The sequence below is a fragment of the Chionomys nivalis genome, chromosome 9 (genome assembly GCF_950005125.1).
Source record: "Chionomys nivalis chromosome 9, mChiNiv1.1, whole genome shotgun sequence".
Lineage (NCBI taxonomy): Eukaryota > Metazoa > Chordata > Mammalia > Rodentia > Cricetidae > Chionomys > Chionomys nivalis.
The window spans coordinates 42,502,557-42,646,735 of record NC_080094.1 but is presented as its reverse complement, the minus strand read 5'-3'; the positions used below and the strand labels follow the sequence as shown (position 1 = coordinate 42,646,735).

Genomic DNA, 144,179 nt, shown 5'->3' with positions numbered 1-144,179 from the left:
AGCTGTCACCCATGCTGGGGTGGGCTTTGGGGATGCCACTGTCTTTGAGTCATTTCTCCTCCTGTAAGTAACCCTTCAGCCATATTCCTATAAGTAATGCCAATAAAACTCACTGGTTCACCAATTTGAACTTTAGTGGTATCTGACCTTTGGCTTGTCACCGGCTCCCTACCTGGGGGTGAGTAGACATGTGTGTAGCGGCTCCCCAGGAAAGTTTTGTCGCACAACACACCACCTGTTATACAGATGTTTCCTCTGAACTAAAACATCCTCTCCTTGGAGGCAGGCTACTTAAAATGCAATTAATAAAGGAAATGTATAATGTTCAGGGAACAAATAAAACTCATTAGTCTCAGAGAGTTCCCGAAACTTACAGGGTTTATAGGTCTTCCCTAGGATGCAAACAGTAACAGTTGCTGGGGAGAGGAGATTCTTCTGTGGCACTGCCTGAGATTTGTACAGGAAGCTCCAGGTATGCAGCTTCCTGGGTGGACTCATCCCCCCTGGTGGACTTTCGAGTGTGCAGTTGCATTTCAGGGACCCATGCTGCTGTAAACAACCCCTCACCTGTACTCCTGTGACCCTAGGTGTTTAACTAAGTGAGTTTACATATGTTCATGACTCCTCAGAAAAAAGTCACACTGCACCCCAGAACACTGGCCCCTCCTGCAGAGAAAACCTTGTCTCATGAAGCTTTCAGACATGAGATTAGTGTTCACCAGCTCTGTCTGCCTGCCATGGCAACCCTGGCCTTAGGGATGCTCGACCACTGAGAGCAGGGGTCATTAGTGGTCAGCTCTTTCTGATCTGTTGAGAAATAGGCAGAATAAGGCTGGGTTTTGAAATGGCAAAGGTTTTTAAATTGGAGCAATTCTTTGAAAGTTTAAGGAAATGATATTTTGCCATTTCGTTAAACTGGGTAGAACTTTCTACAGATCTCAAACTCAAATGCAGGTTCATTGAGCTTCACTGTAGTGTGTCAGGGGAAATCATAAAAGCCACAAAATAGGCTTTGATATTTACATTTCCCACATTTAAAATATTAAGGAATATTTTATATGTAGCAAAATTTGTCATTCTCACGTATAATTCATGGAAATGAAGTCACTCTCATAGTCCTGATAGACAATGATTTCACAGCCTATTCAAGTCTCCAGCACTGTTCTTTAGCAGGCGGGGCCAGTACCATGCTTTTCAAGGCCTCTTCTGAACAGTATCTAAAGGAGTGAACAGCTGCTGCAGAGAGGGGATTCTGAGCAGCCAAGCTGCAGAGAGAACAAACACTCAGACAGTAGAGCTGCCTGCAGGTCCCAGGAGTTGTCATCATGGTGAGGAAAGCTTTGTAGTGATGCAGCTGCTTTTGAGTCATCCCTGCTCCTCATAAGTGGCCCACCATGCCTATTCCTGTTAGTAGCTCTGATAAAAACTCATTGGTTCACCAACTTGGACTGTGTGAAATCATTATTTTTGATCTGTTTGGGTTCCCTCTCTGGGTGAATAGAAGTGTGTGTGTGTGTATGTGTGTGTGTGTGTCTGTCTGTGCGTGCATGTGTTTGTGTGTGTATGTGTGTGTGTGTGTCTGTCTGTGCATGCATGTGTTTGTGTGTGTGTGTCTGTGTGTACATGTGTGTTTGTGTGTGTGTGTGTGTGTTGCATCTTCCCAGGAAAAGTCACAATATCCACTCTGTCTAGCTAGGTAATATGTGGTTCATTTGTTGGAGCATGGACAACCTGCCAGTGACCACAGCTCCAAAGAAGAATGGTTCTCCCGCCTCCAGAAGCTATCAATGCCAGTAGCATCTCAGTTAAAGGTAGAACCTCAAGAGCTCCTCCCTTTCCATGCTGGAAATTTGATTGGCTTATTGTCGTGAGGGTCTTGCTCAGGTAACAACAGCTGCCGTGAGCTCATGGGTTCAGTCACCATTGGCATGTCCAGGGGACAGCACTTCATGGCACTGTCCCCATCAACTGGCTCTTCCATCCCTCTGCCTTGTCAAGGGCTGGACTGAGCGATACAGATGTCCCAGTTAGCACTGGGCACTCATCGTCACTTAATCTCATCATTTCGATAGGTTGTGAGTCTGTATTAACCGCTGTCCATGGCAAAAAGAGGTTTCTCTGACCAAGGTTAAGAGGAGATTGGTCCATGGGAATGAACCGCTTTAGAAACCATTTGGCAAAATAATAGTAGTTTCCATGCTAAGGCCTGTGATCTCCCCTAACTCAATTGTTTTTACTTCTCTTTCTAAGGCAAGTTCTTTCTACCAAAAGCTCTACCATACTTGCAAGTTTTGTCGTCTTCCTCTCGTACTTACCTTAAGTTCTCTCCATGTGCTCATATCCCATTGGTCCAGAATTCTATGCCCAGGCAGCACCATGAAGCTCTCTATGAAAATGAGCAGTAGAAGACAATGGGGGTCAGTAGTGTACATGGGTCTCCCGTGCTCATGCACATGCTTCACTAACCCAGCAGCTCCTGGTTACGAAACACAAGCTGAAAGATAAAGTATTACAAGTTTCAAACTGTTCTAATTTAACTGAAGATTTACTAATAGATTCTAGTGTGAAGGCACCTGCCTCTAACATCAGCCCTTGGGAGACTGAGGCTGGGCGATTACAAGTTTGATGGCAGCCCAAGTTACACTCTTCGAGGCTGTCCTAGGCTACACTGGGAGACTATGTCTCACAAAATAGAAAACCAACAAAGTTTACTGAAAAAAACAGATCTCAGTTAGATCAGTAGAGTATGTTTGTCCATGTTTGTAATCCTAGCACTTTTGAGGCTAAGACAGGAGGATTGCCATGAGTTCAAGGCAAGTCTGGGCAATGCAAGGGAGACTCTGTCTCAGAACATATGGATGTGTAGGGGAGAGATCAGCACAATACAATGTATGCCTCTAAGTCCATTAAAAAGACAATGACTTTGTGATGGGAAGTTTGAGTATTGACAAAGGAGCTATCATTGCTTTATGGGTAACAGTAGTTTGCTGGTTTTTAAACCTTAGTCCTTTTATTTTAGAAATGCAGGAATACTTGGTGGGGGCAATGAAGTATCTGAGGTTGGTTTAAAAATCATGCATTTGGGTGGAATGTATAAGAAGAACATAGGGTAAGTAAAATGGACTGTACTTCTTTCAATGCTTGTTAAAGGTGGATGATGGCTATGTTGGGGATCATTGCACTATGTTTTTCTTATGTTTGATATTTTTCTGTAATAAGGTGAAATGTCCAAGACATAAAAGAAAATAATGCAACAGCAGAACATTAAGTATGCGGCTGTTCTGAGCACAGAGCCTCTAGGACTCTCCTTCCTAAGTTTGTAGCCAGCCTTCCCTCCCTACAGTGTACGACTGTTTGCCTGCACATGTGTGTGTGCAACATGTGTGTGCAATGCCCGTGGTGGCCAGAAGAGGGCCTTAGATCCTTTGGAACTGTAGGTGTTAGGCACTGAACCCAGGCCCTCTGCACCCAGGTTCTCTGCAAGAGCAACAAGCACTCTTAACCACTAAATCATCTCTCCAGCTCCAGTGTTTATAATTTTTAATCTCAGTTTCTTAGAAGTCACCTTGGGGAAGGAAGGTAAGACTCTGGTAAGTCTGGGCTTCTCTCTGGCAGCTCTCATCACCAGAATCTCCCTGGTTCTCTCCATGCAGGCCCCCTGGCGAATTCTCCACCTGCTTTGTGTTTATCTGGCTCAGTTTTGCCTTTGGTTCCTTTCATCCCCTGACTGCAGGCCTCCTGATGTGGTTCTTATCCTTTTGGCTGTTTTGGCAACTTTATCTCTTCCACCCCGGTGATGCATTCCTGGGTTTATTACTCGGCTGAAAGTTCTGAGAATAAGCTATGAGCAAGGAGTAGGCCGCTGAGTGAAGACTGGCTATCTTGCAGGGAAGCTCCTCCCACTAGCAGGGGTGGGGGTGGAGATGCAACCTCCTTCATCTTAGGTGGCCATAGCCTTTCCTGAACACAGTGTGACTCAGAGGCGATAGCCTGGAGTCAGAACCAGGCTGCTGGGTTCCAATTCCCATGAGCCATTCTCAGCTGTGTGAGCATTCGCAAGCTCCACTTCTCGGTTTTCCCATCTGTAAACGGACCAAAATCAATAACGTCTTCTGGAATGTTTGATTCTTTAGGAGAATGACACTAATAAGTGCACAATTAGTGAGCAAACAGTGGGTATATTTTCACCAACACCCAGCATCCAGGCCGAGGATTAAAGGCTCTTTATTCTGGATGTGTTGTATGACTTGTAACCCTAGCGCCTGAGAGATGGAGGCAGGAGTTCGGTGTCTAAGGCTAGCCTAGACTACATAGAAAGACCCGGGTGCCCTTTAAAGTCCTCCGTCATCCCCTGCAGCATGGAGCTACTCTGAGGACGAGTGAGTTAATATTGGCAACATGAGGACAGTACCTGGCATGCAGTCACTACTTTCTCGGCGGATCGCTTGTGTCCGGGAGAGCAGTTTCCTTAGAAGATAGGGTTTCCCTGCTCTCTGCGCGCATTGCAGCTGGCAGGATGAGCGAAGACTCTTCAGAATAATCAATTATTTCCTCCCCCTGAGCACCAGGTGCTGTATTGTATGGCAAATGGCTCCTGTGGAATGCCAGCAATTCTCTTTAGAGGAGAAAGAAATAAGCAATCACGCTACTGTTACCGCCCCGCGAAGAGCCAGATGCTGCTGGGCCGGTCAGCCGGTGTCATCCACAAAGGATTGGCATGGCATGTCCTTATGCTAGGCTAGATATCAGAAGTCGGGGGTCTTGGATGCAGCTTCCTGCATCAACTGCGCAGAGCTCAGCTGGGCTGAGGAGAGTTACTAGCCAGAGTGGAACAGGACAGGGAGTGTTGACTACCTACATAATATGGTCAGGGCCTGGAGAGGCGGCTGTGGTAGAGCGCATTGGCTTCTCTTTCAGAGGACCTAGGTTTGGTTCCCAGTACCCACACGCCAGCTCACAACCATCTGTAACTCCAGTGCCAGGAGACTCATGCCCTCTTCTTGCCTCCTCAGGTACCAAGCACCTGTGTCGTACATATTCCATATGTAGGCAAAACACGCAAACATAATAAAAATAAATCTTTTTGTTTTAAAAATAAGCCAGGTGGAGGTGGAGCTGGAGAGATGGTTCAGTGGTGAAGAGCATTGGTTGCTCTTCAGAGGACCCAGGTTCAATTCCCAGCATCCACATGGCAGTGTGCAGCCAACTGTAACTCCAGTTTCATGGGATCCTACACCCTCTTCTGGCCTCTGCAGGCTCTGCATGGCTGTGGTACAGAGACATCTATGCAAGCAAAACATCCACACATAAAATGAAAGTGAATAGATCTTATAAGACAAATGAACAAACAAAAATCCATGGACAGAGGAAGTGGTTATGCTATTAACGGTGATTTATTGCATTTTAGTTAACTTTGGAATATGTGTTTACTCCTTGTTTTTGTGACGCAAGAAGCAAGAGAGGCCATCATCCATCTGGATGGAGAGCAGCTATGGGTGAGGAAGGTGTTTCCTGCAGGGGCACACTGGCAGGCAGGAGGCAGCTCCTGGGGCTGCTGGCCCACTGTATTTGCCTGAGAGACACTCCACTCTCACACTGTGGAGAGAAGTTCTGCAAAATAATGCATTGAAAAAACAATCAAGGGACAAGAAAATCTGCAGTATTCTTCAGATTGCAAGGAGATTTTTAAAATTCCGAATGATGGCTGTAAAGATAGATATGAGTTTTTAAAAAATTGATAAAGTTTTACTTATTTATTTATTTATTTATTTATTTATTTATTGTGTGTGTGTGTGTGTGTGTGTGTGTGTGTGTAAGAGAGAGAGACAGAGACAGAGACAGAAATACAAAGGTGTTCAGGTGCCCCTGGAGGCCAGAACGGTGTCTGACTCCCTGGAGTTTGGGTGACAGGAGATTGTGAGCCATCTGATGTGGGTGCTGAGACTCAAACTTAGGTCCAATCCATCACTAAGAATTTTTAAATTACTATATATGCTCTTGGAATTGCAGGCACTTGTTCCAATCTAGAAATCAAGGCAGATTTTATTAGGCCTAGAGTCTGCTGTTAGCAAGCTTCCAGGTGCCAAGCACCTGCACTGTACCTGAGAGAAACCTCTAGATGTAGATTTGGGGGATCCAGAGTAAAGCAACAGCCCCAGTGGGGAATGAATCAGGGATGCCACTGCTGATCCAGCAACTTGTATTAGATTAAAGTTACTTTATTTAAAAAAGCACTTCAAGGATTTTAAAATTAAAACAACAACAAAAATCCAGCAAACAAATGTGTGGTGCTAGGGTGTGTGTTGTGTTGTGTGAGTAGCAGAGAGAAAGAGACACTAAACACTCCTGCGTGTCTAGATTTTAACAACGTAGGTTAAAATCTGGGGACGTAACTAATGGGTAGACTATATGCATGAGGCCTCGGGTTTGATCTCCCTATCTCCAGGGCTGACATTGGCTGGGTGTGGTGGTGCAGGTATTTAATGTCAGCACTCGGGAGACAAAGGCAGGCAGGTCTCTGTGAGTTCCAGGCCAGTCAAGGCTGTGTAAGTGAAACTATCTCAAAAACACCAGGAGCAATAAGCAACAACAAGACCCCAAACACACATTTTTAGATTTGACACTTCACACAGAAAGCTCAAGAATCCTTTTTATGAAACCAGAGCGCCCTCCTCACGCTGCCCAGGCATCCTTGTTTCAGATCTTAGACAAATGGACCACAAGTCCTGTGGGTAGAGGGAAGTTTATGTCTTATCACTAGAGGACTGAAGTCCTTATTGCCCTGTCGACACATTTTGGACTTCTCAGTCACCGAAACAGCAAATTCTTATGTAAACAAACTTGCAAAACTGCACATAACCTTTGAGCTCTTTGTGCACATCCACTAACGTCTCCAGGTTTCTAATAGGAGGTGTTGGATTTTGGTTAGAGTCTTTCACTCCTTAGGCATCTTGTGTGTACCCTAGAATGGGCAGGTGGGTTAACACATAGCAATTTTATTAGTTGGCAGTGTGTGTGTGTGTGTGTGTGGTGTGTGTGTGGTGTGGTGTTCAATGTTCTGAACAGGTATCGAGGAATCAATAATGCATCACCCTTGATGGCTCTTGGAACTATTTCTCATCCAAACTGAACCTGCTCTGCAATAGGCTTAGGGCATAACTTCTTGCTCAGAAAGCATCGGTAGCTCTCTGACTGCAGCGGATCGAACATTTCAGTCTGGACCTACCCACACCGTGAACCCTCCTCTGCTGAAATTAAGGTAATTTTCTCCCCATGCTTCAATCTCCACTATCTGGGGGTGGGGAAGGTGGCGATTTTCACTGTCACCTTCCACTAAGTGCATGTAAGACAACAAAAGCAGTAAAATCAAGGGGAAAGAATCAACTGAGAAATTGATTAGATGCTTTAGACCAGCTGTGAATTCTTCATATGGATATATAATGGCGTTTTTATTTTTTTTTTTCAACTGTATTACAGCCACAAAGAACAGGCGTGAGTTATTCAGCTCACCATGGTGGCTGATCTTTTGCTGCCTGATGGGGGCTGGAGGAGGCTTCTGAACTATGCTCCGTGAAGGGGAGAAAGTGGGAACAGCGGACAGCACCTGCAGGCTGGAGCAGCTTCGGGGAGACTGCTCCATCACCTGCCAGGCTTCCCCCCACACCGTTTTGAGGGTATTTTGCCTTCCAACATTTGGGGACCGACTCAGTTAGTCCTGGTGGTTGGCTGGAAATACTAGCGAGATTAAAATCACACAGCACAGCCCAAGATGAACTACCCGAGACACAAACTAATTCCAGTGCAGAAGTGTGGGTTCTAGAAACAGATATGGACTCGAAGTCCACATTCTACGACTGACCATGGTCTTGCATTGGTCAGTTAACATCTCTGTGCTTGTTCCAAAGGGTTGAGTTTGCATCTGGAACCATGAGCTCAAAGCAGAGAGCGTGAATTCTAAACGGCGTGAGTCTGTAAGCTTTTAACCCTGTCTTCAGGACATACTTCCTTTTTTGATATGTTATGTGTATGGATGTTTTGCCTGAATGTATGTCTGGGCACCATATGTGTGTCTGGTGCCCGTGAAGGTCAGATGAGGGTGTAGGATTCCCAGGAACTGGGGTTACAGACCTGATCCACCATGTGAGTGCTGAGAACAGAAGCCAGATCCTCTGCAAGAGCAGCCACTGCTCTTAACCATTGGATTCTCTCGCCACCCCCTAAATGAATGAATTTTTAACCAAGCAGATTCTTGATTCAGACCAGTGCTACAGATCCAAGAACTCTACCTGGAGTTCAGGACTTCACATGTAAGCTGACAGCACTTCTCAGTCTAGATTGTTTGTGGGGGGAGCTCCAGATGCCATCCATAACAGTGATGGCACTGTCCTTGGCAGGGAGACCCAAGTGGCTCACAGACAAAGCTAAAATTTAGGATAGCACCTTATTTTATAGTGAAGGAAGTTAGCCTGGAGGGAATGATTATCTGTCTAAACCCCCACGTGACATCAGTGCTGGAGGCTGATTCTAAACCCAGGGCTCCTAGCTCTAGAATCTGGATCTCATCCTCCTAACCCTTCTCACAGCCTCCTAAGGAGGGACCGAAGCTCACACTCTGTCACTGGCGTTGACTAGGGCAAGCAGAGCTGTATGTACACACACACACACACACACACACACACACACGCACTGTTAGAAAACAGCCTGGGCCCAGAGGTTCTCCAGCACAAAGATTCTCATCGTGGGTTTGGCACCGTCACAACCGGAGGTCAGAATGTTGTCTCCAGGCCTGCAGGAAACTCTTGAGCTAAGAATCTCAATGTATCATTGGTTCCGTGGCTTTCATATAGTCGCTGACCAGTATTTTCGCAGTCGCTAAGGTTTTAAGTGTAAGAGAAAGCCAGGTGCATTAAACCAGTGTAATTACCTCTGAAATGCTGGTGATTGAGGAAGTGGATTCTGACAGAAACTCTCCAAGGCTTTATCAAAGTGGGATTGTGAAGCCCCTGGGCTGGACAGCAGCCAAATGTCTGCCCCTTTCTGATGGGAAGCAAAGGATTCTCTGAGGAAGGGGCTTGCTGGCAGTGGCGGGTTCATCTCCCATCTGGGAATTCATTAATTAGGGCTTAGCTCTGAAGGCAGATAACAAGCTAATCAAAAGGGGAAGTGAAGGCCCTCAGATCACGCTGTCTAATGAGTACCACTGGGGTGAGCAGACAAGGAGGCATCGGAGCAGGTGGAGTGTCGGATGGGGGACTGCCCTGGCGCCATGATGCTGGCACACTTCCCAAGGTAAGACAAGTATTTAAAAATGAGTCATGGCTCACCTTTCTGCACCAACCACCCCCCTGGATTTCTGCCACATTGCCATCTCATCATTCCAGACACGAGACAGCACGGTCCTTGCCTGCCAGGGCAGAGAGGCGAGTGCACTCAGGCCTCCTGCTGCACCTTCACAGAGAACACAAATAAAAACACAGTGTTTTCCCAGGGATTGCTTCCTCATAAGGCTTAAACTTCAACTTTGTGTCTTAAAACAGGCACTTGGAGAGTGTGAGATTGTGGACAACATAATAAATATAAAGAAAAATCCTTGGATTTGTTAGGTTTTCTTTTCTCCACCATGAAATCCTTTGCTATCCTTTCATATCCAACCATTGGGTTAAAGGTTTTCCAGTCTGGGTTCACCTTAGAGCCTTGCTTCTCTTCTCATAAAACACAGCTGGAACTTTGCTCCAGATGTTGCCTCGTGTGTTTTCTCTAGGTGGGATTCTCTTGTGAAGAAATTAGTTTGGAATCACTTTGAATAATGGCCAATCAGTTACCTGAGTACCATTGGGCCAAGCTTCTCTTCATCACTCTTCTTTGTAAAATGAAATCCCAAAGATTCAAAATATTCTCTCCCATCCATCAAGGAGAACAACAGAATCTCATCGTGGTCTTCTTGATGCTGCAGCTTCCGGTGTGAGCTGAAGCCACCTGACCTCGGTCAGGTAAACGATCTGGTCATTCTGTGTGAGGGGGGAGGAGGGAAGGCTGGTGACCCTGCTGGCACAGTGGCACAGGTAGAGACTTCCCCTTCTCTGAAGATCTAACACTCTGATGCCCTCCTCATTGCTACAGCAGCTGCTTATAGAAAACCCTCAGAAGATCTGCATGATGGGCGTATGTGCCCAGCTCTCCAGTGACACCCAAAACTCTCTCTCACTGGCTAAAGAAACATGTTCAGCCACTCTTCTGAATGGGTTTGCTCTTTAATAAGGCAGGGGAGGAAGGGTACGGAAGATTGGCAGGAAGGTGGACTTCCTGTGTCTAAAATGCATTTGTGTTTTACATAGCCATTGCTTTGTTCTCTAATTGTTAAACCTGTGGCTACTAATTTACATGACCCCTGATACCCAGACTCTACCCCAGCCCTTTTGCTGATGAATATTTGTGATTGTGCTCAGACACCAGACGTTGCTTAATGACCATTGTCTGAAATGTGACTGCAAATTCAGAATTCCTCCCGAGGCTTAAAAAATATTGATGCCTATTTTGACTCCCAGAAATTCTGATTAGTAAGAGTACAGTGTGCATCTTGGCCACTGGGAATGAAAAAAAAAATCTCCCCAATGCACAGTCACAGTTGAGAATCCATGCTATCTTCCTCACCACCATGGTTTGCTGCACAAATCTGAAAACAGTATGCACTTTGAAAAGCAGAAAGTGTGTAACTTAACTTTATCCGCTATTTCCCGCTTCTTGAGCTGCCCCTGCCAGGGAGCATAACACAACACAGCTGTAAACAGGAATGTGAACAATGGGGGAATTTGAACCACTCCCACCAGACTGTCCTTTTTAAAATTCCTTCTCTGAAAAGCCAATGCTTGAACCAAACATGTAGGTAAGCTACATCCTTAGCCCTAGACTTCCATCTTTAACTGACTTCTAATAACTAACTTTTCAGTGGAACTCTGCATCTTGTGTGGATTTCCATAAAAGAATCCTGCATCTACTGCAAACGCTTATGGAAAAAAAAATCTGTCTTAAACATGGGATCCCCTGGGTTGACGATTGACTATTTTTGGTTCCACTGAGGCACTGTAAACTCATTTGCATCCCTGGATGTAAGCCAAAAAGCAAAAGCCACAAATCACATGGTCATAGTTAATTGTGGGAGTAGAGGGTGAACCCAGAGGTCTCTTCTAATGTCAGGAGTCTCTGTGATAGAAACATAGTGGTTCACGTGACTGTCATTCACAGTGAGAGAAAATACGCTCAAGGGAAGGATTAGAGCCAGTAATTTTACAAATGTAAATCCAGCCACACGTTTGTGTATACAATACAATATAATCAAGAATGACTATGTGTGCAGTGAAATATCCTGAGGAGTGGGCACATGCTTTATCTCTTCTCTAAGCAAATGCTATAAAGATGAGGTTATTAAGAAAGGGTATTTTCAATGGCAAGTGATGGATTTAGAGCTCAGATTGCTGACTCCCACATTTTCTAGTCTGCGCAGACAATTCTATGTGACCCCATTGCTTTTTCATCATTATTAACAGTATTCAATTACTACTGAAGCGAGACATTGGTTATGTAGTAAATAAGATATATAGGGCAATGTCTGCCTTGATATTCCCCAGTCGAGTCATTCTGAGAAGCTGTACAGTTAGGAATCCTGCCTGTGCATTGTGATGAGGATTTGGAAGAGGAGGCACCACATATGCTGGAGTAGATAAGATGACTCCGTCTCCCACACTGTACTTGGGTGCTCACTAGCGAGTGTGGTAATTAAGGGGCTAAAAATCAGGAGATAGGACTGAGTTACAAAGGCAGGGAGATTCCCAGGGGATCAATTGCATCTGCTGTGTAATTGCCACTTAACTATAGACCTAGAAGGAGGGAATCCCACATGCCCAGTCTTCTCTAAACAGGACATCAAGTAAGTGTGTGAACCAATCAGTTGGGATGGTGTCCTAGTTAGGGTTTCTATCGCAGTGATGAGACAACATGACCAAAAGCAACTTGGGAGGAAACGGTTGATTTCATCTTATGACTTGTAGTCAATCATCCAAGTCAAGGCAAGAACACAAGGCAGGGACTGGGTGTCTATTGCTGTGATGGAACACCATGACAGAAAAACAAGTTGGGGAGGAAGGGGTTTGTTTGGCTCATACTTCCCATCATAGTCCATCACTGAAGGAACTCAGAACAGGAACTCAAGCAGGCAGGAACCTGGAGGCAGGAGCTGGTGCAGAGGACATGGAGGAGTGCTGCTTACTGGCTTCTTACCCTTGGCTTTCTTATACTATCCAAGACCACAGGCCCAGAGATGGCACCACCCACAATGGGCAGGGTCTTCCCATATCTATCACTTAAGAAAATGCCCTGAAGGCTTGCCAACAGGCTGGTCCGTTGAGGGACGGGTTCCTCTCTTTCCTAATGACTCTACTCTGTGTCAAGTAGACATAAAACTTAGCACAGATGGCTTCATAGAGGGTCAAGCCAATTAAAGCATAGAAAATGAGAATTACTCTGGGTTGGTTTTTTTTTTATTATTCTTTTTTAATTAAAATTTCCAACTGCTCCCCGTTTCCCATTTCCCTCCCCCTCCTCCCACACATTGCCCCCTCCCCCCACTCCCCTCCCCCATCCCCACTCCTCTTCTCCTCCCCCCAGTCCATTCCCCCTCCCCCTCGATACTGAAGAGCAGTCCAAATGAGCGGGGGGAGGGGGAGCATGAGCAAGGAAGTCAGGACCATGAGGGGTGCACCCAACCACTGAGACAGTGGTGCCGATCTATTGGGAGCTCACCAAGGCCAGCTGGACTGCTACTGAAAAAACATGGGATAAAACCGGACTCTCAGAATGTGGCGGACAATGAGAGCTGACGAGAGGCCAAGGAGAATGGCACAGGAACTTTCATCTGGCGATAGATCGAGAGAGAGACAGAGACCCAAATTGGAGCAATGGTCTGAGCTCTTAAGGTCCAAATGAGGAGCAGAAGGAGGGAGAACATGAGCAAGGAAATCAGGACCACGAGGCGTGCATCCACCCACTGTGACAGTGGAACTGATCTATTGGGAGCTCTCCAGGGCCAGCTGGACTGGGACTGAATAAGCATGGGTTGAAACTGGACTCTCTGAACATGACGGACAGTGAAGGCTGATGAGAGGCCAAGGGCAATGGCACTAGGTTTCGATCCTGATACATGAACTGGCTTTGTGGGAGCTTAGCCTGTTTGGATGCTCACCTTCCTGGGCCTGGATGGAAGTGGGTTGGTTTTTTTAAGTTGGTGTATTACAAAGAACAAGACAGGAAGGGGAAGTAATGGGCTTGTGTGATTGGCCTGTATTCCAGCAACACAAGGTGCATACTGTGTAGACCAATTTCCATATTCATATGTAATTAGAACAGAGGTAAGCAGAGGCTAAGCTGAGCTCTGTGAGGCTAGAACTACATCTGTCATTCACAGCGCAGCTCTAGCACCCAGCACAATAGACGTTTGATAAATGTCTAAACTTGGTGTTAACTAGACACTGGTTACCACTCTTTGGGGCAGCCATCACTCATGCTCAAGATTGTGGAATTTAAAGCCAATTGCACTCAAGTGAGAAAAAAAGGTACCCAGATGATCTTACTGGCATTGTCCCTAAACAACTGTGTTGTCACCTAGTCAAGCCACCTGGACTCTGAGAGTTCAGAGCCACTTGCGTGCCCGGAGTCCTTACACACATCCGTCTCCTTACTATCTGCCTTATAAAGGAATCATAGTAATTCAACTCGTTAAAGACAGGAAAACACCTGAGCACACTCATCTTTATGTTTGCAGAGTCTTATTCATAGAAGGTCTTCCTACAGTTTTTAAATCATGGTTAAAATGACCTCAAAGCCCACAGGCAGGCCAATCTGTTCAGACTAAGTTGTGGACTTTCCTAAGAAATAAATGTAATAACCACACAAAAAAAGCCCAAACATTTCAATGACAGACTATAAATGCCTTGCGTGTCTGTAATAGAAATGTTATCCCGTTTTATCTGTTTTTAATAGATTAAAATGCTTCAGTGTTCTTTGTTTTGTTTTTACATCTCAAACCAAAGTGTCTCCTCCCTCCCATCTTCCCAGTCCCCCACACCACCCCATCTACTCTTCTGCTCTCAGCCAGCCATGGTATACAGGCTGCAGTAAGACCAACACCTCCTCTTCTATTAAGACTGGATGAGGCAATCTGGTAGGAGGAACGGTTCCCAAAAGCAGGGAACACAGTCAGAGACAACCCCTGCCCCACTGTTAGGAGCCCCACACAAAGACCAAGCTACACAACTGTCACATCTGTGCAGAGGGCCTAGGTCAGTCCCGTGTAGGCTCCTTGGTTGTCAGTTCAGTCTCTGTGAGCACAGGTTAGTTGGTTCTGTGGGTTTTCTTGTGGTGCCCTTGACATTACTGGGTCCTATAATCCTTCCTACCCATCTTCTGCAGGATTCCCCAAGCTCCGCCGACTGTTTGACTGTGTCAGTGTTCTTTAAAAAGTAAAATAAAGGGGGCTTGAGAGTTGGCTCAGAGGTTAAGAACACTGGATGTTCTTCTAGAGGTCCTGAGTTCAATTCCCAGCACCCACATGGTGATTCACAATCATCTATATTGAGATCTGGTGCCCTCTTCTGGCATGTAGGCAATGCAGGCAGAATACAGTATACATAATAAATAAATAAACCATTTTTTTTAAAAAAGTAAAATAAAGGTCAGGCAGTGGTAGCGCATACTTCTAATCCCAGCACCTGAGAGGCAGAGGCAGGTGGATCTCCTTGAATTCTAGGTCAGCCTGGTTTACATATCGAGTCCTAAGACAGCCAGGGCTGTTACAGAGAAACCCTGTCTCAAAAAATAATAAAATAAAATAAAATGGCAAATTCAAAGAGGAACCAGTTACTTTGTGTGAGGAAAAAAAAAATAAACAAACCAAACCAAGTTTCTTGCTACTCTACAAAGTGAGTGTGTCTCCAGAGCTCCCAGCCCTGTGAATGCTAGTTGGTGGCTCTCGTCCGCTGTCTTTAGATGTGGCTCTGAAAGCTTACTTTAATGTTGAGATAACCTGATGTTCTAGAAACTACAAAGCCTGAAAGTGATCAGAAACAGTCATTACTGGAAGCATCCTTCCCAGCATCACTTTCACCTGTTGAACCATCTCCTGGAACCCAAAGAGTTTTTTAACATCATCTTCTGCTCCCCCTTCCCATCACCACTGTCATAATTTCCTAGCTGGTTTCTCTCAAATATCTAAGCATCAGTAGCAGCTTCCATCTCTGATGTATACAGAACTTAAGTCAAAGCCATTCACGTGGGCAGAGGGTATAGTTTAACTCCCAAACCTAACTGTGGCTCTTAACCCATAATGAATGGGGATGATACACACACAATGCTCTCTAGAAATAAAGTCATTTCAGGACCCCCAAAGGCCCCAGCCAGACCGAGCCAAGGCAGAGAAGAGACAGCATCGATGTTCAAAGATGTTCTGTGAAGAAAATACATATTCCTTAAGGGCAGAGCCCTCAGTACGTGAAGGAAGATGAGCTTGCCAGGAAGAACCGGCAATATCCATCCAAGCACTGCTCAGGGATCCTGGACACTTCATGTCCTAGATGAAACTGTCGGCTGTGCAGAGGACACCAGCTGTTCTCTGATGGACGTTCCACCCTACTCTGGCCTTGGCCATTACTCTAAATGGACAGGACCCATGGGCTTCCTCAGTGCCTGGCTTTGCGTTTAGCTCATGAGAGCACAGACAAGAGACCAAAGAGAGATGGGAATGGCCCTGGCTAGTTGATTCATTTGACTGCAGCCCTTGCTGGTTTCTGTTCTGTGACTGCTGTAGCACCCGCCTCTGGATCCCATTATCACCCCATCCTTTATTAGCCTGACTAGAGGTCATAAGGTAATGTCAGGGAGCACTGTCCCAGGCTGTCCTAATTGAATGTGGCATCTAATTCTGAGCTACAGATTGAGGACTAATATCACTATGAGTTCAAATCCCGAGTTCCTTGCTCCAGGGTCATCTTTACCCCACAGTGTTCTATTTTAAAACTGACTTAGCACCTAAGTCCACCTACTTAGAAAGAGTGCGCTGGTCATGTTTAGATGAGCTTCCTGTTCTTCTGATGTTTGGAGTTTTCATCGTTAATTAAGAGGCTCTCGTTCTTAATTTATTCCTCTTGAAAATCAAATTAGCTTTGTTAGAGCTAGCCGGTCTGCCTGGGATTAATGAATTCGAGGTCTGAGCTGAATTTTCTCAGATGTTTTGCTTATGGAGGTCTCTAGTGCCCATCAGCTCCCACACTCCTCCCACCTGCACCCTCCCCTTCCAAGACACTTGGTGCTTACAGACAAGAACTGCTGTCTCCCGGTCCTGATAGTTCCTTGCCCATGCCATGATATATATGTGTGTGTATATATGATATATAAAAGATGTATCTATCCTCTTTCTCTTTCTTTCTTTCTTTCTTTCCTTTTTTTTTTTTTTTTTTTTTTTGACAGCATTTCTCTGTGTAACCCTGGCTATCCTGGAGCTTGCTCCATAGACCAGGCTGACCTCAAACTCAGAGATCCACCTGCCTCTGGAATGCTGAGATTAAAGGTGTGCGCCACCACCGTCTGGCTCCTCCACTCTTTCTTTCTCCCACTCTTTCAGGGCTGCTGTTTAAACAATACTTTCTTAACATAGCTATCTTTTCCATCTTTCCTTCCCTAGAAAAAATTCTACCTATTTATTTTATTGAGAATTTTTGTATCTAAAACCTTGAGATATCCATTGAGGGGACATTGGAATGGCCCAGACTTTTTATTTCTTATGTAAGATGCAGTTACTAGGGAGGTTCCCACCTAAGTGACATGTAAAAGCAGAGACATACATAGGACGCCATGCAGACGGGGGTGGGAGAGTGGGTAGCTAGGTGTCGTGAAGAAGGACATCAAGAAGAGATGTAATGTGACTGAATGGTCAGGAAAGAGGATGAAGAATAAAGGAGCCTGTCTTGGGCCTGCCAAGCTCATCGACACCTCTGCCAGTTGCTCAGGCATCAGGGTCCATGTTCGGAACTCTCAGCATCTGGTTGCGACTCCTGCAGACTGACGCAAAATGAGATACAAGGTTAAATGGCAGCCACTGTGGGGGTGGGTTTTGAGGTCTCCTATGCTCAAGCTATGCCCAGTGTCACAGTGATCACTATGCCTGTGGATCAAGATGTAGATCTCTCAGCTCCTTCCCTAGTACCCTGTCTGCCTACATGCCACCATGTCCCACCATAAGGAGAATGGACTAACCCTCTAAAACTGTAAGCTACCCCTAGTTAAATGTTTTCTTTTTATAAGAGTTGTCATGGTCATGATGTCTCTTCACAGCGATAGAAACTGCAACTAAGACACAAACCAAGCAAACACAAAATGAATCCGAATTCCAGAGTCCAGCTTTCAGGCTCAGACATGGACTTAACCAGTTGGTGGCTCCCACCATAACCACAGAGAAAAGCAGGAGAAATACTGGAACTACCCTTCACACAGTTTCCTTCGCTTTTCTTGTATGGCTACAATATTGTTTGGCTTAATCATGTATCACTTAATTACATACTCTTTAATTTTTCATATCTGTCTGTCTGAGCCTGAAATGTCATGAAAAGCCCCCTGGGCCTATATTCAAGTAAGTGGATTTCAGACACAACTTACTTCTTGCAGAATCTTGAGCAGTTCACTTAAACTCATCTGAAAATGTAAATTTTAGTCTTGACTTCATTATGCTGTGACCACCAATATAATAGATATCAAAAAGATAATAATATCAAAAAAGATAATAGATATAAAACATTTATGAGCTTTAAAACTTTTAAAGAACTTAAGTTATATTATCTCTCAATTCTATTTAAGAATTGGAATTATGTACTTATATGATTCATCAATCATGGTGTTCAAGTGATATTTGTTGAACACAGGAGTGGAGTAATCAATGGACAAGTAGGTATGCAAAGGGCCACCATTGAGGGGACCCCTGTGTGGGTATGTGTGGGAGTCTGGATGGATGTAATTGTCCTTTCATGATCTCATAGGGAGTGACACTATTAGGAGGTGTGGCTTTGTTGAAGTGAGAATGGCCTTGTTAGAGGAAGTGTGTCACTGTGAGGGTGGGCTTTGAGGTTTCCTATGCTCAGGATACTGCCCAGTACCTCAGTCAACTTCCTGTCATCTGCAAGATGTAACACTCTCAGCTCCAGCTCCCATGCTACCATGCTCCCCATCATGATGAGAATGGGCTAAACTTCTGAAACTGTAAATGAGCCAGCCCCTCAATTAAATGTTTTCTTTATAAGAGTTGCTGTGGTTGTGACATCTCTTCACAGCAATAAAAAACCCTAACTAGGTAGGAAAGGAGAAGTTAGCCATTTTCAAATAATAGTTTTAACAATAAAACACATTTTTCTTTTCTTTTTTTTAAAGATTTATTTATTTATTATGTATACAACTTTCTGCCTCCGTGTATACCCACACGCCAGAGGAGGGCGCCAGATCTCATTACAGATGGTTTGGAGCCACCATGTGGTTGCTGGGAATTGAACTTAGGACCTCTGGAAGAGCAGACAGTGCTCTTAACCACTGAGCCATCTCTCCAGCCCCTAAAACACATTTTTCTAAGTCATACTAAAGTCCACTAGACTCAGTATGAGCACTGCAATATTCTTAGACCATGTTTCCCTGGAAATAGGCTCTGAGACATGAACTGTTGCTAGAATTTCTGTAACCAGGAGAGAGCAAAGAGGGTGGGTTAATGATGCTGAGTGTTGATGTGTGTGTGGCAAATGTCTCAGCCAACCTCACAGAGAGATCTAGACTTGGTACACCCTTCACGGTGAGTTAAGATGGAAAGTTCTATGTCTCTGCATACAACAGTCTTTGGAAGCCAGATGTCGCTGGGAGGGAGGATAATGCTAGGTAAAGCAGATGTTCCAGGTAGCCTCAGTAGCTTGTTTTCAATCCGGAAGTCGAGCTGTATCTGGAAACACGGCATCCAGCAAGATGTCACTAATGCTTCTATGGCAGCATGTGCTCAGCCAGAACAGAAAGATCTAGATGAAGATGGAGACACAATGAAAAGCAAAAACTCCAGAGACAGGGTTGACAGTATCCGTGAGAGATGGCTGCAGGAACCGCCTTGGCTTAGCTCTAGGAAGACTTCTGGTTGTCTAGACCAAACGCCTAGCTCTTGACCCAAACTCCCAGAGACATTTGGATTTCTCCTGCCAACTGGCAACAAGTACCAAATGAAGATGGTGACATTCCATCTTGAGAAGTAAAATGTCTTCATTGTGCAAGCTATTGGAGAGAGCAGCAGACTTTGAAATATATCTCTACTATAGACATGGCTATTCTTCAAGTTTCTGGGCCCTGCAATGAACCTAACTAGGGGGATGACAGAGATCAAAGAGAAGAGTCCAGACAAAGAATTGTCTCTTAGCAATGACCACGGAAAATCATGTGAACTAGGATAGCCCTGAGAGGGATGTCTTAGTGGCTGAAGGCAGGTTGGTGCCATTGAGTGTGTCAGCATGGGACCAGCTATGATAAAGATGAATGGGCTTGAGGTTGCAGTGATGAAAAATAGATATATCTATATTGAAGAAATTAACTAATTTCCATCTGCATCTTCAGGACAGTCTGGAACAAAACAGAACAAGACTCAGAAAGGTTAATTCTAATAAAGAGATGATGCTATCAGAAGGTGCCAGAAGCGAAAGGGCCACACTCATGAGTACTAGAAAGAGAAGGGGCATGAAACACCTAGGGAGGAGGAAGAGAATGTACAAGGTTCACAGCCGGTTTTTATAAGAAATGTGAGCTTGCGCCTCTGGCTGACTTGTGGGAACACCATGAAGAAAAAGCAGAACAAACTCACGAATACTCCATGCCTCTTAACAAGTGCTCAATTTTAGAAACGTATGGGAGTCATGAACTATTCTCCTTCACAGACTTTCTGAGAGCAGATTAGAATATCAAAGTGTAACAGAAAGCAGAGAAAAGTTTAACTGAAAGATGAAAACTTTACATGCATTAGTGCTATGGCAACCAGCCAGACCCACTCCAATTATGTCCCTAATTGGGTCCATAAATAATTTATAACCTACCATTTGTGTCTGGGGCATAGGATTCCTAACGGCAAATGCTTAAGTAGCTGTTACGGGGACCAAATGATTTCCAATTCTGAACTCATCAGAACTCTGGGAGGCTGTGATCCCACGGCCCTTCTTGAAGTAATTGGGTAGGCATTACTCAAGCAGGGAAGGGATTGTCTTCGGTGTCTGTTGGGACAGGCTGACAGGGAAGCGGCAAGCTCACCTTTTTCTGCTGTTCCTTTGACACCTACTTTCAGTTAAGGTCAAAGCCACGAACACCAACAACGCTAGTGGAAGCCGAGCTCTGGCCAACTCTAGGATTTCTCACTTCCTCAGAAGAAGCTGAAGGCCATTCTTCTTCATCATGGGTGCCTGAATGTGCCTGCTGACTTTCTCCTCTAGGTCTTATGTTTTCTGAGAAAATTTAATTGTAGCGTAATAATGTAGGCACAGGAAGAGTGGATCGAAGTGCGTGTGTCGTGAGACAGCTCAAAAGACGTGCTTGCAAAGGAATTTAGCCATGCGGCCATGGCTAGGTCGAGATATAGATCGTTATAACTTCCTCTGAGGCTCCCCTGTTCTATTGCAGGCTCTTTTGTCTCTCAGAGGAGATGGCTGGGGAATGAAGCAAAGCCCCTGAGGCTGGTTACCAGAGGATTCCTGCACGGTCCGCCTCACATAGACATGAACGAATAAAGAGCAAGTCTGAGCAGAAGATTTTAAAATTCAAATACTCCACAGTGGGTGAGAAGTATGTGAAGCCAGCTATAGGACTGGGTCCCGTTTACTTCCTGTCTAAAGCGTGGTTTGCAAAGCCTGTTCTTCCAGGTCCCATTCCAGGGGAGCCACAGCAGCACCGGCCAGGCTCACCCGGATGGTCGGCGATCCCTGGAGGTACTTGAATAACCCCACAGAGCAAGTGGCTGCTTGAGTGTTTGGTTTAGATGAGGGACACCTGGAGGTCATCTGCCACCAGCCTCTTCTGGGGATGAATGAGGTTCAAACTCTGCAAACTACCTCTCCTTGCCAAGATGTAGGTGCTTCAAGATTTCAGTTCTCCCCACCAGCCTCCATTCAAGCCTGTGCACAGTGGCAAGAGCCTGTTTTCTCTTTTACAAGTAGAGTTTCAACATTGAGGGGAGGGATAGTAAATAGCACGCGCTAACCATGCCTTTATTAGGTGCCAAGAAATGCTATATTCTAACAAACTCATTAGTATGCAACTTGCTTGACCACTTTCTCCATCCTACACATGATGGAACAGGAGGGCAGACAGAGCTAGTGAACAATATGTCAGACTCTGCTCCTAACAATCCTGCCCCAGGGCCTCATTAATACATAGCGAATCCCCTTCCCACTAGCCAAGGAGACCAGCTCTCAGATGAGGAGAGGAAACCCAACTCAACCAACCTGTGATTGGGTGAAATTCCAGAGTCATGACTATAGCTCAGTTCTTCATAAACAGTAAATTTGGGAGGCCTCTTCTGCAAGGCGTGTGCTGATTGGGCAACACGGATTAAATGAGATTTATAGTGGAAATATTTTCCACACCTTTGAGTAGAATTTCAACCTGGGGCAAAACTTGGCATTTTCCCTGTTGCAAGGACTTTCGGACCGAGCCAGAAATCAGAGGCATCCTTCTCAAAAAATGAAATCACACAAAAGTGCCCTAAGCCTTGCTTGGTGCTGGGCTGACGACATTCGCTCGGCCAGAAGTCGTGGCAGGGATGTCAGGATGAGCTTGGTTGTTATAGCAGGGATCTCATTACGAGATCGACGCAGGGATGGAAGGGACAGTTCCTGAAGTGGAGGAACAGAGAACGGTTGATCTGTTAGTTCTGTGGACACAAAGAGTCTGTGGGAATACTCCTGCTGTTCTTGTCCCTGGACCAGGGGTGGAGGAGGGCCAGGATCTCAGGTCAGAGGGCTGGGGTGTCATGGAGACCCAAGGATGGGTGGAATAACGAAGAGAAATGGAAGGAGCAAGCCAGTGACAATCTTGTTCCTTTGCTGTGTTTTTGGAGACAGGGTTTCTCTGTGTAGCCCTGGCTGTCCTGGAACTAGTTCTGTAGACCAGGCTGGCCTCGAACTCACAGAGATTCACCTGCCTCAGCCTCTGGAGTGCTGGGGTTAAAGGCATGAGCCACCACTGCCTGGCCTCATTTTTTTCAGTTCTCTGCATGTGATATTTAATTTTAATTGTTTTATCTGGGGTATGATGTACCTAGACATTTGGGACAAGCATTAATCTGGGTACTTCTGTGAGGGTGTTTTCAGATGAGCTTAACATTTCAATTGGTAGGCTAAGTGAACAAGGGTGCCTACCTAGGGTGGATGGGCCCCCGTCAATCAGACAAAGCCTGACTAGAACAAAAGGGCTGAGCCAACCATGGATGACAGACACTCCCTTCCAGTCCTTTCGTGAAATGGGTTTGATTTTGTTTTCTCTAACTTAGAACTCAAACTAACTGAGCATCTTAACCCACATCTGCATTTCTAACACTTAGGACACTGAGGCAGGAGGTTTGTGAGTTTGAGGCTAGTCTAGGTTACAAAGAGAGTTCCAGGACTTTTGAAACGTCAGAGCAAGACGTTGTCAAAACAAAAAATAAAAACAAGCAACAAAATCAGACACAAACCAAACATACAAAAAGACTTTCCAACTAAAATGCTGGCTCTTCTTGAGACTCAACCCCACTGCTAGCCGACTGACCAGAACCACCCTGTCATCTTTTTTATGTCACCAGGTTGTAACATTTATCACCCTCAGCGATCACACATGCCAGTTCCCGAGAATGAGTATGTGTGCGTGTCCCACCAGCTCTCTTTCTCTGGAACCCTGACTAGTAAACCACCAGAACCAATAGAAACTGGAAGCAAGTATCCTGGGTGACTGACAGCAGCTGCTGTCACGGCAACCACTGGAGCAGACCACAGACCGGCCCCTGAAGCAGTGGGTGGGGGTGGACCCTGCAGATCTGTGCCACTTGAGCTTCCAGATGGTGCCAGGAATGCTGATGCTCAGGTGACACCTGGGTGCAGAGTGGCAAACCCGCACTCCCACACCGGTTTATTCTGTACAGCCTTTGCCAGATAGTGCTTCCTGTAGATTCCAATGCAGATGCACTTATCCCTGGGCAGGTGGCACTTTAGCCTTGGTTATTTTACATTTGGTTATACCCAATATTTTAAGGCTTCTGTGAACCAAAATAGAGTAAGGCTTTTTGAACAGGGCTCTGCTGAAACCCTCAGGATTCTGCTGCAAGAAACTTGTTCTTAAAACCTCCCCAGTCCCGGTTTCCAGAAAGCTCCCTCCCAGCCTTTCACTCTTTTCTCTTCGACTATAAGGTTTTTCATAGCTCACGAAAGTGCTGGGGTCAGTTTGTCTCCTTCCCCATTGCTAATTTTAAAAAAGCAATCTGAGCAGCTGAGTTTGTGCTGTTCTGAATGTACAGGAAATTAGAAGTGAATGAATGAGATAGGCGGTGTAGCTCAGATAAAATTCTGTGGCTGGAGAAGCACGCTTGCGAGAAATAAATGAGTAAGAAGAGGCAGACCACCCCTGACACTTGAGGGCCCAGGAAAAGCTTACAGACAGCAGCCTGCCAGCTGCTCGTCTAAATGCTTAAAGTGTCAAACTAAGGGAAGAAGCTTCCGATCAAACATTCTATCACATGCCGTGGCACGAATGCTTCATAATCGCTTGGCATCATCAAGTTTACTCTGAAAACATTTGCATTCCTTGCCTTTGGAAGCTGGTGGTACCAAGACCACCAACCCGTTGCCTGCTGCAAATGCTCCCTCCGCTTCTCTTCCATCCCGGTCCGCATTCAGGAGGAGGGGGACCTTGCCTTGGACCTGATCCCCACTAGATGTGGTTCCAGCTCCTTCTCCACACCTCCAAGTCGCAGTCCTTGGCTAACTCCCTAGTTTAGAGGAGCACACACAGGTATGGTGGCCTGCTGAGGAGGACGGATCAAGAGCCACTTCACCCCTGGGGGAACCGGGTGGTGCTGGATGTCACACGGTGAAGGGGAAAGAAGTGTCTATGTTTTCATGGTGAGCCGGTGTGAAGTGAGACATCAGTAAGGATTCAAGGCCGTGCTATTGATTCTCCGGTGCATCCCACTGCCCCTGTGCCGCATGGCCGGGTCTGCTTTGTGAGCTGCGCCTGATCTATCGGGCAAAAGCCATACATGGATTCTCCAGTTTACTCTGTAACCCTGGCAATTAGATATTTAATTACTGCCGTGGCGCAGATCACAGTGCAAAGTGGGGCAGGAGCCTTCCCTGTAATTTGATTCATTTTCTATCAGAGAGAAACAACACCAAGTGCAGGCTAGAAGCCATAGCTGATGGCATAATTGCCACATGCATCTCGTGGGAGCACTTCCTTGGCACCCTATGTTCCATTCCCTGGCACTGGGAAGCAGCTGACACCTGGAGGGTAAGAAGGGAGTTAAAGGAGCTGGTGGCTGGTACCCAGCAGCGAGAGAACCAGAATCATCACTTTGTTCCCACTTAAAGCGCCTCTTTATTTTATTTGTAAGGACTGTATCATCTGATGGCAGTTCAGTTGTCAGGGACCATACAGTGTATTCCCAGTACCTGGTCAGTGCTTGGCACAGGCCACAGACTCAGCAATATATGGTGTGCTGGCTGGTTTTGTTTGTCAACTTGACACAAGCTAGGGTCATCAGAGAGGAAGCAGCCTCAGTGGAGAAAATGCCTCTGTGTGATCATTTTCTCAACTAGTGATCAATAGGGGAGGGCCCAGCTCATAGTGGGTGGTGCCATCCTTGGGCTATTGGGCCTGGGTTTTATAAGAAGGCAGACTGAGAAAGTCGGGGGAAGCAAGCCAGTAAGTAGTACCCCTTCGTGGCCCCTGCATGAGCTCCTGCTACTAGGATCCTGCCCTATTTGAGTTCCTGTCCTGACTTCCTTCAGTGAGGAACAGCGATGTGGAAGTGTGAGCCAAATGAACCCTCTCCTCCCCAGCCTGCGTTTTGGCCATGGTGCTTTGTCTCAGCAATAGAAACCCTGAGACATATGGTAGGGACATCTTGGCTCTCAGACGGCTCCCTGTGAATGCCTACACATCCCAATCCATATAGTCCGTACCCCCTCCTCCTTCACCCCCTTGGTAGTTTGTATAATGAGTTGGTAATTTTCTTTCTGACCTTCCTGTCCATGGTGGCAGGGGATTCCCATATCATATGGTAGACTTGATCTTTTACTCATTATTGACATAAGACATATAAACTGTATATGCATGCAAGGAATCTAAAAGCCTTGTGTAGCTTTTTCTATCCTGCTCTTGGACATTGGAAGAAGATCTTTCAGATCATTGCTGGCTGTAGAATTAGAAACCCTGTGGAGAAGTCATGAGCCAGCTCATAGCCTAGAGCTGGATCTACCTGTACCCAGTGCATTTCAGCCAAATCAGTACAACAGCCATGATGTGATCTGTAAGAAGGCGTTAAATATGATCTATTGCAGGCTTCTGAGGTGCCATGTTGTTACAGAGCATTATTAAAGCAACAAACTGGAGAACGCGCTATGCCCTCCTGGGATGGACACTGCTGCCTGGTTCAGAGCAGTCGCCGAAGCCTCCAGGCTCTCCATGAAAACCAGCAAAAGACAACCAAGCTGATCTCATTGTAGCCATGTGTCTTCATGTAGCAGTTACAAAGTACCTAACACAAGAAATCGAAGGGGAGAGGGTTTACTGTGGACCATAATATCGGGGGATATGAGCCCACAATGACTGGGAAGATACTGTGGTTGGTGGGGCTCCATTCATCGTGGTGGGACCTTGTGGCATGGCTTGTTATATTTCAGAGGATCAGAAAGCAGAAAGCTTAGGCCAGACCCAGGAGCAAACATCACCTCCAGACTCTACCTCTAGTATAACTTCTTTTTTACAGGCCACAGTCTCGATGGTTCCACAGCAGCCCAGACAGTACCACCAACTGGGCACCAGGTGTGTTCAAACACATCAGCCTGTGGGGATATTCTCTATTCAAATCATAACATCTCATAATTGAAAACATTCAGTGACCGAGTGGCGGGGAGGAGAAACTATTGGGGGAAATGGCTGAAAGTCGGGAAGGGGAATTCGGGGCCAAGGTGGAACCCTAGTGGAAACTCCACGGAATCTATGAGAGGAACCCTAGTAAAGACTTCAATCATTGGGGACACAGAGCCTAAATCAGCCATCTTTTCTAACCAGGCAAGGTCTCCAGTGGAGGGTTTGGGATACCAACCCAACCACAAAACTTTTGCCCTACAGCCTGTCCCATCTGCAGAGTATTCTTGGACCAGAGCCCAGCAGAATCCTCATCACAGAGGCCAGAAAGACTTCATCAAGCAACCGATGGGAGCAGAGGCAGAGTCCCACAGCCAAACATCAGGTGGAGCTTAGGGAGTTCTGTGGAGGAGGAGAAGGAAGGATCAGAGGAACCAGAGGGGGTAGGGACATCACAAGAACATGGCTCACAGAATACACTGACCAGGACTCATGGCGGCTGGCAGAGATCAGGGAGCCTGTAGGGTCTGACCTAGGTCCTACACATATAGGTTATGGTTGAGTAGCTTGGTGTTCATGCAGGAATCCTAACGGTGGGGGTCTGTCTCTGACTCTTTTGCTTGCTTGTGGGACCCCTTTCCTCATCCTGGGTCACCTCATCCGGCCTTGATGTGATGGTCTGTTCCTGGTATTATTGTAGCTTATCATGCCATGTTTGGTTGATGTCCCTAGAGGCCTGCTTTTCTCTGAAGGGAGACAGAGGGGGTGTGGATCTGCAGGAGAGGGGAAGTGGGCGGGAGAGATTGCAGAAGGGGAGGGGAGAGAACTGTGGCTGGGATGTAATATGTGTGAGAAGAATATAAATAAGTAAATAAATAACCAAACTTTTATAAACAAGCAAAATATAACATTTTATAGTGATATTTTATTTATGTTTTAATAAATAAAGCTTGCCTAAACATCAGAGGGTAAAACTAAGCCACTAGAGGCCAGCCAGTGGTGTCACACACCTTTAATCCCAGTACTAGGGAGTCATACGCTGTTAGTAACAGAACTAAAAGGGAACATAAGATGGGAGGAGACAGAGGCTCAGGGCTCAGTCTGAAATCACCTACCCTTGGTAGAAGTAAGATGTTTCTAGTGGCTGGCTGTTTTGCTCTTCTGATCTTCAGGTTGAGCCCCAGTATCTGTCTCTGGATTTTTATTATTCATGCTACAACATCCAGCCCAGTTTAGTCCTCACAGTCCCAGTGAGAAAGGGGAGAAGGATCCACCTCTCTCTGGGGCAGCAAGCAGGTATTAAGTGGAGGGAGCAGATGAAGGCCCCAGTGAGTGTGTATTACTGATGTGAGCCTGTCCAAGTCAAAACCCCCAATTCCTCGGCCCATAGGAATGCAGAAGCCTTCCTTGCCTGTATCAAACTCAGAGGACTTACAGAGCCTCCCCTGGTCCAAGTATGGATGTTGACAAATGGTTAATAATAATAATAATAATAATAATAATAATAATAATAATAGAAAAATATCAACTGCAGCTTCCTCCTCCCAGATGTCGATGGTGTGGTCAGAAACCGCAGCTGCAGCAGGGCTTCCTCCTGGATGACCGCACCCGGAGACCGCACCCCTACAGACCGACCCAAACTAGTCGACCTGCCTCCTCATTCCTGCCGTGTGTGAGCTGTGTTTCTGGACCGTTTCTTGTGTGTTTCCATCAGAGTGCACTGCCCATCTGACCCCAGACCTTCTGTAGGTGTGTCGGTCTGCACACGGCTGTCAGTCAAACAGCCAGTGAGACTAAGGTAAAGCAGGGATGCCTTGGGGAAACTGCGCCGTAATCATAGCTGACTGTTCTAATCCCCAAGCGCCCAACCTCAGCCACCGCTGTGTGCAACACCGCATGTCTGTTTTTGTTTGTTTACTCGGTCTTTTTGCTATCAACAGCCTCCATGAACTCTAGATGGCGCTGTAGTCTCTTCTGGTTACACCAGAGTGGGACCCTTTCCCCTAGCAGTCTAGCAAAGAGACTGTGTGGGTGATGCTAAGAGGCAAGGCTGTCATTGGTCCAAAACAAATGGTCATGATTAGTCCAAATACCCCTTCTTGGTCTCTAGAAGAATGCTCACTTAGTCTACTGGGAGGCTCTCTCCTGTGCCCCTCACCCCACCCCCCAGTTGTTAACAGCCAATAAAGGATTCTCTCCAGTGGTCTTTCCCTTTCTGTTTTCAGCATTACAGGATGAACTGGTAATGCAGTGGAGTAGCGATAATACCAAGGTGTTGGCAGGACGAGCCGGGTGGGGCGGGGGGGGGGGATGATACCGCCAACTTGAGAGCTGATAAAGAAGTAACTGAACAACTCAGAGCAGCTGGGGCAGGATGACATGCCGTGGAAGGGGAGAGAAACTAAGAGAAAGTGGAGAGCTGAGGCAAAAGGACAGAGCGTATAAAGAACCAGAGAAGAGAAACCACAGACCTTGATCCTGAAAGAGTTCCAGAGAGCTGTCAAGCCTTTTGGGACAAGGGTCTTGAACACCCCAGGTCAAGAACTGGCTGCTGTCTAGAACCGAGGAATTCCTGCTACCCAGGTCTGCCTGAAACTCAGTTAAGAGCTAGAGAACCTTGACTTCCTAGGTCTATGTAAGAGTTATTTTATCTGTGGGCTACAGGTTTTGCTATCTGAGGCTTGCATGCAAACTGAAGCAACAGAGGGCACCACCTGCTGTGGCTCCTCTGCCTCCGGCTGTGGCTCACTGAGGCCAAACACCCACGAAAACAAGCTGACAAGGACCAGGACTTGAAGGGTGTCTCTGTACCTACCCATGATTCTATCTGGATAGAGCAAAGGGCCCAAGCCAGCTGATTGGAAACACCCACACCGTCAAAATTCAACATCTCTTCTGAGACATAAAACAATCCCTTAATTTGGATCTTCTGTTTTTTTTTTTTTTTTTAAATCCAAATATTGTGGTACATGACTGTAAAACCACAATTGGAAGGTGGAGGCAGGAGAAGGAGACTATCAGAGATAGAAACAGCTAAATAGCTAATTCAAAACCCACCCTAGGTGACATGAGACCACATCTTAAAACAATAACAGCAAATAGCTTTAATTAAAAATTTCAAGAGTTACATACTTCTGATATACAAGTCACATAGAAAACATTCTCATTCTAAAAGGGAGGACTGAAGGCATATGAATGAAACACCAGAGCAAAGCGAATCGGAAACTGAGCATGGCAAAGCACTAAACCTGCAGCTCCATGTCCAGCCCTCGGAACTTGTGGTGGTGTCCTGTGGCTCTGCAACCTACACGGCTTTGAGATTGACCTGACTGGGGGATGGGAATGAAGGAAGGACAGGCACAGAAAAGCTGGGCTTGGTGGGATGTGTCCTCTAAGAGAGATGCACCGGCAGCCTGGAAACTCAGCGCCTGTATTATACACAGCACACACAGCCGAATGAAGAGGCAGGCTGGTTGATTTAGGGTGTGTGAGTCTCTTTCAGGAAGCGGTCTCAAGCTGCATGGTTCAGGAAGGATGAAGTTGTGGTTGATGATTTCTGCACGCGCTAATCGGCACCCGTATTTGGACCAGGGGAAGGCCTCGCCTTTCCCGTGGATCTGAGGTATTGGGATCCTCTGTCCATATGCCACATGCTGTCAGCACACTGCTGTGTCCTTGGGTCAACCACACACGGTCGTTTAGGACTTCATCCACACCCGGCAATATAAGATCAATTACATTGGTCAGCCGACTGGAGCATCCCTGCTGTCACAGCCCATGGGACTTCTTTGCTGGACTACAGCCATCGGTGCCTGCAGCTTTCTCTGGTATATAGTCGACAGTCCTGGTATTTCCAACATCCTAGACTCTCCACTGCTACTTACGTTTCACTTTCAGAGTTTCCTATGCAGCTCTCTCAGGAGCTACATACGGAAAAGTCAACTCTGCTACACGCTGCTTAGCCTCATTCGCATTCCTCTGGAATTTTTGTGCAAGCCTTAGTGACCCCCACCCTTAACTATTATATTCTGCATAAATGCAAAACCAGTGCCACATGGATGTTATACTGTGCCAGCTAGTTTTTACGTCGGCTCAACACAAGCTAGAGTCTTCTGAGGGGAGAGAACCTTAGTTAGGAAAATGCCTCCCTAAGATCTGACTGTAGAACATTTTCTTATGATTAATGTGAGAGGGGCCGGCCCTGGGCTTGTGGTCCTGGGTGCTGTAATAAAGCAGGTGAGAAAAGTCACGAGGGAAACTCCCCTAAGGCGTCTGCCTCAGTTCTTGTCTCCCTGTTCCTGCCCTGTTTGAGTTCCTGCCCTGATGTCCTTCCATGATAAACAGAGATGTGGAAGTGTAAGCACGTACTGAGATTCACGAGATTCACGTGTTTGAATGCTTGGCCAGTTACACCAGGGTTGCAGTTTCTTGCTCTGGGATTTAATAATTAAGAGTCTTGGCACCTGGTAGCTCTTCTGATCTCCAATTTCTAGCAGTAGAGGGCAGCAGTAGGAAGTCCTTGTTACTGTTAGTGCTTAAACCTGTGGGGTTGGGGCCCTCCCCTCCTACAGTGACTAGTGTTACAGTACTTGGGCTTAGAGCATGACAGTCATTGCCTTTTGATAGTGGACAATGTGTAACTCTTAGACATAGGCTCACAGGACTCTTGACCTTTAAACCTTGGCACTTTCCTGGGGCCCTTTTAGGGGCCAGAACCTGTGGCTTTGTCTTTACCATTTGACAGACTTTGCTGTCTGCTCCTTGCCTGGTTACTCTCTGGAATTCCAATCTACTCTGGCTGCTGCTACCCACCTTTACTGAAGACAGTGCTCTGACACTCCTCCCACCGGCTCCTCATCCTGTCACCAGCTCTGCCTGCTGTACTGACGACAAAGATCAAAGGCAGACAATGGGGGGCAGCACAGGAGGGTGTCTTCCACTTTCCCAGAACGTGAGCCCAACTGGCTGTTTCTAAAGCCAGGAGGGGTGTTTTGTAGACCCATCGTGATTCAGCCCTCTGTGCAAAGGAAGGGTTGTATTTGTAGCTACTCGGGGAACTGTCAGTTAAGCAACTGGCCAGACTACCTTCACGACAGCGCGACTGTGTGGGAATCTCAACAAACACTCTCAGGACACGTGGGCAGTTGCAGGAGACCGCTACAACCAGGCTGCCCTGCTCCAGACAACTGTCGCTAGCATCGGAAAGCAGCATTGCAAATAAGATAAGCCTCAGTGAGTGCTGGATAATCCTGCCCCTGTCTCCACTCAGGTCACAGGAGGTACCCTTCCCCATCTTCAAATCCTCAGGGCGTCATATTAGCAAAGTCTCCTTTGCCAAGTAAGATGACAAAGTCACGGGTTCCAGTGACTCAGTAACAGACATCCTTGCAGCATCATTGTGCTATCTGCCACAGGGATAACCTCTGGTGACGGTGACTCCAAAAGCCATGCCTGTGAAGGACATGCAACCTGCACCTGTGGCCAACAAGCTAGAATGGGGACAATCTGTGCACAGAAGGTGCATCTCTGGGGGTCAGGTAAGACACCAGCCTCTGAGCAATACATGCATACTGGTGACCATAATAACAGCAATAGGTCATCCCTTGGCAGAGGTCCTGAGATTTCTGCATGTCCCTAGGACCTTGAGCAAGAGTTGGTGGAACGGGCCTGCCCTCCCAGCTGTAAGGGGCAAAAAGACATAGGATCAAAAGCCCGAGGGCTGCCTGGGCTACAGAGCAAAAATGCCAGCCCAGGAAACTTAGTGAGACCCTACCTCAAAATAAAAAGTGAAAAAGAGGGCTGGGGCTGGGCGGCATAAGTGTCTGCCTGGCGTGAAGAAGGCCCTGGTTCAATGCACAGCCATGAGACAAAGGAAGATGAAGTGAATGTTCTCTTGGAGAAGGTGTTTGTATCCAGTGGGGTCATAGCGTAGTTAAAAGATGATGGCAGCTACCCCTGTTATCAGAAAACTCTTCCGGAGAGGAAATATTTTCACACTGAAACCTTTGCCATGAGCAGATTAAAAAGCAATAACTGGCCAGGTGTGGAGGCACATGCTTGTGATCCCATCACTCAGCAGGCTATCCTAGGCTATGTAGGGAGACCCTATTAGGAGACTGTCCCCCAAACCCCTAAATCACAGCTATGTAAATCATGATTAGTAAGTTAAAACAACTTAACCCATGGAGCTGGAGGTATGGCTTCGCAGTAAGGAGCACTGGTTTCAATTCCTAGCCACCCACATGGTGGCTCACATCCATTTGGAACTCCAGTGCCAGGGGATCTGACACCCTTTTCTGGGCTCTGTGGCCACTGCATGTATGGGTACACAAACATACAAGCAGGCAAAGCACCTATAAAAACCAAATAAAAGCAAACAGATCTTTTTTATTCTTATTTGTAACAAAATAATAGCTTCCATGGTGAAAAGGGTTTGGGAGGGTAACAAAGGTAGCTCTTTATACAGCATGGCAGGGAACAGATGACATTTAGGACAGAGAAACTGCAGTATTATGACTTAGGCACACTGTTTAGAACATGCAGAAAGCATTTTAATAGTTACAGGAAGAAATTAAAGTGAAAAGTAGGTATTTCTGGGACAACCTGGAGGCAGGAGAGTGCTTCTTTTTATTGTATTTCAGTATTCAGCGTTTTATTTCAAGCCAGACCTCTAACAAATACAAAACCCAGATCTATTCTTAGCATCGGATTGTGGAAATATGATGACTGGGTATTGGTCGGGTCGTTTAAGAGCATCCTTGGTATAACTTCAGCTTGTTTGCAGTAAGAGCAGAAGAACGGGAGAGGAAAACCCAGCCTTTTATTGTAATGTACAGAGATTGAAATTGTATGTGGGTGAAGGTTCGAGGCGACTCCTTCCCGTCCAGACTCAGCACAAATAAGCAGCTAAGTCAATTTTAAAGGCAGACAAATATCATATTGCTCTTTCATACTCTCATCAGCATGAACCACCTTCATGTAGACATACTTAATGTGAACATTTCTATCATATATACAGGTCTGCAGATTCAGTCCAGAGACTGCAAATATATACTCATTTACCAATAGACAGAATCAATCCGGTGCTAACCAACCCTGTTAAATGTCCAAGTCTTGTCTCCTGTCAGGGCTGAGACCAGACCTGTGCTAAAGGATATAAGCCAATTGCCTGAAGTCACAGCAGCCTCCCTGTGACTGTGTGGCCTTAGAGTCAGCAGAGACCACAAGTACCTTACGTGTCCTCAAGGGCTAGGCTGTCAGTTCCAAACTCATTTCTCCTTGTTAAAGTCTAAGCCTCCAAGAAGACTTGAGTACAGTACTGGTAAATGACCACAGAATAGATTTGCTATAACTCGCTAGCTTGTTCTATTGCTAGTTTCTTACTGTGGGTCCTGTGGAGGGTGATAGAGAAGGAGACTTTTCAGGAGAAATGAGGAACATAGGAACTCCTGTGCATGGGAACTGAGAGTTGAGCAGCATTGTATCAGGGGTCAAGGGGACTTACCACTGCCAGCTCCATCTCTGCCACTGGCTGACAGGAGAGTTGAATGAACCATTTGATGGATATAAAACAGGTTATAGTGGTATATTATTTGTGTATCAATAAATAAAGATTGCCTGAAGATCAAAGAGCAAAGCAGCCATACTAGTCAGCCATACAGACCAAGGAGTGGTGGCACACATCTTTAATCTCAGAATTTGGGAGACAGAAGCAGATGGATTTCCACCCTGGGCTACACAAGATTAAATCTGTCTAACAGAGAAACAGACCTTACACAAAGGTGATCCCGGCACTTGGGGTCACATGCCTTTAAACCCAGTGGTAGGGAGGTGGAGACAGGAGTGATATGGCCGGGCAGAGAGAGGAATATAAAGGGGAAGAGTCATGAACCCAGTGGAGTGTGGAGTCTGAGAATTTGTGGAGACAGGGTCTCACCCCTTTGGTCTGAAGATTTGGTAGAGGTAATGGTTTAATGGTTGGCTGCTTTGCTTTTCTGATCTTTAGGTTGAACCCCAATATCTGTCCCTGGATTTTCATTATTTATGCTACCAGAAAGTGGCACAAAAGGGTTAACAACTGTTGTGGTCACTTGAAATGTTCACTTTCATTCAAATGCTTTGACATGGCATCAACCACAAACTAAGGTAAGGGTATGTTCAAAACGGGCCACCAGGAGATGAGCCAAGAGAGAGATGGGCTGTGAATTGAGGTAGAGACACTAATGAGGGCATGCTCATGCGATTTCAAATGAGCTACAGCTACAGAAAGAAATCCTGACCTATACCTACGTGCTTGTTAGTTTTTAATTTTTTTTATCAACTCGATGTAAGTTACAATGATCTGGGAAAAGGGAAGCTCAATTGAGAAAATGCCACCATCAAATTGGCTGTAGGCAAGTCTGTGGGGCATTTTTTTGATTAATTATTAATGTGGGAGGGCACAGCCTACTATGAGAGGCACCACCCCTAGGCAGGTGGTTCTGGGTGGTGTAAGAAAGCAGGCTGAGCAAGCCATGAAGAGCAAGCCAGTAAGCAGCATTCCTGTCTTCTCTGCTTCAGTTCCTGCCTCCAGGATCCTGAACTCGCATCCATTCATGGTGGACTCTAAGAGGGAAGATGGAAAAACTTCCTTCCCAGGTTACCTTTGGTTGTGGTTGTCACAGAAGCACAAAGCAAACTAATAAAACTGATACTGCAATCCTTTTAAAAGATGCCAGGAGCTCTCACAGCGAAGGTGTCCTTATCCTGAAAGACCTTCCCTGAAAAGAATTTCAGTGCTCTGAAGTATTCTCCAGTAGCCCCTTCATCACCCAACACAGCAACACTTACCACTTGGTCTTACAATAATGTGTTTAGCGACCCACTCCGGTTGAGGGATTTACATCATCGTGTGAACCCTATGCAAAAGATGCAGGTATTTAACTCAAACGTTTCAAAATAAGTGAGTGAAAGAATTGAAATTCTATGCCATTTACCATTTCCCTCAAAGGCAGGACTTAGTATGTTTGCAGAATGTACGCTTTTGTTTGCATTGTCAATCCAGCCCCTGGGTGATATGTTTGAAACTATAAACTACTAATATTTGATTGGCTGTTTGGCTGACTGTATTATTGGATTTTCATCAAAAAATAATGTAGAGATTTCTTCTGTCTAGTAAAAAAGAGACCCATGATTTTCAGAGATTTTCAAAGATGAAACGCCCTATGGATAAATCCCACAATCCATTTAGGAAGCTTTATTCCGGGTCGGTATGGACCACTCTGGCTCTCCATCGCTGCCTCCTAACAATCAGGATGCTGATTTGAGGATAACCATCTTTATTTGATTTCAGGTCGACAGTGGGTCAAGCTCCATGTAAGCATTTACCAGATGGTGTGGTTTGAACGCATCCTTCAAAGCTCCCATGTTAGACACTTAAGCCCCAAATGACTGCTCATAGAATTTGGAGGCAGGGGCTTTGAGAGACAGTAGGATTAGATGAGGTCACAGGGCGGAGCTGAGGCAAGCCAACCTGGGCCATATAATCTTTTTTAAAAAAAATCAAAGAAAAAGGGAATCACAGTACTAAAAAACAACATCACATTTAATAGCCATCACATTCAAATAATGTGTGAGGCTCAATCCAAAACTGCTTTCTTTTCACACTCTCGGTAGGAGCTCACAAAAATAACAAGCTTGTTGGAACCAAATTTAAGGACATATGATGCCAAAAGGCAATTAGCTAGTTTTATCCACCTGCTCTTGACCCTATCTAATACTGTGGCCTTTTCTGAGTTCTCAGAAAGACAGGACATTAAATTTATCCTAAACTCTTTTAAACAAAAACCATTTGAGGGCATGCACCTGATCAATACAGACGCTTGAGACTGAGGGATTCCGGAGGCCGTTTGTGTGGAGTTCCACTCATCTTCTCCAAGGTCTTTTAGGTGCCAACTTTTTAGCATAATCGAAGAGAAAGGAGAAGTTATAGTGTTGTACTTTAAGATTTTGTATTTGTTTTATTTAAAAACTGCCCTTTCTGACTTGATTCTTCTTTGTACGGCACAGAGAAAGGTATCACATTATAGCCAAGGCCTCTGGTGAGGGAAACCCTTCACAGGAGTGTGGTTTCCTCAGTCTCTTGCTCAGACCACCAACCCCTTGTGCTCTCTACGAAAGAGCACCCCATCCTTCACCAACAGGACCATGAGTTGCAATGGTACAAAAGAGACATGTAGATCAACAGAAGAGGATAGACGATCCAGATTTGACAAAGATGCCAAAAATACACATTGAAGAAAAGACAGCTTCTTTAGCAAATGGTGCTTTGGAAGTTGGGTAATCATATATAGAACAAAACTAGAACCTTAGCTCGCACCTGTAAGCATAAACTCTAAGAGCATGAAGGACTTTGACTTGGGACCTGAAAGCAGGGAGGACATTTCGAGACACAGGCACAGGTCTCTGAAGAGGACTCTAACTGCTCTGTAAAGAAGGCCAACTGGCAAATGGGAACTGCGAAATTAAATTGCTGAACAGCAGAGGAAACAGTCTCACTGCTCACCAGAGAAATGCAAATCAAAGTTGCGTTGAGGGGACTGGGAAGATGGTTGAGAGCACTGGCTGCTTTTCCAGAGAACCTGGATTTGATTCCCAGCACCCACGTGGCAGCTCACAACCATCTGTCACTCCAGTTCCAGGGGATCCAATGCCATCTTCTGGCTTCCCCGGGTGCCAGGCACACACATGGTATATAGACATGCATGCAGGCAGAACACTCGTACATATAAAGCAACAACAACCAAGCTACATTGAGTGTCCATATTATCCCATTCTTAATGGCAGGCTTTAAAGAAATAAACAAATTCTGGTGAGGGCGTGGGGAAAATTGAGCACCTGTGCACAGCTACTGGGAGTGTAAACGATTCCAGCAACTGTGGAAGTCAGTATGGAGATAGCTTAGAAAATTAGCAATAAAAATAAAAAATAAAATTAACAATAGATTATCCATATGACCCAGTTAGATCATTAATGGATTTTAATTTAAAGGACTCCAGGTGACTACGTCACAGGGACACTTACAAGTCAGTGTCTATAGCCACACTGTCCTTACCAGTGGCGTCATAAACCAAGTAGGGTGTCCAGCAGCAGGGGACTGGATAAAGTGTGATTCAAACACAATGGAAAAATTTTCAGCCCTACAAGAATAAATTATGCTATTTGCATGAAAATAAGCTCAAATGGTGATATTAAGACCGAGCTAACTAAGCTAGTTTTACTTGTGGTCTTATGCATGCATATCTACAGTGAATACGGACGTGAAATTCTTCTGGGCAACAATGGCAGCAGTCAGGAAGAGCGAGAAAGGAGAGGATAGGGGAGTGGGGAAAGTGTTCTTGGGATCTATGAAAAGTGACAATTTTAATTCTTTATTAAAGATGTAACTGAGGGCTGGAGAGATGGCTCAGTGGTTAAGAGCACTTGTCCTCTTCCAGAGGACCCGGGGTTCAGTTCCCAGCACCCACATAGTGGTTCACAACCATCCAGTGCTCTCTTCTGGTCTCCTTGGGCATGAAGCATGCAAGCAGTGCACAGACTTACATGCAGGCAAAACACCCATACACATAAAACAACAAATAAACACTTTAAAATGATTTATTTAAAGATGTAACAAACAAAAAACCATAAAACAATCAAATAAAAACAAAGAAGTTAGATTTTAATGAAAATAGAGTAAGTTGCAGTTTGTGGGTTTGTTAGTTTTGTAGAACCTAAGGAGGCAGGGGCGTTTTTGCTGGTATGCAGTCTACCTTCTAAACAGAAACCCTCTGAATGCCAGGGGAAGTCTCCACTCAGAGCAGCAGCGATCTTTAGATAACAGACTGTGTTCCTCCGCTGCCACCCTGGAGAGTAACGAGAGGTGTCTAGGTCTTCTCCAGGGAGCAATGGTTCAGAGTTTTGGATCCTGCAGCGAGAGAAGAGGAGCTGGAAGTGGGCCAGTCAGGGAATGTGTCCCTTGGTAACCGTAATCCTTCTCCGGCTTCTAGACAATGCAGTCTATGAGGAGAGCCACTTCCAGAAATGTCGGATCTCCCTTTTCAGGCACTGAGGATGCCATCGTCCAAGAATGGCAGCGGCCGTGAGAGAAAAAATGAGCGACTCAAGGACTGACCTGCTGCGAGCTGGTGCAAGCATGAGGCTGGGCAGACCCCTTTTCTTGATGCGTGCCCATGGGCATGGAAACTTCCAGAAATGTAATATACCCCAAGCTGAAGAGCCGGGATTCACACCACCTCCCTGCCCTGCCCCAGGAAGCCAGCATTGTCATTTAGTCTAAGTCCCAGGGTCTAACAGGGGACTGAGGGTGCAAATCCCTGATCTGAGGGCTTTGTTCTCTTCAGGCTCTCAGTGAGTTGGAGGATGCCTACCACGTTAGAAAATGCAAAGTGCAGAGCCAGGTGCTGGTGTCCACTCCTTTCATCCCAGCACTCAGGAGGTGGAAGCAGCTGAATCTGTATTTGAGGCCAGCTTGGTCTACAGAGCAAGTTCCAGGACAGTCAGGGTTACCCAGAGAAACCCTGTCTTGAAAAACAAAAAGAACACACAAAAAAACAGATAGCCTTTACTTCTTCCACCAATTCAAACACTAATCTCTTCCAGAAGCACCATTACAGGCACACCCAGAAAAAAAAAATCAGCTCCTTAGGTACCCCTTAGCCCAGACATCCCAAGCTCACTGTACTGTCTTTTGCTGCTTCTGACACAGTCTTCTGGACAGATAATCCAGATCTTGGATAGACAGAAGGACACACATTTTGAACCACATGCTCCCTAACTCTTACTCTGGGCCCCCGGTCATTCTCACCAGTCAGCTCATGTAACCAAGGCTTTGCGAGGGGCAGCAGAGAAAACCTAGCATCCAAACTGGAGACAAGGCGCCATAAATTTCTTTTGCATGGAACTGTATCAAGAACTCCTGTCATCCCACAATTATTCCATATTTATGGTTCCAACTTAAAATCCAAACAGGAGCCTCTGCCTGCAACATTGGTCCTTGGCTGGTACACGCAGACCTGAGCCATCTGTTGGGCAGTTTGCCCAAGTCTTAACGTGCTGCTGGCAGCCTGTATTTATTTACAATAGGACTCTCCATTGTAAGAGTTGACTTTGCTCAAGACTCTAGTAATAGACTAGGAATTAGGCTATGTCTCCTTTAATATCCCAAGATGCTTTCACAGAGAATTCTCATTTTCAGATCCCGGTGTCTATGAAGAACCACCCCTTCCCATACTGTGTTTGCAAACATCAGGCAGGAAAGAATGGGAAACTTGAGAAAGTGACTCTGGTAACTGGGGGGGGGGGCGCGAGGCGAGTACTCCGGTGTCTGTCCTATGATGGTGTACACTTACTGCGGTGCTCGGAACAGAAGAGAGCTGGCCAGTTAGCTCCATGTGCTGACACGGTGCTAAAGCAGTATTGGTCACGACCCCTTTGGGGGTTGAACAGCCCTTTCACAGGGCTTGCATATCAGATATTTCCATTATGATTCATAACAAAAGCAAAATTACAGTTATGAAATAGCATTGAAATGATTTTATGGTGGGGGGGTCACCCTAATATGAGGAACTGTTTTCAAGTGTTGCAACATCAGGAAGGTTGAGAACCACGGAGCTAAAGGCTTAGAAAGAACTTCCGGGAAACTTCCCTTCTCCTCTCTTGCCATTTACTTTATTGAGACGCAGTGATAAACTGGCCTGGAAAACAAAGTCAAACAACAAACAAACACAAAACAGAGCAAATGTTGGGACCATTTCTGTTCTCACCAAGGCGTCACTGAAGGATTAGGGGCAGGATTTCCACTTTAGTCCTCTTTCTGCCCCTCGACAGACACCCCACCCTGTCATTCCCGTCTAGCCCAGCTGACTCTCCTACCATGGAATACTCCCCAAATGTCCTTTGTCTAAAGGTCTAAGCAGGATTGCCGCTACTGCTTAACAACCCGCTTCCTACTGCGTCCTCCTCCGTCCGTCCACAGTTTCAACTTCATCAGACCTACCCTGTTAACCAAATATATAAACCAGACGAATATTAAACTTTATTCCCTGAGTCTCACAGAGTTCCTCTCCTAGACAAAGAGGAAGAGAAGTGACCAAAGGAAAAGACCACGATGACATAGCATGGCTGTTGGGCCCCGGAGATCTAGCACCATGCATGCAAATCTCCTGTACTCAATGATGAAGGATCAAAACACAGAGCCCACGGATGGAGCCTGGCTATTTCTTTCCCAAACCACACAGGTACGGGGCTCATCCTTCTAGAACTGTGAAATCTAAGTACAGTTTTCTCTGCGCTTCCTCCTCCCCAGCCTTACTCGTCTCTATTAAATGTACAGAAACGGCAAACAGCTTCCCTTTGTGAGGGTGCATTTAAAATTGTTCAGTTTTTGCATCTTTACATTATTTTTTTCTGGGAAAATATAGCTTTAGACATTTGAACCACAGCAATCCTACCCCAGCACTGTAGTAAACCCCACTAAGGAGCTGTCACCTGGTTTCTTTCTTGCGTACGTACGTCTTTCCACCTTGTCACATGCATTTAAATAACTACACTAGTATCATCCACAATTACACAAATCTCACTTAACCCTAATTAAAATCCTATTGAAAAGTAAGCATGGTGATGCTTGCCTGTAATCTCAATACTTGGGAGGCTGAGGCAGGAGGATTGTTAATTCAAGGCCAGCCTGGGCTCCATGGTAAGACCTTGTTTTAAACAAACAAACAACAAATAAATAAATAAAGTTATATGGAGGAATTTTGGCATATATCAGAGCAACAAGGTTGAACTTTAGACATATTTATCTCTAAACTGAGATAAGTACACTTTCAACTCAGCACTTGAGAGGCTGAGGAAGATAGGTCTCCAATTCAAGGCAACCCCTTCCTGAAGAAAGGAATAAGGGAGGAAGGGAGGCAGAGAAGGAGGGAGGAAGGAGAAGGATCCAAGAATAAGAATATGAAAATGTAGATTCCAGAAATAAGAATGTAGAAATACAGAAATATAAAGTTGTAAGTCTAGGAGAATAGGAACAGACTGTCAGCAACTTTCTCAGCAGCTCAAGGATTAACAGTGGGTTACTCCGCTTTACAACCATAGCTCTATTTACAAGGCCAAAGCATCTCTCTGCAAACTGAGAGCCTAACACCCGGGCCATCCTTGATTAAGATATGAGCTGAGTTAACTTTTAGGAATAGATCTATGTATGATCTCTGGGTTACACATGTCCCTGCTGTGTGAGATGGGCAGCATCGAAGAGGAGAGCACAGGGCTTCAGTGAACACCACCTGGAAGTGCCAGGGAAGACAATAGACTAAGTGCAAACACTAGTTAAACTGAGAAACTCTGTTAATGGAGATTGTAAAGTAAGGCAATCTGTATCTGAGTTTTACCCTGAGATTGCAAAAATTCCTTTGTTCAGACCTAATGCTTGGTGCCCCTACTATAAAAAGGTGGGTTCAGAAATCACCTTTGCCACAGCCTAACAAAATCCATCTCTAGCTGTGATCTCAGCTAGCTGATAAGCTTCTTGTGCCCCATGGAGACTTTTTATTTTACTTTATTTTTATTTTTTTCCTGGAATCTTGTCTCTGGAATAAAGTTTGCTTCTGGTTTATTAGACTTTGGTAGTCTGTCCCCATCTTTGTATGAACCCCCCACCCCCGGACCCAACAGGAGGTAAAAACGGCAAGAAGAAGAGAGAAAGGAAGGTGAAGGAAGGGAAGGAGGAAGGAATTTTTAACCCTGACAGTTAAACAAAATAAAACTTTAAATAAACTGAATTTTAAAAGTCATCCCTCTGATTTCCAGGAATACTAAGCATTTTTCCTGAGAAGTGAAACAGCAAGGTTGCATGAAAACATACTTGAGGGGCTGGAGAGACGGCTCAGCGGTTAAGAGCATTGCCTGCTCTTCCAAAGGTCCTGAGTTCAATTCCCAGCAACCACATGGTGGCTCACAACCATCTGTAAAGGGGTCTGGTGCCCTCTTCTGGCCTGCAGGCATACACACAGACAGAATATTGTATACATAATAAATAAATAAATATTAAAAAAAAGAAAAGAAAACATACTTGAAAACATTCCTTATGTTTCTCAACTGTGGACGAAGCGGCTCGGAGGCAGGTGCTAGCAACCTCTGCTCATTACAAGGGGATTTCTGAGGATATTTTCATAAAGTGGTAATTTTGCAGACGATGTAAGATCCAAAAACACCAAGGAGGTGTTTGGCACAAACATGCCAACCATGTAAAACAGCTTCTGGCAGTTTCCCTTTGGCGGCCTCCTGCGCCAGCGTTTCACTTAGATAAGAAAAAAGTCCCCTTTGCAGCTAGCTTCTTAAACGCACTAATTTGACGCTGTCTGGAAGTGATACTTAAGCTGTGGCAAATCACATTTAATTGTAGCAGTCTGCTCTCTGCTCTTTGCTATCTCTTCCTTTTCTCCTTAAGCTCTCGAAACCCCAAAGAAAACAAAACATTCCTTAATTCAAGTGCTTTCATCCCCAACGACTTTTTGCCCATGTCTGTCAATTATTCTAATACATGCAAAAGCAGTCACAGCCACATCGAAACGTCAAGGAAAGCTAAACACTGCAACTGGGTTCTGAGAACTCAGCGTTTGCCTGTCTGTTCAGCTGCAACTCGCTGGTGGAGTCTTCATCCTGCCTGAGTCACTTTGTACCCACGCGGTTCCACGACCAGCAGGGTCGGAGTAATGAGTTCCTTGAGCGGCTATGACCCATGTGGAGTTCTTCTAGAGGCTGAGGTAAACGCAGAGAAAGCTGAGGAGGTCACCAAGTGGTCAGGCAGCTGGCCAGGATCCAGAGGTTCCTGTTTGCAGAGGGACTTTGTGCTGGAGCCTGTGTGGCTCCTCCACGTTCATTGCCTCTGTGTGTGTGGTTGGGGGAGGTACGTGGGTAAAACCCAGGTCGTTGTATAAGTGGGCAATCTATCACTCAACTATGTCCTTAACTCCTTCAAAAAGTTTTTGAAAAGTTTTAAGGCAGAGTAACACTAAGTTACACAGATAGGGTCACACTAAGCTACCTTTTGAAACAGACGCGATTTTCATTCCTGGAATAGATAGTGCAAAGCCATTTCTAGTTAAGGTCACAGGTGGGCATAGCCCAATCCTTGAAAAGCAGAGATTTAATCATGAACAGGAATGAACTTAGTCGTCCTTTCTATAAAGTGACTTTTAAGCCTAAAATGAAGGCGCGCTACCTTATTAGAGGCCCACTTTCCTCTGGAGAATAACAAGAGGAGGGAATTTGATATCTACAATTCTTGGAGCCAGGTCGGATTTGGTAAACACTAGATGCCCCTTTCCTTTGACCCATTTACGGATCTTCCAACCTTTGATTCTCCCAACCCCACATATACACTAAACACATTGCCATCCTCTGTGTGATGCTTCTCTGGTATAAGCCCAGGGTGAGGGTACCTTCTAGTTACTCAAAGACTTAGCTTCTGCCTATGTGTCTGTTTCATTTTGATGGCGTACTCAATACAACCTTTGTAAACTATCCGTTGAAGCTCTTTATGTTCAAGATTGTTACCCTCTTTGCTTTGGGGAACAATTTTTGGGAATTAGCTATCTAGGATTGAATTAATCTAAGAGGGTTTTTCCACAAACAACACAGAGATATTTAACACCTGGTATATAGCTGTATAGATAGTTTCCAAAGAATGTTGTCCCTGAATACTTCAGAAACCCTTATTAATATGTATATAGAACATTTTATCAAAAAAAATTAGGTTTTAAAACAATACCATGCTCTCATAGTTTGAGTAGGTTGGACGTCCAGAAGGAGTCCAACTGATTGGCTCAAGGGGGCATGGGTCATTGTGGGTCATGTGCAGACATTAGGACTCAAATCCAGGTTCATCTGCTGGCAAAACCCTTGTACTGATGGAGGAGAAACTGAGAATAATAAATTGATATTGTAGGAAATAGTAAGTTACACAAAGGAGAACTTAGTAGAAGGAACAGCCCCTGGTCCCCTTATTAGGAAGAACGACATTCTACCAGGCAGACAGGACCACCCTGTTTAACAGCTGCCTGGGAGGATCAGCCCTGATCTTGGGATGACAATATTTTGCATTGTAAATCCCCCATCTGTCCAAACAACCAAATTCTGGACTTTTGGTCTCTAGACAACATGTTCAATCCTTCAAAGTGTAACCCTGTGCCCATGAAACTCCATAAACTGGTTGGGATATCTGTTCAGGGCTGGTTCCTTTTTGTACATCAGCCAGGACCAGTGGCGTACTGTTAGTGAAGAGTTTTTCCTTTATTAATATCCAAGTGGTGGAGTGAATTGTCATCGCAAAGGCATATTAACCCAGCTCCCCACCCCCACCCGAGCCACGCCTCTTGTGATTTGGCGGTGGCTCTGAAATGTTGAGCCTGTTAGATGGCATCAAGCGGATCAACTAACTGATCAGGAAAACCTGGGACGGTGGAGCCTGGTATGAGGTGAGGAATCTGGGTCAGTGAGCAAAGGGTGGGTCCAAGAGGAAGAGTGGGGGGACCAGGTTGACTGCCCCCTACATCGTGCATTTAGTTTAATCCGCCTGGCACCAGCAGTCTGAAAGTCTCCGTGGATGAACTTGTGAGTACACTCTTTTATGCCGCTAACAACCCTCCCACGAAGCTTCCGCTGGGCCGGGATGGGTTTTTCTTAGGCAGTATGAAGTTGGTAGAATGGAAATTGACTTGTTCCTGTCCCAGAAAGACTGCTACCTACTGAGCTTAACCTGAGTCGCAAGGAAGCATCCAATCCTGCCGGATCCCCCAGGGTTTGCAGAACAGAGTCTCAGTGGGAGGCTCTGCCGCAAGGGAACAGCGTGCAGCTCCGCTCTTTCTCAAAGTTGACTCTGTACCGATATTTAATAAGTGCTTCTTTGGTGGGGTCTCCATGTCCATTATTTAAACTTTGAAAATCAAAGCTCTGTGTCTTCTGAAAAAAGACCCCTTGACTTACCATGGGAGACCATATAAATATTGATGTACATTCCAATGACAGTGACCACGGGGGATGGGGGGGGGGTTTCACAAAGCTCAATCTCCATTGCTTTGAAAGACAGCCGGGCAACTGAGGCCCTAGGAAGCACTGCTATTTTTCTGGCTGCCTGCAGTCCTGTCTTGATTCTTTCTTTCCTCTTTTATCCACCCTCCTTCCATTCCTCCCTTTGTTGTTGATGCTACTGACGTCGTCATAAATGAAGCCCGGCTCACAGCTAAACAATAACCCCTTTTGTAACTTGCATCGTTTTCTTGTTCTCAAGAGTGTTGCCTAATTTGATGCAAGTTATAACTCCAAGGGGCAGATAGAACTGCTTCTCCCCACAGGGGAGAAAACAAAGCCCCCTACCCAGAACAGTCTTCTCTCTCTTTAAGACTTGCCCTACACATATGGAGGACATTTAAATCTGCTTTATGGACACAGCAGTTTCTTTATGGAAAGCTCTGCTAACTAAAGAAACTGCTGGACGGCAGGGGCTCAGTAGCAGAGGGCTCATCTAACATGCATAAGGGTCTGGGTTTGAACCTCAGCACCAGAGGGAGGGAAGGAGGAAGGACGGAGGGAGGGAGGGAAAGAAGGAGAGAGAGATGATTATCGTAGCCTGGCTTTTCTTTTCAGTTAAAATACAGGTCAGACACAGAGATTACAGGACAGGATTTAAGAGCGAGGCAGCTTGTGAGGAGCCTGTCTGACTCCATTTTGAAGGCAGGAACCATTCTGCGTCCTTATTAAAAAACGAGTTTCTATTTACTGAGTTGCTTTCTGTTTCCTGTAACCTGACCTTCCCCAAGCGATGACCTTGACTTTTTTTTTTTGAGACTACCTTTACCCTCCTTAATTACATGGTGACCACGTGATTTTTTTTTAGATTATTTTTCTGTATTTCCTTATTGCTTCATTGTCTCTTCTGTAAAAACTACTTGTGATTTTACTCCTTAAAAGGGGCCCAAGAAATGGATCTGGGGCTACTTTCTTTAACCTGACTTAGGAGTCAGTCGCTGGCCAGCTGTTGGGGGCATGCCAATAAAAAAAATCAAGCTTGCTTCAAATTTGGCTCAAATTGTGATAGTGATCTTATTCTTGATGTTGGGATTAACACATGCAGCATTTGGTCGATATTACTGCCTGGGCGGGCGGGGGGGGGCAACCTCCAGACAGCACAAGGCTCTAAAGGAATCCACAGTGTCACTGTATACTAGACTTTCCTATCTGAGGAGTTAGGGGAAAAGACACACAAATGCGCGCGCACACACACACACACACGCTTGATGGTTTTCTTCTTTATTCTCTATTTTTCTCATTATGTTCTTGACGATCCAAAGTTCCTCCATTTTGTCCTCCGCCTCCATCTTGTGTCTTGTGTAAGCTATTTCCTGTAAAATATTCTGGTCCTCATAAATGGTAAAAGTAACAGGGGTAAAAGTAACAGGGTAGCCATCTGGAACCAGAGATAACCGCAGAATGTCCCCACCAAGAATGTCAGTCAACAAGCAACAGGTGAGGTTGGAAAATAAAATTTGTGAAAAGTCCCTAGACACAAGCCAATCAGGATTGAACCTGTCACCCCACACTCTGCTAATGTTACTTTTCTGGGTTTTGCCTTTAAATAAGGCCCTCTAGAAGGATGGGTACCTCCTCTCGCTGCTGCACCGATAAGGTCCCTGGCAGCTTGAAAACATGTACACAATACACCTTGCTTTTGCATTTCAGTGAGTCGGTCACCCTGATGGTCTTTTGGGGTCCCCATGGACTGGGCATAACAGCTCTGCTTTCTCTTTTCATATCTCTGTCTGAAAGTATCCCTTCTGTCTCTCTTGATGTTTTCCTTCTCCTTCTAAGTCTCTTGATGATTTCCTCTTAATTCTCCCATTCTTGATGTTTTCCTTCTCTCTCATTCGTGATGTTTTTCTTCTAGCCCCCTTTAACTCTCTCTAACTTTATCTCTATTTTGTCCCTTATAACTTACATACAAAGAAAGGGTCAATTACTTTATTACTTATCTTGAAAGGTAATCTCATAAGGAATGTTAAAGGAATCACAAACCTAAACTTTTCTGTATGAAAAAGAATCAGTCAGCTCTACTTTAAACCTTTAGGGTGCATAGCCATTGATGAGTAGTTTCTTATGTCAGGAAGCTTAGGGCAGAAATGGGCCCAAGGAATCAATCATCACCTTTGATCATCAACCAACCCTAGGAAGGAAAGTACATCAGCTAGTAACAGTTGGGCTGCTTTGTATTTTTGACCACAGCTATGTGCCCTTGTGAACTTTAGATTATTTTCAAGGATTTTTCTTTTTCTTTCTTTTTTTTTTTTTTTTTTTTTGGTTTTTTGAGACAGGGTTTCTCTGTGGTTTTGGAGCCTGTCCTGGAACTAGCTCTTGTAGACCAGGCTGGTCTCGAACTGACAGAGATCCGCCTGCCTCTGCCTCCTGAGTGCTGGGATTAAAGGCGTGCGCCACCACCACCCGGCTTTCAAGGATTTTTCATTGCAGAGCTGTTATCAAAACATCTGGGCTAACCTGAAGTTATTTTAAAGCTTTGTTTCAGCTAATGATGCACACTGGAACCTGTGACTATGTCTTTCAGCATTGAGAATTCAAGCCAGCCTGGCTCCTAAGGACTCAATTGTTTTTCTCTTTTTTTTTTTTAAATATTTATTTATTTATTATGTATACAATATTCTGTCTGTGTGTATGCCAGAGGAGGGCACCAGATCTCATTACAGATGGTTGTGAGCCACCATGTGGTTGCTGGGAATTGAACTCAGGACCTTTGGAAGAGCAGGCAATGCTCTTAACCGCTGAGCCATCTCTCCAGCCCTCAATTGTTTTTCTTAAACATTAACTTGAGCTATGGCTTATGCAACTCCTTAAGTGAAACTCATAGGCCCTGGCTATGTGGCATTTTCTTGTATTTATTTTTATTCATCAAAACTCTGTATAAGCTAATATTATTATTATCAATTAGACAGTGTACAACTCAGGGAGGAATCATCTTCATGACAATCCACAGATAAAAATGCCCAGTAGAACAGGATGCTTCCATGAAATAAACACACTACATTATAGACAGAGGGGTCTCCTGACATCTATTTATGCTATGCCAGATACCAGAGAAAGGTAGCAACAGCAAACATGTAAAGGCACAGCAGAAGCAAAAGACATTTCGGGGTCTGTGGTCTCTGGGCCTTGCCTAACCAAGATTGGTCCATCAGAGAATTTCCTCCTGGTAGGCTGATACCTTGAACTTCAATTTCCACCTGCTGCCCCTCTGACAAACCACACCAGCTTGAAGTCCATTCATGTCTGTCCTATGAAATGCCATAGAAACAGTTATTCCTCCTCTTCCTCTTTCCTTGTCTCCCACAATACTGTCTCCACCCTGAATGATACCCCAAACTGACCACTGACACGCTTTTCTCACCTCTGCTTACCCAGGAATAAGGCCATCGAACTGCAAAGCCCGGCCCTCTGAGACCTGGGCAGCTGTGTTGGATTTGTGTGCCTCCTGTTGGACTCGACTTTTATTCTTGGAGTTTTCAGGACGGTCAGGTCCAAGGACTGCAGGGCAGCCTTCAGATCTGTTGGCCTGCGTACTCTCTGGAGGCTGATGGGGCAGCAACCTTCCCAGTTCACCTGAGAAGTAAAGTTAGTGACTTCAAAGCGTTCTTTCCACCCTTCACCGAGGTGTGCTTCAGCTCACTGCATACACGACTCATTTACTTTGAACTCACAACCAATTTTCTTTGTGTGTATCAGGGTAGCTGGTGCTACGAGGATGCAAAATGAGAGTACGGTTCCTTTTCCTTAGGGATTCAAAGTGAGCTGGATGAGACCGCAGATGAACAGATAGGGAGTCAGAGTGGCTGTGGTTGGGCTGGGGGAGGGGGGCATAGTAACCAAGGAACTAGGAAGCCCAGAAAGAGGGGTAAGTGCTGTGATCCTGCCAAGCTTGCTGGGAAGCCCGTGTCTGAGTTGTCAGGAGGAATGAGAGGAACTGTGGGGTTGGCGAAGTGAAGGAGGAGACTGACACAGTTTGGGGGTGAATCGGGATGGCTCCCACTTTATTGAAAAAAGGGCTACACCTATATACTTTATAATTGCACAACAGTTTAGGAGATTCAATGATTCAGGGATGAAAGTGGCCATTAACTTTGTATATATAAATCTATTTATTTATTTACTTTACATCCCAGCTGCAACCTGCCCCCCAATCCTCCCCTCCCAGTCCCTCCCTGTACCCACCCACCAGTCCCTTTCTCTTCTTCTCTATCCAGGAAAGGGAAGCTCTCCTATGAGTATCAATAAAACATGGCATATCAAGTTGCAGCAAGACTAAGCACCTTCCTATGTATTAAGGCTGGACAAGGCTACCTAGTATGGGAAGTAATAGGTTTTTTGTCCCCCACCCCATAATAGGTTTCTCTGTTCACTCAATAAGCCAGATCAAGTCAAACTGAAAAAGTATAACAACAGGTTTATTTGTGTAAGGCAAGGGTTCTCCAGTCCCAGAGATTGAGGCCAGAGAAACCACAAACCTGAACTAAAACAGGGAGATTATATAGGTTGTAGGTGAGGGGTGATGATGTGTCTGGCACAAGCTGGGTTTGTGCCGAAGTATGGTCAAAAGCTGAGCACTTTAGGAGGGGACTTGGCTAACTGGCAACTTTAGGGGAGAAAGCTGTCATGGCCACCAAGAATGCATGTGGAATGGGGCTTTTTGGTGCCTTCCCTTTGTTAGAAGATTCTCTGAGTGGGCAAGATTTGGAGAGACAGGAATGGGACTTTCTGGACGGTGCAGGGGTGAGCTAGAGGTTCCAACCAAACATGGAGTAAGGTCACAAAAGCCAGTAAAACAGAGACAGTCCCTGCTCCGCTGTTAGGAGTCCCACTAGAGGACCAAGCTACACAACTGTCACACACGCAGAGAGCCTAGGTCAGTCCCCACAGCTCCCTGCCTCCTTAGCAGTCACCAGCTTTATCACAGCCTTTCTCCTGAGACAAAAGCAAGGGTCTAAATATCTATTGTTCTCTAAATATCTGTTGTTCTCTAAGGTTCAATACCTCCACCAGGTTCCCTACAGCAAGGAAGGGCCAAGGGCTGCAAATTCCTCCAGCCAGAGCAATGGAGAGCCAGTCACTTTAGGAAGCAAGCCCCTAAGGGAATGAAGGCCCCTATTCAAATGCCTGACCTTGGGAAAAGGACTTTCTCTGGCGACCAGACACTCCTCTATAGAATAATACAGCTTTTACTATAGAATAAAACAGCTTGGTTTATTCAAATAGCTAAAGTTTAAAGTGAGCAAAGACAAAGCTAGACAAATACTATCATGAACCTGAGGAGACCTTAGGAATGTATAAAGCTTGATCCAATCTACCTTATTTATCGAACAGATTTTATGTTCAGTTGGAGCCTCCAGCTCTCTCCTGCATGGTCAAGAAAGACCCTTCACCCCACCCCACCCCACCCCACCCCCACCCCCCAATCCCTGCCCCACTCTTCAAACTCTACCCACTCAGAGTCTCCAAACAAAGGAAAGGCGCCAAAAAGCCCAGTTCTGAATTTCTGAATTTGTGGCAACTATTGCTGCTTCCTCTGCAGAGGCACGCAGCAGCCCAAGACCCCACCTAAGCACTGAGCTCTGCACCATACTTGGGCACAAACCTAGCTTGTGGTGGAGACATCATCATCTATCTACAAGCTACACAATCTCGTGCTTTAGTTCAGGTATTTGACTTCTCTGGCCTTGATCTCGGGGCCAGAGAACCAACCTGGGAGTTGCTTTGTTCAATATACTTGTTGTTGTACTTTTTCAATCTGGCTTGATCTGCCTTACTGCATCAGTGGGGAAACTAATTATGGGGTGGGGGGGGCGGGTGCAGGAAACCTATTATCATATTTATCAAATATACGCTACTTGTATATACTAATCTAAACTTTCAAGCAGCTTGATATTAACTTGTGTGGGAGTAGGCAGAGTAGATTTCATGGTGGCAGGGATTTTTTTTTAAAGAATTATTTTGTTAAAGAGGCTGCCACTTTATACATTTTCATCTTTCAAAGCCTGCACAAAATTTCTCAAAGGAAAAGACGTAAGGGAACACATAGTGAAAATCATTAAAAATGGAAGTTAAAGGGTGCTGGAGGATTGTGATCCGCCAAGTCGAAATGCGGGAACTTTGTCAAGCATCTATGGTCACCATGCAGTCCACGCCAGTTCTGTGTGCAGCCGCAGGAGAAGCAACTTCATCAATAGCGGTGAAAACCGTAAGGGAACCAGAAAGAAGAGTGCTCCATGGGAGACTGTGAGTCTTCCACAACACTCTGGGGCCTCAGTGACAGAAGCTGGGGAGAGGAGGGAGCAGAGCTGCCCAGCAATGACAATAAGATCCCAGTAACTAGAACCGGAAGGATGAGCTGAGGGAAAGGCAGGAGTGCTCAGGCTTAAAAGGAAACATGAAGCTCATCTTTCCCGGATTACGGTCTTGGGTAGATGTTCAGGCGGGCTGACATCAGGGAAGGTGGTGTTATAGTGTGTGTGGAGGGGGAGTGGGTGGTGGCTAGAGTTAGGATGGTAAGAGGTTTCTACGTGAAGTCAGAAGAGTTCCAGCACGTCCTTGGGTCAGATGAAGGCAAGCATACTCTCCTGATGTCGTTGGTGAGTGGTGATGGCACTGAAAGGTTGGCAGAAGAGGGGGCAGTTGGGCAAGTGCCGTAAAAGAAACAACACCCTGAACTTTTCCGTAGTGTCTCATTTTACTCTTCCGACAGCATCTTGTGAGAGACTGGTCCACCCAACACACACACACACCTTTGCAAGTTCTTTCTGTGGTCGCTGTTTTTTCCTTCAGCTGTGCTAAGAGAGAGATGTCAATGTGAGCCTTCTTCATGTGCATTAAACAAATTGACATACACATAAAAAGAATGTTGGGGGCACAGTGGTCCTTGTGCTCACGGATAAGCATGAGGAAAATGAGAAATGCGGGGGTGTCTCTTCTGAATATATATTTCTTTTTATTTTCAGCATACAATTTTAAAGGCTACCTATCGAAACACTGCAAAATACAAAAACATGGCGTTGATTTCATCCCCTGAATCGTCCGCCTCTGGCACCTTCGTCTTCTGCTGCCCTCTAGTGGTGACTCCTTCGGCGTCCCCCGTCCGACGTGAGCATCGCAGGGACTACCCCTACAGAGATGCATCTTTTTGCTTCCCTTTTCTGTTTCTGGATGTTCCCTAGACCAATTAATTTAGCGGCATTTATCTGAGCAAAGAGAAACAAAATAAATCAGAAATCCAATTTCGAATTAAGCAGTTCCCAGAATCAGGGCAAGTTCAAAGAACTCTAGACAGCAGTGTGAGCAGACAGCATCTTAGAAAACCGGAGGTAAGAAACAGAACATAGCTTAATGGGGTACGGCTTAGTCAGCCGCTCAGTTGGTTACTACTCAATTAATCAGCTACAAGACCCAGAGCGCAACGGCTGTGGTTAAACTCAACATCGATTGGGCCTTTTGTTGCGTGGGTGGGAACCTAGGCCAAGTCAAAGGACTCATGTAAATTTCCTGCAATGCTAATAAGTTATTTATACGGTGTCTTACTTTCAACCCAGGCTGGAGCTTACCACAAAGCCCGGGATGACTTTGAACTCTTGGCAATCCTCCTGCTTCTGCCGCCCCAAATACTGGGATTAGGTGTGTACCCCCAACTCCCAGGAATATTTTTTTACTTTGTTCCTAAAACCCCCAACTTTGAATATCATGTGACCACACTGTGTGTTAGTTGGGCTTTACATTGCTGTGTCAAACACTTCAACAAAACAACTTGAAACTTTTTTCAGTTCAGGGTATCAAACCCAGGGCCTTGTACATTCAAGTCCAGCCACATCTCTAGGCACTAGGGAGAGCGTGTTTCTGGACTCCTTGATAGAGAGAACACCATGGCAGTGGGAGCTTGTGGAGGAGGTGGCTATTCACCTCCTGGCAAACCAGGAGTCGGGTACAACTTTCACACACCTCCTGTGACCTGCTTCCTGCAGCCAGGACCCATCTATCTAAGGTCCTAATCTCATCCCAAATAGCACCATCACATGAAGACAAACGGTTCCACGCAAGAGCCTACAGAAAACATTATGTGTGAAATCCACAACAAACCAAACCTGCTTGGCGTCTCCTACCCCTGGGGTGTTTTTCTTTGTGGAGGACATTTCTCAGTTCTCAGTGTCCTCCTTGGCACTATTCCTGTTTGACTATTTGGATGCTTGTATAACTAACCCTCCCGACATTTCAGCCTTATTCCCTTCTCTGATTTTGGGTTACATCTGGTGGGGATCAGATGAGCTTGTACCCAGGGTCCAGGCTGTGCTGAAATCTGTTCTACATGCTTCTGATATCTCTGTTATCTATGGATTCCAAACACGTGGTCTCTGAAGGGCAAAGGCAGACATAAAGAGGACTCAGATCTAGAACACAATCGTATTTTAGCTGGTTTGGTTTTGTTTACCATGTCCACAAATCTCATTGACCAAAAAAGGTCCTATGACTAGCTAAGGCCAAGTCATATGTAGTTTATTCATTTTCATCATCATAAGGATTTTCAACTTTATCTTTATGTGTATGATTGTTTTGTCCCCGGTGGATGTCTGTACACCCCATGCCTTCAGTATCTATGGAGGCCAGAAGAAGAAGCTGGATCCCCTGGAACTGGAGTTATGGAAGGTTTTGAGCCAACATATGGGTGCTGGGAATCAAATCCTGGTCATCTGGAAGAGCTGCCTGTACTCTTAACCGCTGAGCCCTCTCTCCAGCTCCAACATGGCATTTTGCTGATCTCACTATACTGCAATCTAGTTTTCCTTTCTCTGGATAAACACGTGCTTTTAGGTTTCGCTAATTAAGAGAATAAAATGTTTTGACGGTCATGTAACTATGCCCTTCAGCAAATAGACAAGCATTGCCACAGACTCTATAACTACCTAGCACAATTAACAGAATTTTGAAGGAGAAAAGGTGATTCATGTGGCATCTGTGTATTTCAAGAGTTCTGTTAGTTAAGTGCACTTGAAGGTCGTTTCATGCTTGTATAATAAGTCATTGTTAACTGAGTGTTTTCAGTTAATTGCTCCAGCATTGCAATAGCTCTCTTAATGGCGATGGCCAGCTTATAGAAAGTTAGGTAGGTGTGTTTATTTTTTAAAAGCTAGTTGACATGAAAATGCCAAAATAAACAAAGGAGATGACACCAAGTGTTATTGCCCAATGGAGGGAGTGGTCAACTTTGCATTAAATTTCTCAAAATGTTTCAGTACTTTTCTATAGATTGCATAAACACCAGTTCTCGGGTCTTCATTTAGATGATTTGCCTCCTTGGTTGACACACAACATCTTGGGCTTGTGAGGTGACCCACTGTGTGAGCGTGAAGACCTAGGTTCAGATACAACGATAGACACAGTGGTGCATGCCAGGCACAGAGACCAAAAAAGAACCAGTTCCAGGATCAACCACATCTCTTCCTACGCAGAATAAGCAGAGAATGCCAGCTAAGTGGGTCACTATGAAATGCAGCAACTCAGGACTGGAAAGATGGCTCAGAGGTTAAGAGCACTGACTGCTTTTCTGGAGGTCCTGAGTTCAATTCCCAGCAACCACATGGTGCCTCACAACCATCTGTAATGAGATCTGGTGCCCTCTTCTGGCCTGCAGGCATGGAGGCTGAACACTGTGTACATAATAAATCTTTTTTTTTTTAAAGAAAGAAATGCAGCAACTCAGTTTTCACCTGGTCAAAATAAGAAACATACTCACATGACCTCGCTTCTATTTACTTTTTTAAAATTAGATTTATTTCATGTGTGGTTTTAACTGCATATATGTACGTACACCACATGTGTGCTTGGTGCATGTGGAGGTCAGAAGAGGGTATTGGATCCTCGGAGCAGAAATTACATGTAGATGGCGATGAGCCACCATGTGAATACTACGAATTTCAGGGTTCTCTGCAAGAGTAGCAGGTGCTCTTAACCACTGAGCCATCTCTCTAGCTCACTTCTATCAACTTCTAGGGAAAAAAAACAGCAGCCAAAGAGTTTTTGCAGGCCAGGTGTGGTGGTGCAATCCTAGCCTGGGAGGCAGAGACAACAGATCACTGTGAGTTTGAAGCCAGCCTGGTCTACATAGTGAATTCAGGACAGCCAGGGATACATAGCCAGACTTCATAGACTGTTAGCATCCTGACAGCTGTAATTTCCACCCAGAGCAGTGCTTGCCTGTGTCGGGCTGACTTCACCCAAGCACCACCCTATTCACGTCTCCTCTTCCGTGACTGTATGCGGGGCGGAGCTCGGCAGATAGCTGGTTGGGAAGCCATTTCCATCACCATAGGCCCTGCCAACTGTTCTAAAAGTCTGGGTCACCTCTGCACAACATATCCAACTGACTCATTTGAGCCCTCCTTGGCTTTTTCCTCTCCGCCTGTTTACCGTTGCAAGGGTGAGCTAATAGGAGGTGAGTCTAACTTTGCTTCCTACTTCCCTCACTTCCAGACTGTCAGAGAATTCACACAAGGCTTCCCTGTGTTTCCTTTTAGGGTGGCAAAGAACACCTCCGCTGCCACCTATGACACAAAGTCAAACTGCTGTCACTGAAAGCTGTGTCACAAAAGCCTCTATGGAATCTGTCACACACAATGATGTGCTCATTGGTTTGAAAGGCTCAAGGTCCATGTTGACTTTCTTTTCCTGTCCTCCTTCCCTACAATTGTTCCACAACAGAAAACCAGGCTCTTTGGCGGAGTTCTATGCAGAGTACGTGGCTGCCATAAAGATGTGCCAGCTCCCACTCAAAGACAATATCTCGTGACTTCATGTAAGATGGGGTTCCAAACTCTCCTGTGAACATCTTTGCCACTTGTGAAAGCTAATCTTTGAGAGGAATGATCAAACACCGATGATGGCCCACACCAAGCTCTTTATGAGCTTCCTGCTCTCCCAAATCTGGTTGGCCACCATCTTCTCTGTAGGGCAGCTTTGCTGATCCCCTGTGACTGTTTATCCCCAGGGTGGCTCTGACATGGAATGCGTGTTCCCTAGCTGCATGTGCTTAACCTGAGACTAGAGGCATGTGTCACCACACTCAGTTTTGGTGGTGCTGGGATTTATATATGCTAAGCAAGCACTGTATTAACTGAGCTACAAACAGTCTACCATACTGTTTTGATGTCTGTAATTGTTATAAATAATGGGGGAGAGAACGCCCCAACTAGACATCTTATGCCACCAAGTGAAACATCCAGTGTCAGGAATGGGGTTACATCTAGTTGAATCATTGGCAAAAGAGGCCTCATAGACTCTTCCAAACAACTCAGGCTATTGGTTGACTCCTACAAACTTATGGTGAGACCTATTCCTGGAGACAACACATATTGAGTACAAACAAGTCAAGCTGGTACCTAAGCAGAGACTTCACCCCTGCTGACTAGTGTTCATGGTACTGGCAGACACTTTGCACATTATCAGAGGAGGAGGATGATAATCAACCCAACTACAAACCTCAGACCTATAGCAGTGACCTGCCTGCGAGATAGTCTGGTGCAATAGTGGCACAAATATTATGGGAGTAACCAACAACTCTCTGATTGGACTTAAGACCTACTCAATGAGATGGAAGCCATGCTTGACACTATTAGAGTGGCCAAGAGACTGAGACTGGATAGGTCACGGCTCTAGTATGTAATTGGATGTTTCTGTCCTGCCCACATGTTCCCAAATATCCGACAGCCTCTTCCCAAATAATTGACTCAAAGGCTTAATATTACTTATAAATGCCTGGTCAATAGCTCAGGCTTATTATTAACTGGCTCTTACATTTTAAGTTAACCCATATTTCTTATTTACACCCTGCCACATGGTCATACCTTTATTAGCATGGCACATTCATCTCCTGCTCTTTCTGACTCCGCCCTTCTCCTTCCCATCATCCTTAGTTTGGTCATCCCACCTATATTTCCTGCCTGGCTACTGGCTAATCAGCATTTTACCAAGCCAATTTGAGTGACAAACCTTTACAGTGTATAAGAGAATTATTGCATAGCTCTAGTATTTAGAAAACCAAATGCTATCAGTCGTTAAAAGATCATAACAATAAAATAACTTGTAATGATATACCCTTAAATCAGTGCCTCACTCAGCCTTCATCTGAGAAGCTTCTTCTTGCAATAGATGGAAACTAACACAAAGACCCACAACTGGACAATGTATGGAGAGTGAGAGACTCCCCTCAGGGCTCAGAGACTTATGTGGGAGAGGTGAAAGAGAAGAACCAGAAGGGATGGAGGACACCATGCAAAAAATGTCTTTCAGACACAACAGAGGCCTTTCAGCGGAGGCTTTGTGAGATCCCCTCTCTCCCGGACTCACATTTTAAAAGGGAAGAGGCAGTAGTAAACAACATCGAACTGTGAAAACTGAGGAAGGAGTCTTGTTATTACCTTACATTGCCTGTGGGTGGATGAACGCCCTCCACACGGAGGTCTAAAGTGCTTACTTGGAAACAGAATCATAGTAACCCACTGTCACTTCAGGCATGGGAGTCGGGGATGTAGATGGGAATTTCTGTCCCACCCAGTCCCACAGCCATTCAGTCCCAAATAAACACACAGAGGCTTATATTAATCACAAACTGTTTGGTTTATTGTTCAGGCTCATTACTAACTACCTCTTACAACATAAGCCATAATCTTATCTATGTGTAGCCATGTGACCTGGTACCTTTTCTCAGTATGGCAACCTCATCTTGCTTCCTCTGCTTCTGGATGACAACTGCATCTCGCCTTTCCTCTTCCCAGAATTCTCCTAGACTGGTTGCCTTGCCTATACTTCCTGCCTGGCAACTGGCCAGTCAGTGTCTTATTAAACCAATGAGTGACAAATCTTTATAGTGTACACGAGCACTATCCCACAGCAGGGGACATAAATCAGTAGTATTGCGTTTGTTTTAACTTGCCGCCCCCCCCCCCCCCCCCCCCCCCGTCTGCACTCTGCGCACTAGAACCCAGTTCGCGAGCTTCGGGCAAGGGGCTGGAGGTTGAGAACATGGACGCAGAGACAGACCAACACGCAGACCTTTTAACACTGATACCAAAGCCCCCTTTATTAACACCATGTAGACTTAAATACACTGCAGTCAATGGTCAACAGGTGATAATTCCATCCTCTGATCCTCTAACTAGGCACAGTTTCTAGTAACTTATATTAGAAGGTTCTAGGAGGGAAAAGCAGCTGAAGGCCAGGACTCATTAATCCCAACATTAACTGATGAAGTAGAGTCTGCAGTTTCATAACCAGACCACTTGGCATGTGCTCCCTAGAGGATGGTGACAATCTTGCTATGTGCAGCAAAGCTGAATGCAACCCAACTATACGTCAGCAGAAGAAATAAACAGCAAAGCAAGCGTTAGCCAGGGAGATGAAATACGGTAGAAACAGTTGGAGGACGTGCTTTGTAGTATTAAAGAGATGCAAGCAAACCATGGCTCCATGACATAAAGTCCCTGACAAGGGCCGGAGGTCCAGAGGGAACACACCACTCCAAAGATACACAAAACTATTCAACGTAGCCTGTGGCCATGCAAAGAGGAGTGGAGAGGGAAGGGGAGGGGAGGGATGAAGAGGGGGAGGGAAGAGGTATAGGCAAAATGTAAAGAAGGGAACTGATGGAGAATGAGAACATTCTAGAAAGGATTGCTGGAGATGATGGATGTAGGAGAGAGGGGCTTGCAGAAATAATAGCAGGGTCTGTGTGCAGAGGTGCAGACAGTTGAGCTGGGGTAGAGGCTGTCATGAGCTGTTCTTTGTATTGTGTGCACAATTTATATGTTCTTTTGAGCATAGAAAAAAATTAAACCTTGATTAGATGATAATTTATGAGAGCCTGGGCCACAGTTCTCCCTCTTCCTTCCTCCAGATGAGCTTCGTGCTAAAAAATTGATTTAAGCAAAACCTTACTGAGAGATAAGTAAGCAAGAATGAGCCTAGGAAACTTAACAGAGAGAAGCTCTGCAGAAGGAAATGTACCAAGCAAGGCCTGTTGGGAAGCCACCGGAAAAGTCTCCACTAAGAGAGGACACTGTGACCCAAATTGCTGCAATAAACTACCATCTAACCATCCTGAGATCTGTGTCCTCACGGAACAGGAGGGAGACAGCAGGATGCCCTGGCAAGAAGCCGGCAGAGCCGGAGACACGGCAGGTGTGAGGGGTGTAGGAGAGCTCTCTGCTCAGCTCAGAGAACTTGGCTTTCTGAGTGAGTGTGTGATGCAGATGGACCAGGAACAGATGTCACTACTTACATTGGAAGCTATTTGGCTGCTCAGTCCATGCAGATGTGCAAGTGTGGTAAGAAATAAATTTGACTGACACCCAGACCCTTCTTTCCCGACTTTCATCTACTGGAAGCTCAGGCCTGCGTGATGGGGGACACTGTCCCACACAACCTCTCAACATACTGTCTTTCAAAGATGGGGGCTGAGCACAGCTTCCTGGAACTGGTCTTAGGGCGAGCTGCCTTGGACACAGAATGGATACCCTCAACCACACCTCCACTCTTGGTCACCAACTGAAGCTGTTTGGATCCCAGGGTCTTGTGCTCCCAATTGCTGCTGCCCTGATGCCCTGGTCCAGAGTCCAAGGCTTCAGTGACTCACCTTCATCAACACCTCCCAGGCCAGGGGCTTTGCTCCTACTTGTCTCTGGTCAGCACATCTATCCTTTGTGCTGCTGTCCTTGGAATCTCATTCCTTCTACACCCCACCTCTTCCCTCCTTCTTCTTTTTTCCCTTCCTCTCCCTTTCTCCTTCTCTCTCTTCTCCCCTCCTCTCCTCTCTCCAATCCTCCCCTCCTCTCACTTCCCCTTTCCCTCTTCCCTCTCCTTTACTCTCTTCTCCCCTCTTCTCTTCTATCCCCTCCCCTCTCATCTCTTCTTCCCCTCCCCTCCTTTCCTCTCCCCTCTTTTTCCTTTTCCTCTCTTCTCTTCCTCTTTTAAAATATTTATTTTACATGTGTGTGTAAATGCCCACATGTATGTATGTGCACCACATGTGTGCCTGGTGCCTGTGGAGGCCAGAGGAGGGCTCACAGTGACAGTGACATCTCTGTCTATTAGCATAGCTGAAGGAAAAAACAGTGACCATAGGAAGAACTAGCAAGGTGGGTGGGCAACCAGTCTCCCACATGATGTTGTTGGAAGAGTAAAATGGTAGCACTGTGGAAAAGTTCAGTAGTCTCAAAAAAAAAAAAAAAAAAAAAAAAAAAAAAAAAAAAAAAGCTAAACAGGCAACAGGCAGTGGTGGCACACAACTTTAATCCCAGCACTTGGGAGGCAGAGGCAAGCAAATCTGAGTTCGAGGTCAGTTTGGTCTACAGAGCAAATTCCAGAACAGCCAGGACTACAGAGAGGAAACCCTGTCTCAAAACAAATGAACAAACAACAAAACCAAAACAAACAGAAAACTGAACATGCAACTCCATCCTGAAGCCATCATCAGGGAAGCTTCCTCCGGCAGCAGATAGGAGGAAACACATACAGGGACCCACAGCCAGACATGATACGGAGAGAGAGACCCTGGAACACTCAGACCTAAAGGTGGTGTCTCCATCAAATCCTTCCCCTCAGTTCAGGTTCAGGGAATCCCTCAGAGGAGGAGGAGGCAGAAAGACTGTTTAGAGAGCAGAGGGGATGGAGGACACCAAGAAAATAAGGCCCTCTCAATCAACACCCATAGAAACTCACAGAGACTGAGAGGACACCAAGAAAATAAGGCCCTCTCAATCAACACCCATAGAAACTCACAGAGACTGAAGCCATGTGTCATGTGTACAGGGACTGTATGGGTCAGGTCCTCAGAATATATACATTATATATATATATATAATAGCTAATTATATATTAGTGTTTTATGAGATTCCTGAGTGTGCAAACAAGTGGCTCTTTGATTCTTGTACTTTCTCTTGGGCACTTCATGCTTGCTTTAAATTATTATTATCCCATAGAAATCTGTTTGTTTTCTAATGAGAGGCAGAAAGGGAGTAGACCCAGATGGGAGGGGAGGTGAGAAGGAACTGGGGAGTTGAGGGAAGGAAAACCACAATCAGGATATATTATGTGAGAAAAATATACATTTTCAGTAATAAAAAAATCTCGGTAGAATGTGAACATGAGGATAAATAAACAAACAAACAAAAAAACCGAACATACAGTAATCACTGGACTTGGTAACTGCAGTCTTGGGGATTACATGTGCACAACACCAGTACATGGATATCTACAGCAGCTTTCTTCTCACCGGGCCAAAGTGGAAAGCACCCAGATGTCCCTCAGAGGACTATTCAGACCTCGCAGAGGGCAAGTGCGTCACAGGCTCAGCAAAGTCCCGATTCACATAGGCTGGGGCAATCCTGACTTCAAAGCTGACTCACGCCTTTACAGTAATTTGCCGCAAGCACAAGCAGCATGTCTGAGCTGGATGCAGATTTCAAAGACAACAAGGGATCGTGTAAATTCTCCACTTTTCAGTCAAGAGGATGTGAGCATCTGGCACCTGAAGCCCGCTGTGTGCCCTAATTGCTTCCATTCATTTATGAAGAATTTAGCTTGCTGTTGGACGGCAGTCAGTGGTTGACATACCTCATCATACCGCTGCAGCCACCTATCATAGTAGTACTTACTTTCGTTGTACAGTTGAGGAAAGGTAAAAATTGTTAGAAGCCTTGATAATGGAACTCTGCTCAAAAGCTGAGGGGCGCTGATAATGCATTCGCCTGCGGTGCTGCAGTGGACCGGTGCACGAGGTGCCCGCAAGGTGGCGCTCACGTCTAAAATTTTATTGCTGCAATGCCCGCCAGAACCTAAACCTCCACTGCACCACGGGTCTAAAATAAAGTAAAATATCTTAAGTAGAAATATGTTTCTGCAGCTAGTACAGTTATTTAGCTACCTACTGATAATTTTCCTTAAAATGGAATCAGCGACAATGATTGGCAATTCATCAAGAAAAATAAAATCAAAGCCAGAACGGTTGTTGTAAATTCAACGTTCAGAGGCTACAATAGGAACACTGCAGCAAGGTCAGGCCAGCCTTGACTATGTAAAGAGATGCCTTGGGAAACGAAACGAAAACCGACAAAGTCTGGCCATGGTGGCACATGGCTATAGTTGATCCCATTATTTGGGAGACAGAGGGAGGAGGGTCATTACATGTTCCAGGCCAGCCAGAGCTACCCAGCAAGAAGCAGCTTCAACGATAGGAGGCTGGAGAGATGAATCCTTAGTTAAAAACATTGGCTGCTCTTCCAGACCCAAGTTCAAGTCCCAGCACCAAAGGGCAGGCTAACAACCATCCCATAACTCCAACTCCAATGCCGCCTCTGGTCACTGGGGCACCAGGCGTGAATATAGTTATATATACATATTTTCAGGCACTCGTGAAAACACTCATCCACACACACAAAAAAGGTGCTGCCTGAGCAGGCTGAGAGGTGGGTGCCCTCGCTTCTTAAGAAGAACACTGGATTTTTTTGTTTGTTTTGTTTTGTTTTCAGTTGTAGAACCAATTATACGGATATCCAAAATGCTGCAGATTGGCAAACAGCTCCTGTACTAGCCAGCGACACCATGAGCCTTAAAGGTTCTCAGGGAGGTCTCAGCTGTCTGGGCCTGCCATCTCTGCTCGTCAATCCTCTTCGCTTCCCACCTCGGGAGGAGGAGGATCCAGATCTACCGCGACCCTACCTCACCCCCTACCTCACCCCTACTGTACCCCCAACGGCTTCTGCATTGCCAGGCCCTGGGCAGCTAGTCCTGTTAGAGCCTGTCATGCAGCTCCCCACAAGGCAGCCTCAGCCAGACCTCTACAGTAGTGATTCTTAGCCTTCCTAATGCTGCGACCCTTTAATGCAGTTCCCTGTATCGTGGTGACCTGCAACCATAAAATTATTTCGTTGCTACTTCATAACTGTAATTTTGCTGTTATGAATTGTAATGTAATTGTATCTGATATTCAGAATATCTGATATGTGACCCCTGTGAAAAGGTCAGTCCATCCGGTGGGTCGCCCCCACAGGTTAAGAATCACTACTCCTGCTTTGATTATCCTGGAACTAGCTCGGTTGAACAGCCTGACCTTGAACTAGGAGAGATCCTCCTGCCTCAGCCTCCTGAGTGCTGGGATCAAAGGTATAAGCCACTATAACCAGCTTTAATGCACACGCGTGTGCGCATGCATACACACAGTCTTATTCCTCTAGAGAACCCTAATTAATACAACTAAAGAGGTTGAACCTTTTAAAATATTTCTTAGCCATTTGTCATCTTTGAGAACAGTTTGTTCAGTTCCACAGCACATTTTTGTTTTCTTGATGTTTATAGTTTTTTGGGTGCTTGGCATATTCTCAATACTAACCCAATGTCAGATGGTGAAAAGTTTTCTCATTCTGAAGGCTGCTCTTCATTCAAATGTTTCCCTTGCTGCACAGAAACTTGTGAATTTCATGAGACACATCTGCCAATTTCCTCTGTGACCAGAGTCCTATTCAGAAAGTCCTTACCCCAGGTTTAGGGGTCATTGAGAAAGAGGGGTGTCTCTTAGTTTGCTTTCTACTGCTGTGATAAAACACGATCAAAAGCAACTTGGGAAGGAAAGGGTTTGTTTGACTTGTATATACTGAGGGAAGCCCAGACAGGAACCTGGAGCAGAAGCCACAGAGGTATGCTGCTGACTTCCTCAAGGCTTTCTCAGCCTCCTTTTATATCTGGTGCAGGAGAATTGTCTGTATTCTGTCAATCATATTTTAAATAAATGCTGATTGGCCAGGCAGGAAGTATAGGTGGGTCAACCAGACAGGAAGTAGAGGTGGGGTAATGAGGACAGGAGAATTCTGGAAAGCAGGAATCTCCCTTGGCATTCCTGTCCAGACCACCGAAGAAGCAGGATGTGACCAACTCCGCTGAAAAAGGTACTGAGCCATGTGGCTAACATAGCTAAGAACAATGGATTAATAAAGTTACAAGAGCTAATAAGAAGCCTGAGCTAATGGGCCAATCAGTTTTATAACTTATGGAGATCTTTGTGTGATTTTCTTTGGGACTGTGGGATACCAGGCAGACAGAAACCCCAACAAGCTGGCCCTCGTGTTAGAGAATGGCGCCCAACCTCATACTACAATATCCCACCCAGGACCATTTGCCCAGGGATGGTACCACACATAGCAAGCTGGACCCTCCTACAATAATCAATAATACAGAAAATGTCCTAAAGATTTACCTACAATCGATCTGATAAAGGAATTTTTCAACTCAAGTTCCAGAGGTAGTGACTAGAGAAAACAGTATTTTCCAGGCACTATAGGAACAGCTGTATGAATTCACATGACTTTGACAGCATGCATAAGACATGTGCAAGATCAAGCCAGCCCAAATCCCAGTATGGATGGGATGGGGGAAATCATGAAACCCCACTGCTAGCTTTGGAGCTATTGTCAACTAAGGGTTTCCAAGAGAGGAGGAATCCATTTTCTTCAAGGATGTGGCCCCCTGAGAGGTTGCCTATGGTACAGGAGATAGTCCCACTTGGGCACACACTGCCAGCACTAAGTGCATTCAATGGGATTATTTTATTTTTTTTTAAAAAAAATACATGAACGAGGCTGGAGAGATTTCTACAGATGAAGGGCACTTTTCTCAGACGATCTTGACTCAGTTCACAGCATCTACACAGTGGCTCATAACTGTCTGGAATTCCAGTTCAAAGGGATTCAAAACCTTCTTCTGGCTTCTGCTAGTACCAGGCACACCATGGTACACATGCATACCTGTAGGCAAAACACTCATACACATAAAATTATGATAAGTCCTTAGTTTTAAAAGAGCACTAGAAATAGAGAGGGAGTACTGGGGAGCAGGACGGGGCATGGGGTAGAGGTGGATTTGATCAAGATGCATTATCTACATAAATGAAATTGTCAAACATTAAACATTTTAATCATCCACTTGAATTAACATATGCTTATTGGGACTGGAGAGATCACTTAGCAGTTAGGACACTGCTGTTCTTGCACAAAACCCAAGTTCAGTTTCCAGCACCTACACCTCCACAGCTCCTAACAATCCGTAACTCTGGTCCCAGGGGATCCAATGGTGCCCTCTGACCTCTACTAACACCAGATGTGCACACACACATATACATGTAGGCCGAATGCTCATAAATCAACCTAAACCAATTTTTGAAAAATGTTTATTAGTATTAAGTATGCAATTTATCTTACTGTGAGAATAAAATGCAAGCTGCTAAAATGAAAACCTACACAAAATTATGTTAGAAGATTTTACAGACCTGTATTCCCATTCACAGACATGCTTAAAGGCCTCAGAACAACTTAAACTGATACTGAAATGAAGTGGAGTTCTGGAACAAAGTGAGAAATCTCTTAGAATAAAAAGAATGTCCAAAGAACCCTATCGGAAGGCCTAAGATTCAGACTTAAGAGGTGTTCCTGGAGGGGAGTGTGAGAGCCACAGCTCCGGAGCTGCAACGATATCCTGGCCTATGGGGAAGCCAGGGTATACTCGGCAGAGCCGCAGGACAGCTCTGGAGGCTGGAGCTGCAATTGGACATCTCAGTCCATTTTATGGGCCAGTTAGATGACTCATTGATATGAATATCCTACTTTCAACTTGAAAATCACACAATCAAAACAAAAGAGTAAATAAACTATCTAAATCTCAATGAACGGTACTCTTTCATGAGTCCAGTGTACTCAAACCTATTCACTGTAGACGATACAATGCAGTGACAGCTACACAGGGAAAGACAGGCAGAAGAGACGATTGTTCCTTATGACTACCAAGCTGGACTGCACCACACTCAGGCCCAAGTTCTACCTTCCCAGACAAGGAAGGTCAGGCCAACCCTCAACGCGGCCTCAAGGGGGAGCTGTGTGCCCTGGTTTACTAGGCAGTGCCAGTACACAGTTCCAGAGAGCAATGCCAAAGAATCATACAACCTTCCAGAAAGTATAAAAACAATTTTACATTCAGCTTTTTTGTTTGTTTTTTAGGACAGGGTTTCCCTGGGTAACAGTCTTAGCTGCCCTGGAACCAGTTCTTGTAGACCTGGCTGGCCTCAAACTCAGAGACCCTTTCGCCTGCCTGCCTGCCCGCAGAGTGCTGGGATTAAAGGTGTGCACCACCACTGCCTGGCTTATTTTGAATTTTTACATGCAAAAGCTGAGAGCTGGGTGTAGCGATGCACACCTTTGAACCCAGTACTTGGGAGGCAGAGGCAGGAGGATTTCTGTATATTTGAGGCCAGTCTGGTCTACAGAGCTAGTTCCAGGACAGCTAGGGCTACAATGAGAAACACCCCCCCATCTCGAAAACAACAATAATAAAAACCAACCAAACAAAAACCAAACAAACAAACAGACCTGACACCAACAAACTATCCCAGTGGTCATAATGCACTTTAAAATGTGCATTCATAGCAAGTACATGTCATGCACAGTGGAAAGAAAGATGCGGTAGGTATGATGAATGCTACCTGTGTCTCAAGGTTCAGTGACATCACTGGCACACACAATATAACAAGTAGTAAAAGGTCCCTCCCTTTCGACAGTATTGCAGTGGAGAAAGATGGCACAGTGATAGAGTACAGTGGGGTAAAGTGATTGGGAGAGTTCCCATGCAAATGGCACAAGGGCGCAGGGCTGGTCGCAGGCACAACTCAGCTGAATAGAGTGGAAAGGTGGCGGCTAGTGATATGGAGCCTGGGTTAGCTCAGGTAAATAGTCTAGTTACCCATTAACAGAGAGAGAGAAAAGGGTTCTGTGGTAGTCACCCCAGCTCTTTGAAACTAAACCCACACTCCACAGCAACTCCTTTCCATAACCTCTCTGTTGTGCCCCTTTGCTTCCCTCCGCCCTAGAGACCACCATGGAGCTAGAACAAAACTAGAAAAGTCTAAGGGAGTGCTCACACATGGTGTGCAGGTCTACAGAAGAAAAGGTCTGTTTCCGAAGGTACTGATTACATGAAAGTGCTAAATTCCCATGTGACGTGGACAAAGATAGAAATGCCCGTGCAGAAGACATGTTCTAAACTATGCTCCATTAAACATCATGTTTCAAATACAATACCGTAGGATTGCAGGCCCATCTCTCCGCAGTGAAGAGCTGACCAAAGCCCCATTGGTGCACTATTAAAAAACAAACCAGGAGGGGGGAAGGGGAGAGGGGTGGGAGGAGGGGGAGGGAAATGGGAGGCGGGAGGAAGCGGAAAAATTTTTTTTCAATAAAAAAAAAAAAAGGAATCGCCATGATTCTCCCACTCCAGACAGACACAGGTTAAGATCTTTCCTGTGAAACACGTCTGCTCATGGCAGCACCAAGCTACTTCAAGAGGAAGATGGGCATCAAAGACGCTCCTTATGGAGTTGGTTAGCTTTGGGCAAGAAACTCCTCTTGCCTGGACTGATACATAAACTGGACACAGAGAACCCTCAGAGAGAGGACTGTTGAACTTGCCTAAAGGTGAGATGGTCTTTCGGGGTTCCTGACTCATGAAAGAGTCTGAGAGACATTCTGCAGGACACAGCAGAAAGTGACTGAACTGTCTTTGGAATTTCCTGCTTCATGAAAATGTCTGCTGGATACTATGGGCCTGAAGGCTGAAGATGGATGCCCCAACGGTACAAAAGAACTTTGGGTGACTGTCCAGGCAGTGAGATGTCTCTGTCATTTCTAGAGTTTTGGATCTCTTGTTTGCTTAGGTAATATTATATCCTTCTGGAGTCTTTGATGGAGTTGAAGAATGGTTAGTTATAGCTATAGTTTTCCTTAGTTATGATAAAGGATAAAATAGATATAAATATTGCAACTGTAATTCTTGCTTGATAACTGTTTTGTTATATGTAATCTTACTATGTTAAAGTGAAAGCTTTTTTTGTTTAAACAGAAAAAGGGGAAATGATGGAGGTGGATCTTATATTAATCTGTTGCTTTCATTGGTTAATAAAGAAACTGCCTAGGCCCATTTGATAGGCCAACCCTTAGGTGGGTGGAGTAAACAGAACAGAATGCTGGGAAAAAGAAGCTGAGTCAGTGAGTCGCCATGATTCTCCCACTCCAGACAGACGCAGGTTAAGATCTTTCCAGGTAAGCCAGCTCGTGGTGCTACACAGAATATTAGAAATGGGTTAGATCAATATGTAAGAGTTAGCCAATAAGAGGCTGGAACTAATGGGCCAGGCAGTGTTTAAAAGAAAAAAAAAAAAACCAGGAAGCTGAAGGCGGTGGCGCAGGACTTTAATATCACAGGAGGCAGAGGCAGGAGGATCTGAGAGTTCAAAGCCAGCCTGGTCTATACAGTGAGTTCCGGGAACCAAGGCTACACAGGTTGTCTCAACAAACAAACAAACAAACAAGGAACAACTTGTCATTTCAAGTCTTAGGTTCTTGGCTCCTGTCAAAATATGTCTAAGCATGAACAAACTGCCTCAGTAGGGACACACTGAGAAAGGTTAGTGAGCCAGCCTTACGATCAGAATGAAATTGCTATTTGTCAGAATACCATTATAAAACCATTCTTCAAAAGTAACACCTTCTTAAGATAAAGAAAAAAATAATAAATCTGTCATTTTATTTAACATTCATTCTGAAGTTACAGTTTTATCAATACAATCTGCTTCTAATGAAGAAATCTTAGTATAAGCCTGAAAACATGCGTTTATACACAGTAAGATCTTCGACATTCCTAAATAAATTACATACATGATATATATTAAACAATAAAGAATACCAATTTGAGAATTCAGGACATTTATTTTTCTGCATGGGGATTTAACTACTGTGTACTACTCACACAGCAGTTATGTGTACTAGGTAGTGAGACACTAAATAATATTCAAAGTGTCCACAAACAGACTTTGTTTTTTAAGCGACAAAATATTTTCAGTCCTTGACATCTTCTCACTCACCTAGCACCAGATGCAAGGACTTAACAGTAAACATGTAAGTCTCATGCTTAAAACATAAAGCATGCATTGAGTCAAATTTATATATTCTGATCTATACTACTATGTATGCAATATATACTTCTTACTAACATTTTATACATTAAGTTACCCTGCAGCATTCTGGAATTTTAACATTTAAGCAAAACAGTTTTGGAAGGTTTATAAAACAAGTTTCATGGTTCATCTGCAGGCTGGCTTGGGTCAGTGGGGAAATGGCAGCAGTCTGAGGTTTAGACTGAATGGAAACGGTGCGTGTTCATATCAACTCATGTAAGACACCCATGTACACAGATGACAAAGATCTGTACAGCTGGGGTCACCAGTGCAAATACATGCATTTGAGGTACGTATTTTTTCATGGTCAGGTATAATTATGCAGTCATTTTTCTCAAGCCCTGAAGATTTAAGACCTAATCAAATGAAAAGCCTGAACTTTAAATATCAGATATTTATATAATTATTTCCAAATATTTGCTTTTAATGAAGATTCAACATTATAGGCTTAGATACCCAACTGAAAATATTTAACAGTAGATTTTCTCATTGTATAGACTGATTGGTAATTATACCTGGCCAAGTGACAAATAGTATACTTGATATTCTTGCAGGAACTGTAATGAAATAGTAAAATACTTCATTATTGCTTCATTGGACTGAGAACCTAAACGGCAGAGAAGCAGTGTTCAAGGATGAAACTGAGCATCAGAACAGTGACGCATGCCCCCAAACGTCCTCTGTGCACTACAAACTAAGAGGTCTCCACATTGTCAATGCCATTGGCATCTACATGGATACCAGGCTCCCCGCAGAAAGAAGAAGAGACAAAGTGGCCAACACTGGGACACAAACAGTTCTTAAGCTCTGGCAATTCTTGCTTCAGGCGTTCCAGCTGCTCTACTTGGAATATATTTGGCTGTTCAGGCATCCAATCGTATATCCTATGGTGAAACAAAAAAAAGTAATGTAATTCCATGTTTATTAAAGCTGCCTGATTTAACCTTTTCAAGAAAATCCATTTTTAAAAGTGCCTGAGATGCCCTTATTACAGAGATTTTATTCTGCTTTCTGATAAAACCAAAGGGTTAACAAAACTGTTCTTTTACAGTCCTGGTTACAAAGCAATTCTTCAAATCAGAAAATGGAATCCGTAGGTTCCTAGCGATCCTCAAAGTGTATGTCCTCCAAATCAACTAACTGGTGGTGCCTTATTTCACAGGAGAAAAAGCTCCCGAGAGCCGGAGCTTGTCCCCAAGACACAAGTCGCAAGTGAACAGTATCTAGCGTGGAGAGAGCAGAGAGAGCCTCTGGTGAGTGAGGCATGCCCAACAGCAGAGACTAGCTCCACATGCTGCCCTGTGAAAGTCAGTACAGGAGAATGCCAACTAGCAGACAAAGCCGCGAAACTGTAGAGACTGGAGAAAAAGACAGCTGCAGTATCAGACAAAAGTTTTAGTTAGAAAAAAGATCAATCACCAGCCATTCATAGGGAAAACAGCTTTAAAAGTAGCACACAAGTTTCCTTTGATCTGAAAGTAAAGTGGGAGGGGAGAAGGATGAGGTGGAGCCAGAGCAATTCAGTATCTCACTCTGGCCACAGCTGTCCCTCCCTCTGACACTGACTTATAAGATAAACAGATGCCTCTTAGAATGGAAGATGAGGTCCACGGGAGGGTCTGGTATTTTAGAAAACCACCACCACTTCTACCAGCAGCAAAAGAATGTGTTAACCAATTAAACACAGAGATAACCCACCCCACCTTTACCCTCAGTTCTCTAAGCTGATCACAGTAGCAGCCAGTTAAAGTCCCCCAAATATGATGCACACATTCTTTTATGAGGAATCCGATCAGCCAAAAAGTAAAGCCCTAAACACTAAGTAACCTCAAAGGTCTGAACAAGCAGGCCACCAAGACCACCCTAAAACAACACCCACCTCAACAATCCACTCACTAACCCAGAGCTTCTAATTAATTTTCTAAATTTCAATCTCATCTAGGAAGCCAAGAATACTTTTAAACATGGAATATGAAAAAGAAAAAATGGACTAACTGTCCTGGCCTGGGAGAAAGAGGACTGTCATCAGACATGCTCCCCACATAGCACTTTCAGCACAAAACAAAGGCCTTAGGAATTCAAAACACAATAGCATATAAGGAAAACTCAACAGAAACAGAGGGAAAGGTTCAGAGTAGGATGAAGAGCAAATCAGAGAATGGATCACAAGTGTTGTGTCCAAGAGTCAATGATACAGAGGGCTAACATAAAATTGAATCCAGAAATGTACATTCCCTGTTTTCTCCAGGACCCACTCTATCACTATCCACATTCCCACCTCTACATTCCCCAAACAAGGTCTCATGTCTGATTTTGGAACTGACCTTCTGATCCTGTCTTTACCTGCAAGAGTTTTGGGTTGCAGCCACGTAGCTCCACACCAAGTTTGTGCTGTGCTGGAAACAAACTGGGTCTTGAGCACACTAGGCAAACACTGTGCCAACTATGCTGCATGCCCAGTCCAGTCTTTAATGACACACATCAAGCAAGAGGCTAGTGGGGTACCAACTGCTCAGAACAGGGGTAAAACCACTCAGAAGATCCATTTCTAGGATTTCAGAGCACTGGTTAACAAAGTAGATTCTCTGAAGCCTCCAAGGGGAAACAAATTATACTTGAGGAAACAGCAACCAATGTGACTTCACAGTTCTCAATGCTAACACAGAAAACAGAGCATGATGGTGAAACAAAGAAAATCTACAAACATTTACAATTAATTCTACGTCCTCCTCTCTCAGAATAATGTAAAGGATGTGCTCTGTATCAATGATAGCAAACAAGGAGAAGAGATATGGCTGTGGAGAGAGAAGTTTGAAGACTTGAAATGCCAGCAAGTGGCTGCTCTCAGGAAGGTGCCTGTGCTCACAGAAGCCAGCTGGTCTGTACTGGGACATCTTAGTGAAAACAGGAAACCACTGCCACTTCAGTGGTCTTGTAATCTAAGGAGAGAGTCCCCTAGTCTCAACCAGAAACTTGTTTTAATACAATATGCCTGAACCATGGGCTCACGTAGTCTCCTTCTCACCTGGCAGGACTTGACCCTGAGAACTGGCCAAGGTTATGATGGACACTCCAACTTACTTATCCTGCAACTCTTCTAAAAACTCTTCTAAAAAAACTCAGACGTGGATGCCTAATTTTGCTGAGCTAGCAGCTGAGTGGATCACAAAGCCAATGAAGTCAAGATCTGAATCTAACAGTACATAACACAAAATGGGAAGAACTAAGGAACCTTGTTTTTAATCTTACACACATGTATCTGTATTGTGAGGAAGCAAAGTTTTGGAGAAATTCCACATCTATATTTCATGAGACCTGGTAAATAACATCCATATCAATACTAACAGCCTAATTATTATTAAGTAGTAGAATAAGCAATAGAATATATAGCTAGAACAGAAGTAATTTATAGCTATATACAAAAATGGATTAAGACCACAACAAAGCATAAAAATTAAATTCATATAAATATCAAATGGCATATTATTTAAGGATTGAAATAAGACTAAAGCTTTCTGAGAGAAATTAAGTGGCTGAGGAAAGGTGAGGGAGGGAAGGAGGGAAGGAGGAAGGGAAGGAGGGAGAAACTGGGATTATACAGAACCACAGAGGATTTAAAATCACTTGCCTTTAAACTCACTACAAGTGTTTGCTGTATTTTTCTCTCTTCTCTCTTGTTCCCTCTCTTCTTTGAAGCTGTTGGTGGTGCTTGGGACTGAACTTAGGTCATTCACAAGACAACTTAAGTGCTCTGTCACTGGTCTATGGACTCCACACCCCTAGAATGGGTCAAGCTAGGCACTGGCAGGCATGCCTCCAATCTCAGAGCTTGTATAGAGGCAAGAGGAGTAGGATTTCAGGGCCTGCTTCGCTATACTAGACCCTGTATTGTCTGCTGTACCAAAGCCAGATGAGCATTTAACAAAGCTATAAAGGTCATCATAAATTAATCACTCCCAATTTAATGTTAAAAAATAAAATGCAACAGTTTTATATTACTAATCAGGGCTACCTGTCCAATCTGTGCTTTAATGCTTCTGTAGAGAAATAGTTTTTCATCATTGAAAATGCATACTTAAGGTTGGGCTGCAGGTCAGGTGCTCTAGTGTGTTCTTAGCACGCATCCCCAGCATCATCTATAGCAGGGTGGTGGCCCATGACCACAATCCCATCATCAGGTGGAGACAGGAGTATTGGAAGTTCAAGGTCATCTTTATTGATACAGTAAATTCAGAAACCAGCTGGGGCTATATAACCAAACCAAACCTATACTCCTATCACCCCTCTTTCATATGTTCTCCAAAGGCTCCAAATCACTAACCACTCAAAACCACCTAAATTTGTCCATTTAGAAACATACAAGCCAGGTAGTAGTGTGTGTCTTTTATCCAAGCACATGGGAGGCAAAGGCCGGCAGATCTCTGTGAGTTCGAGGCCAGCCTGGCCTACAAAGAGTTCCAGGACAGTCAGTGCTATTACACAGAGAAAACCTGTCTTAGAACCCCCACACCCCAATAAAACAACCAAAAAATAAAAGTAAATATAATATAAAAAGAAAAACAATAAGACAGGGACTTGGTCAGGGACAACTGAAGGAATAAAAAACTGGTAGTTTTTTTTTTTATTGTAAGCCTTAGTAACTATTAGAATTTTTTTATATTATACACAAATATTTTCACATCAATATAACCTCTCTTGTCTCTTGGGCCCTAATTAGAGCCCATGCCAGCCTGGCCCTCCAAATACCTCAACAGTCACGCTCCACCTCACATATGCTGAACCTGGGCCTCAGGTAAATTCTATCAAAGAAAATATGCCCATCTCAAACTCCCAACTCTGTCCCTCTCTTCAAAGACGCTGAGCCAGGCAGAGTCTTCCTCAGCACTTGGTATAATATTGTTCTGCTAGTCATGTCAATATCCAGCTCCAACCATAAAAGTCCTCGAGAGGAAGGAGCTGCCTAATTTATTTTCCTTGGCAAAATCATCCATGGAATTACCTCACACCATCTTTTCCTTGCCCCCAAATACTTAGTCATTTTTTCTTCTTCATACTCAACATATACACATAAAATTTCCCAACATTTGCTAAAGCCAGTATTTTATCAAATTGTTAATATAAAATTATTTTTATTTTGTTAGTTGGAAACACCTATTTTAAAAAATCAGCCAGCCATTCTGCTTTATGCAAAATAAACCAACTAGTTTAGAAGGCAGGTAGACAGGTAGGTAGCATGCAGGCTACAATTTAAGGCAGCAGAGCACCTAGGCATAGTGACTTTCAACTATAAGACTAGGCTTTGGGAAGTTGAAATAGGAAGGCTGCAAGACTAAGCCAGCCTGAGCTACACAGTGAAACCTCTCCCTGTCTCCAAAAATCAAAATAAATTAAGTTAAACAAGTAAGTGAATAAACTAGACCAGCTTAGACAAAACAGTGGGAGTAAAATCTTTATTAAAAATAATATAACTTATTAGGACAAAGCATAGTATGTATTAAATCCAAGGAAAGTATATTTTTGGTTTTCAAGCTGGTCTGGTTCTTTAGAACCCAAAGCCTCAAAATAAAAATAAAAGAGTAAGAAAGAAAAACAACCTTGAGTATCAGCAACTATTAGACTATTAAACTTGCATCTTAAAATACTAATTCCTAGAAAACTTTTTTCCCATCTAGTCAGTAACATTTGCTCCCACAGTCTTTATTTTATTGCCCTAGCCTCTGAAGACAGTACACAAAACAAGCAAAAATGCCTTGCTCTTGTGTGTCCCACACTCTCTCTGTGTGTGCATTATGGAACAGGGAGGCACTAATTCAAAGAGGCCAGGAAGGAAAGTAGACACACGGTGTAATATATTGCATGTTGTGTGTCAGTCACTGATAAATGATGTTGAGCAAAGTAAAAGCAGTGCCCTGTGAACAGAAGCTACTGGCAAGTATAGGTGAAACTATATAGCCTTCCTTCAAGTCACATTTCAGCATACAGGAATGTCTCTCTGAAGCAAAATAGAAGCAGCACACAGAGGGAAGTCATGAGAGGAAAGACCCAGAGGAAAACAGGACTGAGAGGTGATGGAACTCTGTCAGGAAGACTTCAAGGACTTCCCTGAGAAAATACAATAAGCAGAGTGGCCATTTATGTTGAAACCAAGGTGATAAGAAGGGACAAAAGTTTAAACCTGAGTTGGATACATACATCACTGGGAATGTATAAAGATATAAAACCCCACAGAATTCAAATGAGATCAGTGCAGTGGTTTGAATGAGAATGTTCAGTTCCTGGTAGACAATTTGGGAAGGACTAGGAGGCTTGAAGGAGGTATGTCACAGGGGTGGACTTGGAGCTTACAAAAGCCAACAGGCCCAGTCTGTTTCTGTCTCTCTCTGCCTCCTGCTTGTAAATCAGAAGTAAGCTCTCAGCTATTGCTTCAGCACCGTGCCTACCTGCCTGCTGCCATATTCCCTACCATGATAGCCATGGGCTCAACCTCTGCAACTGCAAACAAGACCCCCTACTAAATGCTTTCTTTTGTAAGACGCCTTTGTCTGGTGCCTTTTCACAGCACAGAAAGTAACTAAGATAATCACTGAGAAAGTTCTGACAGACAGGAAACACGTGTGGGACAGGCAGCTGTCTTCAACCCAAGATAACTTGTACATTTGGTTAAGGCTTCTCAAGTGGCTTTGACATAGTTCAACATCTGGAAAAAGCTCACAAGCTATCAAGATAAACTTTAGGCTAAACTACATCATTTTAACCTAACTAAATTTAACAGTTTAGAAGATAAAAAGCTACACCTTTTATAACATTCCATGGAGATTTTTTACAAGAAACAAATACCTATCATATATTAGACCATTTACTCCAAATTCCTTCAGTTTCCTTCTGTTTTCAGGATCATTGGTATCATCACCCCAGCAGAAAATGACCAATCCCTTAGCTTTTGCCTCTTGGACATAAGATGGGTTTCTAAGCAGATCTTCAGTATGGGCATTAATCCCCTGAAGGAAAAAAAAAATCATTGTTTACAAAAAAAGAAATGTCATTACAAATACTAAACTATCAGACTCTAGGTTGTTAGTGCTCTTTAGAGGAGACGAAACAGGGAAAAATGGGCAGATATTTTTCTTATAATTTTCCTTATTTAATGGATTATATACATGTGTGCATATAAACCCAACATATTATTAATACCTATATGCAATTTATAAGCACACTGAATGTGTAGTCATTGTCATTTCTGTACTTATTAGTAAAACCAATAATCAGCTGTTAGAATAGGAAACATTATATAAGCCAGGCATTGGTGGCGCAGGCCTTTAAGCCCAGAACTTGGAAGGCAGAGGCAGGTGGATCTCTGTGAGTTAGAGGCCAGCCTGGTCTACAAGAGCTAGTTCCAGGACAGGCTCCAAAGCCACAGAGAAACCGTCTAAAAAAACAAACAAAAAAAAAAAAAACAAAAAAAAAATTATTTAATACTGTATAAAAAAAGAGAGAAAACGTTTGTACAAGCAACATTTAATATACTTAGTAGGCTGAGTTTATATATTTATTGTATATGTGTGTGCATGTGCATAACAGTAACAATTAAGTTAATTATTTTTAAAGAAGAAAACTGGAACATACATAACTCACCAAAATATTTTCAAACTGTGCAAAGCTCATAGCAATGGGTGTTGTCCTAGATCTGAGGTCCATGAGTTCAGGGTAAATATCAGATTTTCCTTGGGTCAGAAATAATATGGGATATTTATTTTGCTTTTGCCGAACCCTAAATAGACAGGATAAAGAAAAAAATGGTAGAAAGATAATAATATTACTTTGAAACTTTAGAAACTACTAAAAAGAAAGAAAACAAAACAGAAAGAAACAAAGATATGAATATGGCTCTTGCCCACAATCCCAGCTCCAGGAGGTTGAGGCTGGAGGATCACTGTAAACTCAAGGCTAGCCTGGGCTACACAGTGAATTCTGTTCTACAGATTGAAAACTCTCAAAAGCAGAACAAACAAGAAAGACCAATCCCATTACTCAGACACAATCAGGTTAAACATAAGAGTACAATAATCTTAGAAATGGAAAATGGGAAACCGCAGGAGGGTTTACAGCTTGTATGGAAGACAAAATGCCAGGCATAGCGATACAAGACCCAGTACAGTACAGACAAAGGGTGTCACGGTGAAGGGCACTTGGGAAAAAAAGTGCTTTTTAGGAAGGAAAGAAATGGACAACTGGCTGAGGACAAACCAGGGTGCCATCTGGACAACCTCCCAATACTGCCTCCCCAAACCTAGCTATAATCAAAGGGTGCAGAAACAAACAAAAAGACCTGAATATTACTCACATTGTACAAATATCTGCATCAAACGAAGAAAATACTATTCTCCTCTTCCCAGAATTTTCTAAAACAGTTTTTAAAATTATATCCAAAAACTGATTCATGTCAAAATATGTTGATAAGTTGCCATCCCATACTCCATCCTATATAGAAAGAAGAAAATGAGAGGCCATGATACATGCTGGAGCCGCAGTGTTAGACAAATGCCAAGAACAATCAGCCCAATATTTACAAATGTAGTTATGTGTATATAGGATTATAGGATTATTACAGAATACAGAGAGTAAACAGATTATTAAATTAAAGCAAATAATCATATCCATCTTTACAGTTGCCCCCCGCTTGGGAAGCAGGAGATCAACTTATTTTAACACGCATCTCATGTATAGCATGATGCACATCCTTCAGCTGTATATGAATCTCTATCATTAGCACATCTCTTATTTTGTATTCTTTGACCTCTGATTTGTTTATTCCCTCAATGCAATTAGTAACAAGTTCTGGTCTCTATATTTAAAATAAAATCAGACTATCTATCTAAGTAAAACCATGCAATATTTTCCTGTGGCTACCTTCTATTTAGCAAATAATTTCTCCAAGGCCTATTTAATGTGGCAAATAGCGAGAGCTCATTTTTTTTCCCTAGAGACTAAATGTATGGCTATTTCTCTGCCTGTTTGCCCAGTAATGGACACATAGGCTGTCGCCCCACCCCCACCCTTTTTTGCCTATTGTGAAGAAGTAGGCAATAATTACCTTTACAGGGTCGTGGTCCTTCTTGGTAGATACCCAGTGTGGAGATTTTAAAGAAAATGGCCCCCTTAGGGAGTGGCATTATTATGAGGTGTGGCTTTGTTGGAGTGGGTATGGCCATGCTGGAGGAAATGTGTTACTGTGGAGCTGAGCTCTGAGGTCTCCTACGCTCAAGCTACACTCAGTGCAGCACCACAGTTGCTTCTGCCAATGCAGATCAAGACACGACAACTCTATGCCCCTCCTTCAGCACCATGCCGTCTGCATGATGGTAATGAACTAAACTGTAAGCCAGCGCCAATGAAATGCTTTTCCTTTGTAAGAGTTGCTGTGGTCACGTCTCTTCACAGCAATAGAACCCTAAGACAACCAGGAAGAGGGATAGGAGATAGCTAGGTTATATGGCAGATTTCTCTTTCTAATTTCTTTAGAAACCTGCTTTCCATAATAGCTTTTATATTCCTGTCCAACTATGCTCAGGAGGTCCGTTTTAAGCACATGGTGGCCAGTATTTGGTTTCTTTTAACTTTTTTGGCAACCATGTTATAGTGTGATACCTTCTCATGGAACTAACATTTATTTCACAGATGAGGAAACTGAAGGCCAGGAAGGACTGACTGTCAAAGAAGACATGGTTATCTAGTGATAGCACAGCAAATAATTCAGGTGCTGAGACAATAAGAATCAATTAAACAACCGAAGGCTTTGTTTTTAAATGTAACAAATAAAAGACACATTTCAGGAAACTTCCAATTTACTATGACTTACCTATTTTGACATAATCTTCATAAACCATAAAATGTATCAGTCATTATTAATTATTACAAAATATTAAAATTCTTAAATAATAAGTCAAAATAATCCTCAAAGCCTCAGCAAACAAACAAAAAACTACATATTAAGAAAATCTTGGTCACAAATTTGCCGTCTGAACCAGGACTGCCTTAGCCTGATATAAAGGCAGTTATGAAATTTTCTAAATGAAACCAATCTAGGCTGTTGGTCCAGATGTCCAATACATCAGGACTCCACATTCCAGGCAACCTTTTACCATACATACCTTCCTCTAGTCCAAAATGCATTCAATAATTTGTTCTTTCTTTCAAAGCTTTATTTTTTTAAGTTATGGGTTTACGTGTGGGTATATGCACATCATAGCAGGTGCCTGGGGCCAGTAACATTGGTTCCTCATAGACTTGGGGTTAAGGACAGTTTAAGGACCTGATGCCTTCTACTCTCAATAGTTAATTAATCCTTGTTTTCCTCAAATAAGAAAAAAAACTCTAGGGAAAAAGAACTTTATTTTGTCTTTATTCTGCTTATGTTCTCAGTACTCAGAAAATGCCTGACCTTTACTAACTTCTCAGTAAATATTTGTGGATAATGAAAAATTAAACCTGGGAATGATTTAAAAACATATTTACAAAAATTTCTTCTCCTGTGGTAATATTTAACTAAAAAATGCTCTTAGAAAATTATTACAATATTTTTAGATGTAGACTATAAAGAAATTAGTGAGAGCTTGACTGTTTATTTTTTAATGTACCAAAAGCTGTTTATATTAATGTACACACAAGCCACATGTATACCAAAACTTTTACAATATACACTAAGCAATTAAAAAGCATTAAATACTAGTATAAGTGTAAAGTAAGCTTTATTAAAAGTCTTGGTTCAGCAGGTAAAGGTGCTTGCTACATAAGCCTGACAACCTGAGTTTGATCCCAAGTCCGTGGTGGAAGGAGAGAACAGAGTTCTAAAAGTTGTCCTCTGACCTTCATGGGTATCATGGCACCCTTAAACATATTCACAAAAATACACACAAATTACTTTGTCTTCAATTCTAAAAGGTTCAGCAAACAACGTGCTTCAAAGAAAGAAACACAAGACTTCAGTTTTATTCAGTGTCATTAAAAATAAAAAGAGTAACAAAAAAATTACTTACCCTGTGTTGGCAAATCCATTTTATTTCTATATTAAATCCTACATCTTCTGGCAATGATTCTAAAACCTACAGTGTTGTGTGTTGATGATGAATTGTGTTCGTTTTGGCAAGATGGATGGCAAAATAAGGGTGGAGGGAGGAAAACAGAATTATTACAAAAATCAGTAAGAATATATTACCAATATGTTTTTGTCATTATAATTCATTATCTATTCTAATACTGAACTGAAAACACAGATTTTTATGTTAAATAAGAAAGAATTTTCAAAAAGCAGTAGGCTTAAGTAATATCTTTGATAACTCAATTTTCATCATAAAAATAGACCCTTAAGCCAGGCAGTGGTGGTGCACGCCTTTAATCCTAGCACCTGGGAGGCAGAGGCAGGCGGATCTTTGTGAGTTTGAGGCCAGCCTGGCCTACAAGAGCTAGTTCCAGAACAGGCTTCAAAGCTACAGTGAAACCCTATCTTGAGAAGAAAAAAAAATAGACCCTTAACTGTTGGGGAATATTATTTTCAAGTGTGTGAGTTTTGCTTACGTTGTATTTGTTTAACTTTGTGAAGCTGTGTTACTGTGCCTGTCTAAAACACCCAATGGTCCTAATGATGAATGGCCAATAGCAAGGCAGGAGCAAGGACAGGTGGGGTTGGCAGGCAGAGAGTATAAATAGAAGGAGAAATCTACAAGAGAGAAAGAGGAACAAGAAGAGAACAAGGAAAAAGGGAAACAGGGGCTAGCCACCCAGCAACTCATGGAGTATGAAGGAAAATAAGACATACAGAAGTGAAAAAGATAAAAGCCCGGAGTCAAAAGGTAGATGGGATAATTTAAGAAAAGCTGGCTAGAAACAAGCCACACTAAGGCCAAGCCTTCATAACTAAGAATAAGACTCTGTGTGTGATTTATTTGGGAGCTGGATGGTGGGCCCCTCAAAAAGTCAAAAGAGTAAAATATCCCACAACACTAAACCTAAAATCTTTTTCATCATTCCTTTAAAAAATATCTAAAGTGAGCTACTGGAAGCAAGAATTGAATTGAGGAAGACTTTATCCCTAACTCTAAGCTTAACCCTAACTCAAGTCATGCATTCTGAATATACGAAATGGGGAATATACTAAAATAAGGTTAAATAAAAGCCTTTAATTCCAGTACGTGGGAGGCAGAGGCAGGCGGATCTCTGTGAGTTCAAGACCAGCCTGGTCTACAAGAGCTAGTTCCTAGTTCCAGGACAGGTTCCAAATTTTCAGAGAAACCCTGTTTCAAAAAACAAAATACAAAAACAAATAAACAAAAAAGAGATTAAATAAAAATCATTTTTAACTTTTTAAAAGGTGTCATTGTTCAACAAATACCATGTTAATTGATAACTCCCAGAAAATACTATGCTATTGAGGTCCATAAATCAGAAAGGCACACACACACAAATCATAATCATAAACGAGTTGCTCATTCTTTCTAAAGAAAATGATCTGGACACATGGCAATCTGATCATTTAGGGAGCTGTAATTGGAAAATCAAATTAAAAAAATGATAAGGAGTGCTTGCTTGAAAGAGGTCCTAAGTAAATTCCTACCAATACCACCAAAGCAAAAACAAAAATTCAAGCAATTACCAGCATGAACAGAAGCATAGTTACTAGACCAAACAACTGACTTGAAAGAGGGGTTCATTATGTAAGTACATGAGCATCTCTCTAGCATCTATATGGATTTTCCTGAGGCTGTAAATTGTCTCCAGTTTCTAAAATATTATTATTACTATTAAAGACAGGGTCTCAGCATGTAGGACCTATCCTGGAACTGACTGTATATCAGGCTGGCCTCACAGAGAGCTGCCTGTCTTTGCCTCCCAGAGTACGAGATGAAAGGTGTGTGTACTACCATGCCTGGCCAATTTTTAAAATCTTAATACTAGCTTTTGCATTTTCATAGTGTATTTCTGAGATCCTTTTTTAAACAATGAAGCCTCTTATGTTCTCTCCAGACTGTAAATTTTAAATATTACAAAAAGGCCTCTTCCACCATCACATCTTCCTTCCCCCTCTTGTCTTCCCCTTTGAGCCCTCTCCTTTCCTTCAGACAGAAACATGCGAACTTGCTATTGTCACCAAATTAGCCCAATGAGGGAGGTCTTACTCAACTAAAAGTTAAGCAGTTCTTTAAAACCAGCTGAGCCTCAGGGATGATAGCCAGCACCTGCAATCCCAGCACTTGGGGCAGGCAAAAAACCAGGAGTTCAAAAAGTGTAGGCCAGCATGAGCTATGTGATGTCATGCCTCAAACCTCCCACAACACCCATGATAATAAACTGATACAGCCTTTGTAGTGCCCATTTAAGAGAGTAAAACAAACCATTATGCAATCAGCTATCAATGAGATAGCCTTCTCCAGGTACCTCAAGGAACTTACCATCTTAAGAGAAGGAAATGGCTGGTTTTCAGAAAGGAAATTTTCTTCCTCAACCAGACTTTCTGAAATTTCAAATTATAAAAGTTTGATAAGTAAAATGCACTAGAGCAGATCTACTAAACCCTAACAGAACCCCTGCACTGAAGCAATTACCAGATTTTAGGCTTAGTATTTCTGAAGGCCCTTGCACTTATTACCTTTAGCCATTAAGAAGAACCCCATTTTCTAAAAGACTAGTTCATAATACTTCATGTAAACATCATCCTTTGTGGCCCCAACAAGTGATTTTTTTTTTTAATAAAAACTGTTAAGATGACTTTCTGAATAGTAGTGAAAAGCAGTAATTACTCTCAGTGAAATTCGTAGTTGTATCAAAACCAGTTCACTAATTAGATTTAAAAAATCTAAGGGTTGGAGCATAGCTAGGATGGTAAAGAGCTTGCCTAGCATGGATGAAGCCCTGAGCTCCAGTCTCAAGACCAAATAAAAGAAAGTAAGCATGGCATATGCCTGTAATCCTAGCACTCGGAAAGTAGAAGCAGGAGAGTAAGTTTAAAGTAAACTTAAGGCTAGGCTAAGCTACATGAAACTGCTTTAAAAACAAACAGGAAAATCTATAGCTACTTTTGTTATCATAATCTTCTAATCCAAAATGGATTACATTTTTAAGAATCATAGAATTTTCTCCTAAAAGTAAAAATAAAATATCAATCCATGTACATCATAAATTTATTTTAAAATTAAAATTAGGTAAAAATTTGCAACTGAATAAAAGTAAAATTTTTGTGTACTGTCATAAAATATGTCTATGAAGTCATTATTTTGAGATCATCTTGGGTCTAGAGGACATAAGCCTTCACAAAGGCAGTCATGTGAGCACTGGCCCTTTGCAGAAAGACTGTGAAAGTCAGTCTCTGGACTATGAAACCACTGTCCTGCCTTTGTGAGACAGCATAGTCTAGCTAAAGAAAGGGAGCACAAAGCAATAGGTTTCAAGAGTCTCAATGAATTATTGAGCTCCATTGAGAAAGGAATGTAAAGTGGTCCTCCACAGCAACGCTGGAGGCCACACTGTGTGAGGACACTGGGGCACAAAGTAGTGAAGTAAAGTGACCTGTCCACAGTCACAGCTAGAGGAGATAAGGCTGATCAAACTCCTGGCACTGGACTCTGTACCTGAGAGGTACCCTTCTTTGTAATAGTTAAGAAGGTTTGGAAAGAACTGACATAAAACTAGGAGAAGCCTACTATGCACGTAACACTCATCTGAAAAATCAATGTAAGAGCTACACATTTATGAAATTGTATTCAGACAGACCAATACTATAGTCATTGAGACGACCAAGGATACATTAAAATGAATGGGGAATATTCATCCTATCAATGCCAATCATAAGACAAAAGCAGTGATTCCAAACGAGCACATACGTTTCCGATCTTTAGTTTTCAGTGCAGTCACATGAGAAAGCTAGAAAACAAACAAACAAAATACAATTAGAAAAAAAATTCATAGTTTATGAAGGTAACTAGTAATTAAAGGTAATTAAAAGTAACTAGAAAAGCTAGCAAGCTAGAACAGACAAAATGTGGAATTACCAGTTTAATAATAAGCACTAAGCATTATGGTACTTTCTATATAAAATCATTATCAAATGCTTATGCGGTAAAAGAATTTAAAAAAAAAAAAAAGACCCTAAGTTACCAGGCAATGGTGGCACAAGCCTTTGATTCCTCAAAGGCAGAGGCAGGTGGATTTCTGTGAGTTTGAGGCCAGCATGGTCTACAGAGTGAGTTCCAGGACAGCCAGAGATTCATACAGAGAAACACTGTCTTAAAAAAACCAAACCAAAACAAAAACTCTTAAGTTAGGAAACTATTTGTACTTAGTTATTAACTTAAGTATCTAACAGGGATGAGATATGGAATCATGCAAAGTAACACAGCAAAACAAAATATACTAAGATCTGAAATATGAATAAAACTATCACATAAAAGTCCTATTGCAAAACATGATAGTTCTATAAAGAGCTTCTGCAGACAGAACCTAAGACTGTGAACATATACTCCACAGCTGAGACTTACAGGCTAACTCCTCTAAGAATGGAACCCATGATACCAGCAAAGAATATTGGAGATGAGCATAAACCCATCCCTTAGTTAGACCAGAAACTAAAATATACTTCATGTATGTTGAATGCATAGTTATTCTTAAGTGCAGAGAGTATTGCTAAATCAGACAAATGCAAATCGCACTAAAGCTGAAGGAAAATCCATATTTTTGTGTCACTGTTAATACCTTCAATAACTGGAGCTGGTCAAATGTTAATTCTTTTACTGGAATTTCAAACAATTCAACTGGATCAGCTTCAAATTTCTATTAGAAAAGAGAGAGGGAGACATTAATCTGTTTTACTATTTCTGAATGTTTGTACTACATACACCTATAACCTCAATATACTGAAGGTGAGATAGCTCTTAGGTAGCCATCATGAACCCATCGTGACCCCATGCTGTAGTATTACGTCAGAAGAACCTAATACTACAGGAGCTCTTGTCTGGCTCCCTGCCCTGTAGGCTTAGAAGAGCCTATAGACTTGCACATGCTAGACAAAAGTTCTTCCCTCTGAGCTACACCCCAGTCCCTGGCTTTTGTTTTTAATGCAGGCATCCAGTATCTGGAAGAAAAGGCATCTGGAAGGGGTGGAAGCATTGGTGACAGAGCATGATGTCAGGCGCCATTTCACTGCCTCCTTCATGCAGTGTTCATCTGACATTTATCCATGCCACATGCCTAGGAAATCAACATGCAAGTATTATAAGCGAATTAATGCTGCAAGTTAAGTTTCTATTTTTTCTAAGCTCTTCAAATACCTAACTTGACTAAAAGTAGCAGCCACACAAAGAAATTTCCGTGAATCTGTGTCTGATTATCTATAAGCAATATTTAGGAACTACTATCGAGCATGTATTCTCCACAGGCAAATCTAAATTTTAAAGCCATATCAAATGTTATGCTGTAGGAAGTACCACTCTCTTAAGGAAATGAGTTAAGGTACCACCATTAAATTAACTCAACATTAAAAGCCACTGCACAAATATGAACATTGGTACAAACCTGTGTATGCACAAATTTTTTCTGGAAGGACACACAAGAAACTATTAAGAGTAAGGGAATGAGATCAAGGGGGGGGAGCTTTATCATTCATTTCACTCTTTGAACTACTTGCATTTTTTTAATGGACATGGAGAAACTGTTTTTACACAAAACTGCTTACTTAAAAAATAAAACTCATTGGACAGTGGTGGTACACACCTTTAATCCCAACACTTGGAAGGCACAGGCAGGTGGATCTTTGTGAGTTTGAGGCCAGCCTGGTCTACAAGGCAAGTTCCAGAACAACAAGGGCTAAATACACAGAGAAATCCTGTCTCAAAAAACTAAAAAACAAACAAACAAAATCTCAAGGTAAAAATATATAATTCATTACTTTCATTCCCTCATTAATTCATTCAGATTCAACTTCATAGCAAGATAGTCTGTTGACAATAAGAGATCAGTAAGACTCTTCAATAAGCTATTTTAGAAATAGTACTCTCGTAGCAAAAACCACGTTCACTATTGTTCCTTAGGTATTCTGCTTCCATCATCAATAGTGTAGATAAATCCTTTTTACCCTCCTGACATATTTAACAAAGACAGAGGGTCCTTATGTAGGTCTGTGCTTAGAATCCATCTGTGGAGCGGGCAGAGCCAGCTATCCTATCAGATTCTGTCCAACACTTGGGTCAGCTACAGTGCTCTACATAGCAGCAAACTGGCCTCGACTTTAAACCAGCTCACATGAAAATGATACTCAACCATTATTTTAAAAGTGCAGGAAGTTCATCTGCATGCTCCAGGCCAGAATACAGACAATTATGTTCTTACAGTAATAATGATAAATCTTAGGATTCTACATGTATTTTTACGCCTCCCTATGGACTCTTCCCTGTATCACGCCTTCCTTTCCATTCTTTCTGCTTCTGCTGCACCTGTCTCACTGCTCAGTAGCCATCAAATTCCTCTATCAGTCACCAAGACATGGATTGGTGTTGAAGTTTAGCTCTGAACATGTCTCTTTTCAGCCACAGGCTTTCCTTTCTTCCTAACTCTCCCATCTAGCCTGCCTTGACTGAAGCCTTCTACATACTAACTCCACACCACTCCACTGTGGTACCTTGTAGCTTTGGCTAAACTGTACCAGGTGACTGATTTAAGATATGAAGGAAAAACACGTGGGGTCCTGGGAAAAAATTTCTTCTCCCTGTATGATCCAGGCCAGAATACATAATACTGACAAAATGAAGAAAATACCTGGCATGTCCCTTCATCAGCAATATCAAAAGGCAAATTTACCAACACTGATGCCTGACTTATGGAAATCATTATTCCCATCAAACCTATGTTTTAATATAAGGGCTTAAGAATTGGCAGTACTTCACTAGAAAATGAATTTACTAACTCTAACAAAAAACTAAACATGTAACAAAATTTCTTTTTTTTAAACATTTTATGACATTAAGTAGGAAATACAGAAATTTCAACATACCCTTTTCATAGTCAAACAGCAGGTGAGATCATGATATACCACAGGCACAAAGTCCTTTGAAAGGTGGACATCAAATTCTACAAATGCTGCACCCTGACAAAAGAAAAGGAAGCAAGTGTTTGAAACAAAATACTGGTAGATAACACATTTCTCAACACAGATCAAAATTTTTTGTTTAGAGTAAAATTATAATTTTTCACATAAAACCATAAAATCTCTTCAATAATATCTCACTTCAAACTTCTCCAAAATAATTAATTAGTCTCCTACAATTGTTCCTTTTGCAAAGGCACAACTTTTTTCTGAAGAAAAAAAAAGTGTGTGCTGGGGTGTCCTGATCCATTTGCAAACACACACAGCACTTCAGAAGCAGCGAGACAGCCTTCAGAATATTGCCTATGTCATTGCTATGAGCAGAAATGGAATTGAACAGGAGCACTCTGTAAACTAAACGGTTGAACCTCAGGGAGAAGTGAGGAAGAGAACACTGCAGAATCTCTTCACTCTGTTCTGGGATTCGTGTGAGCATTACAGTTAGCTCACAAGGTTTTCTTAGAAAATGGACATTGGCTGGAGAGGTGGAGCAGCAGTTAAGCAGAAGATCCAGGTTCAGCTCCCTAGCTCACCTATGGGGTCACTTACAACTACTGTAACTACAGTTCCAGGAGAGCTGATGCTCTTTTCTGGCCTTTGCAGGCACTGGCATGCATATGGTGTACATACACACACTCAGACCCCACAAATATGCATGCAAACTAAAATTCTTTTAAAAAAAGAAAAATGTGACAATTGGATCAAAGAAGAAGCTACAACTGTTGTTCAATATTCAGAGAATGAATGACAAGAATAATATACATATAAAGTTCGAGACAGAAACCTAAATTGAGGGCCGGGTGGTGGTGGCGCACGCCTTTAATCCCAGCACTTGGGAGGCAGAGGCAGGCGGATCTCTGTGAGTTCGAGGCCAGCCTGGTCTACAAGAGCTAGTGCCAGGACAGGCTCCAAAGCTACAGAGAAACCTTGTCTCGAGAGAAAAAAAAAAAAAAAAAAAAAAAAAAAAAGAAACCTAAATTGATGAAAAAGAGGACAGGAATTGTAGTTAAGAAAATTAATTTTAGCTATGCATAATGACATATCTTTAATCTATGAACTCAGGAAGCAGAGGTAGGCAGAGGTCTTAGATTCAATCTGTTGTACGGGAAAAAAAATAATAAACATACACACCAAAAGGTATTTTACTTTTTATCTTCACTCAGAAACATTTTCAGAACAAGGAATAGTTTTCTTTCTATCAGTTAGTACAATCTGGAAGAGTTCTCTGTCTCTATTTCAACAATCTAAAGTTACTTAAAGAAATGGTAAATGGTGGAGGACACACCTTTAATCCCAGCACTGGGGAGGCAGAGGCAGGGATCTCTGTGAGTTCAAGGCCAGCCTGGTCTACTGCCCCAAAGCTACAGAGAAACAGTCTCAAAAAACCAAAGAGAGAGCGAGAGAGAGCGAGAGAGAGCGAGAGAGAGCGAGAGAGAGCGAGAGAGAGCGAGAGAGAGCGAGAGAGAGCGAGAGCGAGAGAGAGCGAGAGAGAGAGAGAGAGAGAGAAGAAAGAAAGAAAGAAAGAAAGAAAGAAAGAAAGAAAGAAAGAAAGAAAGAAAGAAAGAAAGAAAGAAAGAAAGAAAGAAAGGGTGCTTACATGACTGGCAGCATTTCTTAAAGAAGCGATAGTATTTTCCTGTACTTTAGCCAGCCTGAAATAGAGAAGAAAAAGTAGTCATAAGTACTAAAGAAAAGAAACACTGCAGTAAGCATCTTCAACAGTAAAAACAGGACTTACCTTTTACACAGAGGCTAATTTTGTTATGCTCAAAATATGATAGGAAACAAACTTAAATGATATGTACACATACTTCATAAATACAAGTTATAACTATTACTTATAATGATAGATGTATTCCACATCACAACACATACCTTCCCTGTACTTGGATTTTTTTTCTTGGAGACAAATGAGGTGCCTGATTAAGAAAAGCAATCCTTTTCAAGGGCATGAAGAAACTAAGACAGAAGAAATTTACTACTTGCAATAAAGCCTCAAAATGTCTTCATACTGGAAAAACATGGGGAACTGGGAATGACTGACACACCAAGGGTAGATTTCATTAAGAAAAGGAAAGATGCTACAGGGATAGCTCAATGGGAAAGAGTGATTGCTACTCAAGCATAAGGACTTGAGTTCAGATAGCAGCACCCATGATGTCCGCAACCATGTTTTAAAAAAACCAGCAGCCAGAGATGGCTGTATATGCCTAAAACCCCAGTGTTGTAGTAGGCAGGCAGAAGAGGTTTGCTGGGGCTTGCTGGCTGCCAGACCAGCTCCACATTCAGTAACCTGGTGTCAAAGGTAGAGAGTGACACCCACAGAGCTTATTAACATGAAACTTCAAAATATTTCTTCCTTAAATGTAAACTGACTTGGTTTGGAGACCTATTATAATATCATAATGATAACCACAATACCCAAAGCAAACTAAAAATCACTCTTTTAAAAACAATGTGGGGATTGGAGAGGTGGTTCAGTGGTTAACAGCATGTGCTATTCTAGAGGATCTAAGTTTGGCTCCTACTACACACACAACAAGCTGTAACTCCAGCTCTAGATGATCTGACGCCCTCTAAATTCCATGAGTATTGTACACACATGAACACACACACAAACAAAACACCAACAAATAATCCTATGTTTTTAAAGATGGGATTAAATTTTATAGAAGAAAGCCTCTGACAATGAAGTACACAACTGAAAGATTTGTAAAACTGGAAGGGAAACAACTTTATTAGGCTGGCATTTGTATCTGATAAAGTCTAGACTGAACTTACTTATATATTTCCTTAGAGCTATGGCTATGTAGGTAAGAAAGAAACACTCACTACAGGTAACTTTAACCAAACCCTTCTACAGGTGAGGAAAGTAAGACCCACAGAGAGCAGCTTGCAAGAACAACAATCAAAAGATAAAAAGGAGACCAAAAAAGCTTTCTGCATAAAAATCTCCCTCCTGGTTTCCCATTTTTAATGTTTTTTCATTATGCAAATGAAAAAGTATATAAAAAAGATTGAACATTATCTCAAGAGAGACTTGGTTTCTATTAAAATACTAATCCTTTTCTCTTACCATCACTTTCATTTAATTCTAAGGGTAATGAAAAGGCATTTTCAGATACTTAGCAGGCAAATCCATTAATCTCACCAAGCACAAGCTACTGAATGGTAATCCAAGTAACTTATAAAGGCAAATAGAAAACACTATCCTGAGTGAGGTAAGCCAGACCCAAAAAGAGGAACATGGGATGTACTCACTCATAATTGGTTTCTAGCCATAAATAAAGGACATTGAGCCTGTAATTCGTGATCCTAGAGAAGCTAAATAAGAAGGTGAACCCAAAGAAAAACATATAGGTATCCTCCTGAATATTAACCTTCATCAGGCGATGAAAGGAGACAGAGACAGACACCCACATTGGAGCACCGGACTGAAATCTCAAGGTCCAAATCAGGAGCAGAAGGAGAGAGAGCACGAGCAAGGACCTCAGGACCGCGAGGGGTGCACCCACACACTGAGACAATGGGGATGTTCTATCGGGAACTCACCAAGGCCAGCTGGCCTGGGTCTGAAAAAGCATGGGATAAAACCGGACTCGCTGAACATAGCGGACAATGAGGACTACTGAGAACTCAAGAACAATGGCAATGGGTTTTTGATCCTACTGCACCTACTGGCTTTGTGGGAGCCTAGGCAGTTTGGATGCTCACCTTACTAGACCTGGATGGAGGTGGGTGGTCCTTGGACTTCCCACAGGGCAGGGAACCCTAATTGCTCTTAGGGCTGACGAGGGAGGGGGACTTGATTGGGGGGAGGGGGAGGGAAATGGGAGGCGGTGGCGGGGAGGAGGCAGAAATCTTTAATAAATAAATAAAAAAAACTTACTGGGCAGTTGTTGTTGAGTTCCCTGCACCACGATGTCCAACATCCAGTGGTATTCTTGGCTTCCAATATTTGGAAAATGAAGACTGCATGGAACAACTGTATCCTGGTAATGGCTTGATGATGATAAAATCAACTTCCATAGGGGAAAAAGGGGGAGAGGGTATGATTAAAAAGACCACTATGAGCTAAGGGACATTTGAATAGAACCAGCTTTATTAATCTCTATTAAACAAGAAAAGATCAAGGCAAAACTAATGCAGAAAATTCAGTAAGTATGCTTCTTAAAGTGTTATTATCCTATTAATAATGAAAGCAAATTGCTTATTTTGTCTTCATCATTTGCAAATACTCAATTTAAACTAGTATAAATTCTAGCACAAGCTTAGGTTAGTTTTAAGGGCCTATCTGCTTCTCCCCAACTTACCTCTGACTTTGCCTATAGTTTTTCTGGAAATTCTGCTCATGATGGGAAGAGTAAGGACTCCAGCACTCTTCTCACTCTCAGCAATGGTAGATGACAGTAGGCATGCTGTGCCCACATGGCCAGGAAGAGCATCACCCTGCACTACATGCTCACTGAGATCTTCCTAAAAATAAATAAATAAATAAATAAATAAATAAATAAATAAATAAATAAATAAAATTCAGAATGTCCTAATTCTTATTTATATTTCAAAAATTGTGTGCAGGCAGAGAATGAAATTTGACTTGCAAATATCACTGCGTACATGCAGAGGTCAGAGGACAACTTACCACAAGCTGGGGCCTCTTCCATCATGTGAAACCAGGAATTCTAAACTCAGATCATCAGGCTTATAAGCAAGCACCACCCTTATCCACTGAGCCATGTTTTCACTGGACCCAGTAAAAAAACTTTTAAAAAATGTGCTTTTTTAAAAAGAGGTCAGAAGAGGAGGTCAGAACCCCTGGAGCTAGTTACAGGAGGAAACGAGCTGTCCACCTAGATACCAGGAACAGAGCTCAGGTCATCCACAAAAACAGACAGCGCTCTTAACCACTGAGCTGTTGCAGACTATTTGTGTATACTGTAAAGATGTGTCTCTGCCTAAGGCACTTATAGATTGGTTTAATAAAGAGCTGAATGGCCAATAGATAGCCAGGAGAGACTAGGTAGGAATTCCAGGAAGAGAGAGAGCTCTGGGAAGACGAGAGATAGGGATTTCACCAGCAAGTCACATGTGCCATACTAAAAAGTAACCAAGCCACATAGCAGAACGTAGATTTAAAAAAATATGGGTTAACTAGGTTGTAAAAGCTCACTGGGAAAAAGTCTAAGCTAAGGTCAAGCTTTCATAATTAATAAGTCTCCAGGTCATTATTTGTGGGCTTGCAGTCCAAAAAGAAAGATTGCAACACTGAGCCACCTTTCTGGACTGCCCTAAATTTTTAAACATAGTTAGTTTAAACATCCCCCAAAAAGCTTTCATGTGAACTTGGACTCTATGAAGACAAACTAATGAGAAAGAAATCTAGAACTAGACGCTCAATTGGTATGGTACTTGCCTAAGTATTATGAAGCCTTAGGTTTGATCCCCAGCACTGGACAAAAGCAGACATGGTGGTTCATGTCAATAATGCTAGCATTTGGGAAGACCAAGTAGGAGGACTAGGATCGGCTCCTAGGTCATGTACAATTACACAGCAATTCAAGCTAGTCTGAGCTGCATGAAACCCTACCTCAAAGATAAATGTACACATGATAGAGTCAAGCATGGTGACACTTATCTGTGACCAGCACTTAGAAGGCCAAGGCGGGGAGTATATTTGTAGTGAAATCTTAAGGTAGGCACTTGAGTAATAAAAAAAATGCTCGACCAAAACTTCATACTATATTTTTAACAATTCCCATCATGTTAAGTTTAGATCTATAATTTTCACATTAGGTCTTATATATTAAGAGACAGTCAAAAAGACACTCACAAAAGTATCTAAAAATACCACCAAATTGAATAATTCAAAATTTACAGAACTTTTAATTATATGTAGCAAGTTTCACTCAGTATGTTTAAGTCTATCTTGAATTCTGTTGCTATCAAGAAAATGTAGGCCGGGTGGTGGTGGTGCACGTCTTTAATCCCAGCACTCGGGAGGCAGAGGCAAGCGGATCTCTATGAGTTCGAGACCAGCCTGGTCTCAAAAAAAAAAAAAAGGAAAGAAAGAAAATGTAGCTAGGTATTACCAAAAAACAGAAATCAGCAGGGGCAGCAAAGGAGCTAGCGGCTAAGAACCAGTACGTATAATTTATAGACACTGTATAAGGACTTTAAGGAAGGTATCAAGCAAGTATTACTTGTAGAAAGCAAACAAGCTAACAGTCCTATGTGTTATTAAATTGGGGCCTCAGCATAGTTTTTTTAAAACCTGACATAGATGGTTGAGCAGGTAAAAAGCCTGCTTACCTTGTCTTAGTTACTTTTCTACTGTTGTGATAATACACCATGACCTAAATAAAGCAACTTGAGGGGCGGCGGGGGGGGGGGGTGGACGGTTTATTTTTGTCTTACAACTTGTAGTTCAACCAAGGAAGTCAAGGCAGGAAACAAGGCAAGAACTTGGAGGCCAAAACTGAAGCAGAGGTCATACAGAAGTATTGCTTAAAAGCTTGCTCCTCACGCCTTTCTCGGTTTGATTTCTTATACCATCCAAGACCACCTGCCCAGGGGTGGCACCACGGGCTGGGCTCCCCACATCTATTGTCAATCAAGAAAATACCCACAGATATGCCTACAGACCAATCTTATGGAGGCATTTTCTCTAATAGGATACCCTCTTCCCAAACATGCCCAGGTTTGTGTCAAGTTAAAAAACCAACCAGTACATCTGGAAACCTGGATCAGGAATCCAGACCTACATACAGAAGGGACCAAATCTGGCTGGATGGGGATAGTACAGACCTTTAATTCCAGAACTTGGGAAGCTGAGGCAGGCGGATCTCTGTGAGTTCAAGGTCAGCCTGGAATACAAGAGCTAGTTCCAGGACAGGCTCCATAGCTACTAAGAAACTGTCTCAATAAACCAAAATGGGGGGAGGGGACCAAATCTCTAAGTGTCCTCTGACCTTAACATGAGCGCATGGCATCACGTACATACATACATACAATAAAATTTTTTATTAACTTGTTGCTAAACACATTAAATTATAAAATAAATCTACCATCATAGTGACTTGTTACAATAAAAAATACATTTGAAGCCGAGGATGTAGTTCAGTTGAGAATGTCTAGCATGCATGAAGACCTGATCCCATTTGCAGCCCCACAGAAACTGGGCATAGATGCCCATGCCTATAATCAAGATCCTTCCTGACAACATACTGAGTTAGAGGTCAACATGCAAGGGCTACAAAAGGCCTTGTTAGGGAAAATAAAATAAAATAATCTGACTTCCACTCTCTCTACTCAATCCATGGAAAGGTCTTTGGAAGTTTTATATTATATTACTTAATAGGCACATACATCTTGTCCCAATTAAAAGTAATTCTACTGAAGTTGCTTATTCTGCTCCACTAAGTTTTCCTAAAGAGCAAAATCTGACTACATACAAATGTAAGTTCTTGCCTGAATTCTCTGCCTAGCCCCTCACTGAAACAACTACTCACCTCAAAAAAGTCAAAAATTAGTTCCAGGTTATAGGGCTCCATTGTCTGTATGCTGTACTCAGTCCAGCGATCAGGCTGTAAGCCATACCCACATTCTGGCTGTGAGTGCCTGCACTTGAACTCATTGTCACTTATCAAGGATATCTCCAGGCTGTTGGACATTTTGTGAAGAACAGTGGGAGACACCTTATCATCATCATCTTCCTCCAGACCCTCTAGTGTAAGCTTTACCCTATATTGAGAAGAGTGAATAATAAAACCCAGTAAGAAAAAAAATAAAATCACAGAATATACATAAGTACAGTTATAGTTTTTCAAATAGCAAAAATAACGTATTAGACAATCCACATTGTAGGCTTATTTACTGTAATATCAATTATAGCTAGTTCTCAGTTTCTTAGCCTTCAAAGAGCAATTAGGAGATCTCATTTTAGGTAGATGGTATGATAGATGAATTGATCTCAAAAGCACAAACTAAACCGAAATCTACTAGGTAAGAAAGTCTTTTAGGAGGGAGTAAAGTAACAACAACAAAAAGACATGTAAAGATGGAAAATACACAAGGTGTCTGGATCCTATATGGTATCTTGTTAACTTTGAATTTTTTAAATGCTAATATATATATAAAAACAACAGCTGCTAAGAGACACTGGATTTTGGAAACTGCTAAATTACCTAACTATATATTTAAAAATGTCCTAACATCAAAATGAAAGACAAGTCATTGCCTTTTGTCTCCACAGAAAACAAAAGGCTGTGAATTCCTTCCAGAGATCAGATTTGACCGGGAGAAACCTCCTGAGTATCTTGGCTACAGATATGGGACAGGAAGTCCAAAAGATTATAGGACAGGTGATGTGTAAATCCTTTACATGGGAACAACTGTGAGATGGGACATGATCTTACTGGCTACAGAATCCTCATGACTTATTATTACATGCCCATCTTTTCATACGGCATGGATAGATTTATATTAGTTTGATTATATAGTCCAAATGGACTTACAAAGTTCACAGATGCCTTTTACCTGACCAAATGTAAAACAAGAAATCGCCTTTAATTGATTTGTATACATTGCACATTACATACTTGTGTATTTTCAGAGCAAGGGACGGAACACCAATGAAAACAGGTAGCCCAGGTGACCCAGCCTCTCAAAATGGCTCTGTTGCAGTAACCTTAGAGTTCTGCATTCAGAACAGCTTCAAGGCTGCTGGCTGAAACGGCCCAGCCTCAAAGACTACTTCAGTCAGGACTTGCACTTTCCCATTGCACAGAGACTGGACAACAAAAGTTACAGCTAGCTCTCCCAGCACTTGATTGTTACCCCGACTTTCCCAGGGTCTCTTAAAGATGCCATATCCCCCAGGCAACAGAAAGCAATCTAGAAAACATGACGCCCACATCCCAAGAAGTGGGGTAGGTGGCTTTCGGTCAATGGGCTATAGATGTTTGTCATCATTTAGGGAGCTTGGTTACAAGCTATCATTGGTCATGGTCAGGAAAAAAGCTAAACAAAGCAGGCAGACTCAAGGATCTCTTTCTGAAGGATAAAAAAGAGGATTAGAGTACAGAAATGAGAGATAAAAAGGTAGATTGTTGAGTCTACTTTTTATCATTGCATATTGAGACATTTTTGTCAAAATAAAAATTGATGATGCTGCTGGGCAGTGGTGGTGCACGCCTTTAATCCCAGCCTCGGGAGGCAGAGGCAGGTGATCTTTGTGAGTTCAAGACCAGCCTGGTCTACACAGCAAGTTCTAGGCCTGGCTTCAAAACTACACACAAAGAAACCCTGTCTCAGGAGAAAAAAAAAGTAATGATGCCAACATTTCATTTGTCATTTCCCACTTGTCACTAATTTGAATCTATTTTTAAACCACTAGTGTTGTTGGTTTTTTTTTTCTCCCTACTCTTTTAGGGGGCTGCCACCCAGCTCCCAAATAAACTACACAGAGTCTTATTACTTATAAATGCCTGGCCTTAGCTTGGCTTGTTTGTAGGTATTTAAAAACAAACAAACAAACTTATTCCATTTAGGGCTGGAGAGATGGCTCAGTGGTTAAGAGCACTGGACTGACTATTCTTCCAGAGGACCGGGGTTCAATTCCCAGTACCTACATAGCAACTGACAACTGCCTATAACTCCAGTTCCAGGGGATCTGATACCTTCAAACCAATGAACAGAAAATAAGGTTAAATAAATTATTTTAAAGATTATCCTATCTACCTTTTGCCTCTGGGCTTTTACCTTTCTCTATATCTGTATATCTTTCTTTACTTCTTACTCTGTGGCTGGCTGTGTAGCTGGGTGGGTGGCCCCTGGTGTTGTCCTCTCTCTTCTCTTCTTGTTCCTAGATCCTCTTGCTTCCCAATCCCTCTTTTTCGTCTATTTATTCTGTCTTCCAGACCTGCCTGTCCTTTTTCCTGCCTTGCTACTGGCCATTCAGTTCTTTACTAACCAATCAGTTGTTTTGGAGAGGCAAAGTAACACAGCATCACAGAGCTAAACAAATGTAACATAAAAGAATGCAATACATTTTTGCATCATTAAACAAATGTTCCACACCATAAACTAATATAAAACATCTTATAATATTCTACAACACACTAGTCTCAAATAATTTATAATGGTATGGATTTTGCAGAGATACAAATGTAAGGTTATGTTTGTTATATGATACTTCAGTTCCAGGGGATCTGATACCTTCACACCAATGAACAGAAAATAATATATATTTCTATTCTTGTTTAAGGTATAATACCTATGCAACTCATTTTAAAAGGTTAAAGTTTTAACCTTAAAAGCTATTTAGGATAATAAATACAGATTAATAGTCATCTATATCTACCAAACTTAGTCATGTTTTCAAGATCATACAGAGATATATTTTAGACCTTCAAATACTTCAAAGACCTACAAAATATGGTATTTAAAATGTCTTAATAGAATAAGGCTTTTCACGACAGTGAGACACATCTGCTCCTACCAGCACCAATTTACTTCCCAAAAAGGATAGTGGGCATCAAAAAAGCTCCATATGGAGTTTATTAGGGAGCTGGTAAGTGGGACAAATATCTGTCTATAGAACACTTGCCATGCTCCTCTCTACCACAGTAATAATCCACGTAGTTTATAAAAAGTAGCTGCCAAAGAAAAGTATTACAGCAAACATCACTTCTATATATATAAATATTTTGTTTTTCATTTATCTCATTTGTTTTGAAACAGGGTGTAAGACTATGTATCTCAGATGGCCTGATACTAGTTATGTAGCCCAGGCTGGCCTCAAACTCAGAGTAATCCTCCTATCTCAGCCTCCTCAATGCTAGGATTATAGACATGAGCCACAACCTGAGGTTCTTTGCATGAACATTATCTGCATGTATATACTTATGAACCAACCCACTTTTCTAATCAAACAAAGAATCTGGAATAAACCTCATAGCAACGAACACAAAAACTACTACCCAAACCACAGGCCATAAAGACTAGTCTACTCCTAAGGAGAGGTAATTAGCTGCAGAAACTTTTAATGCCAAAAAGTATACTAAGGCTGGGATAATCTCTTCTACCAATGGAAATTAATCAAATTAAGTACTACTAATGTAGAGAGCAAGTTATTGTAGAACGTTAACAGATTACAAAAAAAATTTATTCTAGACTTGTTTTTGCTTGATGAGAATTGAACCTAGGGCCTCACTCATGCTAAGGAGCATTCTAGATTTAAATAGAATCTTACAAATAATAGAACTTTATTAGTGTGGGCTGCTCTCTCTGTATAAGCTCCTGCCCCAACCACTGTTGTAAGCCATATAATTGAGGTCTTCTTGATCAGCCAAACATGCAAATTATTAATAACACTGTTCTGGCATTACACTATAAAACATTTCAATAACTCAAAACAAAAATCATCATCTCCTCTCAGAAAGTAAACTCTTAGGAATGGTTGTGGACAACTATCAATCAGGCAGAGAGATACATCAGGAGAAACCAGAAATGTACAGAAACAAGAAGACAAGAAAACCATTTAAAAGAGGAGGCAAGTCTAAAGGAAAGGGATCTGTAATTGGACAAAAGAAAAAGGATGTCTTCACAAACAGCTATATAATGCTGTAATCCACTACAAAGTTAGCACTGTTACTTTCTATCTATGGATGAGTCAAACAAAAAGAAAGCTATCTTTAAAACTTTTACTACCGAGATGCTTGTCTGTTGCTACTTAAAATCCAAGTTTTAAAATTACTGAGGAAATTACAGACACATTTGTTTTCTAACCCATTATGGTTAAGTCTATGGTTAAGATAAATTTGGGTTAAAAAAAAATGACCAGAACAGGCAGACACCTATTTCTAACTATGTACTTTATTTCAACAAGAAACAAATCATTTAACTTGTTGAGTTCAACTACATAGAGTTGTAAGAAAATATTTCAGTTAAAGACTAATGAGCTAAGTAGCAATAAAACCCCTCAAAATGATTTCTATATAAATAAGAATGGTATAAGATACAGTATTAATTTTCATCGAAATCAGACCTCCAACATCAACTATTTCTTAAATGAAGGACAGGAAAAAAGTCCTAGTAAGCTAACTAAAACCCTAGTCTAGTGAGACATTTCACTCAACTCTGCAGAATAGTGCATGTTCAAATCCTGTGCACTTGAGCAAGCTGAAGCAGCAGTTTAAGACCACTTTGGGTACACAATGATCCTCCCAAAAGGGTCTTTTCCCTTCTTTTTAAAACAATCTCTAAACAAAAACTTAATTATACATAGCAGACTACTTTAAAAAATAGAAGTCAAATAGACAAGGCACACATATCAAATTCTCTCTAATCACAACAGATAATATATGGGGTTTAAAGTGCTACCTGGAATGGACCACAAGGCAAGCACTGCTTGACAAAGTTCCCGCATTTTGACATTCAGATCACACTTTACCATCATCTTTACTTTCATTTTTAACAATTCTCACTATTAATGTCTTTCCCTTTGGGGAATTTTCTGCTTTGGTAAAGGATGAAAATGTGAATAATGGTAGCTTTCTAAACAAAGTAATTCTCTGGAGAAAAAAAAAAAACTTGACACCTCAGAACAAGGAATCCTATCATGCCCTCCTAATTACCCAAAGAACAGGAAAGTTAGAAATTTTCTAGACGCACCTGATCCCAAGGCTGAAATGCCTACAACTCAGATGGTCCACAGCCCGAGGGCATCAATGGGAAACGTATGGAGAAATCAGAAGGGTTCTCAGACCAAGACTCGGGACCTCCTTCCCTTTTAGGAGTGTAGGAGGGGAACAGTCCAATATAGTAATAGGAAGACACAGAGGGACAGGATTAGGGACAGCTCAGTACTTATCCCCCTAGAGAAATGTAAATTACTCTTAAACTGTAGGAGTGTCTGTTCCCAGGAGTCCTTTTCCCAAGGTCAGGCACCTGGATGGGGTCTCCAGTCCCTCAGGAACTTGAAGAAAGTTCCTGCAAGCTACAAAGAAAATTACTCTTTTTATCTCTGCCAAGAGGAACTTGTGGCTCTTCCATTAACACAGGGCTGGTGTCTACTATCAAGATCAATGCTAGATTCCTCAATCTCTGATCTCACATCCCCTTTAATTTAATCCTATGTGCAACTCTAGAGTATAAAAGGTGTGTTCTTTTTTCAAGAGACACTGCTGGCAACCATCCCGATTCTCCCTCTGATCATGTTAGTCACCCCCCTTCCAACCCCACACATCCTCTTTAGGAACTGACAGCCGACTCCCGTCAAAGTAGGTTTTCGGCAGCTACCCACTTTTTCTTACCTATGATTGGGATATGTATTATAACATGTTTAGGTAATGAGAATAAATAACTAAAGATTTATAGGGTATAATATTGTTATGAATTATACTAAAAAGATAATGTCAAGGTCTCCAGTTACTGCAAATGAGCATTTCTACCCAGCCTTGATATACCAGAGAAGCTTGCTTGTTACATAACAAAACCTAGAATTACAAAGCCTAGAATTCTTGATTCCAAAATCACAAGATTAGATGTCAAGAGTCAAGGTAGGCTACATCTTAAGGAAGCCAGCTTACTCAGATTTATGGTCAATGGTATTACAACAAACCTAATTTAACTATCTTTGCAAAGCTTTTCCATCTACCCCTAAAATAGGGAGGGGGAGGAGGGGAAGAAAAGGAGGAAGATGAAGGAAAGACAAGGTCACAACAAAGTTTGGGCTCTAAAGGCATTTCCTCTCACCACAAAAACACTTGTTTTGTCCATTTTAAAGCAATCCTGCAGTAAAAAAAATGTTAACTGACAGAAACTACAAAATACAGAAGCCTAGAAACCACTTGATTTTACAAAAGAAAATTTGTCTGGTTGCAAATTTAAGTGTTAAAACTAATATAAATATGTGTAACAGCAGCAATCTGAGGGAAAAAAATTGTTCACTATCTGAGAACCCTAGAATGTAAAGGTGAGAAATCCACACTAATAGCAAAAATAAATGGCCTAAGTAATAAAATCACATAGTCATACCTAAATCTAGATTTTTTGAATTTTTTCTTGGTAATTGAGACAGGAGGCTTCTCAGAATAATGCAGACGTAATCTAATTTCAGTCTGACATGTGAGCCATCCAGAATCCAGTGTTTCAACACCATCTGGTGGGATAAACAGAAAGGATAATTACACACTTTTAAGCAATCCAGTTAAGTTTAATACGTATTAAAAACTCTAGTTCACATTCATATTTCAATATACTGAGATTATGAAATTCTGGTTCTTTCCCCAAATTAATTGTAATTAATAAATTAACTGTAATTAAGAGTAATCTTGAATGTATCACCACTGAAAAGGAACTTTCATTTGAAGTTAGAGAAACAAAGTTAAATGATTACTAACAACTGGCTACTTAGCAACTCAAGTAAATTAAGTAAATCTATAAGAATTGCCATTATAGGCCGGGCATGGCAGTACACACCTTAATTTTTTTGGTGGGGGGAGGGCTCCTAGAACTAGCTCTTGTAGACCAGGCTGGCCTCAAACTCACAGAGATCCACTTGCCTCTGCCTCTCGAGTGCTGGGATTAGAGGTTTGCACCACCACTGCCGGCCAGCAATATACCTTTAATCCTTTGAAGACTCTGGAGGCAGAGGCTTGCAGGTGTCTGTTAGTTCTAGGACAGTCAAAGCTACATAGTAAGAGACCTGTTTCACATAGAAAAATATAGACAGGGGCTGGAGAGATGACTCAGAGGTTAAGAGCATTGCCTGCTCTTCCAAAGGTCCTGAGTTCAATTCCCAGCAACTACATGGTGGCTCACAACCATCTATAATGAGGTCTGGTGCCCTCTTCTGGCCAGCAGGCATACACACAGACAGAATATTGTATACATAATAAATAAATATTTTTTTAAAAAAGAAAGAAAACTATAGACAGACTTATGGCTAGATGTCTAGCAGGCAGACAGACAGACAGACAGACAGACATGATTGCTAGACATGGCACCTTTCCATCCCAGCACTCAGGAAGCACAGGCAGGAGAATCTTTGAGTCTGAGGTCAGTCTGGTCTAAAAATAAACAAACAAACAAACAACAAAACTTGAAAGGCTTCATATCCACCTAAAACTGACCATGAAAGTTGTATGAAGACTTGAGAAAAGAGAAGAACCAAACTGAGTCAGCTCTGATTCTCCCACTAATATGTGTCACCATAACAAATGGTGTAATAGCATTCTGTTAATACTACTTCACCTGAAGTTACCTACTAATAAAGGTAAAAACTTTTCATAAATACTAGTGGTGCTGTTTTCAACCTAAAGTTTTAGAGCAACAGGCATTAAAAAAAAAATCAAATGGAGGGGAGCTGGAGAGATGACTCAGAGTTAAGAGAACTGACTGCTCTTCCAGAGATCCTGAGTTCAATTCCCAGCAAACACATGGTGGCTCACAACCATCTACAATGAGATCCAGTGCCCTCTTCTGGCCTGCAGGTATACATGGAGGCAGAACACTGTATACATTATTAATAAATAAATCTTAAAAAAAAAAAAAATCAAAAGGCCAGCTTAGTCTACAGAAAGTTCCAGGACAGGCTCCAAAACTAGAAAGAAACCCTGTCTCAAAAAAAAAAAAAAAAAACAAAAAACAAAAAACAAAACAAAAAACCAAAAACAAACAAACAAACAAAAAGAATGTCTTAAAATCTTCAAAATTCAAGCCGGGCGGTGGTGGCGCACACCTTTAATCCCAGCACTCGGGAGGCAGAGGCAGGCGGATCTCTGTGAGTTCGAGACCAGCCTGGTCTACAAGAGCTAGTTCCAGGACAGGCTCCAAAACCACAGAGAAACCCTGTCTCGAAACCCCCCCCCCAAAAAAAATCTTCAAAATTCAAATATTATTCATAAAATGGACAAAGTCAAAGAAATGCTTTTCCACCCTGAAAACTAACTAAAGCTGAAATTAATATGACACTGGGAAGTAAAGAAGATAGAGACAAAGACAGAAATGCTGCAACTTATAACCATAAAAAGTAATTAATGACAGATATTATAGCTGAAAAAAAAAAGCTATTCTCTGGAGGCTGGAGAAAATGCATATCTACTCTTAGAGAGGACTGAGTTGCAATCCCAGTATCCACAGCAGACAGATCACAATACCTGTAACTCCAACTTGAGGGACTCTGCCACCCTCTTCCGGCCCCTTGAACACACAGGTGCATGTGGGCGCACACATATCCACACACAAAAATAAAGTAACATTAACTGTGAGTGGTAGCACAGAGGCAGATAGAGCTCTATTGAGTTTGAGGCTAGCCAAGGTAACATAGTAAAACCCTACCTCAAAAAACTAAAACCTAAAAACAAACAACAAAACAAGAACAACAAAACCATTCTCTATAAAGTTCTAAAAAATATAGCATAAATATACTTTGTAAATAATAGGACAAGTAAGCATTAAAGCTATTCAAACATTTTGGACTATATTATTTCTAAGATAATATACTTCATAATGAAATAATGGGGAAAGGTTTAATTCCTTTTCAAATACTGCCAAAGGATATATACAGCCTCTGTGTTTAATGAATATAGTAAATTCTCTAAAGAGCATTCTTGGCAGGAAAGCATACAGGTCACCAGAAACTCATCTCTGGTTCAGAGTCAGGCCACCTTTGACGCTCAGGTACAGCACCCAGTATAAGACAAGGCAACATGGCAGTCTGATGGACCAGGAGACTTCCAGCCACTAGAGAAAGTTTGAATTCTGAGGATAAAGTACTTATTGGGGCAGAAATTAAAAATATTTTAAATGTATCTTGAAGACAAGAAATTTTCAACTTTACTATAAATTAATTTTTGAAGAGTTAGCCATAATTACTAGAACATTCTGGCTGTCTGGATTTATTGTAAACACATTATTTTTTTTAAGATTTTTTTGTTTGTTTTTGTTGTTGTTGTTTTGAAACAGGGTTTCTCTGTGGCTTTTGGAGCCTGGCCTTGAACTCACAGAGATCCACCTGCCTCTGCCTCCCCAGTGCTGGGATTAAAGGCGTGTGCCACCACCGCTCGGCTATAAACACATTATTTAAACATACAAAATATACAAATTTAGCCTAGAAGCAACATTTAACTCTTTGTTTAGAACCATTTTCTACATAATAAGTGCTAAAAGGAAATGGTATGCTAATACTTTAATACTAATAATATATATATATAATTTTAAAAATATTTGTACCAATTTAAGGGTATAGTCTCATTAATTAAAAACATATATACCATGCCTAACCAAATCAAGAAATTAGCATATCCACTTCCTCTACCAGGTATACTTCTTTATAATTATATAAGCTCATAAATCTGAAATGACCAAACACTAAAAGCAAAGCTTTGAAGCTATTTATGATTTAACAGAATATACTTGTCTGTTTTCAACATGCATTGTGTTGTCTCAGTATGTTAAGCTATTTCCAATGATATGCTAAGGTAACAGGTTAATCATATCAATAAATGTTTTCAAAATTCAGTCTCACTTACTGTGGATTCCAAATTGTCCATCATCAATAATGATTTCACTTTCTGGAATTCAAGGAAAGTAAGAAGCCTAGTTAAAAACTCATGATGTCCACAGAATGAATGAACAACTGAGAATTTTACTTTAAGTACTGCTTAAAATGGTAATTCTATAACATAAAGTAGCCTAAAGTGAATAAGTCTATTTATAGTGGCCCTGGATAAAGCGTTCCCTTTCAGGAGGCTAGCAAGCATTGTTGGTCCTATAGACTTGAGGGACTGTTCACAAAGAGAGACAAGGTCCTGGGAAGGTGTCCTGGAGGACTGGGACAAAGCTCAGCACCCACCATGCATGAGCCTATAGAGCTGTTGGACAAGATCTCCTTGCTTATGTCTCAAACCAACAGTCTTGGCACAATTAAAATGCTTATTCTTATGTGGTTCACATTCATAAATTAGCTAAGGTGTGAATCTCCTCAAACCCCAACATTCTTGCAGCCAGCCAAAAGCTTTATAAACAGCATACACTTACCTGTACATACAGAGCTGTGGAGAGCTACCAAGAATAAGTGCTAGCACAGCCCTTCACTAACAGTTCAAGACCATAAAAAAAAGCTGCAAAGTTGTATCTAGTAACACATGAAATACATTTCCTTCTCAGTACTCTTCTCAGCTTACTTTAAGCAGCCTGAAGCATCTGTTAAAATAAGTGGGGTGGTTCCTAAAGACTGTCCAGCAGACTACACATCGCTTTTAAGTTTACACCACCTTCCTCAAAAAGCAAAACAATAATTTCTATGAGAGTAGAAATAAAATCTTTCTCAAACGCAAAAATATATTTAATTTCAAGATGCATCCAAACGCAAACTGTGTTTTAAAATACTTAATCCTCATTAAGCTTCAACTTCAATATGGACTATTAAACAAGATGTGCCCCTTAAAGAGGGCAAAGCAGAAACTCCCACCACTTTCTAATCTAAGCTACGAGACCCACAACCAGTTGTTAGTTCTCAATTTTGATCTTCTGTAGGAACTAAAACATGTACTTCTTAGACAGAGTCAATTCACAAATACAAGTAGTTTCGTGTCTGTAAAATGAGTGCCAAGATCTATTTTCAGCATAGACAAGTGAACTAAAAAACACTTGTATGAAAAGAAATACTACTTTTGGCATTGAAAATTGAATTTAAAAAAGCCTCTAAATATAAATAATTGCACAGTCAAGAGGGAGCTAAAATGAATTAGAATGTCAACTATAACAAAGAAATGTAAATTCATTTGTTTAAGTATTTGATAGTATTTAAAAATTAAATATGATAACTTTATTAGCATTCAAAACAATTTTTTAGAGTTTTTGTTTTGGATCAATTTTTTCTTAAAACGCTCTCTGAGCAAGAAAGCTAATAAAGCCATGAATCCTCAATAAAGAAGAATAATGTTAACTTTCTAACAACTCCAAATTGAAACATCTTATAATAGTCTAAAACCCTCAAATAAAATAAGTAGACAAGCATTTTTAATAGTTTATAAAGAATGGCTACTAAAACTGTTCAGTTTTGCAAGATCCATGAAATGCTAAGAGCCATCTGAAGTACTGACAACGCATTGATTTTAAACTTCAGAATAAAGTGTATTCAGTCCCTAAGCCACTGTGCAGCACATTAGTAACTTTATGCATACGCCTCAAACAGATGCAGTTAATGCCCATACCTAAAGGGGTTATTGATCGTGGTTGTAGATGAGTCTCCCACTTGTGAACTATGACTTGACATGGACCACCGATAGTCTGCAATTTAAAAGTTAAACGTCTGCAATAATTTCTTATATCTTATTTCTAACCATGATTCCATTAGATGTTTGTGGCCTAAGTCTTAACTAAATACAAGACCAAGAAACAAGAAATTCATCTTGCTAGTTATTAATACTATTATGTACCAAATCAGGCACATGCCCAGGTCACAAAGCATGATGAAATATTACCAAAAAATGAGTTAAGTCAATAAATAAAAATAACTGAGATGAACTGGCACGCAAAACTCCCTTAAACCCATTTGCAAATTTATCTATAGTACTTTGACTTCTTTTAAGAAAAATTAACTTTGCACCAATATTAATTATAAGTTAAAATTAACATCATTTATACTTTCTTTGGTATGTCAAAGGGGTGTTTCTAAATATTCCCCTGCTTTACTTAAGAAAGACTACATGTTTAGAAGACAGCCTAAACAAGCTTATGAGAGCAGGGCAAGAGCAAGTACCTCAAGATCACACAGCACACATTACTGCAGGAAGCTACAGGATAGCAAAGTCCTCTACTTAAGAATATTAAATTTATTATATTTTTCATATTATAGTAACCCATGTTTGCAAAGTGAACAAGAAACCCTGAATACATAAGTGAACAGTCAAGTTTGAAGAATAATTGTGAGAAAAGTGATATTAAATTAACATCAAATTTGAGATTTATGCTTTCAAATTTAAAAATCATAGTATAATAATACCTAATGCTGCCATCATGTTTCCTTAATAGCAACGAAAATTACGTGCTGCTGTTGACACACAATTTTAAAACAGGAACGAACCAACAGCAAAGACCCTCTGAACAAACACAGGGCAGACTACATACTTAAAATTATGTGCCAAAAGAGCATTTATACATCTTAAAAGCAGACTTTGAAATTACAACTCTATAGGATTTATTCTATGATAATTTTAACAAAACACAAAAAAGAAAAAAGTAAATATAAAAATTACTCACTATTATACTATTTCAGAATAACTATTACCAACATAAATCTTAGAAACTGGAGTATATAAGTTTCTCTGTGCACATTATATACCTTTAGGTGGCTCTTTCATAAAAGTATCCCACAAATCTTACTGAATTTAATTGCTGATTTAATTTGGTAAGTGTGCCAAATAATCAGTATCCAACAAAAGAGGCATATTATTAAATAACTAATTCTAGGACTTAAGCAAACAAGTTAAATTCTTTTTTCAAATTTATAAACAGTTTAAAAACTACAACAGCACTGGAGGTTTACTCAAATTGCTAAATCTGAGATACTAAATGACATGTTCTTTCATAATACCTCTTTGCCATTATATGGATCATCTTAAAATATAGTGAATTTTATTTCTAATACACTAAAACATAGTATATTTAATACTGTATCATCTGCTGTATATACAAAACTGTTTTAATTTTTAACATTTATTGAGTGTATGTGAGCACCCGCGTGCATACGTACACGCATAAAAGCATATTTCCATCTGTCTTTTATTTTAACCTTCAAAAGAAACAAATGTATACATTAAGAACAGGCGTGTTCCTTAGTAATGAAAGCACATAATGAACTAACCTAAACCTTTTCTCATTCACTCCACTTCTCGCTCATATCCTTCTACACCTCCTGGCAGCCAAACTATCTTTTTTCCAAAGATGGTGTGGACTTCTATCAGTAACCAAATGTAAACTAAGAAGAGTGCCATGAATATAACTATCAGCAGGGATAAAAACAGAGGGAGAAAGAAGGGTTAATTTTGCTTTGGTTTAGGTCTAGTGTCAGGATAACACTACAAAATAACTACTGTATCTATCCTAAGAATAGTCTTGTAAATTATGCTTCATAGGAAACCTACTTTAGTAATAATTTTAATACCTTTCATTTCATCAATTTTAGTGACAAATCCATTAGTCACAAATACAATCACCTAGAACTTGAATAATGAATAGTCCAAAGGCCCAGTTTAGTAGGCGACTTTCTGCCTACAAACATTCCCACTACAGATACATGCTGGCTAGTATACAGAGTGCTTGAGAGTAAAACAAACAAACAAACAAACAAACAAACAAACACACCTTTAATCCCAGCACTCAGGAGCCAGTGCCAGATTGATCTGAGCTGAGGCCAGCCTGGTCTATACAGCCAAGTTCCAGGCCAGTTAAGGCTACATAGTAAGACTCATCTCAAAAGCAAACCAGCAAAATCCCTAGTTTTAAAATAAGTACACTGATTCCTACGCTGCTGTCTGTGACTTTTATATTAGGGAATATAATCTTATTCATTTATTTTTATAAAGATTTTATTTATTATGTATACAGTGTTCTGGCTGCATGAATGGCCTACATGCCAGAGGAGGGCACCAGATCTCATCATCAATGGTTGTGAGCCACCATTTGCCTGCTGGGAATTGAACTCATGACCTCTAGAAGAGCAGACAGTGCTCTTAACCTCTGAGCCATCTTTCCAGTTCCCATAATCTTAAATTTAAATTTCACTGGTGGGCTTAAAAAATAAGACTCAAATATTGGGAAATTTAAAAACTCAGTAATGATTCAAAAACACGTAATCCTTTATGCTAATATGCTAATCTATATATTAACTATAATCACCTATTCTTTAAAATTTTAAGAAAGAACAGTTCTATTATGCAAATGATGTCTTAATTTTAAACTTTTGAATTCAAGTAGAAGGTTACCTTTGGAGAAAGAGTAACAAGTATTATTAACATAAATACCTGTAGTTACTTCAAAATTTAATATATAAAATCAAGACTATGAAATAGCTCTAAACATGTATTACTAACAAAAACGTTTGCATTAATTTTTGAAAAGATTTAGCTGTTGTTCTCTTTCAAGAAATTACTTTTAATTTTGTATAGGTGTGTCTGTGTGTGTGTTGTGCAGGTGCCCTTGGAGACCAGAGGTATTAGATTCCTTGAAGTTGAAAAAAACCCTACTTGTCTCTTTCTTAAATAGCTGAATACTACTCAGCTACAGCAAACAACAGGAAAAATAAAAGAACATGTAGAGTTTGGTTTATGTTTTTAATACATCAGCATTCAAAATTGTGAGTCGGGTAAAGGCATTGCTTGCAGATGAACTAAAATTTAATTTTTACTGATTCCTTTCTTCCCACAATTTAAAAAATAACCTGCATGTATGAAGGCAGGGATTTTACTCTACAATACCAAACCCAATATTATTTAACAACATTTCTAGTAAGTCCAACAAGAAAATGGTCATCCCATTCAAATAAAGTAGAGGTAGACATCAAGTTAACAGTAAAGCATTTGGCATCCAGAAGAATATTATTATATCAAGAAGCTTCTCTAAAAAATGACAACCTAGGAGGCTGGAGATATAGCTCGGTGGTTAAGAGCACTGGCTGCTCTTCCAGAGGTCCTGAGTTCAATTTCCAGCAACCAAATGGTGGCTCACAACCATCTGCAGTAATATCTGGCGCCCTCTTCTGGCATGAGGGCATACATGGAGGCAGAATGTCATATACATAATAAATAAATAAACCTTTAAAAAAAATGACAACCTAGGCTATGGTAAAAATGAACAATTACTTATAGCTGACTGACCTGTCAAAACATTTTTAAAAATAGGAAAGATGAAGATAAAAATAAGTTAATAATGAATTAAATTATGAGTGTTGGCATTATAAAAATTATGATACTTTTAAAATATAATGGTCTGTTTCACAAAAATTAACTAAATTTTCAAAGAGTATAATAAAAATTGCATAACATTTCACTCTAAAAAAAATCCATCAACTCCTTAAATTTAAAATTTAATGGCTTAAAAAAGTAGTTTAGGTGCTGAACAGATAGCTCAACTGCTGAGACACTGGCTGTCCTCCCAGAGGACCCAGGGTTCAATTTCCAGTATCCACACCATGGCTCACAGTCATCCATAACTCCAATCCTATGATGCCTCTGGGCATCTTCAGGCCTCCAGGGGTACCAGGCACACACATGCTGGACATACATATGGACACACAGGCAAAATACTCATAAATGAAATAAATCTTTTAAAGATAAATATTTAGTAAAGATGTGAAATCAACAAACTCTGTGTGGACCCACACTGAGTTTCCATTTCAGGAATGTCCATCACCTTTGTTTTCTGTAGTTAAATAAAGGGAATAGGTGCTACCTGCAAAATTACTACAATTTATCCCATTAACATCTTACTCCAACTTTACAAAGTCTACAAGAAGAAACATGGCTTTGAGAAACTGAGAAAAAGGAGGAGCTCACAATACCCTCCCTTTCCTGTGTTCCACAGATTGTCAATGTTGCTAGGGATAGACGTTTTCTTTAGTGGTCGAGAGATTGGCAAGTTGCTCATTCTCCTATAAATAACCCTTCACCCATGCTCCTGTAAGCAACTCCAAGTAAACTCACTGGTACATGAGCACACACTCGTGCATGTGCACACAGGCACATATACATATACACATCAAGAAAAAAGGAAAATAGAAAAAGTGAGGGGGAAAGGGACTTTACAACTCTAGGAACTAAAAAAGAACATGTCAAGGAGAAGCAATGTATAGAAAGAAGCATGAATTGTGACACTGTATTTGCTTATAATATTTAATTTAATAATGAACAGGACCCAGGAAGCCTGTATTTTAAGCCCTTCATCTTATGGACAGAGCTGGCATCCATCTAAAGGTAAAGAGCTCATCTGCCTGAAGTTCCGCAGCTACCAAGTTAGACCCCTAAACTCCTGCCCAGTGACCCCCTTATCTCCCATGTCAGCTTTCCTGTCAACCCTAATATTGATAAGTTGTGGATTTCACCTATCTGTATATTTTCATTATTTAAGATGCCTTGCATATGTCTATCATTTGGCAATACACTATTAAGATAAAGTTTCATAATAATTATAATAAAAAGTGTTTCATTTTAAAAGGGCCACCAACTTTTAGAAGTATTACTTTAAGCTGGCATGAAGGGAAAAGAAAGCAGTCATATGCATGGGATTTTATATAGCTATTTACTCTAGTCCATGAAAAACATACTTACCAGGGCAGCCCCTGCATCACACGGTACATGTGTACACGATACAGAGCAAGCACCTACTTAAAGAAACACACTCACCAACATATACTGTAAACTTTTGCAAGTATTACAAGGGAAAACTCAGTTTATTACTGACAATTTTCCAAGATGTGTCAGTGGACTGATTTGTTGCTTTTGGTTACGTTTTCTATGAAAAGAACCACACTACAGGTTGGCTTACTGTGACCTGTGTTGACAATAGTTTTATATAACTATGCCCAAGGGACTCATAGACTTTCACTGTCCATATCCTCCTTTTCAAATAAAATTTAATTTCCTATTACACAAAGTTTCTGTGTATCAGGACTCTCTTCTAACGCCGGAGTGCCATGGTTTGTTTATTCATATACAACTTAATTTGTACTGGAGGACTAGACCATGACCTCTAGACCAAATAAGCAGATGCTTTTTGTTAGACTATTGTCAAGATAAGCCAACACAATGACCACCCACAATTTAATTTCAGTTCAGTTACTGAGTGTTTACAAAATATTCTTGGAATAAAACAGGTAATAGGTGCAAAAGACAGCTGAAGTGGATTTGTCAGCTTTTATGTTAGCTGAGAGTGAAGTAACAGTAGCTGCTAGTACCTTTCATCTATAACAAAAGTGTTCTATAATTACCAAGGGGAAATACATTTTTCCCAAAGGCCTACTCTATGTTTAGTTTCTTACACCCCTGCTAAACTCTTGGTCACACATGCACAACTATGGCAAAGATAAAAATCCTTTCACTAAAGGGAAAGAATTCTTTCACTGAAGAAATCGATGTCTGTAAACTAAGGAAACAAGTTAACATTTTTCTTTTCTGAAAATGAAAACAATCCTAAAATACTAAGCTGTGAGCAGGCAGACTGAGAACTAACAGACACTCAGAGCTTTCAGAGAAGACCCTGACTGGTCAGCAGCATCTATGGGAAACTCCGAGAGGAATCACTTTGCTTTTGGTAGGCATTAACAATGCAGCCACAGAGACAGATGACTGCATGAAATAATTTTTTAAAACAGTAACTTGCTTAAAGTTGGTTAACATACTTTGCTAAAGATATTCATACCACATAATGTTAAAAACAAATGAAAAAAACTGCAATTGGTACTAGTTTACAAAGTTGCAGAAAATGCACGCATTAGAAAATACTGTATAACAGGACTAATAAACTTACTATTTATTAGTCTTTTAAAAATCCCATGACAGATATGTCTATCTGTGAAGGAGATACTTACTTGATTTTTTTTTTTTGGTACAAAAATATTAAGAGTTCAATTCCTATTTGACCAAAACACATTCATTTTACTTCTAAAGTTTTCAAACTTAAATTAGTTGCTTTCAAAAGTGCTAAAGAAATTAAAAAAGAAAGAAAGACATACCTTTGGTTCTAAAAAGCACCCTCTGAAGTAGCGGTACTGAACTGATATTCCTCTACTGAGAGTAATCACTGCTTTCCATAAGATACTGATGGAATGACACACAAAAAAAAGAACACCATTAACATCAAGGTAAAATGTATGAAGAACTCATAATTCACAAAATTTCTCAAATAAGGTCCCTACTGTTCTAGGATATCTGTACACTGTGAAGATGTGTTGCTGTGACTGGTGTAGTAAAATGTTGAATTGCCAATAGCCAGGCAGGAGAGAAGAGGCAAGACTTCCAGGCATAAAGAGGAAGTCAGAGGGATGAATCTAGGCCTGTGGGATTGACCAGTGAGACTCAAGAGAGGAAGTAGGAGGTGCAGAATGGAAGAAAGGTAATGCCATGTGGGAGAATGTAGATTAATATAAATGGATTAACTTAAGTTGTAAGAGCTAGTTGAGAACAATCCTAAATTAAGGATGAACTTTCATAATTAATAATAAGTCTCCACGTCATTATTTGTGTTGGTGGTCCAAAGAAAAATCCAGCTACATCCTACCCATGATTTTACTCCAGGCTTGCCCAGAAGGCAATGGGAATGCAGTGATAACCCCACTCTCAAGGAGTTTGCTTTCCTGCATGGGTAGGCAAATGCAAAAGAAGACAGCAAACACTAAACTAACAAGCCCAGGTGGAGAGGTGCAAGTCTTTAATCCCAGCATTTGGGAAGTTGAGGCACAAAAATTCTGAGTTCTAGGTCTAAATGGACTGATTGCAAAGCAAATTCAAGGCAAGCCTGAGCTACATGGTAAGACTCTGTGTTAGATTTGAAAGAAAGAAAGAAAGAAAGAAAGAAAGAAAGAAAGAAAGAAAGAAAGAAAGAAAGAAAGAAAGACAGACTCCAAACTTGGGAGGAAGCTTAGGAGCAGAATCCTCAATGAAAAAAAGTATCTGAGTTGAGACTTAAAGAATAAGAAGTAACCAGCTACACATAAAAGCAGAAAAACTATAGAAAATCAAATTAAAATATACTGTCAATCTTCTTTTGTCTTCCAACTTACCCAGAGACACTACGTGTTACTAAAACGTTTTAGAATAAAGCCTTCAGGCCATAAGTGAGCCATGAACACTGGCAAGTTATAGTCTACTAACTGTCCTTTGTTCTTTAACTTAAAAATCATACCAGCTGGTATTGCTCATAGGGACACTGGATATATACATACAATATTTAGGACAACCAGTAAAGCAAATGTGATTCTATCCCAACCACTTTTCCATGAAATTAGAAAATTAAAGCCTGGATCCATAAACTCTGCACACACCTACGTCTGCCCTGTCCTAGTCTAGTGCACTAGCAACAGGTTTACACTGAAATTAATGCTGCTAGTGACTGCATTTCTCTTTGGGTAGTTAAGGAACCAAAATGTCATGTTCTACTCAGTAATATCACATACTTCCCAAAGAGTAGTTTCAGTCAAGCACACTAACACATACTTGTGATATCAACTGCTTAGAAGGCCAACGCAGGAAAATTTGCAAGCTCAAGATCAAGGTAGCCTGGACTACAGTGTGAGTTCAAGTAATTTAGTTAAGATCCAATCTCAAAACACAAAGTAAGAACAGAAGCTAGGCCGGGCATGTACACCTTTAATCCCAGGACCCAAGAGCACAGATCTCTGTGGGTTCAAGGCCAGCCTGGTCTCTACGTAGCAAGTTGCAGGCCATTAAGAGATAAATGGTGAGCTGGGCGGTGGTGGCGCACGCCCTTAATCCCAGCACTCAGGAGGTAGAGGCAGGTGGATCTCTGTGAGTTCGAGGCCAGCCTGGTCTACAAGAGCTAGTTCCAGGACAGGAACCAAAAAGCTATGGAGAAACACTGTCTCAAAAAAATCAAAAAAAAAAAAAAAGAGAGATACATGGTGAGATCTTGTCTCAAAAATTAGTATTTTTTTCTTTTCTTTTCTTTTTTTGTTTTTTTGTTTTTTCCAGACAGTGTTTTTTTGTAGCTTTGGAGCCTGTCCTGGAACTAGCTCTTGTAGACCAGGCTGGCCTCAAACTCACAGAGATTCTCCGGCCTCTGCCTCCCAAGTGCTGGAATTAAAGGCATGCACTACCACCACCTAACTCTTATCTTTTTAAGAAGCTAGTAAGATGGCTCAACGAGTAAAGACACCTAGCGGAGCAGTGGTGGTGCAGGTCTTTAATCCCAGCACTTGGGGGTCAGAAGCAGGCAGATTTGTGATCTGAGTTTAAGGCCTAGCCTGGTCTACAGAGTGAGTTCCAGGACAATGAGGGCTACACAGAGAAACCTTATCTCCAAAACAAATAAACCAAAAGAGTAAAGACACTTCCACCAAGCTAGACAACCTGAGTTCAATCTCCGAGACCCACAGAAGACAACCTATTCCCGAAAACTGTCTACACATGCCATGGCATGGGTTGACTCATATACATATATACACCTAAATGAATAATAAAGAAATACAATTTAAAAAAAAAAAAAGTAAAGACCTCAGCGGTAGAACATTCCTCAAGCATTCACAAAGGCCCTAAATTCAATCTCCAGTACTGCCCCCAAAAATAGCTTCATATACCAAATGTGAATGTATATGCCTGCAATATAACTACTCAGAAGGCTGAAGCAGGAGGGTCTCGAGTTCAAAGCAGTCTTAAAATAATATAATAAGAGCAGTTCAATGGCGGTATGCATGTTTAGCATGGATGAGGGCCTACATCTGATCCCAAAAATACACACACAAAGAAAAAAAGGAAGGAAGAACAGAAGGAAGAAAAAAGCAACAATGAACTGAGAAAGACAGAGAAACCTAGAGATAATACTAGATTCTGTTTTAAATGAGATAAGACCGCTATTTAGAACAATAATGGATGGTAAAGTTAGAGCGATGGCATGGGCCTGCGCAACAACTAGAAGAAAGCTGAGGAGGTCTCATGTTCAAGGCTCAAGACCAGCCCTGGTAACTAATGCAGCAAGATTATCTCAAAATAAAAAGCAAAAGGAATGGCTGTGTAACTCAGGGATAAAGCTCTTACTTAGCATGTACAAAACCTTATGTTAAATTGAAGGTATTGGCATAGGAGACCACTTCCTAAAAATAACTCCAGCAGACATTGAGAGAAACAATTAATAAATGGGACCTCCTGAAACTGAAAAGCTTCTGTGAAAAAAAAGGACATGGTCAACAAGACAAAAACGACAGCCTACAGAATGGGAAAAGATCTTCACTAACCCCACATTAGACAGAGGTCTGATCTCCAAAATATACAAAGAACTCAAAAAATTGAACACCAAAAGATCACATAATCCAATAAAAAAATGGAGTACAGACCTAAACAGAGAACTCTCAACAGAGGAATCTAAAATGGATGAAAGACACTTAAGGAAATGTTCAACATCCTTAGTAATCAGAGAAATGCAAATCAAAACAACTCTGAGATTCTATCTTACACCTGTAAGAATGGCCACAATCAAAAACACTGATGACAGCTTATGCTGGAGAGGTTGTGGGGAAAAGGGAACACTTCTGCATTGCTGGTGGGAATGCAAGCTGGTACAACCCCTTTGGATGTCAGTGTGGCAATTTCTCAGAAAATTAGGAAACAACCTTCCTCAAGACCCATTAATACCACTTTTGGGTATATATCCAAAGGATGCTCAATCATGCCGCAAAGACATGTGTTCAACTATGTACATAGCAGCATTGTTTGTCATAGCCAAAACCTAGAAACAACCTAAATGCTCCTCGACCGAAGAATGGATAGGGAAAATGTGGTACATTTACACAATGGAGTACTACACAGCAGAAAAAAATAACGACAGCTTGAATTTTGTAGGAAAATGGATTGAGCTAGAAAACATTATTTTGAGTGAGGTAACCCAGACCCAGAAAGACAATTATCACATGTACTCACTCATAGGTGGTTTTTAAACATAAAGCAAAGTAAGCCAGCCTACAAACCACAATCCCAGAGAACTTAGACAACAATGTGGACACTAAGAGAGACTTACATAGATCTAATCTACATGGGAAGTAGAAAGTAGAAAAAGACAAGATCTCCTGAGTAAATTGGGAGCATGGGGACCTTGGGGGAGGACTGAAGAGGGGAGGTGAGAGGCAGGGAGGGGAGCAGAGAAAAATGTAGAGCTCAATAAATATCAATAAAAAAAATACAGGGGGGCTGGAGAGATGGCTCAGTGGTTAAGAGCACTGCCTGCTCTTCCAAAGGTTCTGAGTTCAATTCCCAGAAACCACATGGTGGCTCACAACCATCTGTAATGAGGTCTGGTGCCCTCTTCTGGCCTGCAGACATTGTATACATAATAAATAAATAAATAAACAAACAAACAAACATTTTTTTTAAAAAAATACAGGGCTAGAGAGATGGCTCAGTGGTTAAGAGCACTGGTTGCTCTTCGAGAGGACCTGAGTTCAATTCCCAGCACCCACGTGGCAGCTCACAACTATCTTTAATTCCAGTTCCAGGGAACCTAACACCCATGGCAAAATACCAATGTGCATAAAATAAAAATGAATTAATAAAAAAAATACACAAAAAAACATATTAAAAGGGGGGTGAGGATGGTAAGAGTCAAAAGATGTCAAAGAGTTTTGAATGGAAGTTAAGGAACCTCTTCTTCCACAAACTTTATAAAGTGATTTTACTCTTTAAAACTGTGTGTATATCACAACTTTCATAAAAATTTAACTAAAAAAGCTGGGTGGTGGTGGCACACACCTTTAATCCCAGCACTTGGGAAACAGAGGCAGGCGGAAATCTGTGAGTTCAAGGCCAGCTGATCTACAAGAGCTAGTTCCAGGACAAGCTTCAAAGTCACAGAGAAACTCAGTTTTGAAAAACAAAAAACAAAAACAAAATTAAACTAAAAGAAAAAATATATATAACACCTCAGAGGTTCCTAGATTTATGATGTCACTATTACCCTGTAACCTGGCATTTCTGCACTTACCTTTCTCCTGTCTCATTCTCTGGAAGAAGAGTCACAGCATTTTGAGGACTCCAGTTTCCCAGGGCATCACAGCTTCCACATATTGCAAAAACCTCTCCTAAAGAAATCAGAGCAGTCAGACTTTTCCAAACACCAAACTTTCCAATTTTAGAAGCAAGAAGAGAGCAGTCAGTTGCAATTGTCTTTAGAGTCTCTCTGAGTCAAGAAAGAGAAGCCTCAGGCAAGGCTTTTGGCCCACTGGCCACTCTTACCACCTTTTAAGATAATTTGACTCATCTTTCCAGAACCAGAGGTAGCAAGAAGAAATAGGCACAGGAACAAGCTTTTCTTTATTTTTTCAACTACTTAGTAAGCAAATAAAAGCAAGCAAGTAGCAAAGTGATGAAGACACAGTACCTTCATTGAAGCTTCCCAATTTAAAGAAATAAACACCAAAGAGGGTATTTGTTTGTTTGGAGACAGGGTCTTACGTAGCTGTGGCTGTCCTTGAATTTACAGAGATCTACAGGTCTCTGCTTCCAGAGTGCTAACAATGGGCTACCAAAGGCATACTAAGAATTCTAGAGAAATATTAATTAATAACTGTAAAAGAGTGTCCTCCAACACCCCCCCTCTGCTCCTCTACCTCCCTTCTCATACTCCCTAACTTGAGTGCCCGCCTGTTAGCAAAGGTGGTTACTTTGTGGCTAACTCTCCTTAGTTCATCTCTGTGATGTAGTCAGTTTCTTTTAACTTCAACTGCCTGTTTTCAACTCTCCTGGAGGAGGATAGCATAGGGACTGTTGAAGGGTGAGAGTTCCAACCTTGATCCCTAAGACCTGTAACTCCACCTCTTGTGAAACAGAAGCAGAAGTCCTTGGCTACCTAGAAAACTAGAGGTGCCGGGCGGTGGTGGCGCATGCCTTTAATCCCAGCACTTGGGAGGCAGAGGCAGGCGGATCTCTGTGAGTTCGAGACCAGCCTGGTCTACAAGAGCTAGTTCCAGGACAGGCTCCAAAACCACAGAGAAACCCTGTCTCGAAAAACCAAAAAAAAAAAAAAAAAAAAGAAAACTAGAGGTAAAATTGAAATATATGAGACTCTGTATCAAAAGGAGTACAACTTAGTCTGTAGTCTCTAGGAGGTTACATACAGGTCCAGAGATGAGCAATGGCCAGTGATATCCATCAGCTAAGCGGCAATCTGAAGAATTCTGCCCAGGGTATGAAACAAGCTTTCTGGCTGAGAACATAAACTTAGATACACCTTCTTCTGGCCTCTCCAGGAATTATATGCACATGGTACACAGACATACATGCAAGCAAAAATACCCATACACATAAAATAAGGGGGAAATTTCTTAAATGATTATTTTTTTTAAAAATCTAGGAAAAAAATGCTCACTTAATTTTAAAAAATATTCTAGAGTAAAGTTTTACCTGGTAAAAGAGTTCCTCTGATTTCAAAGGTGACCTGACAAGGTGTCATTCTGATGGATTTATTTTAGAATTTCTGCTAGGGAAGAAAAGAAAAATAGTCACTAATTGTATACAAAGATAATAGCTTTTTACCACAGTACACAATGGGGCTGGGAGAGTGTTGTTCAGTTGATCCAGTGCACAATGCCATTGGTTCAATCCCCAGCACCATGTAAACCTAGCATGGTAGCACTAATTAGCACTAAAAGATCAGAAGTTCAAAGTTATCCATGCTGTACAGTGAGATGGAAGCCAATCTGCAATACAGAGTCCCTGTCTTAACAGGGACTTAACAGCTGGACAGTGGTAGCACTCGGGAGGCAGAGGCAGGCAGATCTCAGTAGAGTTTGAGGCCAGCCTCATCTACAGAGCCAGTTCCAGGACAGGCACCAAAGCTATACCACAGAGAAACCCTGTCTCGAAAAACAAACAAAAAACAAAAACAAAGAAATGGATCAATGAGACAGCTCAGAGAATAAAAGCACTTGCCACCAAGCTTGATGACCTGAGTTTGATCTCCGGGACCCAAGTAAAAATGGAAGAAAACTGATTCTTGAAAGTTGTCCTCTGACCTGTGCTCTTGACACACATACACTTAAGTAAATGTTATTTTAAAAAATATTTAATTGGCCAGGCAGTGGTGGCATATGTCTTTAATCCTAGCACTCGGGTGGTAAAGGCAGGTGGATCTCTGTGAGTTTGAGGCCAGTCTGATCTACAGTGTGAGTTCCAGGACTAGTTCCATAGCTACTGAGAAACCCTGTCTTAAAAAATAAGACAATGGCTAGGTAGTGATGGCACGTGTTTTTAAGTTCAGCATTCAGAAGGCAGAGGTACCCTTGGTCTACTGAGTTCAAGGCCAGCCTGGTCTATGAAGAGTTTCAGGACAGTCAGGGCTTTGCAGAGAAATCCTGTCTCAAAAATAAAAAAATTAAGTTGGTTCATACCATACAATCTCATTTCTTGGGAAGCAGAGGTAGGGGATCTCTGAATTCCAGGAGATTTAGAACTAAAATATTTAATGACTTTGCAATTCTGTGATAAGTTTACTTTTAAAAACTTTTAAAATATTTTTTCTTTGAAAATGTTTATACAATTTGATCATATCCATGCCCCATTTCCTCACTCGACTCCACCTAGAGTTCCCTCTACCTTTTATCCCAACTTCATTTTACAGCTTCCTTCATCATTAAAAAGTAAATAACTTTGATAAGAAAAAGGCTAAAAGAAAAAAGGATATAAGCAACAAGCAGTCAGAGTCCTTATATACAAACTGACTGCATTAAGTAGAAGTATCCAGCAAGACTTACGGTTTTGTTACACACTTACTTTCCAAAAACCCAAGAATGAGTGAACCAGAAATATTACAAAACAAGTATGTCCAAGTTTTATTTTAAGGGAGTCAAGATTCTCTTGCCACATACTTTCTTCTTTGATAAGCAGCTGTGCTAAGTCAACCTATCTTTCCTAACCAGGTCTAGGTTACAGTGGTAGGAAAAGTAAACCCTAGAGACAGAAAAAGCTCAACGAAAGACTTCTACTTTAGTAACAAAAAAGCAACTTAAGTCCTTCAGCTAGACCTACAGAAACTAGTTATGTCTGGTTTAAAAAAAAAAAAAAGCTTATGAATCTGTTTCTAATATACAATTTTAACTTGCTACCCATACAAATCCTTCCTCAAAATTAAGTCTTTTCAGATATTTTTTCTTCATAGGATCAGCATACTCAGATTCTTTAAATTTAGTCTCAACTACAGTCTATTACAACAAAACAAAAATAAAAACAAACTTGAAGCCGGGCAGTGGTGGCACATGCGCACTCTGTGAGTTCGAGGCCAGTCTGGTCTACAGAGTTCCAGGACAGGCCCTAAAGCTACAGAGAAACCCTCTCTTGAAACAACAACAACAAAACCCTTGATCTGATGTTCATATGACCACTGCACTTTCAAGTCAACATCATGCAAAATCACATCTCATGGTACTCTGGATTCTAAATCTCTTCTCAGTTCTGTCTTAACCAAAGAGAAATGTCTTCCTCACTTCACAGATTTTATTTACAGAAATCTACACTTCTAAGGCTGAAATCCTTTGCCTTTTTATTCATATTTTCTCTCCAATTTTTTCCTTCCCACCTCCAGACTTAGCCAAATATATTTGCCATACTTAACTAAGGGAAGACAGGAAATTACTTTTTTAAGTATATACATATACATAGATACATACTTATCTAGATAGTTACTAAGTCTAAACAAAGAATACATTCTTCAAATGGTGAGACATTTTACATAACAACTCAAATATCCAAGCCAGGCAGTGGTGGCTCATGCCTTTGATCCCAGCACTTGGGAGGCAGAGGCAGGCAGATCTCTGTGAGTTCGAGGCCAACCTGGTCTACAAGAGTTAGTTCCAGTATAGGCTCCAAAGCTACAGAGAAATCCTGTCTCGAAAAACCAAATATAATTCAAATATCAAAAAAACCCAGACATTTGTGGAGGAATAATCCAGGTCTCTAAAAGAATTCCAATCATATCTTTCTTTATGCAGTATGCCCCTTAACTTACCAGCTAAATTTTATTTCATTTTATTTATGAATAAGGATGCTTCTAGAATCTAGTGGGCAGAGGCCAACAGTGCTGCTAATATCACAGTGACTGAGCACTCCCCTCCACAAATAATGCCCAGATCAAAACAGCAATAGGTCTGAGGTTCAAAAGCCAGACCTATAATACCTAGAGAGGGCTAGTAAGTAATCAAATCTACAATTAATATTAGCTACACACTATAGATGCATTGTGACATAAACACCAATTAGAAAAAAAAAAAAAAAAAGAAAGAAAATGTAATGCTGAGCCGGGCGATGGTGGCGCACGCCTTTAATCCCAGCACTTGGGAGGCAGATGCAGGCGGATCTCTGTGAGTTCGAGACCAGCCTGGTCTACAGAGCTAGTTCCAGGACAGGCTCCAAAGCCACAGAGAAACCCTGTCTCAAAAAACCAAAAAAAAAAAAAAAAAAAGAAAATGTAATGCTGAAAGATATTTTATAAATATACAGAATCATATACATTTTACTACCTTTTTGTCACATATACAACAATTAGAAAATGGAAAGCTGAAAGATATTTTATGAATGTACAGTATCATACATTTTTACATACATATGTAAAACAAGATTAATAATGTAGTATCATGTTGTACTTGGATAACTTTGTTTATGATAAAAACGCCAAGACTATACACAGGAGAAAACGTGTCTGTGAGCAAAATAATTTGTAAAACCTACTTGATTTTCTGTTTCTAAAAATAAACAAGATCTTTTCATATGAATCCATCCTGTGCTAGAACTGTTAAAAAACATCTCCACATATAAACAGTTCTGGATTAGCCTGCTACCTGAACACTACAACAGGTCTTTTAGATGGCTGACAAAACCGGAGTTATAATCCTGAGCATACAAACATTTCTGAATGGGTAAAATGTTCATTGAAACATTGTAACCCTCATTTAACAGATCCAAATTATATCAAGAAAGAAGTCCTAGAACTTTAAAGTTATTGATTTGGTGAAGGTTTTTTTTTTTTTGCTTTTTGAGACAGAGTTTCTCTTGGTAGCTCTGGCTGTCCCAGAATTCAAATGCTGACCAGGCTAGCCTCCAACTCACAGATCCACCTACCTGGTTCTGCCTCTTCAGTGCTGGAATTAAAGGCATGAGCCACTACCACCTGGCATGCTGAATTAATTTTAAGAAACAACCTAAACCCATAACTCAGCAATATGGCTGAATAACCAACCTCAGTTCATTTATGTATGTGAGAAAGAGAAAAGGCGAAGGAAGGAGTTCCAAGGTATACACGTGATGGTCAAAGAACAATTTGCAGGAATTGGTTCTCGCCTACCATGAATATCCAAGAGATCAAATTTACACCCTCAGAACTCGGCTTTTCAGTAAGCATCCCTTTCTGCTCAGAGTCTAACCAGCTTGTCAGTCTTAAACTGTAACCGGAACTTTAACCCAGTGTTTACAATTCTAAACTAAGGGCAATCTCATCTAAAAGACTGCAGAGTTGGTACTAAGCTAACTATTCATCAACTGGCAATAACCAATTCAGTCAATGTAAGCTAAGGCACATGAAATTATTCTCATATATTCAAATCAACAGCGGGTACAAAGTTAGCTCTAGACGTCTACTACATGAGGACACCAAGAAGAGTCTGTGGATTTGATAAAAGGGAAACCAACCAAGCTTTCAGTTGTGACACAGCTACAGTAACTTGACAGTGAACAGCTGCAGGGAGTGCAGCACAGGCAGCCACACACGCGGAAGGAAGCACAGACAGAACCACCCCAGCAGACCAGTGCTCTAGTCCACTTCAACTGTCAGAAGCCAGCAAACTAAACTACTTCAGCTGCCACCTGGGATGCTGCTTCAGTGGCAGCTTACTTTACTTGATGGACAGAGGCCACAATCTTGGTGCAGGACTAAAGCATAAAATTTTGGCACCCAACTGCTTCCAAACCACAGTGGCAGTTTTAAAAAGTGCCTTTCTACTGAGAATCTCAAAATCTGCGCATCGACCTTTATTTCTTCTGTTTAACAAAGATATCCCAACTTGGATGGAGGGTCTTTCAGATACACATAAAACAGTAAAGACTGCAAGTCACCGTGCATATGTAGTTCCTCAGACAGACACCAGCTTACTATCACCTTACTACACAGCACACATCTGGAGGTTTTGATGTTAGGCTTTGGAAACTTTTTTCCAATACAACCTCCAATTTGTACTGTCTAGAGATAAACACTACACAGCACTTTCAGCTGAAGTTGAAAAGTTAATTTGCTTACTTAGTTTTGAGGCAGGATCTCACTAGAAGACCTGTCTGCTTCCACCTCTAAGTGCCTGGGTTAAAGGTGTGCACCACCAGGCCTGGCCTATTTTAACACTGTTAGAAGACTCAAGAGGTTTTTACATGCCACTGTAACTTGTTTACATTAAAACTTTTCAGTTTGCCCTACCTAGCAAAATCAACTTCACTTTTTGTTAAACGTTCAACAGTGGACCTAACCAGTTAACCAGCATGGGAAACACACTGGAGATTTAAGCTAACCAAAGATATGGGACCATTCCAGTTACAGCTGAACTAAAGGTGGGTGTTTTTAGCTAACGGGTATATTTCTAGCCAAAAAAGAACATCTCTGTTTCCCTTTACAGCTTCTAGAAGAAAAAAAAAAGCTGTTTCTAATTCTCCTCGTTCTTCCCTAGATTCCACCAGCTCTGATCCTCAGACCATCCTATAATCAAGAAACCGTTTAAGTGCCCATATTTATTTCTACTCAAGCTGGCGGGGATCATTATGGCCCTATTTCTAAGACCTCCATATACTCTAAGCCAATATTTTAAACAAGAATAGCTTTTCCATTAAGCAAGCATTTATGAAGACTTCAGTAAGCCAAATTAATATTTTCATCAGCTTTAAGACAGGCAGTAGGCATTTTCCAAATATTTTTCATTTCATTTTATGTTATTATTTTCACATGTATTTATCACACGCTTGTTATATACAAATAGTTAATTCACCCACCACCAACTTTTTGTGCACACCAAACATTACCCAGTTTCGTGTTAATTCTCTGCGTCCAAATTTCCTGCATCTTTCTTTGTAGATTAACTGTGTTTAAAGCACGGACTTATCTCCCCTAGTACTTAAGCCACTGCATGCGGTTTACCTGCTTTTTATTTTGTACTGTTTGTTTCTAGAACACTGGGCAATGGGGGAAAAGACTAATAGCTTGTATTTCTTTCTTCGTTATGTAAGTGTTAGAAATGTAACAAGCAGAAGGGTAGAGTTAGTAGGCAGGAGCAGGGCGGCAGGGACAGGAGTACGGAGGGGTACATCAGACCCGTCCACCCCGCTCGCTCGATCAGAGAATCTCTAGAACCCGGCAAACTCCCGGCTTCCCTCCGCTTCTGGCCGGTCCCGGCTGATGAAGCCGGCGACACCAAGAAGAGGACCGCGACCCTAAAACGTCACCGAGGGCACCGACGACCGAGTTCCATGACAGCCCTGGGCTCTACCCACCCTACTGTACTGTCACCCGGAGTTTCTTTGGTGAGCACTAATTTTAGGCAATTTGGGAAAATCAGCAGCTGTCAAAACGGCGCGAGTCATCAGCACCGGCGCGAGGTGGCGGAGGTGGCGCCGAGGAAGGGAGGCACGGAGAGAGCTTCGGCTCCAGCGCTGCCGTTTCTTTGTTCCCCAATTTTCCGCCCGGTATTTCCGAGGCGGTCCCGGGTCACGCCGCTCGGAGGGACGCGGCAGCGGGGGGACAAGCCGGGGTTCCAGCCGCAGAGCGGCTCCGGGACGCCAGGCCGCCCGCCCGCACCTCCGCGTGAGCGCCCGCCCGCACCGCCGCCCGCCGGCCGCCCTCACCTGCCGCTCCGCGCCGCGCCGAGAGCCTGGGCCGCGGCCGACTAAGCCGAGCGTCCGCGCCTCGCCAGCGCTCCCTTAGGTGGCGGCTGGCAGCGCGGAGCCCCGCTACTACCTCCTCTCAAACCGGTTTCAGCTGCCCTAGACTAAACTGCCAGCCCACCCCGTGGGGCGGGGTCGAAGGGTGGCGGGGAGGGGCGTGGCCTGACGTCACGCCCGGTCCCTTCCTGGCCAATCGGCGGCCGCGCGCCGGGGGCGGGCTGCGCGTTCCTGGCAGGCGGTCCCAGAGACCTGAAGTGGCCCGGAGCCCCGGCTCGCCTAGTCAGGCTCAGCTGAGGAAGGAGGGTCACGTGGGCCGGCGCGTCTGTAATCCCAGCATCCGGGAGGTTGAGGAGGGCAGGAAGATGGCGAGTTCGAGGCCAACCCTGGCTGCAAAGGTAGCCTGACGTTTTCTAGAAACTAGCTTTCTTTACCAAACACACCCAACACACTCAGAGTAAACCATTAATGCTGCCGGGTGGTGGCCGAGCATACAAGCCCGTGTCTGTGAGCTCGAGACCAGTCTGATCTACAAAGTGAATTCCAGGACAGCCAGGGCTACACAGACAGGTTTCCCTGTCTTGCAAAACAAAGCAAAAAGCAAACAAAAGAAAGCATTAAAGCTGAAATAAGGACTTGGAGATAACTCAGTGGGTATTGGCACTGTCCACCAAGCTTGAGGACCTGAGTTCAACCCCTGAAACCCAGAGTGGGGAAGACCCAACACTCTCTGACTGCTATAAGCCTGCTGTCAAAAACACTAAATAATAAATAAGCCAGATAGAGACCCTCCCTCAACAGGGGTCTTTATTGTTTTCTAAAACTACCGTTCTTCCTTTTAAAGTCCTCCTTCCCTCCCCTCCCCTCTCCTCCCCCTCCCTCCCTCCCTCCCTCCCTCTCCCTCTCCCTCTCCCTCTCCCTCTCCCTCTCTCTCTCCCTCTCCCTCTCTCTCTCTCTCTCTCACACACACACACACACACACATTTTCCTCCTGCCACAAATCGACCACTAGGTAACTTTTTGTTTTTGTTTTTCGAGACAGGGTTCCTCCGTGTCTTTGGAGCCTGTCCTGGAACTAGCTCTTCTTGTAGACGGCTTGAAGAGATCCTCCTGCCTCTGCCTCCCAAGTACTGGGATTAAAGGCGTGGGTGTGGTAACTTCTAATGTAAAACTACGTAACCGGGTTACTTAAATCGAGATTGTAACAACAGAAGCACCTTCTCCTTTGAAGGAGCTACGGAAGGTCCAGAGCTGTACAATTTGCTAATCGCTTGGTGCTGACTTCTCTGTTGTTAGTCATACTTCAGAGATGCAGTTTTTCGAAAGAGTCTACTTCCTTTAAATGTTTATAAAGTAGATCTCCATTCTTCTGTAATCACCACTTAGTCAAGCTACTATCATGGAATATATTTATTTATTTATTTTTTGGTTTTTCGAGACAGGGTTTCTCTGTGGTTTTGGAGCCTGTCCTGGAACTAGCTCTGTAGACCAGGCTGGTCTTTAACTCACAGAGATCCACCTGCCTCTGCCTCCTGAGTGCTGGGATTAAAGGCGTGCGCCACCATCGCCCGGCCTATCGTGGAATATTTATGGCTAAAGATGGTAGACCTGCCCCGTGCCCCTCCCTAATCCTCTTGAAATAATAAACAACAAAATGTCTGGGTCTTATGCAGGTCTATAATTCTGGAAGTTAAGTCAGGATTGCTACCAGTTGGAGGATTGGCTACACAGTGGATACCAGACCTGCTAGAGCTACAGAACAAGATCTTGTCTCAAAACAGTAACAAAAGCTTGGCTGGCCCGACATATCCTTGAGTTCTACATTGGCAAATTCAAGCAATCACAGAAGAAAATAGGAAAACATACATTTGTGCTAACCATAGCCTTTTTTCTTCTAACCAGTACAGTATAGTGAATACTTATGAAGCATTTTCATCATATTAGGTATAATAAAAAAAACTAAAGAGCCAGGTGGTGGTGGTGGCTCACACCTTTAATCCCAGCATTTGGGAGGCAGAGGCAAGCGGATCTCTGTGAGTTCGAGGCCAGCCTCGTCTACAAGCACTGGCTCCAGGACAGTCCCCAAAGCTGTACACACTGGAAGAATGAACTAGGACCAGAAACAGAGGGATTTCTGAAAGATAACTACCTGGTAACAGGAGAGGATTTTCAAAGAAACCTGAATCCACACAGGTCAAGAAGGGATTCCTGGAATGTTTTCTAGGCATGCCTAGAAACTCTTGGATAGCACCATTTATGTCAAACAGAGCCTAGTCCTGCCACCAGAGATTCTAAAACAAGACCTGGCAATGTGTCCCCTCCTCTTGCTGCTAGTCCATGTGAGGGACATCATAATTCCTTCAACACATTCCTGATGAGATTAGTTCGAGGATTAACTTTATTATTACTGAAAGGCACTGAGTACTTTACATTCACAAAAATACTTAACATTTGCCATTTTATTTGATGAAATAATGAAATGCATTCTCAGTTGTCTGGAATCAGCACACAATCTCGTTTTGTGTGTTCCTCTTTAACTGTGCTCATGGGGAAAGTTCTCAGTTTGGGAGCCAGGCCTAGATTTGTGCTCTGCCCATTGCCATCTGTAGAATTATGAATATAAATATTCAGTAGTAGATGTATTGCTCCTCACGAATTTTGACAGAGAATTCTGGGGAGCCCATTTCCTTTCTTAGTCAGTTTCCTAGAGGTGGAGTTGGACTGTTGCTAAACTGCTCCAGTTCCAGGTGACTGAAGTTAGTTCATTCGATTCTATTTCTCATATGCATTTTAACATGAAAATAACTTAATGCTGACACTAGTTTTAAACAAACCACCAATTATTGCTCCTACCATTGTTAATGTGGTTCTTTTCTTACTATTTAATATTGTTTAAATTTAGTTTAAAATTGCAAGTCTGTATTTTTGTCACAAGTACTGATTTTTTTTTGTTGTGTGTGTGTGTGTGTATGTGTGTGTTTCTCCCTTGGCGGTTATAGCTACTATCAGCTTTGTTTTGTGTGTGTTTTCTTTCCTAGAAGTATTCCGACTCAGATAAAAGGCTGATACTGATCCCACATTTCACTAGAGTTCTCTATCGGCATATTTATCATTCTCCACGTTATCAGTTGTGTGGTTTGCGAACCACGTGGTGGCCCTGCTACTCCAAGGGAGCCCTAACTCAGCCCGTGCTGTGGAAAGCACCTTGTAGGTCAAGGCCTCTTGAACTTCTAATACTCGTGACCCCTTCTACTTGAGAGTTTTACAAGCCCTGGAGTGTAAAATAGGTTCTGCCAATGTGTAGAGAAGGGAGCAGTGCAGGACAAACTCCCACCACCATGGAGCCCATGGCTTTCCTCTATAAGGGACGGTGTCCTCTCAAACTGCAAGTTAAAATAAATCCCTCCTTCCTAAAAAATAAATAAATAAATAAAGGCCGGGCAGCTGTGGCACTTGCCTTTAATCTCAGCACTCAGAAGGCAGAGGCAGGCGGATTTCTGAGCTTGAGGCCAGCCTGGTCTACAGAGTGAGTTCCAGGACAACCAGGAATACACAGAAAAACCCTGTCTTGAAAAGTCAAAAAGTAAAATAAAATAAAAAGTAAAATAGGCACACAAATCAAACATTTATTGGCAATAAATCATGAAGTAATTTATTTTAAACTAACATTTTGGTATGCATACCAGTTTTACTATTTATTTAAACAAATGAAAATTTGTTTATTTTTACATAAAGATTAAATCTTGAGCTGGGGCCAGGCGGTGGTGGTGCACGCCTTTAATCCCAGCACTCGGGAGGCAGAGGCAGGGGGATCTCTGTGAGTTCAAGGCCAGCCTGGACTACAAGAACTAGTTCCAGGACAGGAACCAAAAAAAAATCTACGGAGAAACCCTGTTTCGAAAAAAAAAAAAAAAAAAAAAAAAATCTTGAGCTGGGCACAGTGGCACATGCCTTTAATCCCAGCACTCTGAAGACAGGTGGATCTTTGTGAGTTTGGGGCCTGCCTGGTTTACATAGGAAATTTCAGGATAGTCAGAACCACGTAGAGAAACCCTATCTCAAAACAAAACACAACAAAAAATAAAAAATCCAAAGAATTAAATATTGGCCAGGCCTGATAGCACAATCCTAGCTACTTGGGAGGTTGAGGTAGGAGGATCACAAATTCAATGCCTGCCAGGGCCAAAGTGAGTTCGGGACTAGCTTGAGCAGCCTAGTGAGGCCTTATCTCCAAAGACTTCAGGAGACTCAGCTCCATGGTAGAATCCCTTCCTGGCACAGGCTTAGCCTTGGGTTCAACTCTCAGGACCACAAATAACCCAAACTTTGAAGCTACAAGATATAGAATATCTTAACATTTCTCAGAGTTTATTGATATTTTAATTTTATAATTGCCCAGCCAGAAACACTTTTCTTAGCATGCTTACTTGTGTGATACAGGTGATATGTGTGTAGAGTACACACATATCTTAACACATGTGTGCAGTCCACATGTGTGCTAAACTGTGAACTGCAGGCCAGTTGACCTTAAGCTTCTCTGCCACTTTCTTTCTCCTCCCATCTCTCCCTAGGAGTACTAGGATCACAGACGCCAATCACCCTTCTGGCTTTTTTTTTTTTTTAAAAAAATAATAACAAGAGTATTGGAGATCAAACCAGGGTTCCCAGGCTTGTGTAAGACCACGGAATCATCCCCGGATATTGTCAGATATGGTGGTACACTCCTGTAATCCCAGCACCTGGGAAGAAGGGGTGGCAGGATCAGAAATTCAAGACCATTCATGGCTACATTAGGTGCTCAGGGCCAATACAGGCTATAGGAGATCTTCTATCAGAGAAAAAGAATCCTTAGAGTCAATAGTAAGTGAAATGTGGGCTTTACAAGTACACGACTCTGGCTTCAATCCCCGGCACTTTAAGGGAACACTTTTTATTTATTTTATTATTATTATTATTATTATTTATTTAGGTTTTTTCAAGACAAGGTTTCTCTGTGTAACAGCTCTGGCTGTCCTGGAACTTGCTTTGTAGACCAGGCTGGCCTCGAACTCACAGGGATCTGCCTGCCTCTGCCTCCTAAGTGCTGGGGTCATGGGTGTGAGCCACCACCACCTGGCTGGGGGGGGGGGTACCCTTTTCAAATGATTCAACAATTGACTAGTTATAATTTTATTTTACAGAAAATACTGATAACTTCCCTCAAAATGAGCTATTACTGTTTTCAGAATATATCCTGCCTGTAAATAAAAGAACTCTTAAGAGTACTGTTACTGTGTGCTGGGGTTAAATACCCAGTTGCCAACTGCAGCCTGGCAGCCAGCCAAAGCGAGCTGGGACTGGACCCAGGGAGGCAGGGTTTCTTGGCAAGCGTGGCACATTAATTATGTGCATGTTTTTGATGAGAAGATTAGAGGCCGCGTTTCTGCTCTCTGTCTACTTCTGACTCGCAGATTCTCACCCCTCCTTTATCATTTTACCTATAGACAAAAAGGAGAGCGGGAACTGACACCACACGGAGCTTATCTGATGTCGCTGCAGAGGGCCCTCCTAGAATCGGGCTGCCAGGGAAGGAGCTGGGACACGGATCATGACACCCCAGCACCAGACCTGGCGCATGGCAGCAGTAAAGGCACCTCCACAGGACAGAGGAAAGTTCAGGAGACGTGCTAAGTCCGTGTGGTAGTTCTAGCTGTCATTATTTTATTATCAATGATAAAGTAATGGTGACTAGATCTACTGTTTCCTTCCTTCTTTCCTTCCTTCCTTCCTTCCTTCCTTCCTTCCTTCCTTCCTTCCTTCCTTCCTTCCTCTCCTTCCTTCCTTCCCTCTTTCCTTCATTCCTTCTTTTGAAACAGGGTCTCACTATGAAGCCTTGGTTAACCTGGAACTTGCTATGTAGAACAGAATGGACTGGAACTCATAGTGATTCCCTTTCCTCTACCCTCTGAGTCCTGGGATTAAAGACTTGCTCCACTACACCCAGTTCATTGCCTGGATTTGGTCAGATATCGTGGTAGATGCTGTGAATCCAGCACCTGAGAGGCGGGGGCAGCAGGAGCAGAAGTGTTCAAGAATAATCCAGGTTATAGACCTTGTTAAATATATATATATATATATATATATATATATATATATATATATATATATATAGAGAGAGAGAGAGAGAGAGAGAGGGTTTCTGTACATAGTTCAGGTTCTCCTGGAACTCACACTATGTAGACAGGCTAGCCTGTTATGATTTTTATATTTAATCTATTTCTTGTGTGTGTGCATAAATGCACGGCCCCACTTAATACAGGCCTCCACTCTGCCGCGTGAGCTCACTGACTACCCTAATCATATACTTCCTACATTTGCTTGACACAGCCAGGTCTTTTAAGTTTGGATTCTAAGTTAATGAAACTAATATCCGATTGTCCATGTACTGATGACTTAAAGGGAACGTTTATATGAACACATTGCTTTTTCCTACTACACAGCATATTAAGTCCCTGTCCAAGGGCCACAAAGAGAATTTACCCAGACCTCTCAGGATTCACCACTGGTACTACACAATCAATTCATTTGTCTATATATAAAAATATGACATCAAAAAATTCAAATGTTGTCCTAAAGAGAAAGATGAGAGCCAGGCCTAGGGCTACAGCTTTTGGAAGCTAAGGAGGGAAGATTGGAAGTTCAAGGCCTGGCTGTGCTTTTAAAGTGAGTGGAAAGCCAGCCTAGTGAACTTGACAAAAAGAAAAAAAAAACCCGGCATCAAAATACAAAGTGGGAGGAGCCTGGCGGTAGAGCACTTACCACGTTTCAAAAACAACAAAAGCAAGCAAACAAAACAAAACAAACAAATCCAACTAGTTCAGACTCTCAGCGCTGCGAGGCTGGTCCAAGTCCCAACTCCTCCAGGGCTGGCTTTCATCTCTCCTTTAAAATCTCCCCAGAGCCGAGGGAGCCCTGCAGTGGTGGCACACGCCTTCTGGAGGCAGAGACAGGTGGATCTTTGTGAGTTCGAGACCAGCCTGGGCTACAAGAGCTAGTTCCAGGACAGGCTCTAAAGCTGCAGAGAAACCCTGTCTAGAAAAACCAAAAATAAGAAAGAAAGAAAGAAAGAAAGAAAGAAAGAAAGAAAGAAAGAAAGAAAGAAAGAGGGAGGGAGGGAGGGAGGGAGGGAAAGAGAGAGAGAGAGAGAGAGAGAGAGAGAGAGAGAGAGAGAGAGAGAGAGAGAGAAAAGAAAATCTCCCTGGAGTATTTGCTCTGTCCTAGTACGCAAAGGGTGGGGCTACTCCAAGCTGTGGCTCTGTGGTTTCAGAAGGCTAACCCATTGCTCGCTTCCAGTAATCCCCCATTTTTACATACCTAATGTCATACAACACTGATGAGGGAGAGGAGGAAGCTGTGATGAACACGTAGCCCTCATTCCCGCCGCGCACCCTGCGAGGAGAACCCCAGAGTCCTTTCTGTACAGTACTTCAGGGAGCACCCTACAACAGCCTGGACTTAGAAGAACATCTGCACTTCCTATTTAGTTACAAATGTGTTCAAGTCACTACTCCCGAGAAATAGAAACAGTCCCGAAGCTGGGCAGTGGTGGCGCACGCCTTTAATCCCAGCACTTGGGAGGCAGAGGCAGGCGGATCTCTGTGAGTTCGAGACCAGCCTGGTCTACAAGAGCTAGTTCCAGGACAGGCTCCAAAACCACAGAGAAACCCTGTCTCGAAAAACCAAAATAAATGAATAAAATTAGAGCAGGAGTAATAAAGTCAATGTCACTCACACGTGCTAGAGTGCCACCATGCTTTTTCTGGAGAGAGTTACGGGGGGGGGGGGGGGTGCAGTCAAGGCCCTGAGCATTTAATAGCCATGTCGGGACTGTTTTTTAACAGTTGTTAAAGACAACCATAAAAACTCCTGAGCTATAGTGTGCCAGAGGTAGCTCGGTTGCTGGATAACCCTCCTCCAACCCCAATTTGCCCTTCTCGGATTGGGATCTCAGAGTTGACCTTGATGGGGTGGGGAACCAGGAAATACTACAAGCCCCTCAGGGCCCTTCTCCTGAAGAGCCTGTTGGTCAATATTTCCCAGCCACCAGACTTTATAGACTGAGGAACCGTGGATTTACTGGGCTGGCTAAAATTCAGATTTTTCTTTCCTTTTATGAGATGCACTGATTCATAACTTGGCTCTGCATGTCATGAGGCCTGTTTTCTCCAGCTTTAATACAAAGTAATTCCAAGCATGGAAAAACAGCCCCTAAAAAGGATTTCCACTTCACGGCTGTTTCAGTCTGATTGGGGAAGCACAATACACTACACACAACATTGTGGGTTGTTGATGTGAGCTTTAAAACAATGACAAAACCCAAACCCAAACCTCTATGCTGTCAATGACTGCCCCAAAGGACCCAGACTGAAAATTTTTTAACACGATTTTGTTTGTTGTGCTTATGCCTTGTCGTAGCTGTTTATCAATCAGGCACTAGCTTTTCTTCTACAGGACCGTGTTTTGTAAGAACGGTTGATTTAGAGAAATTAAGATATTTTATTAGAATAAAGCAGTATTAACCAACATTATTTCAGTGACTGACATCCAACCCCTGAAAACGTCCCTTTTCTCTGTGACATTTCAATCCAGTAGGGGCCAAAACCCTCCTTCCTCAGCGCTCACATCTTCAACCCTCTGACCACCTTCACTGGCATGCTCCAGTGGCTGCAGCCTACTACATTCAACATTGTAGATCTAGCTGAAGAAAATAAAGGCTCTGCCTTCTGATTGGTCACATGATTAGCCATGTGACCTATAGCCAGCCAATCAGTTTTTCTCCACAGCCTCAGCTAGGCTACCCTGTTTGTAAGACTTCTGTAACGGGTACCAAATGCTCAGCGGTTTAAAACTAAAGAAATGAGTTCTGTCCGCGTTCCAGAGGCTGAAAAGTTCAAGTCACCTTATCTGCAGCAGGTTCCCCCTCCGAGGGCTAAGAAAGCAGCTTCTCTAGGCCTGCAGCTTCACATAGTGCCTACAATTGGGGCATTCTTAGATTTGCAGAAGTGTCTTTGATCTCTGCCTGTCATTTGGCGCATTCTCCTTATGTGTCTGTCTTTGTGGTTTTGTGGTGTCGTCCCCAGTGATATATATATATATATATATATATATATATATATATATATATATCCATCTTCCTACTGAACTGTGATCCACCCTAGCCGCCTAACCTTAACTCGATTACATCTGCAAAGGCCCGTTTCCGGTTCAAGGCACATTTACAGATATGGGAGTTGAGTCTTGAACTGGACATGGCTGAGCCCATAGCGGATACTCAGGGGTCCTCCGTAGAAGCTGCACAGTTGGGGGGGAGGTAGTGAATAACCGGGCCAAGTCCATCATGATTCCAAATGAGACTGCCAGAACATATGTGGTGTGGAAAACAGACAGGGAGCAACCCCTGGAAGCTGCAGCGTGTGGTCTGCATTGCATTGCTGCCAGCGGCTCGCTCACTCCCTTGTCATTGCTCACCCCAGTGGCTTTCTCTTACATCCTGGAAAACCACTGGGCCTAGCTTTAGTTTCTGAATGAGTCACCATGATCAAAATGCCTGACTGGAAGGAGGAGAGCTTTGTCTTGCCTCCTGGTTTCAGAGAACACAGTCTTGTGATGATGGGGATGGCAGAGTGGAAGCAGGAAGCAGAGCATCTGTCAGTGGACCGATGATACAGAGGATTGGTCTTCTGTCCAGGAAGCCCGGGAAGCTAGAGTAGAGTAGGCATAACCTTCACAGTCTCACTCCCAGCCACCATCCAGGCTCCATTTTCAAGAAGCTGCAGTAATCAGCCGGGCAGTGGTACACACACACCTTTAATCCCAGCACTCGGGAGGCAGAGGCAGGCGAATCTCTGTGAGTTCGAGGTCAGCCTGGTCTACAAGAGCTAGTTCCAGGACAGGCTCCAAAACCACAGAGAAACCCTGTCTCAAAAAAAAAAAAAAAAAAGCTGTTATAGTAATCAAAACTTCTCTCAGAGACCTGAACCTTCACAACACGGACCTGTAGGGGACATTTCAGATTCAAACCTTAGTAGTCTTTGATCAAAGGAATAACTTCCCCAAAGTCAGTGTACAAACAGGTAATGGGACCGACAGACAAGTTCATCAGCCAAGGAGAAAAATTAGGATACACAGAGGGGTAATAAGTCTTTGTGGAGACAAAGTTCTAAAATTTATTACATTTATTTGTGTATGTTAGCGGGACAGTCCACACGCCATACTGGACATATGAAAGCCAGAGGACAGCTCTCAGGAGAGGGCTTGGGGATCCGAATTCAGGTTCTCAGAATTTGTGGCAAGCACCTTTTACCACTAGAGTCATCCAACTGCTACCATGAAGACAAATTTCTACCATAGAAACTATCCTTTGATAGATGTCTGGGGTCCTTGTTTGCTTTGAGACAGGGTCTCCCTATGTAGCTCTGGCTACCCTTGAACTCATAATCCTTCTGCCTCCGTCTCCTAGAGGATGGGGAAATTGCAGAACTGTGCTACAATGCTTGTCTTACCTCTGCTTTTTTGACAGGGTCTCACGCTGTAGCCTAGGCTGGTCTTGAACTCACTATATATCCCAGGCTAGCCTCCAACTCACAGCAATCCTCTTGCCCATGCCTTTCAAATGCTGAAATTACTGACAGGAGCTACCATGTTCTGCTATCTCTACTTTCACTTTTTATTTTATTTATTTATATTTTAGGTATTTTTTTGCTATCTCTACTTTTATTTTATTTTATTTATTTATTTATTTTGCTTTTTTCAAGACAGGGTTTCTCTGTGGTTTTGGAGCCTGTCCTGGAACTAGCTCTTGTAGACCAGGCTGGTCTCGAACTCACAGAGATCCACCTGCCTCTGCCTCCCAAGTGCTGGGATTAAAGGCGTGCGCCACCACCGCCCAGCTGTTATCTCTACTTTTAAAAGAGTAAAATGCTGATTAAAATTGTGATGAAAGCCTAGTATGAGAATGTAGTTCTGTAATTCCTTCTACTCAGGAAGCTGAAGAAAACCACACATTCAAGGTCAGTCTGGGCCACAGAATAAGTTTAAATCCAGTTTAGGAGACCTAGCAAGATCTTGTCTAAAGAAACAGGGTCAAGGATGTAGTTCAGTGAGGGAGCACCAGCTAGTGTGTGCAAGGCTGCAGGTTCGATCCCCAGTCATTCCCCCAACACACACACACACACACACACGCACACACGCCAGGGAAGAGAGAGAGAGAGAGAGAACTTAAAATGAAGCTAGACTTGGCAACACACACCTGTTAATGTCAGCATTTGTTTGTTTGTTTGTTTGTTTTTCGAGACAGGGTTTCTCTGCAGCTTTGGAGCCTGTCCTGGAACTAGCTCTTGTAGCCCAGGCTGGCCTCAAACTCAACAGAGATCTGCCTGCTTCTGCCTCCTGAGTGCTGGGATTAAAGGCGTGCACCACCACCACCCAGCTAATGTCAGCATTTTCTTGCTGAGGAAGGAGGAATATGAATTTGAGTCAGTCTGGCTACATAGAAAGACTCTGTCTTAAAAGAAGAAGGGGTGTGGGGGGGGAGAGGCTATTTTTAACCCAATGTGGTGAGACACATCTGTAATTTGTCTGCATTTGGGAATGGAGGCAGGAGGACCCAGCATCCAAAGGCATCCTCCACTACTTATCGAGCTGCAAGGATAGCCTGTGCTAAAGATTGTGGGGAAGCAGAGAGGGAAGCTGGGTGTGGCGGTGCACACCTTTAATCCCAGCACGAGGGAGGTAGAGCAGACAGATCTGAGTTTTATGCCAGTCTGGTTTACAGAGTGAGTTCCAGGACAGCCAGGAATACACAGAGAGACCCTATGAGACCATGTTTCAAATAATAAATAAATAAATAAAAGCATGTAAGTCACCTATGTGTTGGTACACGTTTAAGAATGTGCTCTAGGGCTCTTTTTGCCCCATCTACTGCGAGAATGAAGACCATTCTCAGCAATCAGACGGTCGACATTCCAGAAAATGTGGACATCACTCTGAAGGGGCGCACAGTCATTGTGAAGGGCCCCAAAGGAACCCTCCGGAGGGACTTCAATCACATCAACGTAGAGCTGAGCCTTCTTGGGAAGAAGAAGAAGAGGCTCCGGGTTGACAAATGGTGGGGCAACAGGAAGGAACTGGCCACCGTCAGAACCATCTGCAGCCACGTTCAAAACATGATCAAGGGTGTTACACTGGGCTTCCGCTACAAGATGAGGTCTGTGTATGCTCACTTCCCCATCAACGTCGTTATTCAGGAGAATGGGTCTTTGGTTGAAATCCGAAATTTCTTGGGTGAAAAATACATCCGCAGGGTTCGGATGAGGACAGGCGTTGCTTGTTCTGTCTCTCAAGCCCAGAAGGATGAATTAATCCTTGAAGGAAATGATATTGAACTTGTTTCAAACTCGGCGGCTCTGATACAGCAGGCCACAACAGTTAAGAACAAGGATATCAGGAAGTTTTTGGATGGTATCTATGTGTCTGAAAAGGGAACAGTGCAGCAGGCTGATGAGTAGACCTAAGGTACCAGTCCCAGAAACAAGCTCGGAATTTTAATACGATTTGGGGTGTCTTTTGGGACAATAAAAGACTTGTATTGATAATAAAAAAAAAAAAAAAAAAAGAATGTGCTCTAGGACATTAAAGCATTTGGTGTTGCATGTGCCAATCATAGTGTTATAAATATTCCCCACAGTCATCTCCAGTCACCAACATGTCATCACCAAACGCTGAGATAGGACAAGCTGTACAAAGGTTTATCAAATTTTCTGCAAAAGCAAGTGGCTCTCACGAGCACAATAAGCTGGAGCCTTGTAGAGTAAACTGAGAGGCAAAAAAGCTAGGGCTTTATCTTTCAACTCCAGCTCTTACTGTTAGAAGACTAATTCCAGGGCCATAAAAATTCCACCTGCTGGGGCTGGAGAGATGGCTCAATGGTTAAGAGCACTGGCTGCTCTTCCAGAGGTCCTGAGTTCAATTCCCAGCAATCACATGATGGCTCACAACCATCTGTAATGAGATCTGGCGCCCTCTTCTGGCAAGCGGGCATACACGGAGGCAGAATGTTGTATACATAATAAAGAAATAAAATCTTAAAAAATAAAAATTAATAAAAAATTCCACCTGCTGGCTTGCCTCAGTCAAGGCAGTGACCAGAAAATACTTTCAGACAGATAGAAGAAACAGGAAGCCATAAACCTATAAAAGAGCTGTGTGCAGGTGACTTTCAGGGCAGGCAGAAAGCAGAGTGAGTTGACAACGAAATATACTTCCTGGAAAACATGGCTCCCCTCTCCCTAAATGGTGCTGGGAACCTTTCACACGTTAGGCAGGCCTTGTGCCCGTGAGCTATGCCCCCAGCTCCCAAATCAGGAGACCAGTGTCAAGGAACGTGTGTACTAAGTCCTCCTGGTGGGGAGCTCTGGCCAGGCTGTGTTCCTGCAACCCCAGGTTGTACAGCTAGTTCTAAGCATTCCTCAGAGCTCTGAGGACAGCTACTTCTCTACACCTAGTTCTAGGGCCTTGCAGCTTCTGATACCTACCTGTTTGGGTGACTATAAAAAGATATAATGGACCAGGTGGCTTATGAGCAACAGAGTTGCTCCTCGTAGTTCTGCAGGCAGGAAGTTCAAGATCAAGGCACTGGCTGACTGACGAGGGCTGCTTCCTGGTTCCTAGATGGCTCTCAAGAGTCTCCTATTATAAGGGCGCTAATGACAATGCGGAGGCTCCTCCCTCATAACCTAATAACTTTCCAGAAGTTCCACCCCCAACCATCATCACCTTCTGAGTTGGCATTTCTACCTGTGAGCCTCAAGACACACGAATACTCAAACCATACAATCATCCTTGGGAAATACTTCTCAAACTTTAGCTTGCAGGGCCCTCACGGGAAGCCCTGTTAGATGGGAAAGTGACTAGATAGTCCCCAGGTGCAGCTCTGATTCTACAGCTTTGAGGAGCTCCTAGTGACATCTTTGGCATCTGTGGTCCCTTCTATTCCTTTGAAGTGTTTTGGCTGGAGAATGTTCTCAATGGAGCCAGGTGTGGTGGTGAAAGCCTCTAATCCAGCATTTGGGAGGTAAGGGCAAGGAGATCTCAGTGAGTCCTAGGCCACCCTGGTCTACACAGCAACTTATAAGTTAGCCAGGCCAGCAAAGAGGATCTCTGGTTTGCCTCTTGTGCATTCACTGGGCTGCAATTCGGGATTTAAGTTCATTCTGTACAGCTTTAGTTTGTCTTGCTACCAACGCTTCACAGTTATGAAGTCACTTTTAATGTCTGGGACAATATTTACACAAAAGGTGACCATCAAACATCAAGACTGTAACTCGACATCTTTGGTTCTAGTTTCCTTGCTTTAGGCATGTCACTTGTTGAGAGTCTTGCTATGTTACCCAAGCTGTTCTTTGATTTTCAATCCTCCTGCCTCAGCCTCCTGAGTGCTGGGATTGAAGGCATGCACACCAGAGGCTGGCCTTTGGTTCCCGCGTCACTGCCCCCCCTTCACCTCTGTAGAGACCTTGGGTGAGTCAGCTACTATGATTCTTCTACAAGCTAAGGTTGGAATTCAGAAAACAATATGCCAAGGTGAAGGTCTCAGAAGCTTAAGGTGGTTTCTGCCCTTCCCCTGCCCTCTCTTTTCTTTTTTTCTCCTCCTGAAAGGCAATCACAGAAATCTGAATTCTTCCTCCAGGCAGGTCATAGATGCCACAGCACTCAAACTCTCTGGGATTCTCTTGGGTCAGCCTCTTGGGTGTTGGGATTACAGGACTGTACCTTTATGCTGTGCTCAAAATTGATGCATTTAAAGGAATGTGAAAGTGCCTTTGCTTCTCACCCTTTTCAAGAAAGAAACCACCTCTGGTTCCTGCCCAGGCTTTCTACAGATAGAGCCGGGCATTTACCTTTCTTTGTTTCTGTCCCTTATCTGTCAAGAGAGTTCTAGTGATACTTGGTGACATGACTAGACCTGTTGTGTGGACATCTGTCTGTTCCAGTCAACACATTGTCAAAGCAGATCTGTTAAACTCACTCTTCCCGCTCTCTGACACCGCGGTCACTTCCCACACTGGATGGCTTTGGCGGTTACTATTGTGGCTGGGAAGTGGTGACTAGGCAGTTTGTAATTTTCAGCAAACCTTGAGACTACTTTAACGTAACGTGAGATGTGGACCATGCTTATTTTCCAGTCAGAATGGCTTCAGAAGAGTGAGCGCGCAGAGAATGCAATTAAAGGGACCATACTGACACCCTTGCTTTCATTGCTTTCTGAAAATCAATGGCCGATTCTTAGCTGTTGTAGGACCTTCCACCTGCTCAGCCCGGGGTTCCTCTACTCCATTTCCAAGTGCATCTCCTTGTTAGCCTCAGGTCCTTGCTGAAACCTTACGTTGAAGAAAAGCATCCTCTGTTTCTTTACCTTCCTGAAGCTTTCTCATCACGACTTGAGATCTTAGATTAAACTCTATGACATTGGAAGTCTTTACCAAGTCAAGAACCAGCCCAAGGACAGGGGTTTGATCTGACCAAGAGAGCACATCAAAGGGACAGAATACCAGGCTCGGAGGCGTAGCTCAGCGATAACACCCTTGCCTAGCAGGTGTTAGGCTCTAGGTTCACTCTCCCACACCATAAAACAAAACAAACAACTACAAAAACTATAGTGGCTGATAGTGGTTTCCAAAGTGCCCAGTACTGGTTCATGCTCAAGAAAAAAATTTCATGATAAAACTGTTTGGTTTAATCTTAAGAAAAGCCACTCCACCGATACAAATAACTCCAATTAGACCCAGATTAGACCAAATTAAGATGCTTGCGTTTATATAAATGCAGCACTCTTGGGTGGACCGAAGACAACAGTGGCAGGGAGAGGAGCCCGTGCAAACCCTGGAGAACGTGTGCGCCGGAGCCTAAATAACCTGTGGGAGTGGTCCTGACCCTCCCCAGGGGAGGGGTCAGCTCTTGGCAGGCTGGGAGTTGGAGTCCAGACTAACGCAACTCCCAGGCCAGGGATTGGGCTGATGCTCCCAACTTAATATTACAAAAACCAGTGGACATTCCTTGACAGGGTTTCTCTGCATAGTCCTGGCTGTCCTGGGACTTGCTTTATAGACCAGGCTGGCCTCAAACTCACTGAGATCCACCTGCCTCTTCCTCCCAAGTACACCAAGTACATACCATTAAAGGTGTGCACCACTGTCGTCCAGTGGTATTTCTTCTTAAATGTTATCCAGGTACACATTCTTGATTAAAAGTGTCCCTGAGCACTGAGCAAAGAGCTACGAGATGCTCAAAAGAACACGATAGCCCCTGTGCCACTGGATGCTACCATCTCAAAACCGGGAATCACTTGAGTGTAGGAGTGATCACACTGAAGAAACACAACTATGGATAAAGAGGAGGAAATGCTTGTGGCCAGGCATTAGCTTTTATTAGTAGTGTTCCTGCTGGTCTCAATAGTGGTTACTGTTCTTTGACAAGTGAATTTATTTATTTATTTATTTATTTATTTATTTATTTATTTATTGCTTTTTTCGAGACAGGGTTTCTCTGTGGTTTTGGAGCCTGTCCTGGAACTAGCTCTTGTAGACCAGGCTGGTTTCAAACTCACAGAGATCCACCTGCCTCTGCCTCCCAAGTGCTGGGATTAAAGGCATGTGCCACCATCGCCCAGCCGACAAGTGAATTTAGTTGGGTAACATTGTTCTAAGCAAGTCTATAGGAGCCACACCTCCATTCTGGATTCTTGTTTTCCTTTAAGATCAAATTCAGTCTTATTATAGCTTAATGGTGGTGAGATGCTTGCATTACGGGAGTGGCAGGGAGCCCAGTGGGCTGCTGAGTTCAACTCCTATATTATAAAAGGCAAACAAATAAACCCAACTTTATTAAATGCCTATTCACCCCTCCTTGGGTGCTTGATGTCTCTTCCTGCCCTATGTTAAAGTTGGAATCATGCATAAACTCTACTGTTCTCTTACCCTGTTCCTGGCCTTGGGAAACAAAGCTACAGAAAGTCACACAGCCAAACAGCTCCATCACACAGAAGCCAGTAACCTTCACAAGGATTTCTACTGTGCCTCTGATCAATTCCCTCTTTCATTTCTTGGATTAATTTTGCTGCAGAACAAACTCTGAAATGTAGTGGCCTCAAACAACCATTTCATTATCTCCCTCGGTGCTGCTGGCTGACCAGGCTCAGCTGAGAACTCAGGATTTCTCACGGAGCTGATCCTGCCTGGGCCACATGATGGCTGCTTTGCTCAGGCGTGGCCTTTCAGCTGGAATGATTGGAACAGGCATCTCCGTTTTCACCACAGCTCCTTTCCACAGGGACTTACTTCCTCACAGCATGGGGCGCTAAAGAAAGACACCTTACCTGGTGGCTGGCTTCCCCTGGAGTGGCCATTCTACCTTTACCACAGTAATCTAGTTAAGTAATAGATTGGGATTTTGGTTTGTTGTTTGTTTGTTTTGTTTGTTTGTTTGTTTGTTTTTTTCGAGACAGAGTTTCTCTGTAGCTTTGGTGCCTGTCCTGGAACTAGCTCTTGTAGACCAGGCTGGCCTCGAACTCACAGAGATCTGCCTGCCTCTGCCTCCCAAGTGCTGGGATTAAAGGCGTGTGCCACCACCGCCCGGCCTGTTTGTTTGTTTTTTAAGTCTAGGGAGGAAATAAGCTCTGATAAATACAAACTAAGGGATGTTTTGATTCTAAATCAACACTGTGACCTATTCAAGGACATGTCAGCATCTTCTGCCCTTTCCTACATCTCAAACACGTTTATGCACACAATAATGTTTCTCTTCAAACCTAGCACATGTAATTCCAGCAGGTAGAAATCGGAGGTATAAAGATCAGGACTTCAGAACCTGCTTGGGTTCCATAAGAATCTGCCTCAAACTGGGTGGTGGCGAAACACGCCTTTAACCTCAACCCTTGGGAAGCAAAGGTGTGCGCATCTCTGTGAGCTCAAGGCCAGCCTGGTCTACAGAGCTAGTGCCAGGACAGGCTCCAAAGCTACTCAGAGAAACCCTGTCTCGAAAAACAAATAAACAAACA

At 42.5% G+C, this 144,179-nt stretch overlaps 2 protein-coding genes across 5 annotated transcripts; one reads left to right on the top strand and one right to left on the bottom strand.

Annotated features, from left to right (window-relative positions):
• Window positions 1-67,508: 67,508 nt before the first annotated feature.
• Gpcpd1 (glycerophosphocholine phosphodiesterase 1) lies at window positions 67,509-126,209 on the bottom strand. 4 transcript variants are annotated; one of them, XM_057780109.1, is made up of 21 exons: window positions 126,053-126,209; window positions 119,588-119,663; window positions 118,170-118,266; window positions 113,197-113,281; window positions 106,682-106,757; window positions 104,996-105,037; window positions 101,499-101,622; window positions 94,970-95,201; window positions 91,775-91,937; window positions 91,351-91,483; window positions 89,059-89,113; window positions 87,369-87,461; window positions 85,895-85,915; window positions 85,076-85,153; window positions 84,208-84,247; window positions 82,780-82,841; window positions 80,371-80,436; window positions 77,679-77,815; window positions 76,970-77,105; window positions 76,175-76,335; window positions 67,509-70,221 (listed from the first exon to the last, which is right to left on the bottom strand). In XM_057780109.1, the coding sequence occupies exons 2-21, from the start codon at window positions 119,634-119,636 to the stop codon at window positions 70,032-70,034; spliced, it is 2,040 nt and encodes a 679-aa protein (XP_057636092.1). In that variant the 5' UTR covers window positions 119,637-119,663; window positions 126,053-126,209; the 3' UTR covers window positions 67,509-70,031. The 4 variants fall into 4 exon arrangements, with proteins under 4 accessions (XP_057636092.1, XP_057636091.1, XP_057636094.1 ...); XM_057780108.1 differs by having other exon boundaries at window positions 119,588-119,660; XM_057780110.1 differs by lacking the exon at window positions 85,895-85,915 and having other exon boundaries at window positions 67,510-70,221; window positions 119,588-119,660.
• An 11,833-nt stretch (window positions 126,210-138,042) lies between these two features.
• Window positions 138,043-138,714, top strand: LOC130881873 (60S ribosomal protein L9-like). Its single transcript, XM_057781712.1, has one exon. It carries the CDS (start codon window positions 138,055-138,057, stop codon window positions 138,631-138,633), a length of 579 nt encoding a protein of 192 aa, XP_057637695.1. The 5' UTR covers window positions 138,043-138,054; the 3' UTR covers window positions 138,634-138,714.
• The last annotated feature ends 5,465 nt before the right edge of the window (window positions 138,715-144,179 follow it).

Coding starts and splice junctions, on each gene's coding strand:
- LOC130881873 (XM_057781712.1), top strand. CDS start 138,055: ATGAAGACCATTCTCAGCAATCAGACGGTCGACATTCCAGAAAATGTG.
- Gpcpd1 (XM_057780109.1), bottom strand. CDS start 119,636: ATGACACCTTGTCAGGTCACCTTTGAAATCAGAGGAACTCTTTTACCA. Junction 82,842..84,207: donor GAAAACTAAAGATCGGAAAC/GTATGTGCTCGT, acceptor TTGAAATTTCAG/AAAGTCTGGTTGAGGAAGAA. Junction 80,437..82,779: donor CATTTCCTTCTCTTAAGATG/GTAAGTTCCTTG, acceptor ACAACACTGTAG/GTTTTAGAATCATTGCCAGA.